The following is a 144,179-nucleotide window of genomic DNA, read 5'->3' as shown; positions in this document are numbered from 1 at the left end:
TAGTGCAGGTTTCAACCCAAGCTATAAAAGTGCTAACTGAAATCAATGGTAGCAGCTTGTCCATTCATGAACTGCTTATAGAAAAGGCACCCAAACCCCTAGAATTTTCAAAAGGGTTGATAATTCACTGCCTTAAGAACATTTTTAGAGCATGGATACAATCATTTCACAGACAACTGGGGCTGCCCTTTGCAATGATTGTAGAAATACTCTTTTTTCCTGTCATTCCATAAGTTTTATGGAAGGTTCATAACCAAAATAAAATGAATACAAAGGAGGAGCCCCCACCTACAATCCCAGTTGCACCTTGGCTATGCGCATAGAGTCATTTTCCAGGGACCCAGGCCATATGTACATTTGGGTACATACACATAGGCTGTGTACACAAATATCAAGGCCTGAGCCAAGCAGATGTCAGCAACAAAAACAAAAACACTTTTTTTCTCACCATGCAGGGATAAGTTGCAGAGTCTGTGCACTCCTGAGCACAGGCACCGTGTATTTTTATAACCCAGAAAGATATTTTGGCTGTCTTATTTCACTGCTATTTTTTGCTTGAACCAAGTCTGCAACTTTAGGTAAGTAAAAAATTTTTTTATATGTTCTTACATTACAAAATTTACAGCCCAGTCTCACCAAGGCATCCTGAATATTTGTAGAAAGCTCTTCAGCTTTGTCCCAAGTTTCTGTGTTAATGCTGCAAAGGATGGTATGTTTTTAACTCTGCTAAACTAGTCACTGATCTTACTTGACTCGAAGGATACCATATTTTTCGCTCCATAGGGCACACCGGACCATAGGGCGCACCTAGTTTTTAGGGGGGGAATAAAGGGGGAAAAATTATTTTTCCCCCCCGGTCCAGGAGCTGCGGCCAGATTGTGTGCAACCTTGCTGCCGCTCCCGGAGCTTGCGGGGCTAGGGACGGGGGAAGCCCAAGCTTCCCCCGACCCCAGCCCCCAGAACAGGCAGCTAAACTAGTCACTGATCTTACTTGACTCGAAGGATACCGTATTTTTCGCTCCATAGGGCACACCGGACCATAGGATGCACCTAGTTTTTAGGGGGGGAAATAAAGGGGGGAAAATATTCCCCACCCCCGGTCCAGGAACTGCGTCCAGATTGTGCGCAACCTCGCTGCCGCTCCCGGAGCTTGCGGGGCTAGGGTCGGGGGAAGCCCGAGCTTCCCCTGACCCCAGCCCCCAGAACAGGCAGCTATCCGCAAGCCTTCCGAGCGCAGCGGGAGCTCCCGCCGCACTCAGATGGCTTGCGGATGGCTGCCTGAAGCCCGGTGAGCGCAGTGGGAGTTGGTGCTGCACTCGCCGGGTTTCAGGCTGCAGCCTGCTATCCATAAGCCTTTGGAGCCCAGCGGAATCTCCCGCCACGCTCAGAAGGCTTGCGGATGGCTGCCTGAATCCCAGCAAGCGCAGTGGGAGTTGGCGCAGTGCTCGCCAGGCTTCAGGCTGCAGGCTGCTGTCCGCAAGCCTTCGGAGCGCTCCAAAGGCTTGCGGATAGCTGCCTGAAGAGCAAGAGGGGTAGGTGTGCACCGACCCCTCTCACTCTCCAGGCTTCAACGAAAGCCTGCATTTGCTCCATAGGACGCACACACATTTCCCCTTCATTTCTGGAGGGGAAAAATGTGTCCTATAGAGTGAAAAATACGGTAATTGTTATGTACTGAAGTTCTCACCCTGGGCCAGCAGGGGGATACTGTAGATAGTTTTCACTCAGGTCCACATCTGCAAATAAGGGATCGAAAGTGATGTTCAGTGATTGGATAGTTACAAAAAATGGTTACTGTTGCATTCTAGTGGAGATCTATATAAGCAAGCTGGCTGAACCCTTCAGTTCTGTTCTGTTCTGGCCTGTGAATAAACAAGAGCTGTTTGAAGAATTGCTATGTCGTCTGATATGTTCACCCACAACTTAACAATAATAAATAAATAATCTATCCTATACCACCTTCCAAATCAACCCCAACTAATATTGCATTAGGGGCTTCTATCTGGCCACGAGACAATTTCTGCTGGCATTTTTATTTTCTTCAGAATTCTCCAACATCCCTATCTGCCACTGAGCTGCAATCTTCACCGGGAGCTCCCTGACCCTATAAAAGATCAATCTTCCTACCCAAGTCTACGCAATCCTTCTTGGCTGCAGACTGCCCTGCCATGAACTGGCTAGCTCAGCCACAACATGGATGGGCTTCAGATGAATTATATAGGGGAAAGATAGTTTCAATTTATGTATTATCTTGTGATCTGGTAATGGAATGTGCCTGTTTTGAGGCTGGAAAGAAGTTGGTGCTTGGTTACCTTGGTGATGAGTGATAAAAGACTAGCAAGCTTTAGTTTATTTTTTTTAATGAAGTGCTGCAGAGTAAAGGTGAATGTTAATGCTGCATTTTGTGCCAAAAGCAATTATGAATTGTATAAATTGACACTGTTCTTTGGCATGAAATGTAAAATATTAGTCTAAAGGATCACACAGTATTTTTCTTACAGGCTAAGTCCTAACTGTGTTACCATTTTCTTGCTCATTGAAAGCAAAAATCCCCCTGTACCTTGGAGTGTAAATATGCAGATAGTGCCGCACTTGGCTTTCCGTGAGCCTTTTTTTCCAGCGAGTCTTTCTTTCAGCTTTTTCCAGCTCTATATGATGTAGACTTATAGTTGCATTTGGGGGCAGGGGGAGGGAAGCAGGAACACCTATCTGGAAATGTAAGATAGTTTTGTTACAGTGATCAGCCTTGCAGAGACCAGGAACTGCTTCCTTAATCCCAGAAAGCTGTCAAGTCCTTGCATCTCTCATACCACAGGTAGGGTGCGAAAGGGAGCTCTCATCCATGCCCAAGGGCATTCTGGGTGCCCCTGTGCTGCAGGAAAAGATCTCATAGGAGTCCCTCTGAAATGGCATTTTGTGAAGCCCAAGGGGCTGCGTTCTCAAAGTTAAATTACATTATTCCTCTCTATTATATGGTCTCATCATTAAGAACAAAGAAGATCCCTGCTGTCTCAGGCCAAAGGAACATCTACTCCTGCACTCTGTTATCGCTGTGGTCAACCACATGCCTCTGGGAAGACCATTAGCAGAATGTGAATTCAATGGTGTGGTGTTCTCCCCACCTGACATTTGGAGCCACTGGTATCCACAGGCATGCAGCTTCTGAAATGGCTAAGGAAAAACAAGATGGAGGCAATGTAGGTAAGCAGGGCCGTCTTTACCCGAGGGTGCAAGTGGTGTGGGGCACCCGGACGCCGAATTCTGGGGGGCGTCAAATGCATACCTGCTGTATATCAGTCCCTCTCAATCGGCGGCAGTGAAAAGCAATGGAGAGAAAGTCCCCGCCCCCCTCCTCTGTCGCTCTGTTACTCTGTAGCGTCAAATATTCCTGACAAGTCAGGAAACAAAAGCACTCCCCCCCGCTGCGTCGTTGATACAGGTGAGTGACTCCCCCCTCCCAAAAAAGCTCAATAAAATAATTTTGGGTCAGCTAAACTAAATTTGGGGGCGCTGGGTGGATCTTTGCACCCCAGCAGCACATATGCTAATGACGGCCCTGTAGGTAAGCTTTATTATGTTTTTTAAAAAAAGAATATTGAACAATTTCAACATAACAGATTATCAATCCATTTAATCAATTACATTATTTTCCCCCCTTCTCCCCATCCCTCCCTCTCCCTCCCACCAAAGACTTCCCTCAGCTCCCCTCTCTGATTTCTTAGCACATATCGCTCTCTGCATATTATAAAATTGTACATATCTTTATTTTGTCTATTATATGTTCACCTAATAAATTTGTGGATGTTTATTCAAAACCTGCCAAGGAGTCCAGTTCATTTTGTTGTCTTTTTAGATAATTTGTAAAAAGCTCCCATTCTTCCTTAAAGTAACAGTTGTCCTTGTCCAGCAATTTGTATGTCAATTTAGCCAGCTCTACATAGTTCATCAATTTTTCTTAGCTTTATTATGTTTTTATATGTGTGTTGGAAGCTGCCCAGAGTGGCTGGCACAGCCCAGCCAGATGGACGGGGTATAAATAATAAGATTATTATTATTATTATTCCCATGTCTGAGAAATTGGTCAGTTTTCTGCCCTGAATGGTGTTGCACTCCTCCTGAAGGAGCAGGTTCGCAGTCTGTGCGTGTATCTGGATCCAGCTGTGTCACTGAGGCTTAGGTAGCCTCAATGGCTAGATGTGCTTTTTACCAACTGCAATGGGTTCAACAGTTTTGGGCAGTCCTGGACCAGTAAAGCAGTTTATGTGTGGGTTACTTTGAGACTGGATTACTGAGATCTATCTGGGGCTTCCCTCGCACTCGATCTGGAAGGGGCAGTTAGTGCAGAACACTGCAATGCAATTGCTGGCAGGAGGCAGGCCTTGCCCACATAGAACACCTGTGCTCAGAGATCTGTGATGGTTGCCGTTCAGTGGAATTAGCACAACAACAGGTACCACATAATACCCATTCTGCATCTGTAAGAACGCCATCATTTAGTGTGGCAGTGCCTGAACTTTGGAACTCCCTATCTATTGAGATCAAGCAGGCGTCTTCTTTGTGCTCTTTTTGGTGCCTGCTAAAAACATTCCAGGGATGCGGGTGGCGCTGTGGGTTAAACCACAGAGCCTAGAACTTGCCAATCAGAAGGTCGGCGGTTTGAATCCTCGTGACGGGGTGAGCTCCCATTGCTCGGTCCCTGCTCCTGCCCACCTAGCAGTTCAAAAGCACGTCAAAGTGCAAGTAGATAAATAGGTAAGGTAAACGGCGGGAAGGTAAACGGCGTTTCCATGCTGGCCACATGACCCAGAAGCTGTACGCCGGCTCCCTCAGCCAATAAAGCGAGGTGAGCGCCGCAACTCCAGAATCGGTCAGAACTGGACCTAACGGTCAGGGGTCCCTTTACCTTTACTTAAAAACATTCCTGTTTAGATAGCCCTAGCCAGATTAATTTAGAAGGTTAATCTGTTTTAATATTTTAACTTTTGTGTGTTGTAAGGTATGGCTGTGATTTTTTTTTATTTTTTTAACTGATTCCTCTCTTTTTAAACTGCTTTGAGTTCTGTTTTGTTTTTACAATCAAGCAGTACACAATTTTTTACTGAAATAAATAAATAATAACTAACCTAGCCTACATATTTGCATTAACTGGAAAGCCCACTTTTTTTTTCTCCAGACCCACCCACCAGTGACAAATAGCCCCAGAAAGTTGTCCATAAGGGAATACAGCCCTTAGGGTATCAGATTGTCAAGTTTTTGAATCAGGGAGATACGTGTGAAAATCTGTAGGCTGAAACTTAAACAGTAAATGTTGAAAATCTTCTAGTTCTGATTATAAGGATCTGTCTTGTCCTCATCACAAAATACAAGATGGCAATAACGTACAGTCAGATAAAGTGTTGATTTTCCTTAATGATAAATGAAATGAAAGATTTTAAATTGGGATGATGAATGTGGAAAGTCAGAAATCTTCTTGCTACAGCAGCCAAAGCCTCTTATACGCTCCCGTCTCATAAAAGTGTCGAGCATATTTAAAAGAGAAATATGCCAAAATTAAAATGGAGTAGAAAAAAGCCATTTCACATCCTTAATGGCATAATGAAGTCTTTTTAATGTAATTTTCTTTACTCTTCTGATTACATATTCTAGAAGAGATTCTTAACTTCCCTTTTTATTAGGAGGACTGTTTGTAATCATAATGGACTAAGAATTTTCATAAACATTTGATGAATATTAACCATTTAAAATTAAAAATATATATGTAGTTTATGTTCTCCCTAATGATTGCTGGGCATGGCAAAATTAATATCTAAACTGAGGCAAGATGTAAGTATATAAACTCCAATACGTAGCCAGAATAGAAGCCTGAAGGTTAAAATGTTGAGAGGTTCCCCATGCCAGAAGGCAGCAGTGAAGTCCTGTTATTGACATCCTATCCTTGAATCTTTGAGCTACTTATCCCTAGTCCCAGGGGTGTTGTCAGCAGCAAAAATCACCCTCATCATTTAGATGTTTTACCATGAGACTTCAGGGTGGACCACAGCAATCCAAAACTGCAATATTGACATCAATTTGTTGTTGTTTAGTCGTTTAGTCGTGTCCGACTCTTTGTGACCCCATTGACCAGAGCACACCAGGCACTCCTGTCTTCTACTGCCTCCCACAGTTTGGTCAAACTCATGCTGGTAGCTTCGAGAACGCTGTCCAACCATCTTGTCCTCTGTCGTCCCCTTCTCCTTGTGCCCTCCATCTTTCCCAACATCAGGATCTTTTCCAGGGAGTCTTCTCTTCTCATGAGGTGGCCAAAGTATTGGAGTCTCAGCTTCAGGATGTGTCCTTCCAGTGAGCACTCAGGGCTGATTACCTTCAGAATGGATAGGTTTGATCTTCTTGGAGTCCATGGGACTCTCAAGAGTCTCCTCCAGCACCATAATTCAAAAGCATCAATTCTTCGGCGATCAGCCTTCTTTATGGTCCAGCTCTCACTTCCATACATCACTACTGGGAAAACTATAGCTTTAACTTTATGGTCCTTTGTCGGCAAGGTGATGTCTCTGCTTTTTAAGATGCTGTCTAGGTTTGTCATTGCTTTTCTCCCAAGAAGCAGGCGGCTTTTACATCAAATTAATTGAGAAGAGAAAGGAGATGAGAGATGGCCCGTGTCAGTGTCCTGTTTCTGCAGTATCTATACACTCTTTTTATATTTGTATCTAAATATTTTTATTTTTATTTATATATCTATCTATATCTAATCACAAGGTAATATCCTTCAGAATCCAGAGTGTAATTATATTTCAATCCACATATTAGCAAATTAGGTTCCCGTAGGCTGCAAACATGGCACTCATGGACTCCCATGTTTCTGTAGAAGCCTTCCCAGATGGGTCCTGCCCCTGTCATTGAAATGAGGCTTGAATGGAGCCTTCTATTGCAGCTAATAGCAGGTTGATGCCTAATTGCAATGTATGTGGTGGGGAGGGGATAATTTCTACCTAGACATGTCAGGGGTTGAACAAGCATGTGTTCCGCCCTGGGCAATTATTATTATTATTACCATCACCAGTTCGTTAAGATTTATATACTTCATCAAAAGACCACTAGGTGGTTTTCATTATAGACCACACATGTCAATACACCACATAATATCCATACAATAAAGGATCGAAACAATTAAGTAAATACAACTGTAATAAGAAATGCATAATAAAGATTCTTCTTCTTCTGATTCTTCTTCTGATTCTGATTCTTCTTTATAAAACCACAAAATAATCTAATAAAAATAAAACAACAACCCAATAGCCCCCCCCCAAAAAAAACCCCACATATTTTAAAAGGGTATAGTATGTAAATCAGATCAACCAAAGGCCTGGTTAAAAAGGAACGTTTTAGCCTGGTGCCTAAAGTTATAATGAAGGTGCCAGGCAAACATCCCCTGGAAGAGCATTCTCATAACAGTAACAGCATAAAAAAATAAGGAAGAAGAAAATCAGAAGCAGCTACATGGCTAAGTTTAGGCATGAATACTCCATAATAATGTTTACTTTAATTCGCCTGTGGAAACAACTCAGAGGCTATTAAGAAGAAAAAGGATAACAACAAGAAGATCGAAAGATGGGATTGATGAATACTAAAAGCAGCAGAAATATGAGATGACTGGACCCTTACAGAACTCGAAGCATGGGAACCCCCAACAAAAAATTATAATTTGGCAAAATATTTGGACTTTATGATATGTATTGGTATAATTGGGAATAATTAATGTGATATGATTGGATTGTTAAGTGGAAAACTTAATAAAAATTATTTTTTTAAAAAAAGTTTAGGCATGAATACTCCAAAATCCTCTGAACAAAAACAGGGTTTTAAAGAACTGTGTTCCTTGAGCCACGTATTGAAGAATCAACCATCTGCTAGTTCTCTGCCAAGCACAGAAAGACCATTTGCAATGTCCAGTTTCATGGACATGGTTGGGACTGGTAGGGGAGAGGTTGTTTTTCATCTCTGCCTTTGAAGTTGTAAACTGGGTCACTTCAATTAAATTCTGTACAACTGAAGCCAGACTAAGAGAGCTAAACAGCCCAAGGGCCCCATTTGAAAGACACTGGCCATATCCTGACTGGGTAGGCTTAATAACAATTAGTGTTAGTGGTTTAATTGTTATTGAATATATGGCGATTCATCACCAGGTTTGCTCCACTTCAGTAAGCAGTTCACATGGGAGCTGACATGTCTCGTCCTGGAGCTAAGGCTCCATCTGGAGGCAGCAGCCTCACAATTTGGCTACCTTCCTAAATTCCCGGCAAGGACAGGTTGAGTAAGTGGTCCCCTTGCACCAGAATTGACAATATAAATCTAAACTGCAAGGGAAATGGCTTGCAGGACAGGGATTGCTCCTTTTCACCATTGACAATATACATCTGGGCAGCAAAGCAAACAGATTGCAGGACAGGACAGTGTTCACTCATTTTCACCAACTTTCAAGGCAGGTACAATCCAAACCACCTAACAAACATCAGCCTTCCTTTTCAAACACTCTTATCCAGGCATAGGCAAACTCCAGCCCTCCAGATGTTTGGGACTACAATCCCCATCATCCCTGACCACTGGTCCTGTTGGCTAGGGATGATGGGAATTGTAGTCCCAAACATCTGGAGAGCCGGAGTTTGCCTATGCCTGCTCTTATCCTTCCTGGAGAAATGTGATATTCTACTGTGATGATAGACTCCAAATCTTGAACATGTTCTCTTGTAAGTAAGCAACAGAAGCACATTTCAAATGTAAGATGGACGCCAATGTAAGTTGTATGTGATGACTTAGCACAGACAAGATAGAAAAAAGGAAGCAAAAAAATGGAAGGAGCCGAGCCTCAGAAGACATGTGCTTAGAAATATGAATTAACTAAAATATATATCACATCCAACTCATGGAGAAAATAGTTTTGACTTACCTAGAGCAGTTCCCTTGAATAATGTTCTGTTGTAGCACTGTGCATCACCATTATGGCTTTTTCCCTGCCTACATCAGCTATCTCTTAGAGGTGGTACTCATAGGAATTCAAACTCCATTCACCAGGATAAAACCTATTATGGATGCAGTTGGAGAGCAAATGGTTATTCTTTTCGACATGGTGCAATTTGTAACATGTATGTGATGCCCTGCTCCTTTACGTCAAGAGTGACTCCAGATTTTGCAGCATTCCATCTTCCATCATCCTTGGTCATTGGCCCTTCCATTTGGGACTGGATTTCAAGTGCAATGACATTCAGAGGGCCACAAGTTAGCCACCCTTGCTTTCATTTTACCCTACTCTGCAGTTTCACTTCTTGTTTTCCTGTTTGTTTCAGGTGTTCACTTCCTTTGTGTGGTTGCAATCATGTGAGGGACAGACAGAATGCACTACTAAGCCCCACCCTCTCTAGTGCAATACCTTTGTCAATCTCTGTGGCCTTCCTCAAGGTGGAAAGCAGTCTTCTGAACCCTAAGGGTATGGAATGCTTAATTGACCACATCAGAAGACTGAACTTGAAGAGGACTGTGAAGACCGGCAAGGGTGACATGTATTTTTTGGGAGGGAGGGTCTTGCAGGTATGCTCTTGCTCTCCCACCTGAGTAAATTGAACACACAAAAGGACCTTCTTTTAATTAAATAAAATGCTGCTTACCTTCACAGTTGGCTTCTGGTGAAGCTATTTGGGTGGGCTCGGCAAATCTGACAATCTGTCTACTCTCAGTTTCTCATTTTTCCAGTTTTGAGTTCAGTTCTCCGTATTTCCACATCAGTTTGCTATTAAAAGGAAAGTTCCTCATGAGAATTAATCAGCATTTTAGAGCAAATTTCTCTTACATGTTTTTGCAAAGTAATTTGTGCATGCTGCTTGGCTGGGGGACTGCATTGCAAAATTTGAAGAACTGGGAATTTTGAAGCATAACTATGTTTTGGTTCATGTATTTTTTCCACCAAGTTCTAATTAGGTAGGTTCACCATTAAAGCAAAACTGAATCAAATTTCTTCATATTCCCTAAAGTTTACACACACAACAATGGACTTTGGTGCATTGATTTAAGGGATTCTTCCACTGAAGGAAGTATGCTTATGATTACGGCATTTGTTATATTGTAGGAAATTCTATAATAAAGCACTGAAAATTGTAAAATTATATAATTAGAAGGAATTTCAAAAAAATTGAGGCAGGACTGATAGCTATTTTCTATGTACTTTCCATTTCTTCTAATTCCCTTTTAAAGGGAAAAGTAAGGAATGAGTTCTCCAGGTTCACAATGACTTTTTATCGTTATTATTGAACTCGGTGCCTTTTGAATTGAGTTTCTCGGGGGGGGGGGCACTATAAACAGAAGTAATATAAAACTGCAATGCAAATCATTTGTGCAAACGAGAGTAATGAAACCTAAAAGCAAAACTTCCAATGGCCCTGTTGCAATGTGTGTCAATAGCAAAACAAAACAATGGAAAGGGACAACCAAATAATTTACTTTTTACTATTTTGATATGCAGTGCTTCTACATAATTACAATACCCAAATATAAACAAACAATCAAAAACTGCCTTTATGTCACCATTTCCGTTGTTTTGTTCTGCTGTTGATAAAAATGCTAACAGGGCCATTTTAGGCATTGTTTTTTACATTTCCTTTCTCCTGCGAGGCAACTACTCTTATCTGGGTCACCCATACTCCACCATGGCAGCTTCAATTATGTAGTGCTTTGTGCCCAAGCTTGCCACCTGCCACTGAGAAAGGCAAAAAGCCAGCAAGACCTAAAGCGGCATGGATATTTGGAGGGGAACTGTGGCAATCAATTTTGATGAGTGAGTGCATTCAGACCATGGGGAAAACCCAAAGCTGGAATGTTCTCAGGGATTCCAGAAACGCAAAGTTCAAGAGATTAAAGGTTGAAATAATCATAAAATGAAACTTAATTCTTTTTCTCCTCCTAAAGTCCTCCTTGAGCAGAGATCTAGGACTGTTTTGCCAGCAGTGGCTACCAATTCTACCCTCATTCTCTTCTGAAGGATACATTGATGCCTTCAGTGGCTTTGGTAGGGAGAACTTCAGCAACTGGGCATTATTCCACTGTGAGAGTGCCATCAAACATGAAAACCATTCCAGAATCCAACTTCTGGAAGGGAACTGGAAAAAAATATGGGTGCATTAAGCCTAGGGGAAAGAGAGGGAAAGGCAGAATTGTCAGGCATAGAGAATAGAAGAGGACAGAAAAACTGGTTTTAACTGTAAATTAGAGTTAATAAGATTTGAATTAAATATTAAGAAGAGGCATTAAAAATACACACCACAAGAGGTGTTCAGGAATGGAACAGAGCTACCCAGACATATTGTCAAATTTGTGAGCTTGGAACAGAAGTTTGGACCAGAAGATTGACAGAATTCCTTCCAAACTTTTGATTTTGGGATTTTAATGCTGCATTATTGTGTGCAGATGACAGCCACCAGGCTTCTGAGGACCAAACACCTGATCGGTTATGGCTCATTGTAATTGTGGAAACCAAGTACCTAATGATGAGGGCTAAAAATCTAAATCTAAAGTCATGTAAAGATATATCTTTTTGCCTAGGCATTCCTTAACCTAGAAAATTCATTCCTCAGAATTTTTGTTTTATTTGCTTTTATATGCTTTTATGTGTTTTCTTAATTGCTGTTTTCCTGGTTTTAGGTTGTGTTTCTGTTTTAATGTTTTAATGATACTTTTTTTGCTTTTTAGACTGTGCACCACTCGCTTTAAATTTATAGGATGTAGAAATGCATTTAAATAAATATGTGGAAAGGGTCTGCCTTGGTACTGAACTGCAAGGCGTTCCCCTTTAACTCCTCCCCCCTTTTTTGTTCTATCTAGAGTTTTTAAAAACATGCTGCTACCTCTCTGTGTTTTGTCTTTTTTTAAAAAAAAAAAGCTTTCTTTCTTCTTTTAATTGTAATAATTAGCCACTTGGAACACTCCTTCATCGAGTGGAAAGATGTGGTTAAAACATCTCAGCAAATAAGATCACAAGGTTGGTTGGTTGGTTTGTTCATTCATTCCCCTGCAGGCCACTGTAAGAAGGACAACAGTGCCAAGGCATCTTACACCCATGCCAGTCCCCTCTCTCCCTCCTTGATTGTGATATCCAGAAAACACCAGCATATACCGCTGGATTAGGGCAAATGGGACACTGCCACCAACCTCAGCCGGCCCTCAGCCAGCCCCCACTGGTCTACTTTCTTACTTGCTACCAGCCAGGCAGGGGCGTCTTACCCATAGAGGCTAGTGGCATGGGGCCGCCAAGTTCTGGAGGGCACCAGGGAAGAGGCCGTGGCTGACACGGCACCTCCCAGCAACAGCTCGCCACCCTTGCCCACCTCCGCCATGCCGCGCCAAAGCAGCGCCATGCCCGGAGCCTCCGTGTGCCATGGCCACTGTGGCACGAAGCGGCCAGCTGAGCTGGGAGGCACCGCGGCCAGCCTCTGCCTCTTCCCCGCTGAAGAAGCCGTCCTCCAGCCACTGCCCACCTCCTTCAGCCCCGCTGGCAGTGCCATCCTCCCTAAAAAAACTCTGGGAAATGGGGGGGGGCGCCAGAGGGAGCTTTGCACCATGGCTCCAGATATGCTTAAGATGGCCCTGCAGCCAGGGAATGACTCGGCCTGTCATTGGCTCTGGCCCCTGCTAGTGTTGGTCTTCCTGCTTTACATTCTTCCCATGGAGCAGCACCCTGGACAGCAGTAGCAGCAGTGCCCTTCGAGGCCACAGCCATCAAATTAAGTTCTACCTTTCATAAGTCTACCTTTTCCCATCCATAATAGGAAGCTCCACCCTCCCACCAGCTCCAACCTAGGCAGTTGCTCACTTTCTCATCTCCCCTCTTCCCCTGAGGTAAAAGTGTTCACCTCACACACTCTCCCACTAACGGAGCAGTTTATCAGCACTCACAGCCTCATCTATCAGTCCGATTCATCTCTCCTTTCAGCTTTTGGAGAGAATAAGAGGGAAAACCATGAGCAGCCTTTCTAAAGAAACTGGCGATAGCCATGGGCATTTATATAAGCAACCAGGAAAGTGTCATTTTTCACTCCAGCTGACATTTAAGCTATTTCATAAATATGAAACCAAACCAGAGAGGCCAGATGGACTGCCACTTCTTCTTCCTTGAGGTAGGAATGGCCCAGCCATTTTTTGCTAGCCTCATAATGGGGAGCAATGACAGAGCTAGCTAAAACTCCTCTCCGGAGAGAGGTGGGAAGGGAAAAGGAAACAGGGTGTTTTGTATATCCAGAGTTCTGTGGAGGCATAAGGTAGATACTCCTTTGTCCTGTCCTGTTCTGTAGTGTAGTGGCAAAGTGCAGCATCCTTTCATGATAGGCAAAGCCACAGTTACTTTTGAGATTATACAACCTTCCAAGATTATATAATAGAAATAAGCCTCAGCTTTATCTAGTAAGCCGGCAGCTTTATCTAGTAATTCAGTGCCCCAAAGGCAGCGGGTAGAGTTTCATCTCACTGCTGGGCGTGCCCTAAGCTCAAGTTAAGGCCTCTGCCTGGCTGGATTCTCTCACCCAGCGAGACCTTGCACCATGTCACAGTTCAGGCACTGAGCCTTCTGGGCTTGCCGATCAGAAGGTTGGCAGTTCGAATCCCCATGACAGGGTGAGCTCCCATTGCTCTGTCCCAACTCCTGCCAACCTAGCAGTTTGAAAGCATGCAAGTGAAAGTAGATAAATAGGTACCGCTGTGGTGGGAAGGTAGACAGCATTTCTGTGCACTGCTCTGGTTTCCATCACAGTGTTCCGTTGCACCAGAAGCAGTTTAGTCATGCTGGTTTTGTAGTTTTATTTTTATTCTTTGCATTGTATTTTTGTAAACCACTTGGATACCATTGTAATTAAGCAGCATAAAAATTGTTGAAATAACTAACGTTGTGATATCGCCAGAGAAAAGAAGTCATAGTTTTCATCTTTGTAGCAAATATTACCAGTGGTAGGTAATAAGGTCCAAAAGAGCCAGAAAGAACTAGGCATGGGTTATAACAGCTTTGAAGTTACTCATGAGGTCTTGGAATAGCAATGGTTGACCCACATTTATGAAGCTTCTGGACATCTTTGGACCATGCCAGCTTAACAATGAAGCCATAGCCAAGCACTCGAGCCTTGAGCACTAGAGAAGTCCAGAGGGCTCAGCCTGCGTGCTGGGCTCCAAGACAGCTAAGGTAGGCTGATCAGTAATTGGTAAGAATTTGTGCCTAGAAAATGGGAAGCATTTAAGCATGGTTATAAATATGCCGTGGATAAAATTAAAGGGAGACGTTTTTCTTTCCAAAGGGCTAGAGCAATAATTTATGAAAAGTAAATGATGTTCCTAAGTCAGGAAAGCATACAAGGTCTCCACAGCTTATAGATCTGCAGCAATGTAGGACTATTCTACAATTTGAAAGAGTGGATGGGTCATACTTATTGGCCTGGTGCCAAGGAATCACTCCACTAGTTCTCTGTTCCTGACAGTGTTTGGGACTCATCTCTCTCCAACGATAGCCCTCCACTCGACCCCAATCATGCTGCAGGGCAAAAGTCTTCTGAAATCATGGAGAATCACAAAAGCAATTCATTATTTGCCATGGAGGGGTAGAGTGGGGAGACTTCAAATGAAGAAAGGTTACAAAATCCCATCTGATGAGTACAAGCCTTTGAGGGAGTCTGAACTCTCTCCAAATGGTGGCTACAATTTGGTGCTGGCCGTAGGAGCAATAACCATCTAGGCATGCAACCCTCTTCAAACGACAATTGCATGTAAACTAAATATGCAGAACAGAAGTGGGATTAGGTCTCCTGTCTTCCTTGACACCTGAGAGTGGAGCTAAAGGTCTGAGCTCAGCCTATGGGCACGGATAGACTGTACATAAATGGTTGCCTTTTGCAGGGCTTCTGGTCATTTTGAAAGACCCTAGATGTCTACATGTTGAGGCTTCAGCTGAATGCATGGCCTTAGGCCTGCAGAAAGGGGGCACGAGTCAGGTTCCCTCCTCTATGTGTGCAGTGAACATGTGAAAGAGATTCTCAAAGGAACATTCTGACAGCCCCAAGATCACAGGCGGAGAGAATGTTTTCAACTGTTTTTAGAATGCTCTTTTAAAATCGCTTTATTATTGATGTGTTTGCTGCCCTGGGCTCCTTCGGGAGGAAGGGTGGGATATAAATTGAAATGATGATGATGATGTAAAGGCGGGAAGCACAGTTCTGCCATTAGCCCAGCCTGCAATAACAACATATCATACCCCTCCTTGGGAGCTATATGTTTGGCATCCCGGTGAAGGATGCCTATGTTTCTACAGATGTGAGTGATTTGTAGCCCAACAAATAGGAATCTTTCTCAGCCCACAGACCACACTCCCTTTTGAGCAACCCTTCATGGCAGTGGTGATGGCAGGGGAGCCAGAGGCAAAAGTGGGTGGGGCAATGGAAAGGCACCTACGTACACCTCTCTATCCCCCATGCAGGCAAGCAAGAGGCATCCTTAGAGCTCAGGGAGGCATTCCAGCCAGGCAAAAATAATCAAGGTGGGCTTGAAGCAGGCCTGGAGAAAGGAGGTGACCGGGTGTGTTGAACTAAAGGTGAACTTCAAGTGCCATCTCGGCAGTGGCGAAGCTGCATGCTCCGCAGCCAGGAGCAGAGAGCAGGCAGGGGTGTGGCGCGCATCCCAGGGGCATGGTACACTGCCTGCGAGGGTGTGGCATGCCACCCGCAGGTGTGTGGCGCCCCCTGGGGGTGGGGCGGGGTGCACCACCTGTGGCGGCATGGCATCGGGGATGCGCGGCGCGTGTCAGCAGGGCGCTGCGATGGCACCCTACCGGAATAGTGGTGCCGGGGGCGGTCCGCTCCCTATGCACCCCTGTTCCTCTGCCTCTCGGTAGTCAAGATAACTCTACAATTAATTGGTAATTGTTGTAGCAATCGGCTCATGTATGTTTATATTCACTTGCTTTGATATAAGCCATTTGGCTTGCTTATCTGTCGGCTTGGGGTGTTGGGCTCTGAGCCCAGAAAGGGGAACGATTTGTAAGATTTGGGTATTTGCCACTAATAATAATAATAATAATAATTTATTTATTTATACCCCTCCCATCTGGCTGGGTTTCCCCAGCCACTCTGAGCAGCTCCCAACGGAATATTAAAAACACGATAAAACACCAGACATTAAAACTTCCCTAAACAAGGTTGCCTTCAGATGCCTTATGCCTTCAACAGGTCAGGTGGAGTGATGGGAAGTCCTGGTCCAAATGATGTATGCTACTTTGTGTATAAAGAATGTTTGTTTGGGCACAGATAAGCTATCTCTTTTTTGCGGTGTCTGTCCCGTGTCTGTAAAGGCTGATTAGCTGTCAATTCCATACCTTTCTTTAATAAAGCACTAGAACTGAGCATTCCATACCCTCCAACCTTTTGGGAGGGACACATGCATCCCCCACCATCTCACCCACCCGATCTCTGCACTCCCTTCTCCCACCCACCCACCCACCTGATCTCCATGCTCTTTCTCCAACCCACCTGCCCAATCTCTGTACTCTTTCACTCACCCATCAAGCAAACTTGGATGCCCCAGAATGAAGGCCAAGTCAGGGACTCCTTCAAAGTAAACAGGGCCATCCCACTTAAAATAGGGGGTGTGGCAGGTATGTCATTTGGGTGTTTTTGACATCCTTCTTTGATATCTCTTTGAACCACTCCCACAAGCCTTCCTTCGGGCCTGCAGTTGAGAACACTGGGAAAGAGGTGTGGCGGGAGAGTCCTGAGAACCAGATAGTGAAGTCTGCAGGGCTGAGGCCTGAGGTTCCCTACCTCTGTCCCAAAACATCTGTATGGCTACTCCTAGCTCAATATAATTGTGTGGTTGGAGGTAGGGGAAATGAAGGAATGTTTCCACTCCCCCCCCCCACCGCTTCCCCTCAGTGGGTAGAAAATACGCTGTGAAGAAAGCAACCTCTGCTCTCCACCAAAGCCATTTCATATTGCCCCGCTGAGCGAGGCGTTTCCCTGCAGAAACATACAATTAGAAACATTTGTTCTGGATGGGGGAACCAAAAGCTTGATCGGCACCCAATAGGCTTCCCAGCTTGCTGACAATTTGGAAAGGATTCTAGACACACCGGAGTGCCGGTCCCCCGTGCTCTGGCTTCAGGACACGGAAGAGAAATGGCAGCTGGGCCCGGCAGAGGCGAACTGAAAAAGGACTGAGAAAGTATTGTGTTGCACATCCCAGTCCTACAGAGCTTGTGAAATGAAAATCACTTGTAGGGGAAAGCCAGGGAGTCGAGGAAGAAGAATTAAAAGTGCTCTAATCTCATGCCACTGAATCGTAATTGAAAAGATGGTCCCCAGCAAGGAGCAGCAGGCACAAACCACTTAAGCTATTGAAAAAAAGGGGGGGGGGAGACTATCCCTGTGATTTTTACACATAATATCTATCAGGACTGAAAAACACCCCAAAGATGATGAGTTTAATTCCCCATTGCTTTTAATCATTCACACTTTTCAATAGGGCATGAAACTCCACATTCTGAACTGGTAATATACAAGGGTAACAAATGACATCTGCTTACGCTTTCACTAGTGGATATTGAAGCTGTAATTGCATTGACAGCACCACCTGCTACCACTTGGGCTTGAACTCCAAATACCCTTAGGTAGGAAGTTCTGACAGACACTTATCATTGTTCAGGGCCCCCACTAGAGGGAGCCATCATTGCAAGCACTATAAAGATGATTTGCACAAATGGTCCATGAAGAATGATGTCACTGTTATTCAGAGAGGCTTCTGCTAGGAATGCAAGGGAGGGAGGGCTGGTTAGATGCTAGGGCAAAATAAGACCCAAAGTCATTCTCAATTAATCAGTCTCTGCTTCCCTCCCTCCTCCACTGTGTGTATATGCAGAACCCATTCCCCTGATGATCACACATTATTCTCCACAATGGATTTGAGGTTCAGTTCTCTCAACAAAATAGTGAATTTGCTGGCAACTCTGAAAGTGCGGGGAAATCAGTATGAGATGTTCCAATCTGAGAAATCTATGAATTAAAGAATCATAGAGTTGTAGTGTTGGAAGAGACCCCTGCAATGCAATAATCTCCATGACAGATGCTTCAGCTGTGTTTCAGAAGCCTAATTTTTGTAGCACGTTTGAAATTGATTGGCATCCAATTAATTCAATTTAGATTATTACGATGTTTTGAGTTGTTTTCCATAGTTTGAATGCTGTGAGCTGCCTTGGACTTCCACCTCGGGGAAGAGGGGTTGGTTATAAATTTGGACTAATAATACACAGGTAGCAAGTGTGAACCCCTCCAGATGTTGTCGGACTTCAACTCGCATCATCACTCGCATCCACGCTGGCTGGAGCTGACAGGAGCTGGAGACATTTGTTTTGGCCACCCCTGGAATACTATGTATATGTAGCAGAAATGCATCAGACTGCGGGAGAAGGCAACTGTAATATATAAAGAAGCCTCGCAGCACATTCATGACACTGAGTGCTCACCCTTCACAACCTAACTGACAGATGAGCATACAAAGCCATTAGTTTTCCCTCTGCTTGCTTGCTCCCTCTCGCACAGCCACATCACCTTCCTGCTAGTCTACACAGGACAAGTTAACTAACCACAAGGCAGCCAGATGCCTGAGAGAAGGACATGTTCATTGCAGGCACCCAGAGGCAGGACGCTTTGTTACAGGAAGGAAGGACACGAGCGGATAGAAGAAGCCCTGTGAACGTTCACAGGTAGCTGTGCACTATCCACCATTTGTCTCAGTCCTCCTATCATAGCATCACTGGGGCATGATGGGAAATTTGTAACAAAATAATAGATACGTCCTAAACCAGACCTGTGAGAGCTGGACCATAAAGAAGGCTGGTCGCCGAAGAATTGATGCTTTTGAATTATGGTGCTGGAGGAGACTCTTGAGAGTCCCATGAACTGCAAGAAGATCAAACCTATCCATTCTTAAGGAAATCAGCCCTGAGTGCTCACTAGAAGGACAGATCCTGAAGCTGAGGCTCCAATATTTTGGCCACCTCATGAGAAGAGAAACTCCCTGGGAAAGACCCTGATGTTGGGAAAGATTGAGGGCACAAGGAGAAGGGGATGACAGAGGATGAGAGGGTTGGACAGTGTTCTTGAAGCTACCAGCATGAGTTTGACCAAACTGTGGGAGGCAGTGGAAGACAGGAGTACTTGGCGTGCTCTGGTCCGTGGGGTCACAAAGAGCCGGACATGACTAAACTAGACCTGGGGAACCCCCTTCAGCCTAAAGGCCACATTCTCTCATGGCCTTCTGGGGGAACGATTGCAAGCAGTGAGTGCAACCAGAGGCAAAACTGGGTGGAGAGGATATGATGTGTATCTTTGCACAGTCAGAGACCAGAGATATACCACTGTGCACTTCTGTTGCTGGGCTCCATTGAAAATGGCTCCTCAGTGCGAACCAGGAAGTGGGCTCTCCAGACAATGGAATGGCCCTTATCTCTGCGGTTGTGATCTCCTGGGTGACATGGATGCCATTAGCGGCTGAATGTACAAGCGTACTCTGTCCTATTCCCTCTCACGCACCTACCTCCCTGTGCGGCCGGGCACTGGCAACCCACACTATGCCACTGGCACCGACACACCTCTCCACAACCAAGCAAGAGGCATTATCACCGTTCAATGACACATTCCAGACAGGGAGAAGCATTTGAGGAAGGCGTGGACCAGGTGAGACATAGCCTGGGCAGAGTCTCAGGGGTCAGAGAGGGGGTATTTGCCCCCTGTGCCTGAGCTAAATCACCTGCATTTCAATGGGAACATAAAAGAAGAGGAATTTCCAGTTTCTGAGCATACTAGAGCCATCAAACAACAAAAGCACCTCTGCACATGCTGAGTGACAGCTACCATGCATAAAAAAAGTGATCATGCGAATTGGGTCTGTAAAGCCGCCTGTTCCATTAACCTCCTTACAGCAGAAGGTGCTCCCTGCATTTGGGCTTGCTAAAATGAGAGCATCTGTCTCATCAGAGTGAGCGGAAACAAAGGGGGAGGAAATTAACCCCCTCCCCACCTTCCCCTCGTTCTTCCCTTTTCTTGCCACATGAAAGTAACCTAGTTAAGTAGCACCATCACTTTTCAAGTCAGAAAAGCATTATGCGGCTCCTTTCGTGCTTGCTGAATGAAGAGAATAATTATTCTTTTACTGAAACAAAAAGGTGGTTTTTTCCCCCCAATGCCTTTTAGCCGATTTTTGTATTTAGCTTCCTATCTCTTAAAAGGAAACTTAAAAAAAAATCCTAAATTGATGCAAACAAAATAATTGGCAAGGCGTGAAAATACCAACCGTATCCTGGAGACAGGCTGTGTTGTCGGTCCTTTCTTAATTTTCACTCTATTAAGGTAATTTCCTGTGACTGTAGCTTTTCCTGCAGCCATTCCCACATGCTGCCATCTCTGGCTTTTTTTTGCAAAAGGGTTTTTTAAAAAAAACCCAACAACACCAAAATCTTAAAATTTATGCTGGGGGGGGGGATGACACACATCAAAATTTGAAACATATTTTATGTTCTTTTTGTTGTTGTTCTGCATACGAATTGACAATGATATACTGATTTCTGAGCACAACCGAAACCTGCTGGAAAGAGGTGTTGAGGAAAATATAGAATGCTTTTGTTGGTATTTAAGGCAAAGCCCCAAAGATACTTTGGATGTAGCTGATGCTACAGACAGAGTAATGAGCTTGGAGATGGGGATTTGGTCCCCCGAGAGGTAATGAGGGATACCAACCTAGATGACTTTAGCACACACTTAGACACATTCATGGAGAATAAGGTTGCCAATGGGTAGTAGCCTGTAGCCATAATGACTATGATCTGCCTCCACTAAGCTACCAGATGCTGGGAATCACAAGTGGGGAGAGTGTTGTTGCACTCATGTCCTGTTTGCAGGCTTCTCATGGTGTCTGGTTGGCCACTGTGAGTACCCGGTGCTGGACCAGTTGGGGCTTTGACTCTTTATGTTCCTATGAGATGCCACCCAGAGGCACCTGAAGGTTCATGAGACAATCACTTTGCTTAAGGTAAAACATGTCTGTGTCTGGTCAATGCCTGGATGGGTGACCACCCATGAACCATAGGTTCCTTGGGTTCCATGATGGAAGACAGATGGACTATAAATCTAAGAATTCCCTATATATTGCCACAACTGTCAGATGAATAATGTCAGAAGAAAGTGGCAGGGTCGCCTCAGCACTGAACCCTGTGAATTACCAAAAACACATGTTTACAAGTTAGAGTGGGGAGGAGCCATAGGAAAAGAGTGAGTTTTCACCAAAACTGAAACACGACTAAGAGCTGTCCACCTTCTCAAGCAACTGAGGACCAATGAAGGTTCTTTCCAGAGACTGGAGTTCTCGTCTGAAAAGTTCCTTCCTCAGATGACCTTATGTGATGGATTATGGCCAGTATACTACATATGCTGGAAAGTAGTCTGTTCACTATGTGTATGGACACCTATCATAACCAAATTTTACATGATGGTTCCTTCGATCAAGGAGCAGGATTTCCACTATGTTTGGATACAATTGGTTGCCATTTTGAATCATGGGGGTAGACCAAACCTTTAAAAACTGCCCTGATTTTCACAACTGTACTGATTTTTTTTTGGGGGGGGGGGTTCTCATAATTCCAGGATATGAGGCCGTAAAAATAAAACAGATCTAAATATATGTTTTATGCTCATTCATACTTTGAAAATAATCTTCCTTTTAAAATTATTTATGCCCCATCTTTTGAGTAGCAGTGCAATACTTGTTACAATACTTAAAAAAAATACATTGTATAATAAAACTTCACATAGCATAAAAATGTGTGTGATCTGGTGGACAGGCCGTAGTTATGAAAATATCATACACATCACTTGCAGCGATTGCACAGGCTGTAGCCTAGGCTGTGAGAGAAAATGGCTACAAGCAAACCAAACCAAACCAACCTCTGCTGCTTCACTACTGCCACCAAGTGCATATCTTTGTTTTCCCCCTCTCTGGCTGTCTCCATGTATGAACCCTTTTGGTTTATGGACTTTACTTGGCCCAGCCTACTCCCTACAGTGGATAGAGTGACAAGGCACAGCTATGGGTTAAATCACAAGGGCTCATGCCATTATCCCTCCCAAACAAACAATACTTTCACCAACAAGTTAAACAGTCTTTGAGAAAATAAATTCAGAAAAGCAAACTAATTTTAGTCTGAATAGTTGCTCAGAAGAGCAGATCAAAAATAATCAGAGTTCGATAAGGACAATAGAGGTTTTAAGAAAGATTGGGGACTGTTTATGTTGTATTTAAAGAACTATTGTAAAGAAGTGGACTCACTAGCAGGGTCTGAGTAAACACTTACAATTAAGAAAACAAAAAAAAAACTTTTGATGTAATAATGGGGAAATAACGAAGGGTAGGATGTAATATGGGAAAGATGAACTGAATCAAAATTGAAATGATTATAACAATATTTAATGGAAAGATTATAAAAGGAAACTACCAGAAAATGGGCAGGAGAAGTACCGTAAATACTTAATGAACCAGAAGAGGAAGTTGGGGGAAGTCGGGAGGGGGGGTAGGGATACTATTTTGTTGATAACATTGATTGTGATGAATATAAAATTTGTAAAATTCGATAAAAACTATTTAAAAATAAATAATAAATAAATAAATGATCAGAGTTAAATACAAAATGTGCTCTTTAACACTTTCCAGTGTTGTAGCCCTTCCTCTCTCTTGCTGCTCTCCCATTCCAGCTCTTTAAATTTTTGACTTCACAGCTGACTAACTCAGCTATTTTCTAGCTTAACTTACACAACATTTCCTCTCCCCTTATCAGCCTTTTAGCCAATCAGGAGGAGAGCAGAGTGTAAGCGGAGTTAATGTTTCCCCTTAATTGCCAGGTTCCTTGCAAGAACTTTAACCCTGCTAAGCAAAATTGCCCCTTGTACTTTTAACCTTCCTGTGAAGCTTTGACCCTTCTATGTGGGAGAGCATATAAAGCCAAAAAGCAACTACTTTACAAGCCAAACCCCAACACATAATAACTGTAAGTTCACACTTGCTTCTCCAACCCTTGGTAACTATCCTTACAAGGCTAGTAAGGATCTTTCAATACTTATTCTTATGCTTATTATATCCCCACCAATCCTGGCTCCTGCCCCCAAACATACAAGCAGACGCCCTTACTGGTAAATAAGAAAGAGACCTATATTCAGGCAAATAATGGTACACAGGCACTAGGTTCAGGAGTTATGGTTCAGGAGTTCAAAAGCCGATCAAGAAGTCTAGAACTAGACAGAAGCAATGAAGATGTCCCAACAAGTGTCCATGCCCCAGTCGCCAAGTTTTAAATATGAGGTGTAGAGCAGACTTGCTGGAATGTTGGGGTTGCAAACAAACACTCTTCCTGGGTAGGTGAGTCTGTCCCATCTGTGAAGGTGGCTACTGGTTCCAGTCAGGTCTTCTGTACAGTTGCTCCTGCCTCTGGTTTCACCTCCCTGCTCAGCTGCTTTAAGCCCTCTGCAGCCTCCACTAGGCTCTTCGCTCCACAAGAAAGTCAGGAGGGAGAGCTGGCATCCCTCCTCCTCTTCCTGAAGTATCTGGTGTTGGGGTGGACAGAGGAGATCCTCTTCCTCCAACCCAGGTTCCCACCGTTTAGGCCCCACTCTGTTTCTTCCACCTCTTTCAGCAGAGCCTCCTGATTCTAGCCCCAACCCAACAACCCTGCCAGACTCATGACCCCACCCATGACCCCAATTCCTACACTCTATCCACCTCAGCTGACCATAGATCTTCTGCCCTCTTAACCAACTCTCCTCCTTTCCTACATGGTCTTTTGGTAACATGCCATGCACACTGATTGCACAGTGGTGATGATGTTGATGATGACTGGGAGCTGAATGCAAAATTTACTGAACTGAAAAGGTACTGCATCTGATGATACTTGGTGCTGGCGGATTTCTGATAGCATCACTGTATGCTTGTAAGCCATCACTTGGTGGTCCTTGTGTGATGTGATATGTGAAATAGACTAGCTCTAAGAGTGGCTTCTCACAGTACCTTTCGTATTTGGGCAAGGTTCCAAATACTTGAGGACAGCATTTGTCACAATAGATACACATACTGATGCAGGTAGCAGCGGGGGAAAGTCAGGTATCGAATTCCACATATTTTAAAGGGGATCATAGGGATGTGCACATGCATGTCCTGATCAAAACAGACACAATGCTTATATATATTTTATACTTGGGCGCCTAAGGTCTGTGAAGCCAAAAGGTGGTGTAAGACACAACCTCGGGAAACGCTGGGATTTCTACTCCACTGTGCTACTCATTGACATGGAAAAAATGATTGAGATCTCTATGCCTTTCTCTCTTGCTTGGGAACGTGGGGGAAATGAGAGCTATCCATCTTCAAACATTGCTTTTGAGATTTATAGATGAAAAGCACTAAATATTAACATGCATATCTGTTGTTTACTCTTCTCCTTATGGCCTGCTGTCCCCCTAAGGCTGGTCTCCTTCCCCCGTGCTTTCATCAGAAATAAATTAATTGTTCTTGGTCTTGGTCTTCGGGCTTTTCCCCTCCCTCATGTGAACCACATGGTGGCTGCATATACACCATACATTTAAAGCACATGGCTTCCCTCAAAGAATCCTGGGAACTGTAGTTTGTCAATGGTGCAGGGAATTGTAGCTCTGTGATAGATAAGCTACAGTTTCCAGGATTCTTTGGGATGGAAGTCATGTGCTTTAAATGTGCTTTAAATGTATGCAGCGGCGTAGCTAGCCACTCGGGTGCTGGGTGTGGTGCGCACGTCCTGCAGCTGGGGGTGGAGAACACCGCCCATGGGGGTGGGGGGGTGGGCTGCATGGAGCCTCTCTGCTGCTTTCCCCTCAGCTTTAGGGCAGCTGAGGGAGAGGCAGAGGGAAGACGCAAGTCCCATGCTGCTGTTTCAGGCAGCGCAGAGCCTGCAGGTGCCCAAGCCACCACATCACTCTCAGGAGAGATGCTTGGCTCGAGAACACTGCAGGCCCCATGGTAAGTGCCAGCCCCCATGGTGTGTTGCCTGTCAGGAGTTCAGCCTACACTCAAGTAGGACCTTAGCAGAGACACATGCCCGACTGGCATGTTCCTTCCCTCCTGATTGATCGTTTGGGAGCTTCAAAAACTTTCTTCAGCCCAAACATCACAGCAACCGATGCCAACCGACACTGGCACACTTAGGGATCCACAGAGTTTGCGCACCCTGCGTGACAGACCTCAGCAACTCAGCATTTTGGCTAATCTACTTTATTTACATATAAACACACACGGAGCACTGCAACATGGCTCCCTCTCTCTCTAGCATCAGACAGCAAAGAGGAAAAAGAACAAAGGACAATAGTCCCACTTCATGGAACACAGTAACACAAACATCCTGTCTCCGTCACTTCCCACTCTGTGGAGTCAAAACATACACCGTCATGCGATAGACAAAAATCAAATGACTGCAATCATAGATCATGAATTCTAACAGTGCCCAGTGCCAGCCATGTTTTGTTACATTTGTTGACTGAACTAAAAAGTTTCATGAGCCCATTTTTATTATAAAAATAACTCATCTTTTTTTCATTTTGTCACCCCCCTCAGTGATGATACCCGGGGCGGCCAACACACCCCACACTCCACTTCCTCCGCCACTGCAATTATCATAATGAACATCCCTACATTATCAAAAATAAATAAATAAATTGATAAGCCTTGCTAGCATTAAACAAGTATCAGAAGCTTACATGGCAGTGCCAGCCCTCAGCCCAGATCTGATGACAGTATGAAGAAAAAGAGGATTATTCAAACATTAATGTGCATGAGGGAAGGGCAGAAGGAAGTGAAATCCAGTGAAAAACCTTGAGGTGCCTCTTTGGACCAGCACCATCAGTCAAATTGGTGACAATAAGAGCCACACAGAGCCCAGACTAATCCACATATACAAAAGATTAAATTAGAAGGGTCAGGGAGGAATCCATGCTTCCTATATCCTAGCAACTATTTGAGATCTCCTCAAGGAATGACTACTGTAATGAACTCTACAATAGGATTGGCGTTGGAGACCATTCAAAAGCTGTAATCAGTGTGTCCCCGCCCCCCTAGAAAAATAAGTGCCAGTACTCACCAAGAAATTGTTACAGTAAGTGTCACACTTTTTAACAACAACGACAAAAGAGGTGCCGGTACTGCGTACCCTTGAGTACCCCTGAAGAAAAAGTAGCACTGGCTGTAATCAAACTCATCTTTGAACACTCTGTCTCCTCTTGTATAGAAGCAGCGGAATATTTGTTGCACACTTTGGGAAGTTCCTACATAAACGACACATTCATCCTGGTTTCCATTGAGCAGAGACCACTTCTACAAGTCTGGTTTTTCAGAAATTTCTACGTATGTTGAACCCAAAACATTATGCTGTCTGGCTGTCTATTGCAGGGGTCAGCAAACTTTTTCAGCAGGGGGCCAGTCCACTGGCCGGATTATTTTTTTTTTTGGGGGGTGAACAAATTCCTATGCCCCAGATCATAGGCATTTTAAATAAAAGCACACATTCTACAGTCTGATTCCCGGACCATCTGCGGGCCGGATTTAGAAGGTGATTGGGCCAGATCCAACCCCTGGGCCTTAGTTTGCCTACCCATGGTCTATTGTGTATAAAAGAGGTATGATGGGTCAGTGTGTCTGGCTGTTAACCAGAATGTTGGCAGTTCGAGCCCACCCAGGGATAGCTGTGGGCAGGATTCCTGCACTGCAGGAAGTGGGATCCCTTCCAACTCTACAATTCTATGATTCTATGAAAATAAATAGTTAAAATAGCTGCATGTTGGGATAGTTTATCAGAACCACTCCTTTCCGGGAGAGCAGTAAATAATACATTGGGTGCATTTGTGCTGGTCTAATTTGAAGCCATGCCAGTTTTTTCTCATCCGAACATTATTTTTCTCTCTGAGGCAGGTGTAGCAAAATGTCAACTGGTTGTTAAAAATTGCTACACTTCATGGTCTCATAAGTGTACCATTTGTTCATCCCCCATCCCAAAGAACTAGATAAGGTATACTTTTGCCAGGAGGGCTGGTAGATGAAATTAGTTCCATATCAGTATCTTTTACCTGGAACGCTACCTCCCTCTGAAGACTACATTTAGCAAATATGTCCACAGCTTGCGAACAACAGATATGCCCCGCTATCTCCTAACTGAACCACTAACTCCTTCTCCATTTGTGCAAAACTAGATACCATGTGTAAATGTGCCGGTCAGAATGAATGCTTCATGTCATGATCAGCAGCCCTGGGTATTAGCTGTCGTTCTGGTCCAGGTATAGCAAACCATGTTGACTGGTCATCAAAAGTTGCTATGCTTCACCATCTCTTAACTCATGGGTAGGCAAACTAAGGCCCGGGTGCCGGATCTGGCCCAATCTCCTTCTAAATCTGGCCTGCGGACAGTCCTGGAATCAGCATGTTTTTACATGAGTAGAATGTGTGCTTTTATTTAAAATGCATCTCTGGGATATTTGTGGGACATAGGAATTCGTTCATCCCCCCCCCCAGAATATATAGTCCAGCCCCCCCCCCCACAAGGTCTGAGGGACAGTGGACTGGCCCCCTGCTGAAAACGTTTGCTGACCCCTGTCTTAACTCCTACCCTACTCTAGGGAGAACACCAAAACGTGGTATGCATTTACATCTGACTTAAAGGTAAAGGTAAAGGGACCCCTGACCATTTGGTCCAGTCGTGACCGACTCTGGGGTTGCGGCGCTCATCTCGCTTTATTGGCCAAGGGAGCCAGCGTACAGCTTCCGGGTCATGTGGCTAGCAGCGCACGGAAATGCCGTTTACCTTCCCACTGGAGCGGTACCTATTTATCTACTTGTACTTTGACGTGCTTTCAAACTGCTAGGTGGACAGGAGCTGGGACCGAGCAATGGGAGCTCACCCCGTCGCGGGGATTTGAACCGCTGACCTTCTGATCAGCAAGTCCTAGGCTCTGTGGTTTAACCCACAGCACCACTTGCCAAAAATCACTGAATGCCTGACTCTCCTGCCTAAAACATTATTTTATTTTTATTTCATGTACGTAGGACCCTTGGTGTTTTTATTGGTGTGCTAATGGTATTTCTGATCCAGGTACAGTTGAAACTCTATGTGTTGTCCTGTGATGACTCACTCTGTCACGAGGGGGTGGACTCCTCTCTCTCATCAGCTTACTGAAGGTTAAGAGACGACACTAAAAAACACACCAAAACCTTAGTCACTGATTGCTTTTTTTCTGCCATGGGAGATTACTCAGTGTGGGTGCCTTGAGTTATCGGAACCCAGCCAAGGAAAATTAAATGAGTCTGGCATTAATTCACCTGTGTAGAGTCAAGTGACAATAGGGCAGAAAGGAGATGTCCTTTTTGCCGTATGATTGAAATTCAAATTAGTTCTGAGAACATCCCATTTACAATGTGGCAAAACATCATCAGCAACCAGTGCCTGACATATCCCAGGCAGATAACCTTTAGTTTAGAGGCAAGACTAGGGAGTCAGGATAAGTGCTGAACAAAAGCAACTTGGTGAGCTAATATAAAGAGTTAATTACTGGTGTCAGGAAATAGATCACACAGCATGAAAAGTGTCTAATTTGACAAAATTGACAAATTTTGATTTTTCTAGAAAACTTGCACATTTATACAGCTGTGCAGAATCTGATCAGGCTGAGGGCAGAATTGTCCCTACAGTTTTCAGTGAAATGAATTTTGTTAGCCCCTGTACAATCCTGCAATTTTATTTTTATTTTTCAACTCCTTGTGTTTGAAATGTGCTCAGCAGACATAGTCAGGAGTATTCATAGACAGTGGTCCCCCCCCCAGTTATTGTTAGCAAGATTCAATATAAGATCCAGCCTCTGTGCCTCTAATAGCAATATAAAAGGGGGAAATGTTCCCATCACACTGCTGTTACACCAATCAGATTACTTTTTCCTGTATAACTATTGAAACAAAAAATTTACTGTGCTATATAGTCATGGTTGTAAGATAGTTTGTTTTTAACTCCTTATTTTCTACGTGTACCAAACAGTCCTAGATTTCTGCAGACTTGCAGACATGCATCTGTTGCCCAATTGAAATCTTAAGCGGGCCAGCAAGGATAGTCATGTGTGGAAAAGCCATACTGATGAATATCATGTGCAACACTGGAAGACCTTACAGAGGCTCTCCAACACACATTCAAAGCAAGCTCTACCATGAGACTTCGTGCATCATCAGCCAAAAACATTTGGTTGATGGGAATATGGGACAAACTTTCTTCTGGGACCACATCCTGTGTACTTCTCTCATGGATTTGAGGAGGGAAGTAAAATAATATCTATTGAATGCCCACAGCATTCATCTTAGTTTTAAGTCTTTGGATTTTTAACAGCAATCCACCACCACCCTCACACCGAGTTGGAATGAGGGAAGGTGTCCCACCACCCAGCTTTCTAGCTAAAACAGCCTCCTGCAGGCCATCAGATGTGCGGGGTGAAGGAAGGCCACTGGTGGAATCCCTGCCCATGGGAAGTCCCAAAATTGGATGTTCCAAAGGCAGAGAAGGGGCATGAGCCAGTCTCATTTCTGTCAAGTGACAGCATCAGGTCCAGATCAGGCACAAACATCCTGTCCCCCATCTTCCTGTATCAACACAATGATTAGCACATCTGCAGATGCTGCACTGGCCCTGCCGCTAAGGAAAGCCCACAGTGGGTGGCTGCAATGTATTGGACAACAGAGCCATGTGTGTCATGACACCTGCCATGTGTTCCCTAAGCTAGCCTCCTGCCCCACTTGCAATCCAGGATGCTGTCCTGTAGGTGCTCCTGAACATGATCAGAGGGGACCGGTTGGTTGAAGGAATCCAGGTCGGAGCCAAACAGTATAAACTTAAGGCTTTTGCAGATGACTTGGTTTTGACATTACAGGAGCCAGAATCTAGTACGAAAAGGGTGTTAGAACTGATTCAAGAAATTGGTCGGGTGGCAGGATTTAAATTAAACAAGCAGAAAACTAAGGTTTTGGGGGAAAAATTGACAACTTTGGAAAAAGAAAGGTTTCAGAAGGAGACAGAGTTAAATGTGGTTAAAAAGGTGAAATATCTAGGGGTTAACATGACGGCTAAAAATCTGAATTTATTTAAAGATAATTACGAAAAATGTTGGTCAGAAATCAAAAAGGATTTAGAAATTTGGTCAAAATTGAAGCTTTCCTTGTTGGGTTGAATTGCTGCTATAAAGATGAATGTATTGCCAAAAATGTTGTTTTTGTTTCAAACCTTGCAGATTGTGGATAAGATGGAATGTTTCAAGAGGTGGCAGAGAGATATCTCTAGGTTTGTCTGGCAGGGTAAAAAGCCCAGAATAAAATTTAAAATATTAACTGATGCTAAAGAAAGAGGGGGGTTTGCCCTGCCAGACATGAAACTGTATTATGAATCAGCAGCTTTCTGCTGGTTGAAAGATTGGCTACTTCTAGAGAATACTGATATTTTGGATTTAGAAGGGTTTAACAATGTATTTGGGTGGCATGCATATTTGTGGTACGACAAGGTTAAAGCTCACAAAGTTTTTAAGAACCATATTGTCAGGAAGGCAGTGTTTAATGTCTGGACAAGATACAAAGATTTACTAGAAAGTAAGACCCCAAGGTGGTTGTCACCAATGGAAGCTAAGGCTCAGAAAAAACTCAATATGGAGGCCAACTGGCCAAAATATTGGGAGATAGTAGAAAAGGATGGAGACACATGGAGATTGCAGAGTTTTGAGGAACTGAAGGATAAAGTGCGGGATTGGTTACACTATGGTCAGATTAGGGAGGTTTTTAATAAGGACAAAAAAACAGGCTTCCAGGTGGAAAAATCGAAATTAGAAACAGAACTGTTAGAACCAAAAACTAAGGTACTTTCAAGAATGTATAACTTGCTGTTAAAATGGAACACTCAGAATGAAACGGTTAAATCAGCTATGATAAAATGGGCGCAAGACATTGGTTATAACATCATGTTTGCTGACTGGGAACGGTTATGGACCACCGGTGTGAAATTTACGGCATGTAATGCCCTGAAAGAAAATATTATGAAAATGATATACAGGTGGTACATGACCCCAGTCAAGCTTGCAAAAATATACCATTTGCCTGACAATAAGTGTTGGAAATGTAAAGAAATTGAGGGAACATTCTTTCACCTTTGGTGGACATGCCCAAGGATTAAGGCTTTCTGGGAAATGATCTATAATGAACTCAAAAAGGTATTTAAATATACCTTCCCTAAGAAACCAGAGGCCTTTCTTTTGGGCATTGTTGGCCAAATGGTGTTAAAGAAGGACAGAACTTTTTTTATGTATGCAGTCACAGCAGCAAGGATACTTATTGCAAAACATTGGAAGACACAAGATTTGCCCACCCTGGAAGAATGGCAGATGCAACTGATAGACTACATGGAATTGGCAGAAATGACTGGCAGAATCCGAGACCTAGGAGAAGAGATAGTGGAAGAGGACTGGAAGAAATTTAAGGATTATTTGCAAAAATACTGTAAATTGTATGAATGTTAGAATGATGCAGGTTATAAAGATAATATGGCATTAGTGACATACCTGAAAAGACTTTGAAAATAATTGGTTTATAAGAACAAAGGTGAAACTTGAACAATATTATGTCAAGCTTAAATATTTGATAATAAAGGGAAGAATCGGAGACATAATAGCTGAAACGTATAATTTAAAACAAGTTTTGAGAGAAGGTGAAGTATTGCTGAATAAGATTTTGAAACGGGAACACAGAGAAGGGAGATGTGAGGAGGTCGATGAAACAAGTAAAAGAAAGATAAAGTTATGGAACATTGGATGTATGTTTTAATGTTATTGTGTGTTTTCATGTTGTATTGCTGTATTGTTTTTTATGCTTTTTCTTTATTGTATTGTAATTTGTTTTGTTGTTTTCCTGTTATTCTTTTTTCTTCTTTCTGTAATTTTTAAACCTTTAATAAATATTGTCAGGGTTACTTCCAGATCCTAGCTCACAGAGGATCACGCTAGCCAGCGGTTGTTGATTAAAAGTCTTTATTGAGTTACAGTCTCCATTCTTGAGCTGCTGCGTGCAACCCTACGCCTTATGCTTAGGTCGGCGAAGCTCCTTCTGAGTCTCCGCCCCTTGTGCACCAACTTAATATCCTAGCCCTGCTCCACCTTTTCCGCCTGACAGTTCTCCTCTGGGTCCCTCTGCCCCCCTGGGTCTCTCCCTTCCGGGATTCTTCTGACGCTGACCCCCCTGACTCCCCTGTCTCCTTGCGCCGGGCTTTAGGACCTGGCTCTCTTTCCGGGCTGCCTACTGCGCCACCTTCCTGTGCATTTGAACTTGGCGCGCGCGCCCAACCTTCCACTTTCCGTCTAACCGTCACTTCGCTCCCCGATGAAGGTGTGGCCACTCCTGACTCGTGCCCTCCCTCCTGTTGTGAGCTGCCAGCGCTAGTTCCCAGGCGCTCTTCCTCTTCCCTACTCTCTGGCGGTGACGTAGGTCCCGATCTCCAACTGCTCCCCTCTGAGTCCCCTCTGGCTCTTTCTTCCTGGGGTGTCCCCCTAGTCTCCCCCCTTGCCCTTGCCACTGGTGCTCCTCTTTGTGAATCTTCTGATTCACTGGACAGACTCGGAGATCTCGGGTCGTCGTCGTCACTCATCCTTTCTTCTGCCTCCTCCCCCTCGCTCTCTGTTTCCTCCCTTGCCCTCGCCTCTGCTCCTGAACCCCTGACATCCATCCCCCCCTCAAAGCCCCCCCTTCCCCCCTCCCCTCCCTCCGGTGCGGGAACTGGGTGCTGCAGTGTCAAAGGGACGAATGTCGGGTACAGTTCGCTTCCCGTGGCCGGCCTCCATCCACAGACTCCCGGTTCTTCCTCCCTGCTCTCGTCAACGACGGTCACCTCTGCTTCCATCTCCGTGCCGCCGTGCTCGAGACCCTGGTTGTCCCCGAAAAAGTCCATGTCGGTCTCTCCCTCGCTTCCTTCTGTAGGCGTAGCTCGTCCTGGACCCTCCAGCCACTTCCTGCGCCACTGCTCCTCTGGTCGATCATCCCACCAATATGAGGGTTCTGAGGCAGATCCCGAGGGTGACCCCTCCGGGGAACGGGCGTCTCATGTCGGTTCCTCATCCGAGTCGAACCCCCGGAACGTGCTGGCTGAAAGCGTGGGCGTGAAAAGCCAGTCGTCGAAAAAGTCCGCCGGCATTGGCCTATGGGGAAAGAGGGCATGAAACTCTTCCTTGAGCAGAGGTTCATCTAGAGCGTAGCCCGGCACCCAGCTGTTGGCATTGGCCGGGGTGCCCTCCTTAGCGAGAAGGTATTCTACCCCCTCTTCCCCCCATCTGGAGTCCAAAATCTCCGTGACTTCGTTGAGGCGCACCTCCTGTGCCACTCCCCGTTGCCTGGTTCCCTCTCGGAGCAGACTCGGCGCCGTGCCGGGTTCCTGAAACCTGTGCGGTGCCTTGTAGGGAGTGAGCACCGATCCGTGGAACACCGGATGCATTCTGGAACCCTCCGGAAGCGCCAGCCTGAAAGCCACCGGGTTGACCTGCTCTTCGACTTGGTAGGGCCCCAGTTGCTTATGCCCTAGTTTCTTCTTGGCCAACGACCTGGCCGGCACTGCGTGGGCTGCTAACCAGACCCAGTCTCCCACCTGGATCTCTTCGCCAACCCTTCTGTGTTTGTCTGCCTGCACCTTGTATGCGTGTTTGGCCAGCTCCAGGTGCCGCCGCAGCTGATCGTGAACCTCTTGCAACTCCGACGCGAACGCATCTGCTGTCTGCGGCTCCCCCTCCACCAGTCTTTCCAGTCCCGGGAAGGTTCTGGGGTGCCTCCCGTTGTTGGCGAAGAACGGCGTGACCCCCGTGGACACGTGCTTCGTGTTGTTGTAGGCGAACTCGGCGAGCGGCAGGTAATCCACCCACGTCGCAGGCTGTTGATTCGCATAGCATCTCAGGTACTGCTGCATGATGGCATTGACCCGCTCCGCTTGCCCGTTGGTCTGCGGGTGTCTCGCCGACGCCAGGTTGATCTTGACGTTTAGGAAGCCCATCAGCTTCTGCCAGAAGTTCGAGATGAACTGCCGCCCGCGGTCGGACAGAATAGACCGTGGCAGACCGTGAACCTTGAACACGTGGTCTATGAACAGTTTGGCGGTTTGTTCCGCCGTGGCCACCTTCGCACACGGGATGAAATGCGCCATCTTGGAGAACAAGTCCACCACCACCAGCACGGCCGTCTTGCCCCTCGAGCTGGGCAGATCCGTGACGAAGTCCAGGGCGACTCTCTCCCATGGCTCGACCGGAGTTTGCAGCGGTTCCAACAGTCCGGCCGGCGGTCTGTGCACTGGTTTGGCCCTCTGGCAGGTGTCGCACCTCGCCACGTAGTCCGCGACCTCCCCTCTCATTCCGGGCCACCAGAAATCCCTGGCGACTAATTCCACCGTCTTCTCCTTGCCAAAGTGCCCGGCAGTGGGCGCGTCGTGCAGCTGATGCAGTACCTTGGCGCGAAGTTCGTCTCCCGGCACGTAGATGGCCCCTTTGCGGATGAGCAATCCATCTCTCAGCTGGAACCCGTTGGTCGCTGCCGTGCCCCTTCGCATCTCAGCCATCTTTGCTTGCGCGAAAGAGTCATTCTGCAACGCTTGTCGCACCGCCTCCAGGTCCACTGTCGCCGCAGCGCACGCCCACACTGTTGGCGCGAAGATGTGCATGGCGGCCGCTGGCGTGGCGTCCTCCAGATACTGTGGCTTACGGGATAGCGCGTCCGCCATGATGTTGGTGTCCCCCGGGACATACTCTATTCGGAAGTCGAAATTCGCAAAGAACTCAGCCCAACGTATCTGCCTCTGGTTCAGGAACTGTGCCGTGCGCCAGTGCTCCAGATTCTTGTGGTCCGTGCAGACCTGCACCGTGTGCTTGGCTCCAATCAGGAAGTGCCTCCATGCTTTGAACGCTGCATGAATAGCCAGCAACTCCCTGTCCCAGATGGTGTAATTCTGTTCGGACTTGCTGAGCTTCCTGGAGTAAAACGCTCCGGGCCTCCAAACCCCCTGCGGGTCCTTCTGCAGCAGGACTGCTCCGACGGCCCTGTCCGAGGCGTCTGTTTCAACTCTCATCGGCCTGCTAGGATCGACATGAAGCAGCTGTTCCTCCGAGGCGAAAAGACGCTTGAGTGCCTGAAAGGACTGCTCCGCCTGCGCTGTCCAGATGAACTTCTTTTTCTTGGAACTGAGCGTGTCTGTAATGGCTGCAGTCTGCATAGCGAAGCCTTTGATGAACTTGCGATAGAAGTTCGCGAAGCCGACAAATCGTTGGACCTCCTTCCGGTTGCGTGGGCTTTTCCAATCCAACACCGCTCGAACCTTGGCGCTGTCCATGGCGAGCCCCTTGTCAGACAACCTGTATCCCAGGAAATCCACCTCCGTCACGTCAAATTGGCACTTCTCCAGCTTGGCGTAAAGCCTATGTTGCTGGAGCCTGCTCAGCACTTCCCTGACGTGTCTGTCATGCTCCTGCTGCGATTCCGAAAAGATCAGGATGTCATCCAAGAAACAGACGCACGTCTTGTAGAGGAGCCCCGCCAACACGTGATGCATGAAAGCTTGAAAAACGTGGGAGCCATTTTGCAATCCAAAAGGCATAACTCTATATTCGTAGGTGCCCAGGGGTGTGAACATGGCTGTCTTCCACTCATCTCCTTCCCGCATGCGAATCAGGTTGTACGCCCCTCGCAGGTCCAACTTGGTGAACACGCTGCCCTTGCGTACTTTCGCGAGGAGGTCGTCGATTCGGGGCATGGGGAAGTCTGACGGCTTGGTGACACTGTTCAAAATGCGGTAGTCCACCACGAGCCTTTTCTGGGGCGTGTCTCGCTTCTTCACAAAGAATACAGGACTGCCCCCCGCTGCCTGGGACTCTCGGATGAAACCGCGTTTCAAATTATGATCAATGAACTCCTTGAGTTCCTGCAGTTCGTCTTCAGACATGGAATACAGCTTCCCTTTGGGCAGCGCCGCCCCCGGCAGCAGGTCAATCTTGCAGTCATATGGTCTGTGGGGGGGTAGCTTGTCTGCCTCCTTCTCGCAGAAAACCTCCAAAAATTCTGCGTACTTGTGGGGAATCGCTTGCAGCGTGCCGAGCAGCAGCTGTGACTCCTCTTGCTCCCCTTCTTGCTGGGGCATGATGCAGTGTTCAGCACAAAAGGAAGAACCGAAGGTCAGCTGCCTCTGGTACCAAGCCAGCGTCGGGCTGTGCCTGTCCAGCCAACTCATACCCAATACGATAGGCGTGTCTGAGAGTTGAGTGACGTTGAAGCTGATAATCTCCTTGTGATTTCCAAGCCGCAGCACCATAGGTGGCGTCTGCTTCACCACTTGCCCCCCTAACAGCTCCCTGCCATCCACCGTGACAACCTGCAGTGGCAGCGCGGCAGGCAGCAACTGTATAGCGTGCCGGTCGACAAAGTCCTGCCCTATGAAGTCTGCATTGCTTCCCGAGTCGACGGTGATTGGCACGTCCATGGTGATTCCATTGGGTAGCTGGAGCGATGCGGTGAGCCTCACTACTGGCTTGGGCGGGAGGGGGTCCATGGGCGGTAAAATCTCTGGGGACTGCTTCACTGACACGTCTGGCTGGGCCCCAGTGCCTCCTCTTCCAGCCAGACATCGTCGTTTCCCTGCTGTGGTTCTCCTTGCTGCGTTGCTGCAGTCACCATTGCTGAGGCTGCAGTGTGCTTGTGGAGCCTCCGGGGACACTCTTTCGCCAAATGGCCTGGATCCTCGCAGATGTAACACTTCCTGTTCCCTCTAGGAGGCTTCGCTTTCACTGCTGCCGGTGCTAGGGCTCTGGCTGCTGACTGAGCCCTTGCACTCCCAACCTCCATCGGTTCCACCCCTCCCCCTGTTGGGGGCGTGGATTGCGCACGCGCTGCTTCTCTGGGAAGGAAGGAGGAGCCCCTGGCTGGTTCGCGCCCGCTGCGCCCTTCGTCCCTGCTCCACGGACGTTCTTCCAGCCGCACTCCCACCGCCAGCGCCCTCTGAACGATCTCCTGCGTGGTCCGGGGTCTCTCCCCCCTCGCAATCTCATCTTTCACCGAGCTGTTCAAGCCCTCCCAAAAAAGGTCTCTGACGGGAGCCGAATCTCTGTCCCATTCCAGGGCACTGACCAAAGCGAAAAAGCGGGCATGATATTGCCGTACGCTGGCCCTCCCTTGTCTTAGTCCGTGCACCTCCCTTCGGGCAAGATCCACGTCAATGCTTGATAAAAAAACAGCCATCCATCGCTTTAATAAAGGCGTCCGCATTTTGGAGCGCAGGATCCTTATCCCTCCACAAATTGCGCAGCCATGCTTTAGCGTCTCCATGCAAATGGGACATGATGAACCCCACTTTCTCTTGTTCATCTCTAAAGTCTTTGTGCAGTAGTTGTAGTGCACACATTACGTCTGCTCTAAAATTGGGGTACTGTTGCAAATTCCCATCGAAGTGCGAGACCAGACTGCCTGTGCGTCTCCCCAACCCAATCCCCTCTGATTTGGGTGTCTGTTGCCCCTGCTTCGTAAGCACGTCCAACCTGACCTGGAGATCCCTGTAGGCGGCCGCTGCGTCCTCCTCTCTCTTCCTGGACGCCACCGCCTCGGCAGTCAGTCGTGAAACCGCGTCTCTGAGTTCCGTTATTTGCTGTTCGGCCGTCATATTGTCTACCGTTCGTGAGCTTTCTTGTAGGCACCCGCTTTCCCTCCTCTCCGCGAGGTCGTGGATGTCCACAATTTGAAGAGAAGGAGCTTACTGTCAGGGTTACTTCCAGATCCTAGCTCACAGAGGATCACGCTAGCCAGCGGTTGTTGATTAAAAGTCTTTATTGAGTTACAGTCTCCATTCTTGAGCTGCTGCGTGCAACCCTACGCCTTATGCTTAGGTCGGCGAAGCTCCTTCTGAGTCTCCGCCCCTTGTGCACCAACTTAATATCCTAGCCCTGCTCCACCTTTTCCGCCTGACAGTTCTCCTCTGGGTCCCTCTGCCCCCCTGGGTCTCTCCCTTCCGGGATTCTTCTGACGCTGACCCCCCTGACTCCCCTGTCTCCTTGCGCCGGGCTTTAGGACCTGGCTCTCTTTCCGGGCTGCCTACTGCGCCACCTTCCTGTGCATTTGAACTTGGCGCGCGCGCCCAACCTTCCACTTTCCGTCTAACCGTCACTTCGCTCCCCGATGAAGGTGTGGCCACTCCTGACTCGTGCCCTCCCTCCTGTTGTGAGCTGCCAGCGCTAGTTCCCAGGCGCTCTTCCTCTTCCCTACTCTCTGGCGGTGACGTAGGTCCCGATCTCCAACTGCTCCCCTCTGAGTCCCCTCTGGCTCTTTCTTCCTGGGGTGTCCCCCTAGTCTCCCCCCTTGCCCTTGCCACTGGTGCTCCTCTTTGTGAATCTTCTGATTCACTGGACAGACTCGGAGATCTCGGGTCGTCGTCGTCACTCATCCTTTCTTCTGCCTCCTCCCCCTCGCTCTCTGTTTCCTCCCTTGCCCTCGCCTCTGCTCCTGAACCCCTGACAAATATCATTAAAAAAAAACAAAAAAACAGGATGCTGTCCTGTCACCACTGCTAGCGTGAGTTTCACCTTGGAAACCCCATTCACTTGGAATGGGAGGAGAGGACCACCCCTCATTTCAAGCAGCAAAATATCTTGGGCCAACTGTAGTGATCTGCATTTTTTATCTGAGTGAGAAGAATTGAAAGTCATGAGAATCATAGATCTGAGCAGTTGGGTGTCCACAAGAAGACCCATTGCCACACTTGACATCACTTATGAGATGGAGTTTGCCACCTGCATACCAACCATACAAACACACCATGCAAATACTCTAGAGAGGGACAAAACCCACCAGTTTCATTTTCTCTTGCTTTCTCATTTTTCTAGTGTTAAGATCAGTTTGGGGGGAAAATAAAATAAAATAAAAATCTGCATGAGAATTCATATGCATTTTGAGACTTCCGGGTTAGCGCCTCCGGCAATGGCGGATTTCCTCTGACCGGGAGGAATCCACTTCGTGGAAATTAGGGTCTGGACCGCCACGGCGAGGCGGAGACCCACCAAAAACCACAGGCGGGAGAAGCCTGTGGACGTGGGATTCAGCTGGCACCTTTTGCGCCTCCCCTACTCGCGGGGAAACCCGGTTTCGGGGATCCGGAGCGATATGGGGTGAGCGGTGCGGTGCTTCGAATCGACTGCTCTTTTCATGGCGTGAAGCCGCATTGCTGTTGCTGGAGAGCGCTGACTTTTTCCTGTGGACAATTGGACTTTAAACAACTACCTGTGAGTAGAACAAAAAATTGGACTATGAAACATATTAATTTGGCACCAAAGCGGGAAGGTTCTAGACAGGAAGTCCGCCTTCCGCTTTTGTAAATAGATTGAAGCAAAGACATTGCAAGCTAAAGTCTGGAAAGTCATTTGTAAAGGACTAAATCTCCATCAGTTAAAACTACCAAACCCCCCTTGGAAGCAGGAGAAGAGGGGGGAAATCTTAGACTGTTTAAACCTGCAGGAGAGAGAGTAAAGAAAGATAAATTTCCACCGTCTTGAACCTGGGAACGGGGTGTCAGAGACAGACATTTTGGGGAAGTTCATTGACTGTGAATAAAACATTTCTTGACAGATAGTTAAAAAAGAGAAACATATTGATTCCAATGTTTCCTTTTGCATTTAAAAGGAACAAAATATTTGAAAAACAAAAGTAATTTTGTTGCTGGATTTGCTTTCAAAAAGACGGATACAAACAGAAATTGTTTCCTCTAGAGGGAGCTTGTGAAACTGTTGCTGGAGTCGATCTGGGGAATTCTACAGCTGTAGAGATTAAAGATCGTGAGAACCAGACATTGACCTTGAACAAGAATGTGCCCAGAAGAAGCCTTAGTGCTTGCTTTTTGCAAGACAAGCGCTTTACTGGAACAGCTACATGAGAAGATGGATTTGATGACTGTTGCAGTTAGTAATTTTGGACAGTGAATACCTATATAGAAACCACTCAGGAACCAACCCAGGAATCTGATTTGACAGGGCAAGTTGTGCAGAAGACAAAGGAGGAGGTTGTTGCTGAATCTCAAGTAATACAAATGGAGAGAGCCGCGGCCTTGCAGGAACATAAGCTGTTGTTTTTGATGACTGAACCTGAAGAAAGTCAGATTTGGAGAGATGGAGTACTGTTTGGTTTGGAGATGGGAAGTTGGATAGATCCCCCTATGCAGGGATGTTTTGACTTCTGGGATCTGGTTTTGGGGCAGGGGGAGTTGTGGGGGCCCTTAACTTTGGAGGGACTTTGAAACATGCCTTTAGATACCTTTTGGATTTCAGTGCTGACTATGGAGAATGGGCTGACCTGTCGAGAAGGGATAAAGACATTGTTAGGTTGGAATCTCCCCGAGATCTACTCCTCAGTGAGAAAGGAAGGAAATTAAGAATAAGATCAGCAGAAGACAAAGTAAAGTGCATGTATAAACATGAAGAAGATCTGCAGAAGGGACATGGAAAAGACTTAAGAGCCTCGGATAGAAGATCACCAGGTTGATGGACTAGATGGAATGGATAGAAAGGACTGACAGAACCCGAGACCAGGAAGAAGAGACGATGGAGGAAGACTGGAAGAAAGTTTAAAAATTCATTTAGAGAATTATTGTAAAATTAATGAGTGTTAGAAAAAATGTTGGAATGAAACTATTTGGCTTTAGTAGAAATGCTATACGGAATTATGTATAAATAAGTTTTAAGTTTTAAGCTTTAGGGCTTTTTATGGTAAGATAAGGTTAAAATAAATTAAGGCAATTTAATGACAGAATATAGTGGAAGATGGAAAGGATTTGCTGAGATAATTAATAACTAGAATACAAAAAAGGGAGGTGTGAGGAAGTCGATGAAACAAGATAACGAAAGATAAAGATTTGGGAATATTGGATTTGTTTTTAAATTTTTTGTTTGCTTTTGTTTTTGGTTTTGATGTATTGTGTGTTTTGTTTTTTTGTTTTTTGTCCCCCCCCCTCTTTTTATTGACTTGTATTGTTTAATTCCTTTTTTTGTATTGGTCTGAGGAGAAGTGCTCTGTGAGCTGAATTAATTTCTCCCCCATTTATTGGCCCATCCAATAAATGCCTTAAGCAAATCCGAGTCTTTCTGAAATCCACTGCCATCCTGTTGCTATTTCTTTTCCCCTCATGGCACTCAAGAAAAAAAATTAACAAATCCAGAGTATATATGACAGCAGCATTAATGGGGAGGGGGGAATGTTGAGGATAATTTTTGAGATGATTTCATGTGCCCTGTGATCCTACCACTAGGCAGGCTTGATATATGGTAAGCTGAAATACAAATAAGCCCTCAGAGGCTGTTGGCAAGTCCAGTCACTTCTAGAGGCACCCCTGCTCTGAAGATTATTTTTAAATGTCAATATATACATTTCCCTGCATTAGTCCAGAACATTTGACTCTGTATATCTTTGAAGTTAGCCCAGTCGTGAGCAAGAATATCCAGATATCCCAAAACAGAGAGAAATATATATACTTTGGCGTCATAGGCTCTGGGGCTTAGAGTCTTTCTGCTTCAGCTGATATATTGTTTAAATCTAAAACTTATTTAAAAACCTGTCTGAATGCGACGGCTTTTAATTAATCTTCTCTTAGTTTTTATACCATATAGTACCTTGAAGACGCAAGATCAATCACAGCTGTATTGTAACATGGAGTTGGGAGACAGAAAGATAAATGAGCTATCAGGTTTAGCATTTTGATAGCTAAGTTTAATTTTAACTAGCTCATGAACATACTGTAGATCTGAGGATAAAGTCATGAAGTGGAACATTCATCTCTGCAGTCCATTCATAAAAATAGGGAAACGGCTTAGCCAGCCCCTACATTAGGGACTCCAGTGAACTGGGGGGAGAAATGTGGGGGTCTAGAAGCAAGGCTATGCCCTCCATCCATAGAAATGAATTTGGGGGAGGGCAAAAAGGTACGAGAGCCACATGCCTACAGGGAGTAATGCAGCTCGGGTAAGGCAAATTTGAACCGGCAAAAGGCATCAGGAAGAACAGTCAACCAACTGCTCTCTCCTTGGGATAGATATATCAGTCTATTTTTGGTCTCTGTTTGTTCTGACTACGCTTCCCTTGAAGTATTACCTCATAAAGCATGCGTTCCTAAACACATACATTACAAAATGAAGTACATCAGAGAATAGACATGGAAAATTGGAATGATAAAGATGCATATTCTAATCACACTTACATTCAGAATATGCAGATCTGGACAGTTCATTCTAGATTTGCAAAGAACTAATTCCTCAAGCATTGTGAGCCTTTGCTGATATTCCTCAACAGAATCTGGAAGTCATTGATTCCTTTTTTTTTTTAAGTGTTGGAGGACTATCTATACATCTCTTGCATTGCTGCCTAATGTAATCCTCAGCCTCATCTCTCCCCATATAAGATGAGGATAATAATATTATGCTACCTTGCAAGTATAATTGAACTGATGTAAACCAAATGCTTTGGGAGAGAGGGGAACACACTATGAACTAAGTATTGTTGCTATTAGGATTACATTACTGATTAGATTAGGGAATCAAATGTCCATGATAATTCTTCCTGATGCTCTATTACTGCAAATGAGTGCAGGCTTTGGAGTTATGCTGAACTCTTCATCACAGCATGAAAAGCTACTGAATTACAGCTAAGCAAAGAACAAGGTTATATGCCGGTGTAAATAGTTTAGTCACTTCCAATATATAGTGGCCTAAATAGAAAAAAAAAGTTTTAGCACTTCAAACACTTGCAATACAAACAAAGTTAATGGAAAGTAAATTTCAGGCCAACAGCTGAGAACCATTTATTATGAAACTAAATTAGTGCCTGGCAGAAGTAATTAACAAAGGCTTACTCATTCAGGCAGCAGTTTGAACACGGAGCCACTTTGGTGACCAATTTTACAGCAGGAACTTTGAATAGCCAATAATCATGATTCAAAGGAGCATTTAGCATCCAGGCATTTTCAAATTTGGCATAGTAGGCCCAAGTCAAGAAAGAGAAAGCAGATTTTTAAATAATGAGCTGGAGAGAGAGAGAGAGAGAGAGAGAGAGAGAGAGAGAGAGAACCAAGTATACATCCGACATTTGTCAGAGCTGATTCGCACATGCATATATCACTCAATGTCTCATCAACTTAAAACTGTCACTTGATGATTTACAACTGGATGTGTGAATTACCTCCACTGGAAAGGCCTGTGTTTGAACTGATGAGAAGCCATATGATACCTCTGTTTGTAGTGTCTCTCCAGTAATGGCTTCTTGACTCTGGCAAGTCATCATTGGATATTGCAGCTCTGATCCGATGAACAAGCATCTGTGAATCGCCATGAGACACCTAATGAATCAATCTTAGGCAACTGAGCAGGGGTGAGAGGCCAGAGGATTGCCTTGTATTGAGTCATCATATTGCTCCTTCTAGCTCAGGATTGTCAATGCCGGAGGTGTAATATATGCATCATCAACTAAGGATCTGGCATACAGCCCCTATAAGAGAAACAGCTATGACCCAGGAGGCCAGCTCCTGGAGACCTGATTCAGATGGGTGGCTTGGTTGGAGAGGTTTGTGAATATGCTGTGCCTAATCCAGGCCTAATCCTTACCCTCCAACATTCCTCCAGTGAAAATAGGGGCATTTCTCACTCCCCCCCACCCAACTGGCCCTCCTTGAGCCCCCCACAGATCCCCCACCACTGCACCAATGAGACACAGTACACATGCCCTCCACTGTCTTGAGAAAACCCCTTAATCCTTATTTTATTTTATTTCATTCTTTGGTTAAATATACAGAAAAGAAAAACACACAACAATAAATAAATTTCAGAAAGGGGCAAGATTACACATGGGTGAACAAAGCATTATTATTATTATTATTATTATTATTATTATTATTATTATTAAAAAACAAGACTCCTTGCGCTCCACTCCCCCTTTCTTCCCACCCATGGCAGCCCTGCCTTCTCTCAGAGCCAGCACATCAAGTGGATTTGGGCCTCAGTGGCAGCAGCCTCTCTTCCTCCTCACCAAAAGAAGAAGAGTTTGGATTTGATTTCCCGCTTTATCACTACCCAAAGGAGTCTCAAAGCGGCTGACATTCTCCTTTCCCTTCCTCCCCCACAACAAACACTCTGCGAGGTGAGTGGGGCTGAGAGACTTCAGAGAAGTGTGACTAGCCCAAGGTCACCCAGCAGCTGCATGTGGAGAAGTGGGGAAGCAAACCCGGTTCAGCAGATTACGAGTCTACTGCTCTTAACCACTACACCACAAGCTGTCCAAGGGTGAGGAGGCCAGCAGCAGCCGCCGCCATGGAAAGGTCATGGGATTCTCCCTCGCTTCCACCTCTCGGGACAAGCACTGGCTTATCCTCCTCCCCGGCCTTGGTGGCGGAAATAGGGATCAAATCACAGAAGCTGGGGCAGCTTTTGTCATTCCAGGACCATCGCTGGAAAATCAGGACACTTGGAGGATATGCTAATCAAGAATAAAAGCTTTGTTTACCACTGTCTCATCCAAGTGCTGAGGAATCTCAGGCCCAGGGCTTCTCGGGGATGAACCCAGCCAATATCCCTGCTCCAAGGAACACCACTTATTTCCAGGCATCTCCCCACAGCGTCCCTGCTCCACTTCCTCCTTCTCTGCTTTTGTCTGCCTTGAAGCTGCCTTGAACAGGCTGTTGGGCATCGGTTCAGTCTTTCCTAGGTCTAGTGATTGAACCAGGGACTTTTTTGCATGCAGCGCATGTGCTCTACCACCGTAACAGTTAAATAGCGGCATTGTAAATGAATAACTTGCAAACAGCAGTTAAGTGCTATATTTACCATTCATTGCATGCCTCACCTCAAGTGTAGCACAATGAACGGAACCTGAAGGGTGGAAAGAAACAGCAGGCATAAGATTGAATAAAAGCTGCGAGGAAGATAAGAATGTTAAAAATATGCAGCCCAATAGCCCAATACTTTAAGTACGTCAAAGAGAAGGGATTTCTCGCCTTATAATTCAGGAGTAAGCAGCAGAATGCAGCAGCCCTACTGCTTGCTAGAGCAGGATGCTGGCAACATGTTATCCCTCTGCTGACACAGGTGCTCTAGCTGCCAGATTGCTAAAGGTTAGTTCACAAAACTCTAAGCAAATGGGGTCCTAAGTATCTTAAGGACCACATACCGGTAGTTCCTTAGGCTTCACCTTGATCATGCAGATCGTCTGATGGGTCCCCCGTGCCCTTGAGGTTTGGTTGGTCATTACCAGGGACTGTGCCTCCAGGACAGCAGACCCTGCCCTATGGAACTCCTAGCTGGGAGAGATCCAGCAGGAATCACCCCTGCCTCCTCTTAGACCTATTTTCAAAACTGTAGTGTTCAAAAGAGGCTTTGAAATGTGGATTCTTTTTACCAACCAGTGTTTATTGCTGTTTATATTGGTCCTTTTATTGATCTTGGTCAGCATGGCCAAAGGTCAGGGATGATGGAAGTTGTACTCCAGCAACAACTGGGGGCAACAGCTTCTGCATCCTGGGACTAGGCCAGGTTGTGGCATCTGAATGATCTGAGGTTAAGGACCAGATGCCTCCAGGAAGCCAAGTTGCGGAGCTGGTGATTGACTTCCTCCTCCCTCCTTCATCTAATGCACTGGTTCCCAACTGTTTTCCCTCATGGGCCACTTGACAATGACAACTGTAGTCTTGGTGGACCACTTACTGTTGTTGTTTTCCTGATTGTAGCATAGATGCTATATGACTTTTAACTGTCTTTATATTGCTTCTTTTATTTCTTATATTTGTATTACAATTTGAAACCCAAATTCTATTACATTAAAAATCAATCTAAGAAATAAAAAGCAATAATAATAATAATGATGATTTTATTTATACCCTGTCCATCTAGCTGGGTTTCCAGCAGAGTGAATGCTAGATAGTGAATGTGATTGATATGCCGTCTCTCATCTTCAGCCAGAAATCCACAAATAAGTTGTATTCTTCCAGGAACCACAGAATGGGGGCCCTTGTCCTAGTGTGTTTTCAACTATTTCCATTGCAACTTGTGGCCAGACATAGGTACTTGGGTTATTTGAATGAGCCTCCCAAAGTATAGCAGAAATAATACACTGAGCTTCTTTCAGTTCAGAACAGAAGGAGGGCAAAATCACTACTGACTGTTTCTGAGCAATTCCTGATAGATTAGATTAAGCATTAAGGGCAAAAATGAAGTGGGAAATAGCCATGTTGTCATCCTACTGTTATGCATCACGACAGGAAGGTCAGCAGCAGAGGCAGAAATAGGAGGAAGAGCATGAGATTGCCATAGAATATAGTAATTTACATACTGGATCAAAGCAATAATCTATCTAGAGCAATAACCCATCTCTGACAGTAGCGTCTAGCAGATGCATCAGTGGAAGACATAAAACACCCATAACAGACAATTATGTGCTAATAAGCTTGCAGTGGAAGTTTCTATCCAACTTCAGTCAGTCAGCGCTTAGATTTATGCTCTCAGACACACGGGCTGCTATAGTTTATACATTTTTAAACCCGCTTAATGAATGTTCAGAAGTGCCACACAACTGTCCAGAATTTCTTAAAGTTGTGATAAGTATTTGGCCTCCACATTTGGCTTTACCTTGCATTGAAGAGTTCCATAAGTTTAACTAATGACCCTGCAGCCTGGAAGACTCCCAGCTCCAACTTTGAAACTCTGCTCCCTAGTTTGTATGCAATACATTGTGGTTATTGAGTAGTCTGAGACAGGCACTCTGTACACGCTCATTGACTTTCAGACAGGAGCCACTTGAGACACAGCCATAATATTAAGTCCTCAGCAGCAGCATCAATGCCGTTTACCAGAAGGGAGAGGGTGAGGACCATGGTAGCAGGGAGCTCAGAACTGTGCAGGTATCAGGGACTGGGCACAGGAGGAATGGTGGAGACCGCCTCCCCTTCCTGACCCTTCCAGGAAGGAGAAAGAGGAAGACCATATAGATTTACAACAGTGGTTTGAGCGAAGTCACAGCTCAGAGGCAGATGAGGGGGAAAGTTGGGAAATCATGGGAGAGCCAAAGCAACACCTGGCTGACACGTTGTCATTAGAAAGTATTCCAGACCCTCCATCTCCCAGAACCCAGTGAGCCTTAAAAGTAGGAGAGCAAAGAGCTCAAAACAGAGAACGCTTAGCAGTACCTGTGGGAAAGATGATGAGAATGACAAATGAGGAAGTGGGAGAGACGGGTGGGGGGTGGAAATTCAATTGGGACACTGCCATTATCCAAGAGGCTGGGTTCTATAGCCTCTCTCTGTAAAGACTGATATAGAAAAGGACTGTAAGAAACTTTTCCTCGTCTTATACTTTCCTGGGCAACCAGCTGGGAGCCGCCAACAGCATCCTAACAGCAGGTGCACCAGTGGATCCAATCCAGTGCTCCCAACATTTAGACTAGGCAGCCACTACCTCCCCATCACCTGACCCTTTCCCCTCTCCCTCCCAGTAAGCAACAGTGACACCACTGCCAAGGATTTGCATTTAGAACAGCACAGACGGTTCTGGTCAAAGAGCATATTGTAGAGTTGGAAAAGATCCAGAAGAGGGCAACCGAAATGGCCAAGGGGATAGATCAACATCCCTATGTGGAAAAGGGACTTTTTAGGTTAGAGAAAAAGCAAGTCAGAGGTGACATGATGGAAGTTAATGCATGGTATGAAGAAAGCAGATAGAGAAAGGTTTTTCTCCATCCCTCATAACACTTCATCAATATCCAATGAAGGGGAATGTTGAAAGATTCAGGACAAATAAAAAAAAAGCTACTTCTTCAGGCAGCACATGGTTAAACTTGGGAACTACCTCCCACAGGAGGCAGCAATGGCCACCAACTTGGATGGCTTTAAAAGAGGCTTAAAGGCTTTAAAAGATGGTGCCTCAGCTCTCAATGGACAAATCCATGGAGAGCTGAGGCACCATCTTCTCAAGTTGATAGAGGGGGCCCAACACAGTATCGTGAGGTGCCAGGGGCAGAGCCGAATGCCTTCTGAGCATTGAGGGGGCCTGGCACCCTCAAAAATACCACTGGGGTGGCTAAAACTGCCTCACCCCCTAGGAGCTGGCACATATGCTGGAGAGCAAGGCAATCAATGTCTACTAGCCATAATGACAATGGTCAGGGGTCATATGCCTCGGAATACCAGCTGCTGGGAATCATGGGTAGGCAGAGTGCTCTTGCCCTCTTGTCCTGCTTGCCAGTTCCCCACAGGCATCTCCTTGGTCACTGTGAGAAAGGATGCTGAGCTAGAGGGACCATTGGCCTGATCAAGCAGACTTATATTACATTATGTCCTCAGACTTCCAACACCCTAATGAAGACTTTGTTATTAGCCACTTAATTCTGACCCACCTGGTTTCTGGTAGCAGTTTGCTTCCCTGTGAACATGAGCAAATGGCAGGCAAAACTTCTAGACTCCTGCTTCTCCTCTGTTTCCATTGGCTGCTACAGCACAAAGATTGTGTGTGTGTGTCTGTGTGTGTGTTATACAATTTTTTTAAAAAAAAATATGCACAGGTCTAGTACTTCTGGTGTCCCTTCTGTCTCCCGTGAAAGCTCTGATCTTCTTGTCTTCATGCATGTTAGCTGGCCAGCTGCCCTATTGGGATTGTAATTCAAATAGCAACACACACACCTTTGTGTGGCACAGCGCCTACCTCATAGTGAGGGGATGTTTTAAAACCTTTCAAGCTATTTCATAAACGCTGCCTTGTAATCTCCTCATTAACTTTAATGTCCTGATTGAGTTAATTTCTATAGCTGTTATAAAATGACAACCACGAAAAAAAAAAGAATGACTAGCTCTTTGGGGTGAATTATCTGGACGGCACACCTGTGTTTGGTCCATGGATATCACCAACGTGGAAGATATATGGGTTATGTCGGGTGACAAATGCTAAACTATTCCAGTTGCTATAACATCCTATCTGGACAAGAGATTAGCTCAGTTTACAAAAAAGAAAAATAAATACAGAACAGAATTGCAGAATAATGCAGAGAAAGGCTTCATTTTATTGCTGCAGGTGTGTCATCTTCAGGTATTTCTGAATTAGCAGGGGGAAACCATGAGCTGTTTTGTTGAAGCCGTCATGTGCTGCACAACATCTTAATTCATCTGCTGTTGGTGGGGGCGGGGAGCGTTGGTTGTTGTTCTGTTTTTTTATGGCATGTGCGGGTTGTTGTTTTTTAATCCAGTCAGCCATTTGCTGGATCTTCAATTCCCCGGCGTACACGTTTCTTCTTTGCAACGCTATCTCCTGCTTTCCACAGATAAACACCTCACACCTAGGAGACAGGAGCTTCTAATTAGTATTAAAACCTGAAGTTTTCCTGTCTTGCTTTGAAGCTTTCCAGGGTGCTTTTTTGTGAATAATAATGTCCTCAACTCTACATTATACAGTGTTCAATCAAACGTTGGTTTAAATTTAGGGAAGGGGGAGTGCTGTGGTCTTCCAAGTACTGTTTGACCTATCACCCCCAGCCAGCATGGCCCATAGCCAGGGACGGTGGTAGATGCAGCCCAACAACATCTGGATGCCTTGGGGTTCTCCAGTCTCGGTCTAGAACATGAATTCCTGCAAGAGAATCCGTTACTCTTCTGCTCTGTGTTGGGTTGAGGGAAGGAGAGGAGAATCTCCTACACATGTTCTGTTTAAGTGAACAGAAGGTTTACAAAAGCACAGGTGTCTATTCTTAGGGTTGCAAGAGTTACTAAGCCCTATGCAATATTGACCCCCATACTGTGTTCCCCCACCCGAAAAGTCATATGTGGCATGATGCTAAAACCTCTCTATCTATCATTTAAGAATGTAGGGGAAGGGATGCAGCTCAGTTACAGAGCATCTGCTTTCCATGCAAATGGCCCAGCACATCTTCAACCCCCTGGAGAAGATTTGGAGGATGCAGGGAGGAACGAGGAGAGGAGAGGATGGGGGAGTAGCATTACACAGCTAATGCTAATTGTACAAATTGCTCCAGGGCAAAAAAAAGAGCACTTGGGCACGAATGGCTGGGGCTGTGCAGCCACACTGGCAGAAATGATATGGCATTCCTCCAGTGCATCAGTGCCTCCCACCCTCGTTGTCACCTTGTCTGCTGCAGCCACATTCAGGTGGGCCGTGCCAGGAAGATGTCTCTGCCACACCACTACTGCTGTTCACCCAACCCCCACTTTCCTGCCCATCTTTATCCTTACTTATTATGTACAATATGTACTATACTGCCCTTCTTGGGGAGTTCTAGGATTTCCTCTGTGTTGAATTTTACATGATAAACATTTCAGGGACCTGTTGGAAAGAATGATGGCGATGATGCAAAGGAAACACAGCCCAGAATAACTAAGGAGATAGTACAAGAATACTTGGCTAGTTTAGATGTATTCAAGTCTCCAGGGCCAGATGAACTGCATCCAAGAGTATTAAAAGAACTGGCAGATGTGATCTCAGAACCACTGGCAGTCATCTTTGAGAATTCCTGGAGAACAGGCGAAGTCCCGGCAGACTGGAGGAGGGCAAATGTTGTCCCTATTTTCAAAAAGGGGAAAAGAGAGGACCCAAATAATTACCGCCCAGTCAGTCTGACATCAATACCAGGGAAGATTCTGGAGCAGATCATTAAGCAAACAGTCTGTGAGCACCTAGAAAGGAATGCTGTGATTACCAACAGTCAGCATGGATTTCTGAAAAATAAGTCATGTCAGACTAACCTGATCTCGTTTTTTGACAGAATTACAAGCCTGGTAGATGAAGGGAACGCAGTGGATGTAGCCTACCTTGATTTCAGCAAGGCATTTGACAAGGTGCCCCATGATATTCTTGTAAGGAAACTGGTAAAATGCGGTCTTGACTATGCTACCACTCAGTGGATTTGTAACTGGCTGACTGACCGAACCCAAAGGGTGCTCATCAATGGTTCCTCTTCATCCTGGAGAAGAGTGACTAGTGGGGTGCCACAGGGCTCTGTCTTGGGCCCGGTCTTATTCAACATCTTTATCAACGACTTGGATGATGGACTCAAGGGCATCCTGATCAAATTTGCGGATGACACCAAACTGGGAGGGGTGGCTAACACCCCAGAGGACAGGGTCACACTTCAAAACGACCTTGACAGATTAGAGAACTGGGCAAAAACAAACAAGATGAATTTTAACAGGGAGAAATGTAAAGTATTGCACTTGGGCAAAAAAAATGAGAGGCACAAATACAAGATGGGGGACACCTGGCTTGAGAGCAGTACATGTGAAAAGGATCTAGGAGTCTTGGTTGACCACAAACTTGACATGAGCCAACAGTGTGACGCGGCAGCTAAAAAAGCCAATGCAATTCTGGGATGCATCAATAGCAGTATAGCATCTAGATCAAGGGAAGTAATAGTGCCACTGTATTCTGCTCTGGTCAGACCTCACCTGGAGTACTGTGTCCAGTTCTGGGCACCACAATTCAAGAAGGACACTGACAAACTGGAACGTGTCCAGAGGAGGGCAACCAAAATGGTCAAAGGCCTGGAAACGATGCCTTATGAGGAACGGTTAAGGGAGCTGGGCATGTTTAGCCTGGAGAAGAGGAGGTTAAGGGGTGATATGATAGCCATGTTCAAATATATAAAAGGATGTCACATAGAGGAGGGAGAAAGGTTGTTTTCTGCTGCTCCAGAGAAGCGGACACAGAGCAATGGATCCAAACTACAAGAAAGAAGATTCCACCTAAACATTAGGAAGAACTTCCTGACAGTAAGAGCTGTTCGACAGTGGAATTTGCTGCCAAGGAGTGTGGTGGAGTCTCCTACTTTGGAGGTCTTTAAGCAGAGGCTTGACAACCATATGTCAGGAGTGCTCTGATGGTGTTTCCTGCTTGGCAGGGGGTTGGACTCGATGGCCCTTGTGGTCTCTTCCAGCTCTATGATTCTATCATTCTATCATTCTATCATTCTATGTGGGTGCTCAATTCCAACATTTCCTTCTAGCACATGAATCAGATCACTGGCTCAGTGAATGTGTGAGCTAGGAATAAGGGTGTGTGCATTTTCATTCCACATAGTGGGCCATAGTCACAAATACTGGTGTGTGTGCGTCCATGTTAAGATGGTCATGCTTTTTCTAAGTGGTGGGATTGTGGCAGAGGGTGGAATGGAGCATTTTTTTAAGAAGCCCTTTCATCAGTTTAGCGTAGGTGTATATGAAAGCACTGCTGTCTCAAGTTGGGTTGAACAGGGTTCTGATATGCCACAGAGCCACCATTTATCCAAGCACAATACTGGTGCCTCCTCCAGAGGCCTCTCATTCCTACAACTGCAATATGTCTCTGGGCATACTTTGATGATATACATATTGCTGTTGATTTTGTCAAGGCAAATTAATGGCTGTATTTGCATTATACATTGAGTATTCTGCTCAAATGTTTAACTCCAGAGTAACGATTGTATTGCAATTAAGAATGATAAACATTTCCTTCAGCTCCACATAATCAATATTCATACACTTGTTTAAATAGCCATTCTCCAAACGGGACTGACCAGCGGCCTCTTTCAGCAATTAAATTAACATTTATTTTATAGGATGCATATGCTGTGTTGGATCCTACATACTTCTCTCTCTCTTTCCACTCAGTAAGTACTATCCTCAGAGGTAGAAATACCCCAAGGAGATAGAAGTCTTCATTCTAATTTTCCCTGTAATATATCAGCATACTTGAGGATATTTTTCAAATGTGTCACTGAACATGCCAACTACTAATGAATTTAAAGCAATCAATAATATGGATTATCACATCCAGACTCTTTCTCTGAACAATAAAAAAAAAATAGAAATCTCAAGGGACTGCTCTATACATTATGGATGCCAAATGAAGGTCATGTTAAATCATTCCCTGGTTGCTGTTGCCATGCAGCCAAGAGTACCTGAGCACACTATCTGGATAACACTGCCTCTATCCCTTTTGGGTGGAGGGGAAATGGATGGAATGATGAAAATTGCAGAAGATTGCGCACCATTACTCCAAAGTGTAGCACTGGTTGTTTTGTGTAAATCCATACATAAGGCTACAATACATTTCTCACCAACAAAACTTTCCCCTATGGTCTGAAAACCCATGAGGGTCATGCTCTAGCTGAAGCTAAGCAATTCGATGTCTGGGTCTAGTCAGTTCCTTGGGAACAGCCACTTGTTTGCTGCCTTGGTTCCGTGATGGAAGAAAGTTGGGATATAAATGTAATAACATCAGTATCATGGTTTATTAACTGATTCACCCCAGTCTTCTGTTGCAGCTGGTCACATGGTTGGGATGAGGTGGTGGGTGCTGTTTTCCTTTGGCTTATTTGTGAATCTCCACTAGCTCAGAGCCCAGGAACTCTGTTCTTTTGTTCTTTGCAGTTTATGCATCCAATGACATGTCTAGGAAAAAAGGTAAAGGACCCCTGGACGGTTAAGTCCAGTCAAAGGCAACTATGGGGTTGCGGAGCTTTCAGGCCGAGGGAGCCAACATTTGTCCACAGGCATCCTTCCGGGTCATGTGGCCAGCATGACTAAACCGCTTCTGGTGCAATGGAACACTGTGACGGAAACCAGAGTGTACAGAAATGCAGTTTACCTTCCTGCAGCAGTGGTACCTATTTATCTACTTGCACTGGTGTGCTTTCGAACTGCTAGGTTGGCAGGAGCTGGGACAGAGCAATGGGAGCTCACCCTGTCATAGGGATTCAAACCACTGACCTTCCAATTGGCAAGCCACCGACCTTCTGATCGGCAAGCCCAAGAGGATCAGTGGTTTAGACCATAGTGCCACCAGCAGCCATATGTCTAGGAAGAACTGGACAAGTCACAACTTCCCATACCTAGTAGCACTGAACAGAAGGAAGGCAAATAATCCCCCTATTTGGGTGTCTGTGCCTGTGGTTTTATGTTTGTAAGGTGGGATTCTGATGTAGAAGGAACTGTTCAAGTGGGTCTCTTTGATAAGTTGATGACCCTAGTCTGTTATGTTTCTCTTTACTTGACTAAGGAGTCCAGGTGACCTGTGTCACAGAAAAGGAGTCCAGGTGACCTGTGTCACAGAAAATACTAGTGAGTGATGCTTCTAGAAGAGGGCAGGCATTGCAGGTGATTTTTCCAGACTTCCGGGTTGGTGCCTCCGGCAATGGCGGAGTTCCTCTGATCGGGAGGAACTTGCCCCGTGGGAATTTGGGTCTGTACCGCCGTGGCGAAGGTGGAGACCCGTAAAAATCACAGGCGGGAGAAGCCTGTGAACGTGGGATTCGGCTAGCACCTTTTGCGCCTCCCCTACTCGTGGGGGAACCCGATTTCGGGGACCCGGAGTGACGTGGGGTGAGTGGCGCGGTGCTTCGAATCGTCTGCTTCTTCCACGGAGCAAAGCCGCATAGCTGTTGCCGGAGAGCACTGACTTTTTCCTGTGGACAATTTGACTCCAAAGTAATTACCCGTGAGTAGAGCTGATACGGGAGAATCGGATTTTAAACGTTTAATTGGGCATCGAAATTGGAAGGTTCAAAACAGGAAGTCCGCCTTCCCTATTTGTAAATAGACTGAGGCAAGGAGTCTGTAAACTGAAGTCTTGGAAAGCCTTTTGTAAAAGATTAAATTTCCATTGGCAAAGAGTATAAAATCCCCCTTGGATGCAGGAGAAGGGGGGGGGGAGTTGTGGACTGAGTATGCTTGCAGGAGAGAGTAAAGAGAATTAAAATACTGCCGCTCTGACCCTGGAAGCGGGCTGCTAGTAGGACTGACATTTTGGAATGTCCATTGACAGCACTTAGAAAGTTCCTTGACAGCTAGCAAAATAAGAGAGAGAGATTGTTTCTACTGTTTCCGGCTGCTTCTAAAAAGGAGTAATAAAGTAACTGAAAACTGAAACTAACTTTGGATTGTACGAGTTGCGCTTAAAGGTGACATTCTTGATTATTATAAATAGAAACTGTTTCCCCCTAGTGGAAGTTTCTGAAATTGGTTACTTTATAAGAGCTGGGCTAGGGGAGTTTCCAGCTGCAAGATAAAAACTGTGTGACTCTGGGATTGACCTTGAATCTCTTAAGTGTTATGGCAAATGGAAAGGAAAGAACAGATGAAATGTCAACAGAAGAGGCCTTAGTGGTCGCATTATTGAAAATAAATGACTCGCTAGAACAGCTTCACAAGAAAACAGAAGTGATGAATGTGAAAGCGGACGCTGCAAATAATAAAATTGATTTAATTGTAGAAAGTTTAAATAATCTGGGACAAAAGGTGAACACCAACACAGAAACCACCCAGAAATTGACACAGGAATCTACTTTAATACGGCAAACTGCGGATCAAGTCAGGGAGAAAACCTTTGCTGCTGAATGTAAAACAACACAATTGGAGTGTGAGAGAGCCCCCAAAAGCAACTTGACGAACATAAGCTGACATTTGTTATGATGGAGCTTAAAGAAAAACAGATGAATTTGAGGATCAGAACCCCACCAGAACTGGGAAAGGAAAGTTTGACAGAGCTTCAGGAGGAGACAGGATCAACATCGGCTGAGAAAGAGAGATTTTGGGGGGTCAGTAGGACCGCCAAAAATGTGAATTTACTTAAGGGTAATTGTGAAGGATGTTGGATTGAAGAGAAGGGGGATTGGGAAATATGGACAAATCTGAAGTTGTTATGGTTGAGCCGAGCTGTTGTGGTGGGGATGAGGGTTGCTGTGTTGCCGGGGATGTTGCTTTTGTGTCAAAAAGTGCAAGTTTTGGATGGGAGGGATTGTTTCAGGAGGTGGCAGAGGGATGTTCCTGGATTGGTTTGGCAGGGCAGGAAGCCTCGAGTAAAACTTAAGATATTGACGGATGCTAAATAAGGAGGTGGACCTGCCTTCCGCACCGCTGCCAGGTAACCCAGAGAGGTGAGGAAACAGCGGTGTCGAGCAACAGGTCCTAGGCAGCCATTACTCCACCCCCCGAACAGCGGACAGCCCAGTCCTCGCCGGAGATTAGCGCTCCGCTCCAAGAGCAAGAAACCCGGGGATGGAATCAAAGTGTCGGTTTAGCAATTTTAAAAAGCAGGGAGAAACTGAAAGTCGGAAAATAAAACCCGGGGAGAAAAAAAGTGAAACTTTTGGGGTTCAGCCGCTACCAGGGGTCGGCAGAACCGCAAAGAAACTGCAGAGCAGAGACAATTATACGGAGCTACCACCAGTGGTTATTTTGTTTCCCTGAAAGACTTCTTAAATGAAAACAACGACCCTCCCTAAAAGGAGATGTTTAAACAGGGAACAGAGGTCACAGTCACTATTTTAAAACCCATTTATTGAAACGGAGGGACGCCGAAACGCCATCTTTGCCTCAGGACGCTTAGCGGAAAGCGGAAAAGCGGAAGGGAAGCGCCAGCGGCGCCATTTGCAAGAGCAGAATACACAGAATTTATATATTTACAATCTACAATACAGCAAACGGAGGTACCTGTTCTACGGATATATCTGATCTGGAAACTTTGTGGATGTACTCCTCTCCGTCTATCTAACAACTGGAAACGATTAGGCAATAATCTCCTGCTTAGGACTGCTGGAGCACCCGATTTGCTTGTGTGACGTGTTTTGCCTTCAGAGCCAGGCAGCAGCAGAGAGAGAGCCATCTAGCGGCCAGAGCGTTTATTGCAATTAGAACTTTTTATCTTGAAGCCTCCTTCTCTTTCGGTCTTTTTTTGACTCTTGCGGCCCTTCGCCCGCCCCCCTCCCGATCCCCCCCTTTTTTCTTCTTTCTCCGCCTCCTTCGTCCTCCCTTTTCCCCTCCCTCCCACCCCTATATATATTTTTTCTTTCTTTTTTTTTCTTCTCTTTTTTATATGGTTTCTTACAGGTAAAAAACACAAAGACTTTTGACGAGGAACTGCTGTATTTGGAAACTGCCACTTGTGAACTACAAAATTGACCCTCCTGATAAAATCTCCAAGAATTCACTGTGTAGATTGGAGAACACACATCGTATCTTAACATAAACATAAGATCTCCAACTTCTTGAACTTTCTGAAGCTCAACCTATTATTGATAACCCTAGGGCTACAGAACAGCGGAACGAAATAAGACGACCTTCTTGAATTTAAAGACTGCTAAGTGACTGTAAACTGAGCCGAATTCTGTTAATTTAAAGACTGTCAAAATTGAGGGCTGGGACTGACTAAGCATACAGGTAATTGTTTTAGGAGTGCTATAAGTATATTGTCTTTTTAAGGTTGGGCTACCCTTCAAATTTAAGAATGTCAAACACTGAGAAAAGACCTGAAGGGGGAACGCCAGGGGACAGGAAGGGATCAAAGCAAGAAGGGGATTTTAGAGCAGAGATATTGAGAATGTTTGCGGAGATAAAAGAGAGCGAAAAAAGTGTTGAGCGCAAACTAGAACAAGTAGAACATAGAATTGGGGAAGTGGATAAGAAGTTAGAGGAAACAGTCAGTGAATTGAAAAGTCAAATGAAAGAGGTATTCAGGAGGACACAGACAGTGGAGGAAGGTCTGAAAAAGACAAAAGTAGAATTGAAGGAAGTAAGACGTGAGGAAGAAAGAATCAAAGCCGAGATACTGGGTCTAAACAAAAATCAAGAGGATTTAAAAGATTGGATTGCTATGAATGAATTAAGACAGAGGGAGGCTAATCTCAGGATGAGAGGGATACCTGAAGCCCAAGGGGAAAATATAAAAGAGAAAATAACAGTAGAATTAGCCCTCTGGTTGGAATTACCGACAGAAGACGTAGAAAAGGCAATACAAACAGCTTTCAGGTTAAAAGCAAAACTTCCAAAGAATAAAAAATTTATAGGAGACTGTTTAATTATATTCAAAGATAAGGAAATAAAAGATAAGATTCTACACAAGAGCAGAGAGAAAAGGTTAAATATTGGAGGAAACAATATAATAATTTTCAAAGACATTCCAGTTAGGCTTTTAAAACGTAGAGACGCCTACAAAGAATTAGTACAGATACTAAAAAGGAATAATATCGAGTTTAAGTGGGAGTTTCCGGAAGGCGTCTCCTTCACATACAGGAGTAAAAGGCAAAAACTGACAAACCCAGGAGAAACAGACAAATTCCTAAGGAAATACAAAGAGTTGAAACCGCAAAGAGAGGTGGGGGAGGGGGGGTGGGATCGGGGGGAGACTTGGGGGGGAGACGGGGGAGGAGGGGGGGAGGGAGGAGGGTCTGAGGAGGAAGTCTAAAAAGAACCAACAGTTGTTTCCTTTTTCTTTTCTCTTTTCTGTTTTTTTTCCTTTGCTCTCCCTTAATTAAATCGCAATGGTGTTAAAGATATTTAGTTGGAATGTTAATGGGATGAATGATAAGGGGAAAAGGAATCGAATTGAACATATTTTGAAGAAGGAAGGATTAGATATTATATGTCTCCAAGAGACACATATAGCGAGGAAACATAAAAGAACTCTAATTAACCCAAGATTGGGGAATGAGTTTATATCCTCAGATCAGAGTAAAAAGAGAGGAGTGGTTATCTATATAAAGAAACAAATCGAAGCGAAACACCTCTTCAAAGATGAAGAAGGAAGGATAGTAGCAGTACAAATAAATTGGCAGGGAGAAAAGATCATTATAGCCGGAATATATGCGCCCAATACAAATAAGGCAGAATTCTACGGAAGGTTGGAAGAAAAGCTATCTGACTACGCCGATCAAAAAATCATATTATTAGGTGATATGAACGGCGTGGTATCGCTAGAATTGGACAGATTGAGGGACATAAAAGGTAAAGAAGGGAAGCTACCCAGAACTTTTTTCTCTTTGGTTCAGAATTGTAACTTAGTAGATATCTGGAGGTTTAAATACCCACTAGAAAAGCAATATACCTTCCATTCAGAACCCAATAACTCATCCTCAAGATTAGACCAGATATGGGTCTCGAAGGAGTTAGTCTTAAGATCTTTACGGGTGGAGATTCAGGCCAGAACTATTACAGACCACAACCCAACAAAAATGGAATTGAAAGAGCAGGAAAGTAGACTATTTAGATGGAAATTGAAGGACTATCTGTTGGATGACCAAGAGGTAGCAGAAAAGGCTCAAAACAGATTAAAAGAATACTTTGAAGATAATTTGGGAAATAACATAAAGCCTAAGGTGGTATGGGACGCAGGAAAGGCGGTGATGCGGGGATTTTTCATCCAACAGAGTGCAATTAAGAACAAAAGAAGGGGAAAAGGGAAAAAAGAAATAATACAACAATTAGCAGAGAACGAGCAGAAATTAATCGAAAATCCAAAAAATAAGAAAATAAAAGAGAATATCAAAGTTTTACAATCCCAATATACAATGCTAATAAACAGAGAGATAGAATGGAAAATTAAAAGACTGAGACAGAGGAACTTTGAATATGCTAATAAAACGGGGAAGATATTAGCTTGGCAATTGAAAAAAAGAAAGGAACAGAATACGATAAATAGGATAGTGGTGGAAGGAGAAGAGATAAACAAACCCAAAGAAATAAGGAAAGCCTTTTTGGACTTCTATGGAGAACTTTTTAGAAATACAGAAAAGAATAAGACGAGGGAAATAGAGAAGTATTTAACATCCAAGAATATAAATAAGATCCCCGCGACAGATAAAGAGAAATTAAATGCTCCGATCGAGGTGGAGGAAATAAAAGCAATAATAAAAAACTTTAAAAATGGGAAAGCCCCGGGCCCAGACGGGTTCACCAGTAGATATTATAAAGAGATGGAATCGGTTCTGTTATACCCTCTACAAGAAGTAATGAATAATATTTTGAAGGAAAGAGAAATACCGGAGACGTGGAAGGAGGCACTGATTACATTAATACCAAAGCAAGACTCAGAATTAGAACAAATTAAAAACTACAGGCCGATCTCCTTACTAAATGTAGACTACAAGATTTTTGCGGGAGTTATGGCAAGAAGACTTAAAGCCACTCTGTTAAACAGCATCCATAGAGACCAAGCCGGCTTCCTGCCGGGAAGGCAAATGAAGGATAATTTAAGAAATATTATAAACATTATAGAATATTTAACAGAAAGGTGCGATAAACAAGGCCTACTGCTATTCGTGGACGCTGAAAAAGCGTTTGACAACGTGAGTTGGGAATTTCTATTGAAACAACTGGAATATATGGAAGTGGGTACTGAATTTTCCAACGGCATAAAAGCAATATACACGGAACAAAAAGCAAGATTAATAATAAACAATGTAGAGACGGAAGAAATAACAGTAACTAAGGGAACAAGACAGGGATGCCCACTGTCCCCACTATTATTCATAACGATATTAGAGGTACTACTAAAAACTATCAGAGATAACAAAGAAATCAAAGGCATCAGGGTTGGCAAGCAAGAGCATAAAACCAAAGCTTTTGCAGACGATCTGGTCGTAACATTGGAAGAACCATTAGACTCAATAAAAAAGGTACTTAGAGAATTTGACCAATTCGGGGAGGTAGCAGGCTTCAAACTAAACAAAAGAAAAACAAAAATAATAGCTAAAAACATGCAGGCAGCCGAAATTGAGGAATTACAAAGAGAAACAGGAATAGAAGTAACAAAGAAGGTGAAATACCTAGGGATATGGGTAACGCCAAAAAATATAGATCTTTTTAAAAACAATTACGAAACAGTATGGAAAGGAGTCAAGAAAGACATAGAAACGTGGGGTAGGTTAAGACTGTCATTTTGGGGCAGAATAGCTACAATCAAAATGTCGGTATTCCCAAGAGTTCTGTTCCTCTTCCAAAACATTCCGATTATTAAAGGTACTAAGATATTCAAAGCCTGGCACAGAGACATCTCCAGATTCATCTGGCAGGGGAAGAAGCCGAGAGTAAAGTTTAAAATCTTGACGGATACGAAAGAAAGGGGAGGCTTCGCCCTTCCTGATTTCAAGATATATTACGAGGCATCTTGTCTATGCTGGATAAAGACATGGATAAAACTAGAAGATGGGGAAGTGCTAGACTTAGAAGGTCACGACAACAGATATGGGTGGCACGCTTACCTGTGGCACGAGCGGAAGAAGAGCCATAAAGGATTTGGGAATCATATATTCAGGGGCCCCCTGTTGGAGGTCTGGGAAAGATATAAGGAGATGTTAGAACCCAGAACACCCCAATGGCTATCTCCATTAGAGGTAATGGCCATTAAAAAGGTTAATATGGGTACTAATTGGGTAACGTATGAACAACTGCTCATGAAGGAGGAAGGAAAATGGAAAATGAGGCCCTACGACCAGGTTAAATCCCAAGTATACGATTGGCTACACTATCACCAAATAAATGATATGTTTAGGAAAGACGTAAAAGAGAAAGGCTACGCCGACAAAAACTCTAGGTTTCAAATTGAGATTCTGGGGAGCAATACAAAAATATTATCAAAAATGTACAAGTATTTACTGGATTGGAACTTAGCTGACGAAGAGGTTAAGGTGGTAATGACCCACTGGGCCAAAGACCTTGGCCGCAACATCTATTTTGAAGAGTGGGAAAAACTCTGGAAACAACACCTAAAATTTACGGCCTGTGTGTTACTCAAGGAGAACCTAATGAAAATGTTCTATCGCTGGTACCTGACCCCGGTTAAGTTAGCCAAAATGTATGGATCCTGCAATAAATGCTGGAAATGTAAGGTAAGGGAGGGTACCTTCTACCACCTGTGGTGGGAATGCCCAAAGGTTACAGAATTCTGGGAAAGTATATATGATGAGATGAAAAAAATGCTAAGATATACCTTTAATAAAAGACCAGAGGCGTTCTTGCTAGGTATGGTAGGAAAGGAAATTAAGAAGAAAGATTATAAATTGTTCCAATACGCAACAACAGCAGCAAGGGTCCTAATAGCAAAAAATTGGAAGCAGGAGAGTATTCCAACAATGGAGGAATGGAGAAGTAAATTATTAGAATATGTGGAGATGGACAGGATGACATGTAAAATTAGATATACAAAAGATCAGAGGTTTGTTGAAAATTGGGAAAGTCTTACAAAATATCTGGAAAGCTTAATCGACGAACAGACAACACTAGTAGGTTTCCAAGGAGCTCTGTAAGAGGTAAAGGGTAAGGCTAAAAGAAAATGGATGGATGAGAATGACTTATGGCTTTACAAACATGGAAATGCGGATTTATTGTTTTAATGTTATTTTGGACGATTCGTGGAACGACTGAAGGAAGTCAACTTATTTTCTTTAAGTGAATAGATATGAGTTTGGATAAAGTTTGTTATGTACTGTGACTTTTGTAAAACCAATAAAAATTATGCATAAAAAAAAAGGAGGTGGACCTGCCCTGCCAGACACCTAAACTTTGTTGTGAATCGTCTGCTTTTTGCTGGCTGAGAGAATGGCTGTCTCTTAAAAGCACTGAAGTGTTGGATAATGGCAGATGAAGTTGATGGACTAGACGGAATTGGCGGAAAAGACTGGCAAGATCCGAGACCAGGGAGAAGAGTCGGTGGAAGAAGACTGGGAAAAGTTTAAAGACTATTTATAGAAATATTGTAAAACTAATGAATGTTAGAAGAATGTTGGAATGAAATTATATGGCTTCAGTAGAAATGTTATAAGGAATTAAGCATTAATAGATTAATAGAGTATTAAAGGAAAATAAGGTTAAAAGGTGTTAAGATAATTATAGGATAGAAAACAGGGGAAGATGGTAAGGAATTGCTGAAATAATTAATAGAAGTGGAATACAAAAAGAGAGGTGTGAGGAGGCCGTGTAAATATGGGAAAGAAAGATAAGATATTGGAAGTTTTTTCTTTTTTCTTTTTCTTTCTTTTTTTTCTTCTTTCTTTTGATGTGTTTCTAAATTGTTTTTGTTTTGTTTTGTTAATTTTTATGTAGTGTTTTTATATTACAATGTATTCTTTTTTTCTTTGTTTTTTCTTTTGTAAGTGTTTAAATTGTTGTAAAAGCAATAAATATTATTATTAAAAAAAAGATTTGGATCATTTCCAGTTCTACAGTTCTATTATTCCCTCTTCCCCTGGCTGGAGGTGATGTCAATGGAGTATAAGAAGAAAAAATGGACAAGAGCCAGAATTCTCTGGTGCTGAGTCCATGGCTATGGCTTTTGAAGAAGACTCCTAGAAACCCAATGCAGGAGCAAGATCTGCTGGAGTGTTGTTCTATCTTTTGCTGCCATGCTGCTCTCCTGTAGCCATTTTGTTATCTTAATATAATTTTCCTTTCTGCTGGCTCTCAGCCAGCAGCACATGAGTTCAGTCTCCCTATGAGATGAACTCACAGTTTATTATGTAGCCACTAAGTAAAGCCTGCCTTTCAGGGATCAAATTGTGAAATGAAATGTGAGTAAACTTTTTGTTACTTTACTCAGAAAGACTCTTGTGTCTTTATTCTTTTAAGAGGGATCTAAAGGGGATACCAGGAATAAACTTAACTAAGAGAGTCAAACGAATCTGCAAACTAGCTTCCAGCTATATTGAGGGAAATCTGCTCTGCTACATCACTTACTAGCCTGGGTGAAGGAAGTATAATACTTATTCAATATATCCTTTCTTACTATCCTTAACATTCCCAAATATACATGTGTACATAAAATCATGAAGAAGCCAATGTATGCAATGACCTTCTTTCCAAGGGAACCAAACCTGAGGTATGTGCTGGCATCCCTGAAATCACTTACTGCTAGGAAACTGCAGTGTGTATAAACATATTTCTTACTTTGGTCACCTGCATATGATTACCTGTATATTATTAATTGCTTAGCACATTGTGGCATTCTACTAAGTTTGGTCAGGGGCCTGTGATATCTGTGCTGGTGGAACTCAAGTTGGACAATTTTAAGTTAGCCAAATTGCTACTATCAGTGTTGCTGTATTTCTGACTGCATTCCATTCTGTGTCTTAGACTTGCAGCTGAAAAAACAACAACAAAAAAACCCGTGTGATTTTCTTCCTTCTTATTTTTCGTCTTATTATAAATGTGTAAATCCATACTTAAGGCTACAATGAGTTTTCACCTACAGTAGGATTAAAATCCCTCTGTTTTGTAATTTAATGACTGACTGACATTTCTAAATTTAGTCTGATAATTCTTCCAAGGACAATTGGATTTCCTATGCAATTGTTTCCCTGTGATATGCAGCCCTCTGCTATTACTGTTTCTGAATAGCAACAAAAATTGCAATATGATCTGCTTTGGAATGCAAACATGTTTACTTTTTAACATTTGCTAGGAAAAGTTCAGTTTAAATTTGAGGATTGCGGAAGCAGGCTTCAAATGTCAGTAAGTAGCTTGGGTTTACATTATTACAAATTGAGGACATGACTTGGGAGTGAAAGAGCTCAGAGCAAAGGTTGCATGTGGGGCACAGTTCAGGACTGGGGAGTTCATCAAGAATACCAGGTATGTCTTAAACCTATCAAAGTGCAGAAAATAAGGTGTGTGGCAGCAATGCAAAGTAGCAGGGTATGGCTTAGGGGGAACAGGATTCAGAAATGGACCTGCATCTCCTAGCATGACCAGTGTTCTGAATAGATTGTGATGCATCAACAGCATTTTTCAAGGGATGAACCTGGAAGCATCTAGTACAATCCACATTACTGCCTTGTTACTGCCACCTCTACCATGTGGCTCAAAATCCTTCAGTACTAAGAGCTCTGGAGAACCAACAAGTCAGAGATCCGGTTGATCAGGATCACAAGGAAGCCCACCTCCCGCAAGGAACACCTCAGTAGCAAAGCCTTGACTCTGTATCAAGGCTGTTTTCTAGCCATTTCTTGACTGTCACCAGGGCCTTGATCCAGAGCATGCTGGACACATGTCAGACTCTGAGATGACTGACCTCCTGCTAGCAGTGGACATGCCACTGCCTCTGCTCCTGGAGTGATCTTGGTGGGTCTGGAGCAGAGGAGATGCATTGATTTGTCCAAACCTATGGCATCTTTGACTAGGCCAGGCTTCCTCAACCTCGGCCCTCCAGATGTTTTGAGACTACAGTTCCCATCATCCCTGACCACTGGTCCTGTTAGCTAGGGATCGTGGGAGCTGAAGGCCAAAAACATCTGGAGGGCTGAGGTTGAGGAAGCCTGGACTAGGCTATCTTCAAGGGTTGTGGTCCTTGTCACCTAGATTATCATGGTAGTCACAGACAAGTGAAAGGTTCATGTGCAAAGAGAAAGATTTTGGTCATGGCTAGCCAATATATGACATATGATGCAATATGATGTAGAGTCCATGTCCTAAGTGTGTTTTGGGAGAGTCTGAGGCTCTATGGGAGTAGCAAAGAAAAGAAAAAGCACAAAATTTGAAATGTAATTGATAAACATAAAGGCAGCTGAGAGGATGTTCACGGAAGAATAAGCACCAGTCAGCCGATTGCAGAATGAGTGAAACCCCAATCAAGAAGTGCTGTTGGGAAGATAAAATGCTGATCAGGGCATGTTCTTAGGGACTATAGTTAGACAGCTTGAACACATGGCTGTACAGCTGAAATAGTAATAATTAATAATAAGGAAATGATACTTACCCCTTGCTGGTCACCTTATTAAAAGAAGGATATTGGGGAAATGGAAAAATCACAGCTGGACTCTACCTGGAATGATAGATGGATGAGATGCAATTAAAAAGAGCTCACTGCATTTCAGAAGACAGATTTTTTGAAAGGAGGAGCTGTCAAAATATCCCCAAGATCCATGAGACATAAACTATATGTGTAATTTTTTCTGTCTCCCCAGCGTTTTCATTCTTTTTCTTCTAACTTAAAATATAGAGGCAGTATCCAGGGGAGAGGGGAGAGGATTCTTAACCCTTTGGCATCGAGTGTTTTCTGCCTCTCAAACTCTGCCACCAATACTGCCTTTTGCTCCTCTCCCCTACCCTTGTCTTCTGCTCCAGATGGCAAGTGTATGTTTTAGGTTTTTAACAACGAAATATAGTACAAATATATACCGTACTTTCCCGTGTATAAGACTAGGGGTTTTTTTTTACTTTAAAAGAAGGTTAAAAATCTGGGGGTGTCTTATACACGGATAGTGCATATGCCCATTTTCTAAATTTGGCGTCCCCAAAAGTAGGGGACATCTTATACATGGGGGCGACTTATACACGGAAAAATATGATATATAACTGAGTGACATATGGAATATGGGCCTCAGCCACTACAAATTATTCCACATGTTATTCAGCATTGTCTCAGCTGCTTATTAACTCCAGGCTAGCCAAAGGTAATTCTACCTCACCAGGTGCCACATGCAGTTCCCAAAATCTCCTCAAATGAGGATAGTTACCCCATCAATTGGATTCTGAGGAAAGATTTACAGGTCCAACCAACAAGCTTTGGAAATTTCCAATGAAAGGACCGCCCCCACCCCAAAGTTCCATTGATGTCACGTGGCCCCAGGCTCCCCTCAATCATGGTGTGATATTTGCTGACAGGTTCTCACTCCTGCAGCATGGTGTGCAGCTTCCAGGTCAAGCAGAAGCCCCACATAGTGTGCATTGTAGTAAGCCAGTCCTGAACCAACCAGTGAAATGACAAATATAAATATGATAAGAGAGGCCTGGGGGCTGTGCAACTTTCCTAACTCAGCACAGGCAAGTTAGCAGAGGAGCTGCAGCTGCCATTTCCACCAGCATCACCACCACCACTACTAATAAGCTGTGGTAGTGGAGAGGCATTTCAAATTCAGGGGAGCGGGAGGCTGATCAGCTCTGGCAGAAGGAGGGAGGTCAGTCGTAATGAGCAACTGTGAAGAAGAATGCAAATTGCACAAGGATTTATGAAGCCGTTTCTGCTCTGTGAGCATATTCCAGATAAGTCGAGTGTTAATAAGGCAGGCAAGTTTTTCAGCTGTGCCAGCTGTTATGAAGATGCTGGCACACTTTCCGAGTGGTACTTAGCGAAGGTTAGGCTTACCATGTCATAGCGCATAAATGAACATAGGCATGTCCTGCCTCGATACACACGCATGCAGCCGGTTACAGAGCATGCTCAAATCACCATGCCATGTGAAGACAGACAGACAGATAAATAGATCTTACACTTAAACATTTCAAAGCAAATTGGAGGGAAACAAGAGTACTAGGGGAAATGATGGGTGGCAAGATGGAGAGAAGGGGTGGGAACAGAAAACATAAATAAATCATCTCCAGGACATTTTGCTACCTACAGCAGAATCCAGATGCTGCCTGAGACAGAGCTAATGCTTTTTTTAAAGTATTGCTAGACGAGTCAGACACACAACTTCTTTAATCTCTCCTCGTGGTCATGGTGCCCCCTGAGGCAGGTTCCTTCAGGACATTGCAGGTCCAGATCCTGAAAAATGCATTCCATAGCAACCATTAGCCAATGTGGTGCCCGCTATACATGTAACCACTGTGCTTTGCACAATTCTGGTGGTCAATAAGAGGGATGGTTTCCATTACGGTTTGGGGTGAGACATCAAACTGCTTTCAGCTACTACAAGAGAAATTGGAGTCTGCAAGGGAGTTGCTGAAAATACATTCATACATGGTTCTTATCCCCCCAAAATCAGTTGCATAATATAAATCACTTTAATATATATTTTTGTGTTGTATTTTAATGTTGGAACCCTCCCAGGGATGTTAGGGTGGAGGGCAGGTGGTTAATGTTAACAGCAATAAAAACAACAACAACATTAATCAATTTCCATTCCAGCTTGAATAACAGATCTCCAACTTCTCCCTAGTTTCAAGCACAGAAACTATTTCAAGTGCAGTAACTTGCAGGTATCTTCCTCTACCAGTAAGAAGTGGTGATTTCATTTGCCCTTTCAATGAGAAAAAGCTTTCTTGTTAGTTACACTGAATGGGTTGTATGGGCAGATCAGGAATTGCATGAAGAGTTTGTGTCAATAGCTATTAAGCCAGTTACCAGCACCAAATACAATGATCTCTTCACACTAGCTGCTTGAATTTAGTTCTGAAGATAATTGGCAGCCAATGTGGTTTCCACATTGACAATTGCTGGGTAATGTTCCGTCTCTCTGCTTCTTTCAGAGATTGGGCTGCAGACATGCAGCTGCAACACTTACAGTCTCTGGGCGCTGTCTAAAAATCACCACCACTGCCATTTTTGAACCATTAACACTGCAGCTGTAACAATAGTGCTAAAGCTGAAAGGGCTGGTTGCAGGATGGTTTTGCGCATTGTATATCCCAAAGCACAACCAGATCAACATTGTGTCCCAGTTACCTAGATATGCATGATTGGATCTGGATCAGAGATTATGGTAACATGTTCCCTCTTCACCTCATTTGAACAATTCTGCACTCATTTACAAAGGAGTGTTCAGTAATCACAGGGTGGGGTGGTTGTTTATGGAAGAATCGGACACAACTAAAAGTTTTTTTTCACATAAATTTCAGACAGATTCATCAATGGGTTTCTGTGCACTTTTTTTGTTTTCTGTGATGAAAAAAATTAGAGATGTATGATTTTTTTAAAAAAAACCTCTTCTCGCCAGCCCTCTGGGCATTTCCCCAGTCAGCTTGGTTTGTCTCAGAAAAGAAGAAGAGGGAAATTCTTCCTTTCAGCAGATGAGAACATACTGAGTTCTCAGCATGTGCCAATTTGATGGGCCCATCTTCATGTTCATTGGAATATTACAATGAAATGATGTGCTTGGGGGTGGTGTGGGGTGAGTCTCCAGGTTCATTCAATCCTTCTTTGGAGTAACTCAGCAAATGCCTGTGGAATAATAGCAGGTTCTGGAACTGATCCAATAAATTGTCCTAACAAACCAACCAATTAATTAGAAACTATCTATCCAGGAGATCTCGGCAGCCAAGTGTGTGAGAAACATGCAGATTCAAAGGATGGGGTTTCTGAGACTGTCACCGTCATTATATGCTAAAAGATAGTGTCTAATTATAATGAAGGCAAACATTAGATCCAAATTCCTCTACATGCTGTGTACATAGCACAAAACTGACAAAATGAATCAGAGCTCTGTATCATCCTAATCCATGAACTTCAGAGATTTAAGCAGGTGCATTCTAATCACAGGCTCAACGTAGTCATATTTATAATGCACCCTGAGTTGTGCCATCCTCAAAGGAAGAGTATGCCCTCATATGCACACACATGAGGTAGGAGGGGCTGTTGCTCAGTGGTAGAGCTTTGAATGCAAAAGACCACTGGCAACTCTGGTTGAAAGGACTGAATGATGGGGAGGGGGCTGCCTGAGTCTCTGAAAAACACAGGCACTCAGAATGGATAATACTGGGCTAGATAGACAGTTCTCACCAAATAGGAGGCCCCTTCCTTTGTTCGTATGAATAAAGCAGTATAATGGGTTGAAATCACTTCAGGTGAGGGAATCGATTTTTAAATCCACTACTGTATATGTATGCATAACAAGTTGAAAACTAGTACAGTGGGGAACAGGCTGGATTAAAGCCTTTCTCTAAGACTTGTTCAGGTTTCTTGCCATTGCTGTGATATAAACGGTCATCTGTCCTACTTCAAGGGGGCTGTCAGAAGACAATCCTCAATTTGAAGGAGCCCTCTGTTTGAAAGCCTGTCAGGTTCTAGCGTTCTATCTGCAGCATACATTTAAAACAGTTTCATACCACTTTAACTGCCATGGCTTCCCCCAGAGAATCATGGGAAGTGCTGAGTTGTTAGCAGGCCCCTATTTCTCTCACAGAATGGTGTAACCGTCAATCCCTCTTCCCAGAGGACTCTGGGAATTGTAGCTTTGTGAGGGGAGCTGGTGTGTTCTCACAACTCTCAGCAGCCTTAAATTACATTTCCCAGGATTCTTTGGGGGGAGCCATGACTGTTTAAAGTGGTATCATACTGCTTTCAATGTAGAACACAGATGGGGATACAGAATAGAAGCTTTGGAATTGCCTATCAGTCACACGTGTCAGCTTATCATTCTTCATGGTGAGATGCATCCAATTTTTATTTAAATGGTGATATGTAAAATATTTTTCAGCTGTATATATGAGTTACCAAATGGAAATATGTGACTTTTTTGCAATACATTGTCTTTGTGGGGGGTGAGACTATGTGACCACCCTATTTTTACTTGATGGGGGAGCAGTCAAAGTAGCACTTCCAAGCTTCAGCCTTCCTGAAAAAATTGAGTCTATCTTGTCCGTTCAGAAATCTGTTGCCAAACCCTTGTTTATGCTGTGGGGCAGAGCTGCCCCAACCCCAGCATTGGTGTTGCTGGAGTGCAGGATTAGGGCATGACAAGGTGACAGTGAGGTTAAGGTTGCATGGGTGCCCCAGAAGGAATGCTGGATTGGCTCTGCTGCTATACCTGCACAACCGGATCTCACCAATATCCCATCCCTTCCCAGACCTGTCCATGTAAATGGCAGTGATGCTGATCAGGAGGATAGCCCTGCAGTTCCACTCCACCACATGGCCTTCTACTGCCCTTTTCTTCTGCATGGACCAGGCCTCTCCTGTGGGATGTAGAGTCAAGCCAGAATAGGACATCCCATTTCTGAAGAGTTATGGGGAAGCATTCAACATAGTGCTAAGGAGATCAGTCCATCAGCATTTCAGCTTGCCAGATGGAATGATCTCCCCTCTTCTGCTCCTGCATGCTGTTCTGGGGTCCTCCCAACACCCCCATAATCAATTTGGGGGTTGTGGGGAGCACATGGGGGAAGAGGGGGGCAAAAAGCCCCACTGCCCTAGCAGAAGACATTTCACTGGCTAGTGGGACTCCTTAGTTAAATCTTGGACTCTACCATCAAGCAATCCTCCAGTTTGGAACCTCTTTGCCTTTGTGTTTATTTATTGATTAGAAACAATTACTGGAAGCCCTTCGTAGCCCAGCGAATCCATTCAACTTAATTTAGGATTCAAAAGACTGGATTTTGTTCCATCAATGTACTTTTCTCTACATACATTCTTATTGGTTTAAGGACTTGCTCAACACTTGACGCTTCCTCCAGAGCTGCAGCCCTGCCACTCACCTTACTTGAAGGATGAATATGGCCCTTGGGGAACAGCTAAAGCTCCTGCTATTTAAATATAGCTGAACACAGGCTTCATGACAGGGGAAGAGGAGAAAGGCAGGGGCCCTCCAAATGCAGAAATAGGAAGAATATGGCTGGGAGTTTGCACTCATCACAGACATAATAAGTCTGAGTGCGACATGCAGCCTTTGAAATGCACAGGGCCTGCTTTTGCACAATGTGCTTTTTCACAAAGTGGATTGCAATTGTACACACATTCAGGTAAGAGCATCATCTGAAGTGGCAGCTACTATCTGTGCTGTCTGTACACATGGGCGGGCATGTTTTCAAACTAGTGCGCAATGGTGTTTTCTCTTCCTCTCCCTTCAATTAGTGTTTTCATTGTCTATATTTATCACAGACTTTCAAAGAAGAGGGGCTGGAAACTGGTGTGTCAACGTACTGATGTATAGTAGGATACAGAGGCAGCTAAGTTACCAATTTTGCCTATTTCATTCATAGACCAGTTAAACATGGTGAGGGGTGTGTGGCACAGCTCTGCCGATAGGTCTGCCCCAAAAGGAGGTGACCCGATAAAGCTCTCTCTGTGTGTGAATGCAGCAAGTGTTGAAGAAGTGCATTATTGGCACAAAGCAGATTACCACTGTTGCGTGTTGAGTCACAGTAGCCCCCCAATAATTCACACTTCACACATCAATTTTTGTTTAAGGTTTTTGGCATAATTTTGGCCACAACTTTATTCAAATACAAAAATGTGAGTGGTTGCTTAGGCACTGGTTCCGACTATCTGTCCTTGCCCTCAGGGACAGTGCTGGTCTTCCGGATACCAGCGGAAGCCAGCGTGGGAAACAAGTATTGGGTGAGAAATAAAGCTGGGCACCAGACCATTACTTCTCACCCTCATGTTCCTGTGGGGCTTGCACGGCCCAAGTCCGACTCCGGGGACAAGGACGAAAGAATGGCAAGCCCCTGGATTTCCTTTAACGGAATTCCCATTCGCATCATTTGGAGGGGTAGGCACTTACCCCTCCAAGCACCAATTTAACCAGTGCCTAACCGCCAACCTTACAAGTTGTGACGATTTGCTACGCAGTAGGCAAAAACCAAATGGCACCAGCCAATCAGCCAGATGGCAAAATTCCTACCAGGCCCTCGCACCAAGGCGAACGACCCCATGACAGGCATAGCAAGGTCAAGCAATCCTTCAATACCCCCCTTAAACAAGGGAGGGAGGGCGGGTGATCCGATGCAAAACGGCCAAGAGGCCGTGCCAACGTCTGGCCCCTGTATATATAGACTCTGACCCCTCCTCTGAATTGGCAACAATCAAAACACCCCAGCAACCCAGTTTAACCATTTAAATGGTCGGGATTCAACTAAATTTGCCTAGTCACTGGAGGGTGGCCTGTTCCCAACCGCAACACGTGCTCTCTGCTAGGGAGAACACGCTTTCCAGCAGAAGGCACTTTAGGTGGACAAATAGCATACCCCACAAGTGTCCCAGGAAAAAAGGGTCATCCCGCTTTTTCACACAAGAACACAGAAGCCACTGGATCACGTGATTTTGCTCTGAGATCTCGCAACAAAGCAAGCCCTTTTTTGGCAGGGTGTGATCTCACGCAGCACCCCAAACACATGTTTTTGGGCACCGTGAGAGCATGGCCCCGAAAAAAGCAGATCTTTTGGGTTATGTGATCTCACGCGTGTCACATGACTTGTGCAAGAGCACAGGCAGGAAGACATACATTCTGGATTGGGGACTCAACATGCTGGAGGTATGAAATAGTGTGGCACAGGGACGACATAGGGATGGCGTTGTGCATGCAGCACTCCAAAATGGTGGTTGTACACAGCATGTGCACACTCTAAAGCTACAGTCATACCTTGGAAGTCGAACGGAATCCGTTCTGGAAGTCCAAAACGGATCGGAAACCAAGGAAGCTCCTGCAGCCAATCGGAAGCCGCAGAAGCCCTGTCGGACATTCGGCTTCCAAAAATAGTCGCACACTGGAACAGTCACTTCCGGATTTGTGGCGTTCTGGAGCCAAAACATCCGAGAACTAAGCTGTTTGAAAACCAAGGTACGACTGTACAGTGGTACCTTAATTCGTTCTGGAGGTCCATTCTTAACCCGAAACCGTTCTTAACATGAGGTGCGCTTTCGCTAATGGGGCTGCCGCGCCACCAGCACGCGACTTCCGCTTGCATCCCGGGGCAAAGTTCGCAACCAGGAGCATCTATTCCCGGGTTGGCAGAGCTCATTACCTGAAACGTTTGTAAGGAGGAGGTTCCACTGTACTTAGAAAAGTGCTTCTAAGGCAAAGCCCATGCTTACATGGAACCTTTAAGCAATACCAGTTCCTCAAGAGTAACCGTAGGTGCAGGGGGGCTGGCGGGGAGGGGTGCCACCATGGACCTGGCTTTCAGCAGCAGCAGCACTTTCAAATACCAGGACGGTGGGGCAGTGAGGTTGCAAGGCCAAGGAAGCTATATCTGCAGTGCTGCTCCTTCTTGCCACCACTCCTTTGTGGTGTTGGGAGGTGAGTATTGGCTTTCTTTCCTCTTGATGAGTTCCCCAGAGGCACCTGGTTGGCCCCTGTGAGAAAGAGGATAACTGGACTCATTACACCTTAGATCCAGCCCATTAAGGCTCTTCTTCTGCTTTCACATAGTTTCTCTTCTTCATTCTATTTTTTGTAGAAAAAAAATACATTATTGAATTTATTTGGGGAGGTTAAATACGGAGGTCACCATTTGCCTTGCAGAAATAGCTACCTTGGCAAGATGACAAAGCAACCAGAATGACAATTCAATCTGAGGTTTTATTTTTAGCTGTAATGTGCCGTCAGCTTGGATCCACAGTTTTAAATCTATAGTATATTTTCATTTTGAAAAGCACTTTTAAGTGATAGATTGTTGTTAGGAATGAATAACATTTCCTGTTAATCAAACTGCTTTGAAACTTAAGTCATTTTAAAACACATATTTATTTATTATCCTTAAATTATGATCTGCCTATGAGAAGGCTCAAGGTGCTTTGCAAAGAGTTCCCAGTGGTCTGCTACATGTGTGGCTCCCATTATCCAAATGCTCGTTATATGAAAATATCCAAATGTGAGTAGAGATTGTACAAACAAGCGACCATTTCCTCTTTTGCAAGGTTTCAGGGGTTTCTCCTGGGTTTTCTTATCATTTTGGTGTCAAGATTCCATGGTTGGGAATGCATTAGAACTTTCCCCATAGGAATCAATGAAAAACGGCATGCAAATGCTTGCCTAACAAATGATTTCCTGAAAACTCATTGTGTTCGGATAGCAAGACACTTGTGTAGTTCAACAGAGCAGGCATCCTTAACATTTGAAGGCAAACATGTTTAGGGAACTTTTTAATGTTCGACGTTTTATCGTTGTCAGGGTTACTTCCAGATCCTAGCTCACAGAGGATCACGCTAGCCAGCGATGGTTAAATAAAAGTCTTTATTGAGTTACAGTCTCCATTCTCGAGCTGCTGCGTGCAACCCTACGTCTTATGCTTAGATCGGCAAAGCTCCGTCTGAGTCTCCGCCCCTTGCGCACCAACTTAATATCCTAGCCCTGCTCCACCTTTTCCGCCTGACAGTTCTCCTCTGGGTCCCTCTGCCCCCCTGGGTCTCTTCCTTCCGGGATTCTTCTGACGCTGACCCCCCTGACTCTCCTGTCTCCTTGCGCCGGGCTTTAGGACCTGGCTCCCTTTCCGGGCTGCCAACTGCGCCACCTTCCTGTGCATTTGAACTTGGCGCGTGCACCCAACCTTCCACTTTCCGTCTAACCGTCACTTCGCTCCCCGATGAAGGTGTGGCCACTCCTGACTCGTGCCCTCCCTCCTGCTGCGAGCTGCCAGCGCTTGATCCCTGGCGCTCTTCCTCTTTCCTACTCTCTGGCGGTGACGCTGGTCCCAATTTCCAACTGCTCTCCTCTGAGTCCCCTCTGGCTCTATCTTCCTGGGGTGTCCCCCTAGTCTCCCCCCTTGCCCTGGCCACCGGTGCTCCTTTTTGTGAATCTTCTGATTCACTGGAAAGACTCGGAGATCTCGGGTCGTCGTCATCACTCATCCTTTCTTCTGCCTCCTCCCCCTCGCTCTCTGTTTCCTCCCTTGCCCTCGCCTCTGCTCCTGAACCCCTGACAATCGTGCTTTTAATATTCTGTTGAGAGCCTCCCAGAGTGGCTGGGGAAACCCAGCCAGATGGGTGGGGTAATAATAATAATAATAATAATAATAATAATAATAATACTAATACAGAGAATTCTATAACCTCATTCAAGTACATTTAACTTCCCAAAATTATGGGTATTAACAGAGTCTGGGTCTGAGGATGAGGATGCAACTGGAAGACATGATGGAAGTGTGGTACCAACCAAATCTTGCTGATCCATCTACTAAACATTTTGGAAATCTGCCTGATATGCATTTGGATACTATTAACAACATTGTAACCAAATATTGCATGATGTTTCCTGAGATCAAGGAGCAGGTTTTCGTCTATGTCAGGGTACAATCGGATGCCATTTTGAGTCAAGATGGTGGACTGAACTCTTCAAAAATGCGCTGTTTTTTGACCACTAATTTCAAAACTGCACTGAGGACAAATCTTCTAGTTCCCTATAAAGCAGGATGAAGATAATGTCTTAAAACATACTATGGGTGGTTTTGAGCATGGAGCTGATGCCTCTCCCTGCCTCACACTTCCCCATAATATATATGATTGAATCCAGCCAAAGTTAGTTGAATCTGAGTCCCAATGAAATCAATGGCAAAAGCAAACTAGATGACTCTTGGTTCCTTTCCAACTCTAAGATTATATGAGGAAGTGAGGAAGGAGTGCTTAACCAGAGAGAACTCCCAGAGACTGGGCCTGGCCAAGCGTGGGGCAGAATCTGCTCTTTCCAATTATCCGCCAGCCTAATCATAAAAACATCAAGCTGCATGCTCCGTATGTCATTTTTTAAATATTGAATTCATTCAGGAGTTTCTTGATTAATCCTTTATTATTCCTCTCCAAATCCCAAGATTCCCCTAACCCTGTGCGTGTGCTTGATTATCTGAAGCAATTCTAATACAGAAGCAACTGCTGGAATCATTTTAGAACTGACTCCCTCATTTTCCCCCCTCACACATACTAATACTCAACAGAACACAAGTACAGCATAGCCTACAATGCCTCTGGCAGGGACAAGATGGAACCCAAAACTCCCAAAACCACATATCTTTGCATTCCTCCCTCACACCCAACCTGAGACTCATGCTGATAAGGACTTAAAGGACTACTTATATATTCAAAAGTTCAAAAAAGGCAGATAATACAATTCACCCTGTGCGATGAACCAGGAGGAGCTCTTGAGGCAAATGTGTCCTTTAATAATTGGCCATTGCCACTGCCTTGTATTTTTTTCCTGGCTGTGAAGCTGGAGGCACTTCAGACTTATGGGGTTCCCAGTGAGAAAGGGAATAATGCTGCACAACTCTATTGGTTACTGCAGCTGATTTAACCATACTAATCCCACACACCCTTCCTTGCAAGTTTATTGCATGGTATATGCTGAGTAAGGCCACAATCACACCATACATATAAAGCACCGTGATGCCATTTGGGCAGTCATGGCTTAACCCAAAGAATTCTGGGAGCTGTAGTTTGTTAAGGTGCTGGGAGTTGTTAGGAAGCCCCTGTTCCCTCTCAGAAAGCTACAATTCCCAGTGTTCCCTGTGAGGAGGGTTTGATTGTTAAACCACTATGACAATTAGACCCTCTCTGCAGACTCTCTTATTGGTGGCTGATCTCACAGGTAGAAGACATCTAGAACCTTCTGTCCACATATTATGTCATGGAGAGCAACCCCAGGAGAGATGTCCAGCTGATTAAGGTGTGGCACTTTCATGGCTGCCAAGCACACATGGAGCAGCAACCGAAGCGGGTGGAAGAATTTAGATGATCTCTTTGCATGTTGCAGTCAGCTGTCAATGTGGAAAGCAGGCTCCAGATGTTTTCTTCCTGGGAACATTCTTAGAAGAGGAAGCAGCCAAGCTAGCAAAAGACCACCAGAGGGTGTTAAGCCCTTTTCAGGCATTTGCCTAAATGCCTGTGGGCTAAAAGTAGGAAGTGAGTGGGGGCATGCATGCAAGCCCAAGAATCACCATATGCGCTGGCATCTGAATAGGGCTTTATTCAAACATCAGAGTGAGTGTAGGACTGTGTTGCATTGTGAGAGACTTCAGGTCACTAGCTGGTCCTGCAGTCACCTCTCCACATGGCAACCAGTGTGGTGTAGTGGTTAGAGTGTTGGACTAGGACCTGGAAGACCAGGGTTCAAATCCCCACTCAGCCATGAAACTTACTGGGTGGCTTTGGGCCAGCCATTCACTCTCAGCCTAACCTATCACAGGGTGTTGTGAGGATAAAATTGGAAGGAGTGGAACTATGTATGTTGCCTTGAGCTCCTTGGAGGAAAGGTGGATATAAATGTAGTGAACAAACAAACAAATAATAAAGAGCTGCCACAGGGTTGCCTGATTCCACCTTGAGTGGCAGTGATTGTGCCATTCTCTTAAAACGCCACAGTAATTTTTGGAGTGATTCTTTATATAGATAGACAACAAATCTGCTACTCCAGCCCTGTTTCCTTCAATCAACGTACCTTGAGCAGGTGGCGAGGCTGTAACATATATTCAGATATAGGGAAAGTATCATGAGTCCATTTCCCAAGGCACTGATTTTTGTGGTACAAAAAAATAGAAAATACAAGAGAAACACAATATATCTAAGAGGAAGACAATATATTATCTCCCAGAGAGGCTTGTCCTGCCCCAGTAACCCCTTTGGCATTTTCCTCTGTGTAATGTCTTCACCTCATTAAAGCTTTAGTTGATGAATTAAATATTTAATGCATTAAATGGGCTTCCTTTGTACAGGAGAGCTCCGTTCTTGTTCCTGGTGTGTGTGATGCTGTGTATCCTCGTGGGAAGCTCCAATTTGCCACACTAATTGTGCACAGATTCTTCACAACCTGCCTAATTTCCTTAGCAGCCAAAGGAAAGCAAGCAGAAAGGCAACCTGGCTGATTCAAGGCAATTGGCTCCACTGAATGTCATCCAGTCAGCTAAAGAGCCATCCGTTCCTGTTAAGGTTGCAACCCAGCACCATACATCTCAGGGCAGTGATTTGAAGCTACTCTGGCTCACCCGCTCAGCACAGGGGCCGATTTAACAGGGCATCATCAGGTACGCAGCGGATAGCATAGCACAGCAAGCTTGGAGTTAAACCAAAAATAAAACAAAACAAAGTAATGGAAACTTAATGATGCTAATTCATACTCGAACAGCTTCCCCCTATTTGTAAAGTAGGTGTTTTGTGCATGAGTGTCCCAGGCATCAATATGGAGAAAGAGGTAAAAGGGGTCTTGCAATGATAGATGAACTTCCTTTGGGAGATAATTCCAGAAGATGGTATTCAATGAGACAATTTCCACTTGTGCAGTCAAATTTATCCTACCTCTCTTCTCACATGCGCCTATTCAAACCCCCCCCCCAAAAAAAGTAGGCTCTGGAGAGTTGGGAGAACCCCCTCAGAACAGATATAGGGGGTGGGGGCACAGAGAGAGGAGAGGAAGGATAAGTTCTGTTGTGCAGCCGGAACAAAATTATTTCACCAGATCATAGGAGCCAACTCCTAGGGACTGAAGTTCCTTCGGCCTCCAGTAACATATTTAAGGGGTCCACATCCCCTAAAGTTGATGGACATTGCAATTCAAATGATGATGAATTATGTGGGATGGGCCTTCATTACTCCCTCCCCCCATATTTTATTTCAGTTGGCACCCCTGCACCAGATACTGACAAAAGTTAGGATGTCACCAACAAACAGATCATCTCTCTCTAGTCCCCACCTGTCTTACTGCTGAGGCATATTCCTAATGCAAGTCGATGTGGTTGAAGGGGTATCTGTGTTCCAAGGAGTTCAGGGCTTCAAGATTGCCACCAGCTCTTTGAGTTGTGTTCAGAATTGATCCCAAAGCCAATATAGATGGCTTCAAAGTTAGTGAGGTACACAGGTGATGTATACCTGGTCCCAGTCAGCAATCGAGCTTCTGTGTTTCATAGCAACTATAGTAAGGATGGGGCACTAGTTTGAAGGTGCTTTAACAAACAAACCCTCCATTCTAATTATGCTGATCCCTATTTGAGGTGGACACAGTCACCTTTCATTATGCCCACCTCAAATGATATTCACTCCTTGGCGAAGGCAGATATGATGGCAAGAGAACTCCACTGAACCCAGAAAGAGATCTGTCAGCTCCAGGGCTGAAGGTCCCAACAGGAATGTGACCGGTAGGCCTCTGGTGGCTGGAGTTGTGGCTGCCATTTTAGTTTCCCTAAAATTCAATGCCCCCCCAAAAAAAGTTCTGCACTTTATTAGTATTGTTGGCTTGTTGTATGGTATAGAAAAGCAGCTGCTGGATTCAGCTGTTTTCTGTATGTTGCATATTCTGTAGAGATTTAGTTTTATCTGTTATGCTGAATTCTTTTTGTATTTTAAAGTTTTATTATGTCAACCACTCTGGAATTCTTGTATAAAAAAGCAATATATAAGTTGAAAGAATGATGGGTGCATAAATGAATGAATAACATGCTCTTAGTGTTTTTCCCCACTGTGTAATCATGAGGATCAACTCCAATACTCAGGAATCATGTCAAGTATCTGTGGGTTACTTAGGGAGGGGCTGTAGCAAAATCTCCCTCAAATTTGCCACTCCATGTTTGTGGAGGTGGAGGAGAGATGGAGGAGTGAATCCAAAAAACTGATTTAAACCATCTCGGTGCAGCAATGTTCCCGGGGAAGACTAATGGCCACCAGCCACTGCAATCCTCTAATGTCCATGCTGCCAGCTTTCCAAAGGAAGAAAGGAAGGAAGGAAGGAACCATAAAGGAAGCAGCGAAGCATGATACTCAAATGGTTTGCACACCTTTTCAAAAATCTTCATCCCAGTTTAAGGCTGCATGGAAGAATCCTGGGAGCTGATATTTACGCCTCAGAAAGCTACATTTCCCAGCACCCTTCACAAACTTACAGCTTCCAGGATTTGGCAGAATCATGGAATTTAGATTTGGAAGGGACCATGAGGGTCATCTATTCCAACCCCCTGTAATGCAGGAATCTTTTGCCCAACATGGGACTCGAACCCACAACCCTGAGATTAAGAGCCTCATGCTATCTTGCTGAGTTTGCGCTTTAAATATATAGTATGTACGCAGACTCGTTCGTGCTTTAAATGTATAGTATGTATGCAGACTCAAGCACCCAATTTGGCACCCTTAAATTCGCAAACCGAGGTCAAAAGTGCAGCCATGACCCTTTTTTAAAGCTCCATGCTATTCCATAAATTAATAAAGAAAGAAACAAAATATATAACCACACTAAAGTGTCCTGTGAAAGGTCAAGTAGGATTTGGTCTGTAATTTTCAGACCAACCCCTTGCGTTCCCACCACCACCACCCCATTCCAATCTGGAAACAGTGGCTCATGTTCTCCTGTCTTGCCCCCTTTATAAAGACCTGAGGAATGAGATCATCACCCCACTCCTACTTACCATCCCAGGCTGCCCATCTGAGGCCACATTGTTCTTCCTGTTGTCAGATCAGAATGATCAGACAACAGCAAAGGTTGCTAGGTTTATTGGGGGGGATGAGATTAAGGGCCACTATTTGAACGATGGTCTTGGTCATTTGGTGGTCCTTTTTATCCATTGTTGTTGTTTTTTAATTGTATATATTGCTTGTTTTATGTTGCTACGGCTGTTGGCTAATGCAAATAAAGTTTATCTATCTCACACCACCCCATTCCATCCGAAGCCAGGAATGCAGAGCTAGAAGCTGAATTCCAAATCAAGCCCGGTCAGCAGGAATGGCTGAAAGTCAGTGCTAGAGCATCTGCTTGACATACAGCAGTTCCCAGGTTCTCTCCCCAGCATCTCCAGGTAAAGCTGGGAGGGACAACAGTCTGAAACCCTGGAGAACTACAGTCGGTGTAGTGACAGCTCTGAGCTAGCTGGGCCAATGGGCTGAATCAGTGTAAAGTATCTTCCTATGTTCCTGCTTCAGCAAAAGTGTTAATCTGGACCAACTCAGGGGTGGTTTGACTGTGAAGGGAAATCAACTGCTTTGGATTTGGAGAGGGATGGGGACTCGCATGCTCTTCCTTCACCATTTCATTCCATCACACTTTATTTTATTTCCTGACTGAATGAATGAATGAAAGAAGTATATATAAAATAAAATGGCAAGAGATAGGTAAAATATTAGAAGCTGCTCAAGCGGCAAAGGAAGAGCTCATTCTCTGCTGGGACCAGGAAGCCACCGAGCGGAACTCTATTTTACTTTAACCAGGAGGAAAGGACAGAGGACTATCCAGGACTGAAAGCTGAACTTCCTTCTTGTCACCGTTTAAGTAATGAGCGCATTCCAGGAGCAGGTCTTGTATCTTTGGTGCCTAGAAATTAGGAGGAAAATCTGCCCTGAAACAAGATTTCATTGCTGGTAGTGCAAGAGACACGAGAGGTTGTTACAGAGCCATTGCTATAGAGGTTTCAGACTGAGGTTCACATTCTGTTCTGGGCCACTTTCTGGGGGTTGCATAACCAGTGGTGGGAGGGGCCAGAAGCAAAAAGTGGGTGGAGCAACACATGCAAATGTTGCCTATGTACAGCAGGCTAGTGTCTACACACACACCTCTTTATCTTTCCTCCAGGGAAGCAAGCAAAATAAATTATGAGAGTTCAAACCAGGCAAAAACATCCAAAGAGGCTGCAAAAGAGGTCTACTGAGGTATGTGCCTGAGGAGAGGGGAGGTTCACATGAGATCTCACCACTGCCACCTCTTTTCCTCACTTTTCCCCTGATGGGGACCACCTCCCAACACACTGCTGCTGGACAAGCACAAAGAAGTGTCTGTGGCTTCCATGCTCTAGTGAGATCTCATAGACCTCTTGAGAGATCTTGCCAGAACCCAGAGCCTGCAGCTGTGCATCCCTGTACATAATCAAGGCATAACCAAGGCTTTTTTGTAGGGTAGTGGCAGGGGCAGCAGCTTCCCATTTTGCCTGAGGTGACAAAAGGGGACATCCTCCCCCTCCCCCCCCCCGGTAAGGTTGTTTCTTCTCAGAAGTATCTGGTTGCTGTATTGTGTGATCCTGAAGGGTTTTTCTTATGCTCTAATAATGAGAAGATGTCTTTTGCTGTCTCTGCCTAGGAACTACTTGAGGCTTATCTAGTGGGTTAACTGTTGGCACTGATGCCCTTGGCAACTGTAAAAGCGTGCAAAATCACCCTGGCGCAGACCCAGCGACAGACACACAAGCCAGACTGGAATCTGGCAACATTCTCTGATGCTGCTATTGACATTGAAGCAGTTACTAACATTTACTTTAGTAACTTCGGTTTAAAAAACAAACAAAACACCTGTCCTATGTTTAATCAAATACCTTTGATTTGATCCTATTTATGGGGGGGAAACATGCTGCTAAAGAAATTTGCCAACTGTCTCCGTCCCTCCTAGGAAGCATCAAAAGCCCCATGATCTGATCACCTTTAAATTGCACGCAACCCTATTCATTAATTGCATGGAACCCTATCAGGAAAATGAAAGATGCAACATATGTCTCAGGATGACCACTTATACGTTGGCAATAATAACCAGAATATGGCAAGAAATAGCAGAATTTGAATACAATGCAACACCTAAAGAGTACATACAGCCTTGGATGGGCAGATACACGGAGAGCGAGAGGAGGGAGAAATGAGTCAGTAAGTGAGGTGTTTGGATAGTACGCTTGCAATGTTGAAGACTCCATTTGCAGCAAAATCAGTAAAGTCGATTTCTGGAAGCTGGTTCTCTGCTGGCAATGAAAATGAAGCATCTGCAGCCTCCCCATGCCCAGTGGTGAGATCTCCCTTCATGGATTTCAATCAGAGTGAAATTGAGTGACTTCAGTAATTTCATGCCGGGTTACAGGAGTGGGGTAAGGAGGAAGGGTGACTTCCCTAATACCTAATCGGTCTCTAACAGCTTCATAATTGGCCTATCCCATGGGCGATTAAGGATGAAAATAACTAATTTCCGCTCATCCTACAGATTAATCAGATCACCTTTCTCTGTCCCGTCTCCCGATTGCTTGGCTGCTGAAAGAAACACCCTCTTTCTCATTCTGGTTAAGAGAACAGTGAGATGTGATCAATTAGGCAGCAATTTGATTTACAAAGAATCAGGCTAGGACAGAATGATGTGGTCTAAGGTTGTGCCTGTGTGGTGCAATCATCCCCCCCCCCAAGTAGGTTTAGGAGGAGGAGGAGAGGGGGAGAATGTTCTGTTGCACAAGGAGAAAGCCTTATAATGATGGAAAGTTGGCATTAGCACCACATTGAATACTACCCATGGCATCTGGTTTGAATCCTTAAAGCTGCTGAAATGAGCTTTGCTGCTATCAGTAAGGGTTAGGGTTGGTATCAGGACTTGGTATGGTGGGACACCCAAATGGCCCTCTGCCACCCTTTCCACCCACCCTGGTGCTCCTCCATACCATTGTTGCTGCACCCTTTTGCCCCCACTAGTCATGTCTCCTCCTTTCTTGACTATATTCTCAGGGGGTGGTTATCGTGCTTTGGGACAGGAGCAGATCCTGTGCTCAGCTTCGATCTACGTTGGCCAGCTACCATCTAAGATGGTCTAAAATGCAGTGTTCAACATTGATGTCTGGCATTGCATTTGGGGCAATCTAAAGTGGCAGATAATGGCCATAGACTAGCCCAGTGTTAACGCAGCTCCCATTCCAACATCACCACCACCACCAGGTGGACTTGTCCAGGGTGAGAAGGGGAGCAGCACACCACAACAGCAGAAGCAACAGAAGAGTCGGCTGCCCAATAGGGACAGAGAGATTGCCAGCAGTGCTGGACAGGGGCCAGACTGACTGAAGTCTGATGCTGACTCTGCTACATGGAAGGCAGTGCCAGGAGGGAGGGCCAAAGTGAGACAGTTGCAAACACACAAAAGAATACAGATGTGAGTAATGAATGTTCATAATAATAATGGATGGATAGATAACAAATCAACTGTCTGTAGGGTTTTTAAATGCACAATGAAAGAAATGATACCAGAAGCAACTAGAGTGAGAAAAGGTGGTGAAATCACTCTTGCTCACTCCATATGGATTCAATCGCTGTCCACATCATTTTGGATCTCAAGTAGAGAACATGCCCAGTTGTAGGAAAGAACACCAAGACAGATGAGCCAGGGACTCAGAACACCTCACCATAATATTTTCATGTGATTAGGGTTGACATTCTGGAATATTTCAGTTTCATTCTATAAATCAGGGGATATCTGGAGGTGGCAGAAGGAAGTTACAGTCACTTCAGTGACTCACACCAAAGCAAACAGGGTGAGCTCCTCTGGTGGCAGATCGTTTTTACACTTTAATGTTTCAAATATAAGCCTTTTTCAGTTGCCAAGAGGGGTGTGCGCCTTCAATTTCCATTCAGAATGCACACCGGCGGCTCTCAAAATTTAAGGAGCCTTGTATTGTTCCCTGTGCGTTCTGAAAATCCTGTGGCATGTGAACACGTGGGAGTAATTTATGTTTCAGATAATTCATTCTCTTTTCATTTTATTTTCCTAAGATCTGCAACAGGCCTCCACCAGAGATCCGGGATTGCCTCGGTTTCCTGGGGCATGTAATCTGCTGTAGCAGCAGCAGAAAAAAACAGCATGTTTGCCTAGCTTAACAGAACATGCCCCACTGGAATTGCTACCAGGGAACGAACAAGTCAATAAGCATTCTTTTGCATTCAGCTGCACCAGAATGGCATTCACCAGAAATACAGAGGTGCAGCATCCGGGATGTGTGTCAGCAAGGACTGTCATTGCCATATGGCTTTGGCATTTGATTTAGCACAGGAAAGCTTGATGGGCTGACTGTGCATTAATGTCTTTTTGATGTACACCTTGCCAGCACCATCTGCATGAGACACAGCCATGCTCCAGCACAAGAACCACCAATGCTTCTATGTCACACACATCTATTCCTGGAACAAGCCATTCAGACTCAATAGGTTAAGGTTACCTTGATTCTTTCCTTGCTGTCTCTTAGTTGGCAGAGAGGGGCATCCTAGAGTAACATGCCCTAAACTCCAGTGGGCTCAGATATAGAGATGGTCCAGTATCCCAATGGTAGCAAGCATGGTGCTCTCTCTGTGTGTTTTGGATGACAGCTCCCATCAACACCAGTCATTAGGGGTGGTGGATACCAGTGGCGTAGCGTGGGGGGTGCAGGGGGGGCCGGCCGCACCGGGCACAACATCTGGGGGTTAGGGTTAGGGGGCGCAAATCCACGGGTTAGGGGACGCAAATCCACAGGTTAGGGGGCGCAAATCCACGGGTTAGGGGGCGCAAATTACTTGCCTTGCCCCGGGTGCTGACAACCCACGCTACGCCACTGGTGGACACTGTAGTCCACAACATCTGGAGGGCACCATGTTGGCTTCTCCTGCAAATAGGGAACTCATTTACTGAGTGTGGATATTTACATAGTGAAACATCCATTGATACACAAGAAGCAGGTTTCAAAATGCTTGCAGAAATCCTAAGGTTTGTAGAAGTTTATATTTAAAAACCAACTAATGGGAATACTCCCCAAATAAACTCAGGGACAACTGAAAAGGCTAGGTGGGCAAAGAATGCTAACAAACTTTTGAGGGAGAAATGGGGGGAAAGTGTGGAACAGGACATGGAATGGGATATCCTGGAAGGGAATGTGGCTGGCTGGCTGGAACCATGAACTCCATGCTGAAATGTTTTGTTGTAGGCCCAATTTTCCTAGAAATGCAGCGTTCATTTCCATAGTATGATTTCCAAAAAGGTCGACCTCCTCATGAATCAAGTTAAGTGAATGCTACCTGGCCACTGAAAAGAGACAAGACATTGGCTTTGCCTGGGGCAGGGAAATAAAAGCAAAAGCCATTTTTTTTCTCACATTTGCTCTCAAAGGAACACAGGTCAGCAAACAATAAGATAATAAAACAATATAATAAAAAATAAAAAAACACCTGTACAACATTTAAAAACATTTAAGAACACCTAAAAACGCTAAAAAAAACTTCTAAATCATTTAAGAACATCTAAGACTTTAAGAAGATCTGAAAGATCCTTGCTCATTCTTGTAATCCAAATCCACCTACTGGAGAAAAGAAAAAGACACCCAGCAGGAGGGAAGGAGAGAAAATAAGGTAAATAAGGTGAGGCAAGTCTCAAAAGATTCCCAGTGGAAGATTACATCAAGTGATCAGCCATGAAAACTAAACATCTCACCCTCGAAACTGAATGACATTGGTACCACTGCACACTGAAATTTCAACAGACAACTTGGCCCTGACAGCTAAATATTATTTAATAGGCTTGATGCCAACCCTAAATTCTACAGGGTGGTATTTTTCTAACAAGTCCCATTAGGTCAAGGATTTCCACTTGCATGAGGGGGCTTACCCCTTACTCCCCACTGTGCATAACCCATGCAGTGACTTTGGGGAAACCCCCTAGAATAGATTTAGGGAAAGGAAGGAGGGTGAAGGATAAATCATCGCACTGATGGAACATTTACCTTAGTACTATGTTCAATTCTACTTATGGTACATGGGTTGAATTCTTAAAGCTGCTCCTTTCTTATTGGTATGTGACTCCATATTAAGGCAAAATGGACACTCCATTTTCATTGTCCCATTCCTGGGTGGGGGGGAAATGAGGGAGGTGATTTCAGCAATTTTTGAAGGTAAAGGAGGTGAAAGAAGGAATTTACAGGTGGCAGCATCAGCAGGGATCGTTTCTACTACTGCTAACAACCAATTGTTTCCCAGAATGCCCCAGCGAGTGACACTACATCATCACACGCCATCCTTGCCAAGGGAATTCTGGGGTTCTAAATGGTGTCCATCAGTTAGCGTCCACTGGGCGGACAGCTTCTGCTGCCACCACAAAACTGATGATGGTGGTAAAAGGAGGAAACCTGGCAAGCAAGGCAAGTCAGTTCTGCTTCCCCTACTGCTCCCCCGAACGACAACAACAATTCTAGCGGTAAGCTCTCCATTAGTCCTGCTCGGAATCTGTATTCATTTTCTCCTTCCACTGTGCTATTTACATTTTTTGAAGTGGAGCGAGCAAAACGAAACAAAACACTTAGGATATGAACATACTTGTGCTATAGAATGACATTGTGCCAGTCTAATATCTCCTGTGCTATTTTCTATCCTTTTCTTAATGGTCCCTAGCATTCTGTTTACTTTCTTCGAGTTTGACAGCTGCAATGCATTAAGCTGCTTTCAGTGTTTTCGGCAACGATGACTTAAGGTTCTCTTTCCTGAGCAGTACCAGCTAATTTAGAAACCCACCCATTGTGTGCAAGCAAAATTATTTTTCCTGTGCACATTAATTTGTACTTATCCACTCTGAACTTTGACTGCCATTTTATTGCCCAACCATCTTATTATGTGAAATCTTTCCGTGCTTTCTTATACTGTCGTTAGCACGGCTGTCTTGAATGCATTGGGGGGGAGGGTCTCCAGATTTTTCGATCTCATCCATACTCCCAGATCAATGGGAGACAATGGCCAGCAAGCCTGAGAGCAGATGCTGGGCATGTGAGAGGCACCAGTTGAGGGCTTGTTTATTTAGATGTGCGGACAGAAGTAAGCGGAGTCACAACTTGCCCACATGGTGTACTCCAGAGGCCACACTGCCTGTCAATTCACCCTGCTTTCCCACCCCAACATGGAGCACTCAAGATGATTTAATATATGGATGTAACAGGCAGAGACAACACACTGCCACTTATTTCACAGCAGGGATGGTGATGACATAATCTCCCAGGTCACTGGCTGCCAGTCCTTTTCATGACAAATAAATAATGGTTTCTCAGACAGGAAACACTCCAAATAAACAAAGCAGAGTAGGATTTGGGTTGGGTGCATTAGCTGCCACTTAAATTCCAAAGCCCCCTTGTTAAAACCATTCAAAATACCACCCAACAGTGAGCAAGCTTCTGAGTCCACCAGAACTCTTCATCAGTCTGGGTGCTAAGCACAGCTGAAGGGGGTGAAGGGGGTGAAGGGGGTGAAGGGGGAAAATGCTCTCGGACCCATGGGAATTGATTGGTACACGATAAGATCAAAACACTGGTCAAGTGGAAAATGTGGATGAACCTTCAGTCTGAAAAACAGCTCAAAACCCAGATTTAAGTGGATTTATTAATTTTATTTTAAATGGCAACTGCCAGGACGCCACCTTAAATATCTGGCGGCTCACATTGTCCCTGGGCAACTCCAAACCCAAGAAGTTAGTAAACCGAGAATGCTGTGCATATTTATGGTGAACATGTTCATGATGCAAGGCAATCTGCCAGTGTTTTGTCTCCAGACTGGGCTCATGTATTCCCTTAAAAGCATTAGACAGCCCATCAACAATGATGATGGAACACTAGTTATTTTCAAGCCATTGAATGTTGGATCGAGCTGTTTCAAGAATGTAGCACATATTACAATACATAACAATAATGTTTTGTGGCGACCCTCTGGGGCAATTGTTTTGAGGACTCAAATATAAGCACAGAGCTGAATCTCAGTGACACACTGAATGGGGCGGAAAAATACAAGGAAAGGTTTTAAAATTCTCATTTGAAATGCAGAGCAATTTATCTTAAAAAAACAGAACTGAGATATGTGAAAATGGTCCCTGGTGTTTTCTGAGGGGTTGTTAGTGGCAGTAATAAAAGAGACAGCAGCCTCAACTATTTCATTCTCAAGCAAACATATGGAATTATGAAGTTGCTTTTGGCTCTCCAGTACGATTGGGGTTGTCATCTTATGCCCTGGTCCTCTGTGATTCTATGTCTAAGGAGCAGGGGAAGAGCTTGGCAATCTCTATCTCATCCCTTACTGCCTAGCTGTTTCTATACCACCACTCTTGTCCATCGTTGTCCTGGAAATAATCTTTGTGCATTTTCATATACATGTGCTGCCTCCTTCTGGAACTGTGTGTGCTTGAGTTTGTCATTTTTCTGTTCCATAGATGCTGAATTTGCACAAACGCACCCACTTCCCCAACTAAATGCATTTGATACAGAATGCTGAAAATCAGGCTGGATCTAGACACATCAAATAAGTGTTTCAGTTAAACACGTTCTATACTTTGTATGAGAAATTGGGTTGGTAAAAACAGAACTCCACAGTGTCATCTGGTGTCACAGTGTTAGAATGCATAAACAAAACATATAAAGTGCTTTTTCTTTGCCAATGTAGCTGCATTCTCAGACTCTTGATATAAGCTTGTGAAACAGTTTTGGAGGACAGGAAGCAGCTAGTTATTGTTCTTTAGCTTCTATTAATCATGGGGAGCCTGTATCTCTTCAGATGTTGCTGGACTCCAACACCCATCAGCCTCAGCCACTCAGCCAGTTTAGACAGTAGTCAGGGATGATGGGAATTGTAGTTCCTCAACATCTGGCAGGTCATAGCTACCCCACCCCTATATAAGCAGACAAAATTGGCTAGATGTCTAGATGTCACCGGGGCAAAATGTGACATATCAGTAAATTAAACACTGAGGGAGGAGCAGCAGGGAAGGGAAAATGTGAACATAGAATTTGGTCAACTGTAGCAAAATCTTGTGCTTTGTTAAGAACATTAAAGGATCCACTCATAACTAATAGCTATGTGGTTGCCTTTACTTCCTGACAGTAAGAGCTGTTCGACAGTGGAATTTGCTGCCAAGGAGTGTGGTGGAGTCTCCTTCTTTGGAGGTCTTTAAGCAGAGGCTTGACAACCATATGTCAGGAGTGCTCTGATGGTGTTTCCTGCTTGGCAGGGGGTTGGACTCGATGGCCCTTGTGGTCTCTTCCAACTCTATGATTCTATGATTCTATGATTGAATGTGGGGACATTTGCCCACCTCCAATCTGAAGGGACCTCACTTGTTCTCCAAGAATTATCAAAGATTCTAGACAGAGGCTATGAGATTACATCTGCAAGCTCCTTTAGTACCCTTGGAAGCAGCTCATCAGGCCCTGTAGATTTGAATTCATTTAAATAACTAGGTGTTTCCTTACCACCTCTTTTCCTTTCTTGGGCTGCAGCTCCCTCCTTACATCATTTATTCTGGTATCACCAGGTCAGGCACTGCTTTCCTTTGGGTGAAGACAGAGACCAAGTAGGAGCTGAGCAACTCTGCCTTCTCTCTATCACCCAATAGCATTTCTCAGTCTTCTCCATACAGATGACCTACTACTTGCTTGTTCTTCCTCTTGCTTTGAACACAACCAAAGAAACCTTTTTAAAAATCTTTTTTTAAAAAAGCCATTTTTGGACGTCAAACTCAGCCAAGAGCATAAGGTCAAACAGATTCCTCACTGGCCTTGCAGACAACTTCATTGTCCAGAAAGTGGGAGATGCAACAAGAGGAACAGCCGTTTTAGATCTGGTCCTAACCAATGTTGATGACTTGGTTAGTGGGGTAGATGTGGAAGGATCATTAGGCGCGAGTGATCATGCTCTTCTGAAGTTTACTATACAGCGGAAAGGAGCAGCCAAGCATACTAGGACTCAATTTCTTGACTTTAAGAAAGCTGACTTCATAAAACTTAGGGAAGTGCTGGGTGAGATCCCATGGACAGCAATACTAAAAGGAAAGGGAGTTCATGATGGCTGGGAGTTTGTTAAGAGGGAGATAGTAAAAGCACAACGTCAGGCAATACCAATGAGACGGAAACATGGAAGGTGCCTAAAGAAGCCAGGGTGGCTATCTAAAGAACTTTTAACTGAATTAAGATTAAAAAAGGATGTGTACAAAAAATGGAAAAGGGGGGAAACCACCAAAGAGGAATTCAAACAAATAGCCAGCACGTGTAGACACAAAGTCAGAAAAGCTAAAGCACAGAATGAACTCAGGCTTGCTAGAGAGGTTAAAAGCAACAAAAAAGGCTTTTATGGGTATGTTCGTAGCAAAAGGAAGAACAAAGAAACAGTGGGGTCACTCAGAGAAGAAGATGGTGAAATGCAAACAGGGGACACAGAAAGGGCTGAACTCCTCAATGCCTTCTTTGCCTCAGTCTTCTCTGATAAAGAAAACAATGCCCGACCTGAAGAATTTGGAGCAAATGATTCAGCAAAGGAAACACAGCCCAGAATAACTAAGGAGATAGTACAAGAATATTTGGCTAGTTTAGATGTATTCAAGTCTCCAGGGCCAGATGAACTGCATCCAAGAGTATTAAAAGAACTGGCAGATGTGATCTCAGAACCACTGGCAGTCATCTTTGAGAATTCCTGGAGAACAGGCGAAGTCCCGGCAGACTGGAGGAGGGCAAATGTTGTCCCTATTTTCAAAAAGGGGGAAAGAGAGGACCCAAATAATTACCGCCCAGTCAGTCTGACATCAATACCAGGGAAGATTCTGGAGCAGATCATTAAGAAAACAGTCTGTGAGCACCTAGAAAGGAATGCTGTGATCACCAATAGTCAGCATGGATTTCTGAGAAATAAGTCATGTCAGACTAACCTCATCTCGTTTTTTGACAGAATTGCAAGCCTGGTAGATGAAGGGAACGCAGTGGATGTAGCCTACCTTGATTTCAGCAAGGCATTTGACAAGGTGCCCCATGATATTCTTGTAAAGAAGCTGGTAAAATGCAGTCTTGACTATGCTACCACTCAGTGGATTTGTAACTGGCTGACTGACCGAACCCAAAGGGTGCTCATCAATGGTTCCTCTTCATCCTGGAGAAGAGTGACTAGTGGGGTGCCACAGGGTTCTGTCTTGGGCCCGGTCTTATTCAACATCTTTATCAACGACTTGGATGATGGACTCAAGGGCATCCTGATCAAATTTGCAGATGACACCAAACTGGGAGGGGTGGCTAACACCCCAGAGGACAGGATCACACTTCAAAACGACCTTGACAGATTAGAGAACTGGGCAAAAACAAACAAGATGAATTTTAACAGGGAGAAATGTAAAGTATTACACTTGGGCAAAAAAAATGAGAGGCACAAATACAAGATGGGTGACACCTGGCTTGAGAGCAGTACATGTGAAAAGGATCTAGGAGTCTTGGTTGACCACAAACTTGACATGAGCCAACAGTGTGACGCGGCAGCTAAAAAAGCCAATGCAATTCTGGGCTGCATCAATAGGAGTATAGCATCTAGATCAAGTGAAGTAATAGTGCCACTGTATTCTGCTCTGGTCAGACCACACCTGGAGTACTGTGTCCAGTTCTGGGCACCACAATTCAAGAAGGACACTGACAAACTGGAACGTGTACAGAGGAGGGCAACCAAAATGGTCAAAGGCCTGGAAACGATGCCTTATGAGGAACGGCTAAGGGAGCTGGGCATGTTTAGCCTGGAGAAGAGGAGGTTAAGGGGTGATATGATAGCCATGTTCAAATATATAAAAGGATGTCACATAGAGGAGGGAGAAAGGTTGTTTTCTGCTGCTCCAGAGAAGCGGACACGGAGCAATGGATCCAAACTACAAGAAAGAAGATTCCACCTAAACATTAGGAAGAACTTCCTGACAGTAAGAGCTGTTCGACAGTGGAATTTGCTGCCAAGGAGTGTGGTGGAGTCTCCTATTTTGGAGGTCTTTAAGCAGAGGCTTGACAACCATATGTCAGGAGTGCTCTGATGGTGTTTCCTGCTTGGCAGGGGGTTGGACTCGATGGCCCTTGTGGTCTCTTCCAACTCTATGATTCTATGATTCTATAAGCTCTCTTGCAAGCCTAAGCTCATTCTGAGCTTTGGTCCACCAGTCTGTGCAGCCAGTAGTTTACTTCCAGTATTTTCCCCTCATTTCATGGGCCATGATATTCAATGATGAAAAAAACACCTGTGCTGCAAGGCCCTTCAGCTTCCTGCCCAGGGTCTCATGGTCATTTGCTATGAAGTTGAAGGCAGTGTCCACCAGTATCATTTGTACCTACATGAATCAGAAGGAAGGGGTTGTGGTCAGTGGGCTATATAAGACTTGAAAACCTATCTGTCGCATTGTAAAACTGTGAACCTGGAAGTCAGCACACCTTCCAGGACACCCTGTTACCTTGGCACACTGCTGCTGTCCTCTTCAGTAGGGAGTCTATTACCACTACATGTCTCTTCCTCCTCTGGAGAGTGGCAGGAATCTTTTTGTGCACAGTACCTTCCACAACCGCTTCAGGGTATCCTGAGGTCTGCAACTGCTGTCCTTGTCCCTCTGGCCCAAAAACAGTGTCTGAGGTGAGGGCATGGAATTGATTTTGCAGTTCCAGTGACACAGCATGGCTCCTGGCAGTCCTGCTTCTGTGTGCCATGTTCCTTCCAGTACTGGTCTCTTGCAATCTTCCTCCTCCCTAGGGGTGCCCTGCCTGTGCCATTGTTCCAGGACAGTCCACTCTGCTCTATCGAGAAATTCCTCATATTGGCAGTAACTGAGGTGTGATTTAGGACTCATCCTATGAAAAGATGAAATATCAAAAGGCAGGCTTTTGCTCTGCTAAAACATGTAGATATTTGGGGCAGGAATTTGAATCATTCCACTTTAGTTTCTTTCTGTAAGTTTAAGCCCCTCATCCGCATAAAACAACAGTACTTGTAGGAATTTGATGAATTGGTCAAACGGTTGCTTGAAAGTTTCATCAATCTTTTCCCACATTTGGCCCAAATCCCAAGTAAAGAAGCTCAGCACATAATTCATAAAAGATGCTACTCAGTGAGTTTTGGCTCTAATAATTTTGAGTACATGGCAGGGGTTATGCGCCTGTGTGTGTATGTGTTTCTTTTTTCAAACAGGCAGGTCTTTGAACATATTGTGCAGATCTTTTTTCTACATTGATTCTGAGCTGTGAAGTTGAACATTCAAAATCCAAAGAGAGCTCTTCACAGGGCTTCATTTCTGTCTGGTCTCAGCTGTGGAACCTGTTTTCAGCATGTGAGAAATAACACAGAAGAGAGTGCCTTTGAGTAGGCGCAGAGTGCCTTTTACCCATTGCTATGTAACTGGTACTTTCTGGTTTTTCCAGAATCTTGATTAGAAGATTCCATGACAGATGATGACAGATTCCAGAACCTTCTTCAGTCTTGTTTGGGTATTCTCTTGGTTATGACTAATCACGTGCAGGAGGAAAATGCCCGACTGTTGCTTCTTGCCAGATCTGCCCCACCACAGATTTTGGGTGGTGAGCAGTAAAGGGAAGCTTGCAATATATACACATAGGTTCCCCCTATGATTGGAAGTCTGCACAATCAAGGTTCCCAATCCTGTGGCATACCTGTACAAGCACAGCAAGTTCCCATTTACAGATTTTCCCTTCCTGCAAAAAAATAAAGTTTTTTAAAGAATTAATGTGTGTGTTTTGCAATGTTCTAATTACAAGTGCATGGAGAAAAATGCCTGAGGGGGCTATTTCTGCGGGGCATACATCAAAAGGCCATTTGGCACATCATGAAGAAACAGCAATAGATGATGTCTTGAGTGACTAGCACATTTTCTTTCCTCACTTCTAAGCATCATATGAAAGAAAAATGCACCCATCAACCCTCTGGGGAAATGTGTGCGGTCCTGAGATAGGTACAGATCATACCTCCCTGTGTGAGTGATGTACCACATTCTCCTTTGTGTATAACTAGGAAATGTGGGACAAGGATGCCCAAGTCAATCAGACATCTTCTATTGCTGCTTCCTAGTAAAGCGTAATATGTCTCTGAATGAGAGTGGGTGGAAGTCTATACACCCAGTAAAATCAAGTACTGTAGCAGAGCTTTTCCTGGACTGTACTAGTTCAAAACTTCAGGGGAGGGTTTGCATGTTCAAATATTTCTTTAATGACAAACAAACAACAGCAATGAGATAATAATCGCTGCACATAGAAGTGTAGCATGCCAGGAGACAAATTCCAAGTAGCCTTCTCCTTGCCTTCCCATTTTATGTTCAGAGATATTTTATGAGGAAGAAATCAACCATGCAGCCTCATATTTGCAACCTGAAATGGTACAGCCCAGTAAATTTTGCTGAGAAAAAGCTCGATTCTGCTGAATGTAGTAACTGGCCCTTAGTTCTCAGCGCAGAGATTCCAACGGGAGCTGTCCAGATGAAGGGGCAACTTGAAGGAGGTATTTCATATTTTAAAATGATGACATTGGAAGCAGCACTCAGATTCATCAGCAGAATCAAGTTTATACTCCTATTTCAAACATTCCCTCAGCCACTTGCAGGATTGATTTTCCTTGAAATCCACTTTTGTCATATTTCTAAAAGCTCTGGCATAAAAATGGATATTCTCTTGACTTTGGCTACATAATATATGTCATATTTCTTTCCCGAGATTGACTTCAGAATGACATTACTTCAAATGCAGTTATAAGCTGTGACTCTTTACCAGCTGAAACTCTTCCATCACTCACTCTGTACTCAAGAAATGAATGCTTCCTGCTTTGCATACCTCTGTGCTTGCTATCCATAAGCAAAGCCCTCATTCTATCACAAAACTCAGTTTGGGGCCTGTAGCAAATGGAGTACTGAGCAGCATGGATTCTGCATTAAACTCTGATGAGGCCCTGGAGTTAGCAAGGGACTTTTTTGTTTTAGGCAAGACCTAAACCCAGGGTCAAATTAGCAGGATGACTTATTTTGGGGGTAGTGAATCATCTCTAAAGGAGGCACCTCTACAGGGTATGTAGCCTTTGGGCTGTTCCTTAGGAAAGTAAGTGAGGGCAAGGTCTGCTTGTCTTTCCTTGGGTATGTAGCGAGAGAGGAGATATTGGGGGGGTCATATCATCTCTCATGCCAATGGCCAGTTGTTCTTCAGGCTCCCACCAGATATGTGCTGAGATGGTGCAATCTCCCTAACATTGTAGCATACCCATCAACTGAAAACCGGTACATCTCTTCTTCTTTTTTTCATGCGAGAACACAGCGGCCATTTTGGGCCTTGTGATCTTGCCCTGCAAAAGCACTTTTAGGAGGTCACATGGGTAAAGTGACTTGCCCTGGAGCACAGCCTAGAAGACATCCCGGTTTTCAGGTTTTGGCCTGGACACGTGTTATAGCAATATTTCCTAACTATAGCATATTCCAAATATGCATGCAAGAAGCTTACAACATTACAGTGTTACCTTGGTTCTCAAACTTAATCCATTCCAGGAGCCCGTTCCAAAACCAAAGCGTTCCAAAACAAAGGCACGCTTTCCCATAGAAAGTAATGTAAAACGGATTAATCTGTTCCAGACTTTTAAAAACAACCCCTAAAACAGCAATTTAACATGAATTTTACTATCTAACAAGACTGTTGATCCATAAAATGAAAGCAATAATCAATGTTCTGTACTATAAAATAAACATGACAGTATTGTAGATGATAAAAAAAATTAAAAAATTCTTTCCTGCACTGATGATAGTCATTGTTTGGATGGGGGGCTTTTATCCATTTCTGCAGTCACAATCAATCAGTCAGGCAGTAGCTGAACTGGGTTCCACATAGCCACAAAAACAAATTAACCGAAAAAGCCTCAAAAACAAAAACGCAAAATAAATAGCAAAAACAAAAAGTGCCAAACTTAATCCATTCTGGAAGCCCAATTGACTTCCGAAATGTTCGAAAACCAAGGCACAGCTTCTGATTGGTGCACGTGCCCCCAGAAATAATAGTCAAGAGTTGTATCTGACATTCGGCTTCCAAAAAAGTTTGAAAACCGGAACACTTACTTCCGGGTTTTCGGCATTTGAGTACCAAGGTACCACTGTATGGACCTTTTTCAACCCTACTAAAATAATAACTTTTTTCATTCACTTAGCCATTTACTTCATCTGATTAACAGCTGAAGGAGGATGGCTGCTAATCAATCACCAAACACTTCCTATAACTCCTTCCCCAATGCCTTCTCCCCCCTATTTCCTCTCAGCATTTTTAGAGTTAATGAGGAGGGTCAAGAAGGGGAAATAGGCCTCCAAACAGACACTTGTGGCATCAGTTATGTTTTTTCTGGGCTGTAAGAGTAGCTCAACCAGTGAGCCATTTGTCATGCAGCTCAATCCTGCCATAAAATACGAATCAGCCTGTGCAGTCACGTCCCCTTTGCACTGCTTCCTTTTTACAAGCACATTAATATCATCAGTGAGGAGGAGGGGACTCATATGGTCACAAACACACTTAGGATTTTTCCTCCCTTTGAGTCCATCCCTGGAGACTCTGTTCCTGGGAAGTAGTTCTTGTCTTCTTGGTTAGGCTGGGTTATGGTGGGCTGGTATTAAAAGAAAGGAAAAGGGGCTGCCACCAGTGTCATAAAGCCATGGCCTATTTTTGAGCACATCATGTTGACATCTCACCATAACATAGACAAAACATATGCAATTGGGAGTCAGAGGGGGTAAATATTTGTCTGAGATGGGCTGTCATTGCATGGATGTGCAAACTAATCTCGATGACATCTAGAGTAACTACATTCACAGAGAGCAGTAAAGTCATAGCACACAGACAACACATTTCATTGTGATATCATGGATATCACAGAGAGTTCGAGGATGCAAGGGAGAAACGTGCTAGGAAGAAGGCACGCTTGGCAAATCCACACTGTGATCAGCTCTTGCCTGGAAACCAATGTCCCCACTGTGGAAAGACGTGTGGATCCAGAATTGGCCTCCACAGTCACTTATGGACTCATTGTTAAAACTCTGCTTATGGAAAACAATCTTACTCCTTCTATCTGGGATGGTCGTCCTCTTCCACCGAGCGCGCAGCTTCGGGAGGGACGCACATGGAGCGGTGAGGGAGGAAGGGGACACCCGCCTAGCCAGCCAGATCAGCCGAATCAACCCTGGCGATCAATGGGGTGACAGATGTCGCAGCCAGATCGCCCTCACATCCGGTGTCCTTCAATCTTATGTTCAAGACCTCTATCGGGCCTGGAGGAAACATGCCAGGTTACCTGAGACCGGAAACTGCGCAGGGGATCTTCCTGAACTTTAAACGCCTCTTGGAATTTAACCAAGGCAAACTTCCTTTTGCTGCTGCTCAGATTGGGAATTCCTTCAGGAATGAGATCTCTCCTCGCTCAGGCCTCATTAGAGTCAGAGATTTCACAATGGCAGAAATTGAGCATTTTGTGGATCCCAGTGAGAAGCATCACCCTAAGTTCCAGAATGTAGCAGACCTTCACATCCTCTTGTACTCTTCCAAAGCCCAGACCAGTGGGCAGTCGGCTCATTCCATGCGTCTGGGGGATGCTGTTGAGCAGGGTGTAATCAATAACTCGGTGCTCGGTTACTTCATTGGCCGCATCTACCTCTACCTTGTCAAAGTCGGCATCTCTCCAAACAAGCTGCGCTTCCGACAACACATGGAGAATGAAATGGCCCACTATGCCTGTGACTGCTGGGATGCAGAGTCCAAAACATCCTACGGGTGGATTGAAATTGTTGGCTGTGCTGACCGCTCTTGCTACGACCTCTCTTGCCACGCCAGAGCCACCAAAGTTCCTCTTGTAGCTGAAAAGCCTCTGAAGGAACCCAAAACAGCCAACGTCGTTCAGTTTGAAGTAAATAAGGAAGCCATTGGCAAGGCTTACAAAAAGGACGCCAAACTGGTGCTGGAATACCTTTCCATCTGTGATGAGTGCTACATCAATGAGATGGAGAAATTGTTGAACGAAAAAGGGGGATTTACCTTTGAAACGGAAGGGAAAACTTTTCAACTAACAAAGGACATGGTCGGCGTGAAGAGGTTTCAGAAAACCTTGGAAGAGATTGTCCCCAATGTGATTGAGCCTTCGTTTGGTATCGGAAGAATCATGTACACAATATTTGAGCACACGTTCCGCATCCGGGAGGGAGATGAGCAACGGACGTACTTCAGTTTCCCTGCTGTGGTGGCGCCGTTCAAGTGCTCTGTCCTTCCTCTGAGCCAAAACCAGGAATTCATTCCGTTTGTGAAGGAACTATCCGAAGCCCTCACAAGAAACGGGGTCTCCCACAAGGTGGACGACTCCTCCGGATCCATCGGCCGGCGCTACGCCAGGACGGATGAGATCGGCGTGGCTTTTGGGATCACGATTGACTTTGACACGGTTAACCGGTCGCCGCACACGGCCACCTTGCGAGACCGCGACTCCATGCGCCAGATACGAGCTGAGATCTCTGAGCTTCCCACCATAGTTCGCGACCTTGCAAACGGGCACATAACCTGGGCTGACGTGGACGCCAAGTATCCACTCTTCGAGGGACAAGAGACTGGCAAAAAGGAGACAATAGAGGAATGAAACAAACTCCCCGGAAACTTAACAAGAAGTTGACTTTTTACTGTTCATGTTAATATGAAATTTATCATGTGTATTATTCAAAACAGGGACTGTCTGGTTATCTCCCCCTTCACTTCCAATTGCTGCCTAATTTTAACTCCCAGCTCCAATAAACACAGTTAAAAAAAGACAATCTTACTCGGCTACGAGTGATCGCCAAAGAAGAAGAAGATCACAGAGAGGCATTTGTGGGTCATGCAAAAAACTCATTGCATGTGCCATGGCTTCTTTTGTATGTATGATAGCATGAGGTTGCCCTTCTCAATCCTCAGCAGTGTTGTGTGCATCCCTCCACGAAGGCCATTATGAGAGAGGGACCTTGTGTTTCTACTCCACATTATGGAGTTAGTCTCTACCCAAGAGCCTGCCCTCTTGGGAGCAACATATCTGTAAGATCCAGACATACAAGCAACTATCTCATTGTCAGACAAGCTAACAGCAGTAGCCATTAAAGTGTTTTTCATGTCGAAAATGGCAATTGGATCCCCAGCAATGGTGACAGTGCTCCTTATAATAACTCTTATAATAGAAAGCGGCAAGTAATTACTCCCTGGGGAGTTGTCATTCTGCACAACACTGTTAGCAACAGCCATATGGGTGGAACAGGAATAACACAGCACCATATAGATGATCTTTTCTAATTCTTTATTTTCCCCCATCCGTGAATTGTGCCCTTCCCTATTTCCTATCAGTGCTCCATCTCATTGTATGCAAACCACAACCCCCTCTTTTTTCTCCATCCAGCTTTATTTTCCTGAACATTCATTAACTGCTCACAAAGGACCATGCATGGCAGAATGGAGTAGCAATTATCTGCTGGTTCTGACCCGTGTTTAACAGTCAGAGATTAGCATCAGCAGTAATAATGGAGTGTGGGGTACAGGTTGTTCAGTGCTGAGGATCTGACAAGTATCCAACCAACAGTTCTAAGATGAGAGAAAGGGAGGTCTTTGCCGTGAAATGTAAAATGACATTTTCATAAGATGTGGGGAAGAAGCACACATTGTTGTCCAGTAGATTAAATTAAATTATTTATTAAATTTCTATAAATGCCTTTCATCCAAGGATCACTAGGTGGATTACAATATCAAAACACAAAAATGCATAACATAGTAACAAACAAGAACACCCCCAGCTTTGAATCACTGACATACCCCTGTTTAAATTCTGCATATGTTCCACAGGTGGCAATTTAACCTTAGAACAAAAAAATGTGTAAATCAGGGATGGGGAATATGTGGCACTCGGGGGAGCCCCCCCCCCAGCCCAAGCCAGCATGGCCAATGGTCATGGGTTGGTGTTCACCATCAAAGAAAGTGTAGGTGCGTATCTCAAAGGCACATATTGCAGGAGAAAGGATCATTAGTCTGTCTAGGGAAAATATCATTTCTTGAGCTCAACTGTGTTTCCTGTGAACATGAACAAAAACAATCTACCAAATTTTCCCAGGGGAAATATACTGCTCTCTGAGAAAACTTGGCCAAACAACAGAGTGCCCTTATCTCCACTATGGTGTTTAGAATTCCCATTCGGTCTATAGACACAAAGGACATCACTCTGTGGCTATGGGAAACTGAAGACCAAATTATTTTTCAATGAAAGCAGAGAATAGAAATGGAAGTTCCAGGGCACCCTAATGATAGAGCAAATATGGGCCAATGGACCCTAGGGAACCCACAAGGCTGATGTCATCAACCCTCTTTTAATGAAATAAAAAAAATGCATAACCCTCCTTTGCTGAGCATCACCACCAATCCCAGCCACTGCTGGTCACCTGGCCTTGAGGGTGTGCGGCAGGCATTTAGCAAAATAGAAAAGCACTGAGTGAACTAGCTGGAGCAGCAGCTACTCTTTTAATTTCCCAGAGAGTTGATGCGGGCAGTGCAGAGGGCATTTTACACAGGGACTCCTCACCCCTGTTAAGTATAGACAAACTATCAAGGGAGAAGGCAAAGTAGCCTAATATGTTTGTTACTGGTTAAAAGTAAAGGTAAAGGGACCCCCGACCATTAGGTCCAGTCATGGCCGACTCTGGGGTTGCGGCGCTCATCTCGCTTTACTGGCCGAGGAGGCCGGCGTACAGCTTCCAGGTCATGTGGCCAGCATGACTAAGCCGCTTCTGGCGAACTAGAGCAGCGCATGGAAACACCGTTTACCTTTCCGCCGGAGCAGAAGCACTTTGACGTGCTTTCACACTGCTAGGTTGGCAGGAGCAGGGACCGAGCAACGGGAGCTCGCCCCGTTGCGGGGATTCGAACTGCCGACCTTCTGATCAGCAAGTCCTAGGCTCTGTGGTCTAACCCACAGCGCCACCCGCGTCTCTTGTTACTGGTTAGGCTGCTATTATTCTTGCTTGCTTGTGCTTTACCAGCTGTTTCATGCCCAAACTGGAAGGCTGCCGAGACCAGGAACTCCGTGAAATGTGTTCTGTGATCTGAGTAATCACAGGGCCTTGAGTAGCATGAAGTCCAGAGGTGGCAAAACGAGATGCAATGGGGCATCTGAGTGGCCTTTAAAAAATAACTCTGATCTTTGTGGTTTCGAATCACACTAGACCCATGGCAGTGGTTATAAGTTCCCATGCATCTATTGTAACAGTGCTATCAAATATAGAACATAGGTGAAAAAATGTATTTTCAGGTGGTGTGAGACACTAATGAAGGAGAGCCCCGCTGACTTCCGTGATTCTGTCATGATAGACATCTTGATGAACTCTCCTCCTTGTTCATTCCCTGTATTGATCTGCACTCCTTGCCCCTTGTAATATAGTCATCTCTTGCTTCACATGCAGGTGAAGAGGTAGGAGGGTGAAAGTAAATGGCATTGGTCATATTAATCAGCATGGAAGCTGGAGAGCCAGAGATAACTACCAAATATGTCTTGTGTCCAATGGCCTCAATAATAAAAAGTGTTGCCACTTGATGGCCTTTCAGAGATCAAATTGGAATTAGTTTTGGAGCTGTGATCTGAAAGGCTGCCCAAAGGATTTATGGGACAATGAGGAGCCAGCCAGCAAGGTCTAAAGTATGAACTATGGATTATGCTCGTGCGACTGCAGTGCTTTTTATTACGCCTTCAGACTCTCTAGCCTAGGTCAAGAGGGCAGCATTTGTGCGGCAAGAATCAGAGGGGAGAAGCTTCTTCTTCACATCACCTCCTTGGTGCAGCATTGATCAGGAAGGCTGGCCTATTGCTAAGAATTTCCAAAGATGGGTCAATTAATTAAGCTCAGTCATAGCAGCAGGAGGAAAGTTTGAGATGCCCAGGAGACACAAGTGTAAGATACATGAGCAGGCTAATCAGGCCTAACTTGGATGAAAGACTTGAGTACCTTTTACAAAGCAATAACTAATTGCCACCTGAGGAAGAGGGGCATCACTTGTACTCTGTGGGGTGTAATCCACTGGGAGCAGTCAAGTACAACATTCCTTGTTTTGCTAGAGTGGACATGCAAGGGAATGTTTGGTCTAGCCAGTTGAACTTCCTGTTACACCTGGCCTGGAGTATCCTTCCTTGCATGTGACTGGGAGGTGGGTGTGACCTTTCCAGACCTGGTAAAGGGCCAAGTCATGCAGCCACCTCCTTCTCTTCGATCTTCTTTTTCGTTCTGCGAACTTCCTGATTCACCTGGACTGGACTGCTGGCTGCTAGCCAGCAGTCCCCCAGGTTATCTCCCATATGGGGTAAACCTGTTTGTACATGTTTGTAACTTTAAGTCTAAAGTCTGCTTTCAGGGATCACACTGTGCTCTGCCTGATCGTGAGCCAAACTACTTCTTGTTACTTATGAATAAGACTGTTGTGTCTTTATTCTTTTAGGAGGGCTCAAAGGGGTCTTACCTGGAATAATAGAACATATGTCAGTCTGGGCAAGCCAGGTTGAATTGTTTATTGTCTTAAGAGACTCTCACGAGTTTGCAACCAGCTTTCTGCTGAGCAAGAAGGGGAATGTAGCTCTGCTAAGCGAAGAAGCTCGCTAGTGCAAGTTAGGAAGGATATTAATAATCAATATTATTATGCCACCCTCAACATTCCCACAGATTCTCTGTCAGAAATTCACTGAAATATTTCTTGGACTATCTGTGTACCCAGTGGGACAAGAATGTCAGAGTTATATACCAGAAGCTCAACTCAGCACAGTCTAAAAGGCTGGCAGGCTGGTTACATAGCTATTGGATTAGAAGGGAAGCAAATGTCCACTTAGGCATTTGAGGATGCATGTTATGAGGAGAAATAGGTGGAGGAGGAAGAGCCCCAGGCCCCAGGAAGCCCAGGTTCTAACGGTACATAAAACTGATTACCCATTTTGATGTTTTGCTGAGGGTGAACAAATGAAGCTGTTCTGTACCAAATCTCACCATTTAATAGGAACATAGGAAGTTGTCTAAAACTGAATCAGACCATTAGTCCATCAAGCTCAGTTTTGTCTACACTGATTGTCTCTACTGTTTCAGAGAGCAGCTGTTCCTATCCCTACCTGGAGATGCTGAGAATTGAGCCTGGGACCTTCCACCTGCAACATGGATGTTCTACCAGTGAGCTTCAGCCCTTCCCCAGAACAGAAATCTAATTCTATCTGTGCTTCCCAGCAACAACCCTTGAGGGCCAAAGTCTTTCCAAAACCTACTACTCAAGATCTGTCAACTGGAGCTTTTAGGGATTGAATTGGGATCTTGTGCATTTCAGTGAGCCATGTGACTTAAATCTGCCACTGTGCCCCTAGCAGCCATCCATAAAGGCTACGGCCTCTGAATGCCTGTTGCTGGTAATCACTTATGGGGAGAGCACTCTTGCACTCAGGACCTGCTTGCTGTCTTCCTGTAGGCATCTGGTTGGCTCCTGTCAGAACAAGATTCTTTGGACTGATTCAGCAGAATGGTTCTTATGTATGTTCCAGAGTAGTCTGAAGCTGGAACTAACTTCGAGATAACATACCATATCAATATCACCTAAATAACATGTTTGCTAAGGATGTTATTAAGAGCTGCAATTTCCCAGCATTTTGGAGCTTGAGTGAACATGGAAAGCCCTCAATGCAGCATGTTAAACTTCTGTCATGTGAATATGTATATGTTTATATAATGATCTACACATCTTTAGAGCTATAAAATATTATCACAAGAGTATATTAAAATGTGACTATATAGGATGTGTTAAATTATAAATCAGCATGTTTTAATGGTTATATCAACCAGTGAGAATATATTTCTTCTTTTAAAATGGTCCAAATACAAATGGATCTGTTAATTAAAAGCAATGGTTTAAATCAAGTGTTTCTGCTTGATGATTTAAATAATTTTGATTTAAATCAATCTTCCATGCTCTCTCTCTGACAGTGTATGTGTGTGCATGCTGTTTTTCTTTGTGTTATGGTTTGAGTTCATTTCCAACAAAATACACACTACCAGCAATATTGTAATGCACATTTCTCTTACATGACAACCGGGTTGGTTGCAATTTTTCTTAAAAAAGTCATAAGGGACAGGCCTTGCAAGTATTCAGTGTTCTCTGACTTCCAGCGCAAGGGCAGAAGGTGAAAATAATGGTTGTGTGATATAAAATCCATTGCAACAATTGCACTAGCATAACCATGTTGCATGTCTGCAGCAAGTTATGGAAGTAGTAGTACTGGGTCTACAGCAATCTGCCTCACAACCAGCCATGAGAACCATGGTGGCTTCCTGAACCTTCTCTTGCATAAGTTTTTCCACTAGTACATGACTAAGGGGCTTTAAGGGAGCAATACATTGAATTACTCCCAAGGATTTGAGCAGTAGAAAATTGACCAGGATGGAGGGAAACTAAAGGTAGGCAGCCTTTCTTCACAATGCATATACATATTATCAGCTAACTAAGAAGTGTTTTAAAGGAGTGGTTCAATTAACTACTCAGGATAGTCCATTCTGGTGCTGGAAACCATGGAGAGCAGCTTTGCCCCAATCTCGTGCCCTCCAGGTATCATTGGACTCCAACTTCTATCAGCCTCAGTCAGCATGGTCAATAGTCAGGGATGATGCAAGCCATAATTCAAAATATCTGGAAGCTACTGCATTGGGGGAAGCTGATGCATAGAGTACAAGTGTAGATGTCCTGTTATTGGGGATCTCACAAACTTGCTTATCCTGTTGAACTGGTAAGGTGTGAATCAGTCCTATACAAATATATTTGTAAGATACAGTGCTCTTTAGAGAGGTGTTACGTTTCTAGAACCTAGCCAAATTCGCACATACAAGGATTAAGATGTTGGGGCCAAAGCTATTTAACAGCCCCAAACCAACAACTTGAATTGTGTCTTTTAGGCAACAGGGAATCAGTGCAGACTCTGGCACATCGGGGGTAAAGAGGAAGAAGAAATCCAGAGTTCATCATAACAATTTCTACCAGCACTTTTATTCAAGGTGAGTTTGTTCTCCTCCATAAGCATTCCACACACATTTTCCTAGTTCTGTTTAAACGGAAGCAACAGACTCCCTGACATTCTTCAGCTACGTCTACATTGATTTAGAGCAGGGATTCTTTTATGTTTGCTTTAATTATTATTTGGTTTGTGTATTGTCTCAATGCCATAAATACAGGGGTATAAGGGCTTTTTATATAAGGTTAAGGGTTAAGCATATAACCCCCCCAAAAAGGCAGTTCCTCCTCTGATGCCGCAACAGAATTTAAGGGTAGCACATTAAACAGACCCCTGATGGCTACAACATACTCCTTAGGTCATATACTGACAAAAGGCCCACAGATATGTACGGCACAGTTGGAAAAGGAATAAGATTGTCTTTAAAAACTTCACATACTTCTTTATGTGTCTCATTTAAGGAAATTGGCAATTCGCGACCTACGACCCATCAGCCTCATCTCTTGCAGGGATGCCATATATCGGAACTCTCTTTCATTGCCCAACCTCTTGCAGGCATCATTTGACTCCAGAAATCAAAAGTTACCACACACACACACACACACACACACACACACACACACACACACACACACATTCACTCTAAAAGAGACAGAGAAAAGAATATTCACCATACCATTGCTTAGCTATCCAGCAAGCAGGATCGACAGCAATCCACTTTTGATACTTTGGTAAGGTCGGAGCAAATTTCGCACTACCTATTTAAGTATCTCCCAGCTGCACTGAAGAATGGCACAGCTTGTGCGTTTGCTAATTAGAACCTGCCCAGACTGACATTATAAAGCAAAGCAGAATTGACTGTGTCTGCATGTATGGCAGATAGTCTTCCTCCTCCTTCCATATTTTATTTGGGAAGCTTGTTGTTTCACAAGCGGCAATACTGTTTTTTAAAGGATCCAAAAGTGAGACATAGCCCCAGCTGATCCCAACAAACAGAGGTTTCCCTCTTCTTCAGAAATTGGCTTTGGAAAACTCATTGTTTCATGTGCAGCAACCCTCTGTTTTACAAATGATCAAAAAGCGAGACATGGCCCTAATTGATCCTTAACAAAATTCCCCCACATATTGATTTCCGTTTTGTACCGAGCAACGTGCATTCCAGCTATTACAGACACAGCAGATATGTTTTGCTGGTTTCTCCATTTAATGAACCACATCACAGCAATCTCTCTCAAAAGCAGCACAGAATGAACTAACAACTCATCCCATTTGCCTTTTGCTGCCCAGCCCAGAGTAACTGCATCTTACAGCAGCCAGGCAAATAATTGCAAAATGGTATTTACAATGTTTTCCCCAGTAAGATTCCCCCCCCCCATTTTATTCACAGACTTTTTCTTCTTCTTTGTCTCATGTTATTGCGGAATAGATCCCAATGTGAACGGATTGCTTTCATTAACCTGCCTTCCTCAAATAAGTTCCAGGTAGTACATAGAAGGCTGCAACTCCACAAAGTTAGGCTAATTTAAACCCACTGGTTTTAATGTGCATAAGCACAAACAATCCTATGTCAGATTGTGGGCCATGATGCCTCCATCCCAATTATATTGTCATGGGTCTAGGGGTGGGAAGAAATCCCATTGATTTTGCATTTAAAGGCAAAAAAAAAAGTGCCCTTTCTGAAACAATATGTGAAACAGAACACCAGCATTCTTCAAACATTGCACTTTTACAAATATTGCAATGCAGTTCTCCAGCCAAATAATATTTACAAAAATGCACATATCATGGCATAACGTGCATAAAAATGCACATATTGGTGAAAAATAACATACAGAAATGTGTTACGGGAGGGAAAATTGCATTGCAAAAATGTTTACAACAGGAAAGATCACATACAAACAAATCCATTAAAACAAATCCACACTAAAATGCTGATGAATTTTCATGAGAACTTAAAACAAAAATTCCACAAAGTGATATGAAAATGTGAATTGAACTTAATGCTGGAAAAATAAGGAATTGGAGAAACCATGTTTGACAGATTTGCCCATCCACACCTACATGAGTCTGTAGACTTGTGTAGATAGTAGTTGGCTCCACAGAACAATGGTCTGACTCAATACAAAATGGCTTCATATGTTCTCAGCATCAGAGGTTTCTGTCAGTCTCAGAAGCAATTGTCCTCTTAGCACCTGAGTCAAGGACATTAACAGTATTTATTACCTTAGACACCCCTGGCACACACAACACTTTAGACACAACGAGGCTGAAAACCTAGGTTTTCCAGGGCAGTGGCCAATATGGCCTCTGCAATCTCACACAATTTCGGGCTGCACTTTTTTTCCAGGCACAGTGCCCCAAAATGCACATTTTGAGGCACTGTGCCCGAAATAGTGCTTTTTTGGAGGCCGAGATCTCACACAAGTCACGTGACATATGCAGGAGTGCAGCCCTGGAAGATGGTGTCCCAGTTTGGGCCTCTTCATATTGGAAGGTATGCGTTTAAAGCACTAATCCACCCCTTTAACAGCCAAGGAATCCTGGGAACTGTAATTTGTTAAGAGTTGTTAGGGGATTCCACATATGGCTACATTGCCTAGTACAAGTCATGTGGCACATGCGATCTCTGCTGAGGACGCAGCTGGCGGTGGGTGGGGGATGGCGGGCCAAGTCAGCCTGGCCAGACATCATGCATGCACAAACGCCCCATTCCCAATGTTGGCACACCTGCGAAGGATTTTCCCCCTATATCTCAGTCCTGATCAGAGTTGCAAGCCCCAGTCCGCTATTTGGGGGTTTTTTAAAGGAAAAAGATAAACCACACAAGGCCAACACATCGTGTCTATTATGGTTCTAAACTGCATCACATCAAGGTGCCTGCAGAACAGATGACTGAAAAATGAGCCTTCAGATTATGGACCAAAATGTTCCCCATGCCCTTTAGAGCAACATTTAAAATGTTTTCAGAGCCAATTACCATTATCTACCCTCTAACCATTTTTCTAAGTTTAACATGTCTATTTTTCTTGTGATCCAGACACTTTTCCCCTTCTGAAGTGTTCCTATATGACTCATCCAACTTCTATAGTGATCCTGCTTGAAATATAGTAGAGACAACAGTTTTGCTCAGGTCTCCAACCGCACAGTACTCTTGTACTATTATTTCTTATAACTCAGATTTAAAATGATGCTTTTGCAAATAAAGTATGTAAAAATGATTGGGGGCTACAGAATTTGGGGCTTTATAGTTGACGTGGGAGCCAGAGAAGTGACTAAAGGGGAAATGATAGAGGTTTATAGAAATACTGGATGGACATCTAAAGGCAGCCCTGTTTAGGGAAGCTTTTAATGTTTAATAGCTTATTGTATTTTAGTGTTTTGTTGGAAGCCACCCAGAGTGGCTGGGGAAACCCAGCCAGATGGGCGGGGTATAAATACAGTGGTACCTCAGGTTACATACCCCTCGGGTTACATACGCTTCAGGTTACAGACTCCGCTAACCCAGAAAAAGTGCTTCAGGTTAAGAACTTTGCTTCAGGATAAGAACAGAAATCGGGCTCCGGCGGCGCGGCAGCAGCAGGAGGCCCCATTAGCTATATTATTATTATTATTATTATTATTATTATTATTATTATTATTATTATTATTTGAAGAAAGTGGATAGAAGGAAGTTTTTCTTCCTCTCTCATATTAGAACTTAAGAGTCACCCAATGGCAGGAAGTTCAGGTCAGTCAAAAGGTATTTCTTCACACAGCACATAGTCAGTTTATGAAATTTGTCTCCACAGCGATGGGCACTAGCTTACATGGCTTTAAAGAAGAATTAGACAAATTCATGGATGGTAAGGTTATCAGTGGCTATATATTATTGATAACCTTATCAGAAGCAGCATATCTTTGCATTTTGGTTACTAGGGAGCATGACAGAGATGGTGCTGTTGTTCCTATGCCCTATTTGTGGCCCTACGAACCAGAGGCATCTGGTTAGCCACTGTGGGAAAGAATCCTCTGGTCTGAACAGGCAGGTCTTGTGTTCAAATATTCAAATATGCAACCACCACCCCACATAATTTCCCCTTGAAATAAGGTGGAACTTTAGAATACGCTTCAGGTTTTGCTTTAAACAATGTATTGGAGGGGTGTGTGGAGCAACTCCACACATACACACATCTCCAAGAAATTGTATTTGTTTCAGGGAAATAATTTTGGCTTTGTCCTCAAAGATATTCTGCCTGAATGGTGGGGTGGGGTGGGGTGGGAAAATTCATTTCAAGTTCCATTTTGCGTAGAATTTCAGTCACAATACACTTTACCTTTCATTCTTTTTGGGAGCAGAACAAAAAAAACCTCACCTTACCGCATTTGTCTCCAATGTTCCCATCAATCTGAACATGGATAATCTGGAGAATATGTCTTTCTGGTCGCAGCCATAGGCTTTTTTTAAACTACCACTGCTCTTTGCCTTGCACTGTTCAGTACATTTCTAAAAGTTACTTCTCAAATTCTCTTAAATTAGTTTCTCACCTACTCTGATGCCATCTAGGGAAACCAAAATGCTTGTTTACAAAGCTATTGTACTACCAACCTTACTATATGCTTGTGAAACATGGACCACTTATAAATGCCATCTCCAACTCCTCAAAAGATTCCATCAACGGTGTCTCCGAAATTTTTTACACATCACTTGGGAAGACAGGCGAACTAATACCAGTGTATTGGAAGAAGCAAAGATCACCAGTGTTGAAGCAATGATTCTTCAACATCAACTTCGATGGACTGGTCATGTTGTGTGGATGCCTGATTATCGTCTTCCAAAACAACTACTCTATTCCAAACTTTAAAATGGAAAGTGTAATGCTGGTGGTCAACAAAAGAGGTTTAAAGACTGCCTCAAGGCAAATCTAAAAAAATGTAGTATAAACACCAATAATTGGGAAAGACTGGCTTGCAAGCTTTGAAGACACTCAAATTCAGGACACAAGGGAGAAATGTGGTAAGAGGAAGGCACTCTTGGCAAATCCACACCGTGATCAACTCCCACCTGGAAACCAATGTCCCCACTGTGGAAGGACATGTGGATACATAACTGGCCTCCACAGTCACTTACGGACTCATTGTTAAAACCGTGTATATGGAAGACAATCTTATTTGGCTATGAGTGATCACCAAAGAGAGAGAAGAGATGCATGCAGCATCAATCCCATTCTAAAGCATACGGAGTGATGCTCAGCAAGTGAGCCCCTCCAAACAACATGCCTTATGCTATCATTTGCTATGCTGTTTTTGAGCAGGCTTGAACACATACTTTGGGGTCCCAGTCATTTAAATGAGTAAGCAAAGAAATAAATCACGAAGGAACATGTGGAGGTCTATTTCTTCTAGAAACAATGAATCATGGTCTGTGGCCCAAACACGTGTTTCCATGTCCCTTTATTTTCTTCTAATTCCCCTACACTTTCTTTCACCACCCCTGCCAGGCTTCAGAGATGTGCAGCAGTTTCAGATCAGTACGTTAGAGCCTTCAGAGTCAAATCCTGGTATCCTCAATATTTGTCCCCAGCATGTAAGTGGTGCCTCATGCTGTTCCCCTCCGTGACCTCAATATCCAATTCCTGTTCCCCTTCGTTGCTTCACTTGCAGGAATAATACCTTCTGTGGTGAAGATAATACCCTGCAACATCTCACCAATACATGAGGTAGGCCTGATCTCTTCCATCACACTCACTCACACACACACACACACATACAGAGCTCTGCTGATAGAGGTGCTTTGTACAACCAGCACGTTCATTGAATGCAGTGTTCAGCAGCACATTTTCCTCTGAATTATTCTGTTCATCCCTTACAGTTTTCACGGAAGGAGCTATGACAGACAGTTGCCATGTGGTTGCTGCAAAGGTGCAAAATGTATGCAGCCATGTGCATTGTTCTCTAACTCCTCTTGCATTCAGAAATGTGTGTCTATGTGTGTATGCGCACACACACACACACACGCACACCATGTCTTCCATTCTCCTTCCAAACTTGATGGATATTGTCAGGGTTACTTCCAGATCCTAGCTCACAGAGGATCACGCTACCCAGCGATCGTTAAATAAAAGTCTTTATTGAGTTACAGTCTCCATTCTCGAGCTGCTGCGTGCAACCCTACGTCTTATGCTTAGATCGGCGAAGCTCCGTCTGAGTCTCCGCCCCTTGCGCACCAACTTAATATCCTAGCCCTGCTCCACCTTTTCCGCCTGACTGTTCTCCTCTGGGTCCCTCTGCCCCCCTGGGTCTCTTCCTTCCGGGATTCTTCTGACGCTGACCCCCCGGACTCTCCTGTCTCCTTGCGCCGGGCTTTAGGACCTGGCTCCCTTTCCGGGCTGCCTACTGCGCCACCTTCCTGTGCATTTGAACTTGGCGCGCGCGCCCAACCTTCCACTTTCCGTCTAACCGTTACTTCGCTCCCCGATGAAGGTGTGGCCACTCCTGACTCGTGCCCTCCCTCCTGTTGCGAGCTGCCAGCGCTTGATCCCTGGCGCTCTTCCTCTTTCCTACTCCCTGGCGGTGACGCTGGTCCTGATTTCCAACTGCTCCCCTCTGAGTCCCCTCTGGCTCTATCTTCCTGGGGTGTCCCCCTAGTCTCCCCCCTTGCCCTGGCCACTGGTGCTCCTTTTTGTGAATCTTCTGATTCACTGGAAAGACTCGGAGATCTCGGGTCGTCGTCATCACTCATCCTTTCTTCTGCCTCCTCCCCCTCGCTCTCTGTTTCCTCCCTTGCCCTCGCCTCTGCTCCTGAACCCCTGACAGATATTTACAGCCGTCCTCTTATGTTTTGTTCAGCAAAGTTGTTCTGTGAGTGCATTTCCTTATCACTGGTCATCAACATTTCAAAACATGATTAAGCAGAGAGAACAGAGGCAAACAGTGCTGACTTAGGAGTTTGTTCTGCGGCATTGGCATATACAACAGTTAATTCAAAGTAATTGATTTCTGCATGAATCAGTTTGAAGATTACTGGTCTAAGATAAGCCCCTTATGAACACAATTCTAGCTTTTTCAACACAGGGTGGCAGGGAATGGGATTAAGGACAATGACAGCATATTACATAAACAAGTCCTGTGCTTTAAGCATGCTTCTTTTCACCATAAGCTGGGTTTCTAAAAATCATTACATCTGTCTTTGCATCAGTATAGACCAAGAGATATGGCTCACGCGCGCACATTCCTCAGTCATTGACAGTAGCGTTGAGGGTGGACTTTCATGTGCGAAGCGAGCCACCACAGATTAAATCACTGCAGGCATAATGCATCAGATCAGCAAGTGTCATCACAAACACAACACGCTTGGGGCTGAGTCGCATCTGATGGAGTGTCATCAAATGTTGAGTAACGGGTAATGAAAGATCAAGCGATATAAATGCAGATGTGAACCAACCATTATCTATGTATCTGAGGATCATGGGCCCAATGCAAGGGCTCTACCATTCATCAGCCAATGACAAACAGACATGCATCCATTGTAATCACCCAAGCTTCTGCATGTATGTGGCAGAAATTCCATTAAAACAAGAATCTTCTATAAGATTCATTGGGCTAATTTGCAAGCCATTGCTATAGCTCTGTATGCGCTAGTGTTCCAATTCAAGGACACTGCAGGGAGGGCCTATAGCACAGTGCTAGACCATCTGCTTTGCATGCAGAATGTCCCAGGTTCATTTCAAAGGACCAGGTGTGCAGCCTGGGAGTCATTTTGTACTCACAGCTGTCCATGAAAGTGTCCATGAAGGTCTCCATCTGGTACATCAGCTGAGACCCTACCTGCCCGCAGACTGTCTCACCAGAGTGGTGGATGTTCTGCCTCGACTGCGCTCTACATGGGGCTACCTTTGAAGGTGACTCGGAAACTACAACTAATACAGAATGCAGCAGCAAGACTGGTGACTGGGAGTGTCCGCTGGGAAGGACATGGTGTCATTTCATTCCTGATTAGAACAAAGTGCATATATAATTCCAAAATGGAATGCATGAGAGAAGCTTCAGCACTGGAAAAACTTTGGTATGTCCAAGCTGAATTCTCAAAGCACAGGTGAGGAGGTAAATCAATTGCGTATAAGAACCTACCCAATCCCTTTTCATTCCCTCATTGCAACTTCTTCCTACCAGCTTGCCTAGCCACACTTTTGAATCCCATACAAACCTATTTACAACCAAGCTTTGAGCTTGCTCAGCATGTCATCTCTGTGGGTGATGCCTCAGTACGTCACCTCTCTGCTGATCATCTCTGCGCACCGTCTCCACACATTCCAGGAGCAACTTTAACTCATGGCTGGACTTCAAATCTATGGCTCAGTGAAGGGTCTATGCCAATGATCCTACTTTCTAATAAAGATGGGAAATCAGTTGCCTTTTTCTTTGCTGCCAATCACACGCAAGCCAGGGCAGAATGGGAAGATCATGTTGGGCAAATTCATTTATTTTCTGCATTCTTGGGAGAGAGGAGGTGGGGATGAGGGGAGACTCAGCTGTGAATTTATTGACTCTCCCTTAAGAAGCTGTGGAGCAGTAAATTCCACCTTTATGGTGCCTGCTAATTAGACATTTATTTAACTTTGTTGCTTTTTTTAATGACTCGCTGCTGTTGTTTGAAGTTCGCTGTCTATTATTTGTAATAAAAACCTCTGTCACTTTTTCGCCTCATTATTCCCAACAAATAGTGCATTTCGCAGCCAAACCTCCCCCACTCCCCGCACCTCACAGACTATGGCTTCCAGAGTTTCAAAGACCAGCTGTTATCATTTTGTCGACGGAGCGCTTTTGAGAAACTTCTGTCGCGGACTCAGGCACAGCAGGGGCTGCTGAATAAAATATCAGTCCCTCAAAAGGGAATTAAGGCAAAAGAGGAAAGCCGCCGGGAGAAGTAGGAGGCGAAGGAGGCGGCCAAAGCTGCAGTTCTCCTCCCACCCAGGAATTTTACTGAGGGAGCCCTTAAGTGCGCTCCTGCACCAACTAGTCTTTCCCTCAAACTAAGTCCTGTGGCAGTCAGGGGGCTCTACTTCCGCGTAAACATTGTAGGATTACACCATCTAATTCTATAACTTAAAAATTCTGGAGCCTTCAATACAGGTTTCTTAACCTCTCTGGCAGCAGCCTGAAGATTTTTCTGACTGCAGCTGCTGTTTCCTTTGGAGTGTTGTGTCCCCTTATTTCACCAAAGTGAAGCTTCAGCTGGCCATTAAAAGACTGCAAATGGGCAGAGGAGTGAACAAGCTGTTCTCTGAACCAAGTCAATTCTGCACAGCTGCCTAATGGCTAAATCAATTAACAGGTGAAGCTCTCCCTTTCCGGAGGGCTTTTCTTCTGCTGGAACACAGTTCCGACACCTCTCAGATGGGGGCAATTTCTGATGATGATAGCGCTGCTTGTTTACAAAAACCACAGCATCCAAGTGGATGGCAAGAGCAAAGGAGTGAGGCATGCACAGCAGCAGGAGGAGTGGGGCAGGGGGCCACTCCAGTTGCCTCATGAGACAGAGAAGCAACAGTCAAGGCTTGCCCCTTGGAGGGCATCTGCACAGCACAGACCAGACTGTTGCTCCGAGGCCAGAAGATGAAGGCAGTGGTGGCCGGCTGCTGCCATGGTTGTGCACAATGTGGAGGATTTGTGCTGCGTAGCAGTGGCCAAGCATTGATGCTTTGCATGGTGAGTCACCCACAAAGAAACAAGGGTATAAAGCTGCCCAGAGTGGCTGGGGAAACTCAGCCAGATGGGCGGGGTATAAATAATTTTATTATTATTATTATTATTATTATTATTATTATTATTATTATTTATAAAAGAGCAGGATTTCAAGTCACAGTCTGGAAGAGTACATGCACACCTTTCTCCCCATTAATGAGCGAAGGCGCTGAGTGGCAGAAACCATCTGGATATCCTTATAAGATGGTGTAGCCTAGCACCTTGCCATGCAATGTTGGTTTCAAGATGCTGTCTGCATTGGCATCTGGGTTGGTGACTGAGGCAGTTAGTTCCGGCACTTTTTTCTAGAAAAAAAGCACTGCCTATCGGCATTACCTCATGTGCATGGATGATGGGAGTTGTAGTCCAGCAACATCTAAGAGAGCATCTCCTGGCTATCTGCATACCAGGTTTCACCTGAATGATTTTTACCTTCAAGGCAGCTTGTAGAAGGTTAAAGACCTGTGGGTATAGGATGGTGTCTAAATTCAATCATTAATAAGAGCAAGCAACATTTAACACAGTGCCATGCATAAATGTAAGCTTAGATTATGAATATATTTTCTAATTCTCATTGTGTATCTCATTGGGATTTAATATTCAGGCTGAGCTGGCTTGCCATTTTGAGCCAGGGAAGCCATAGCACTAGGATAGACCAGTAATGTATCTTAGAAAGTTTCCAAGCGCCACCCCAGTAAGTTCTGTGTGCCTCTTTTCAAATGACATTCATACTTAAATGATACCAAAATCAAATACTGAGCATGCCAATATTCTTTATTCCACATCTAAAGTAAAATCAATAATTACAAGACAAGACACAAGTATTTCTCCTAAACAGCCCTATGGGAGAAGTTACCGCATAATACCTTCTGCTGAGTTTCAGTTGAAGCATTGCAAGCTGGCTACTGGGCACCCAAAACTGGTACACTCACTAGTCTTATTAGAGGGAAGCTCTTCCATTTCCCCCTCTCTCAAAAAACAACTTTCTCCTTGATTTCTTTAAAACTAAAGGACAAAGAGCTGCTGAGTCCACAGAAGGCAGCTTCCCTACCTTCCTGCCCTTACTAGACAGCCCAGCAGAGGCTTGCCATGGAGTTTTAAGGAAATGCGGGCACTGAAAGTAGCTGCAGAGCAGAGATTGTACCATCTATAGCTACGAACACAAGCATCTGTCCATTTGGGTTCTCCTAGCTTCCCATTTCCCCCCAATTCAGTTCTCTACATTTCTGCAGCAATGTGGGATTTTGTGTGGATTTCTCCCAATACATACATTTTTGTAGGCATCTTTGATTAATATCCACATTCTTGCAATATCCTGTAATACACGAATTTTTGCGAACATTTTTTCATTGCAGAATTTTGTCACAAAAATCTGATAGTGTAAATTTGGAAGGACAGCTGTCCTTTTCAGTTCTCATATTGTTATGGAAAGTGAAAATTTGATACCTTTAACAGAATCAAATCTCTCTCCTGTTCCCATTCACAGCAGACCAGAAGAATAGGACACAAACATGCCTTGGCCACCTTGAAAGTAAGGAAGTTCAAAGAAAATCTGCATCCCAGCACTTGAGTATTTCAAAATTTTATCCTTTGATCATTCTTTAAATAGAATTTCTTTTCTCATAAATTGCTGAATAATTCATTTTTTTAAAAAAGGGATTTTTTATATATACAATTTTAGCTACCAATACACTTTTTCAGTATATCCACCTACCTTCAATTTAACACATACCAGAAGAGTGCCTTGTCTAATTCCACTATTTGTACTTCACTGCGCTAGATCCAGAAACAGTGCAATGAAACACATACAGTGGTACCTTGTTCTCAAATTTAATCCATTCTGGAAGTCCGTTCCAAAACCAAAGCATTCAAAAACCAAGGCATGCTTTCCCATGGAGAGTAATGCAAAATGGATTAATCCATTCCAGACTTTTACGTAACACAGTCAACAAAAACAAAACAAAAAGAGCCACAAAAACAAAAAGGCAAAATAAATAGCAAAAACAGACAGACCTCAGTGTAACACTCAAAATGGAAGCATGGCACTCAAAACAGCAGCTTAACACTGAAAACAGAGCACATTCGGCTTCCGAAAAAAGTTACTTCCTTCCGGGTTTGCAGTGTTTGGGTTCCAAGTTGTTTGATAACTAAGGTACCACTGTACTTCATTTGATTTTGACAGTGTATGTTGGTAACTGTTTTAGCAGTTCCAACTTGAACCAAGCAATCATTGAGACGTAAGGCAAGACTTGACAAGTACATTGTCCACCCCTGCTCTTTACCATAAGGTGCCTTCTAGACATTGCTGCCCCCATGGTCAAGGTTCAGGGATGATGGGAGCTGTAGCTCAACATCATCAGGAAGGTTCCTTGTTGGCTAGCGCTGGTGTAGAGCTTCAATACAGGACAAGGCAAATAAAAGACATCATTCACCACTTCTTTATTTAAAACAAAAAACAAAACAAAAAACATCTGTCCATTCACATTTTGGTCCTTTTCGAGTATTTCCTTAATCCTACAAGAGACAAAGCAACAAAAACAGCTCCTGCTGCAACTACAAGGGCTCTTTCCCATTCTTTTGACAAGACTGGACTACTCCAATGGGAACCTGCAAGAGATAATTAATTAATTAACCGGCTAATTAATAACCACAGAACTCTAGTTTTCTTGTGATTCAACAAAGTCCTCAACAGAGAGGTGTATGCAATACTTTCGTACATCAGCATTTTCACACGATCCACCTTGCCATATACCATTTGCTCACCACTGCCATATTTCTTCAAATTCTTCTTACAAGGCTACCGAAGGAGATGCCTTTTTGCCCATACATGCCAAGCATATGCCACAGAGGACCAGGACGCCCTCTGGGCCCATCTCTCTCTCTATGTGTGTGTGTGTGTGTGTGTGTATGTGTGTATGTATTCCATGGAGCAGATTTCTTTAAGTACGTAGTGTAAGCTTCAACCATAAGCACTTCCATGCAACTGAAAGGTTGCTGCTCAGAAAAGGCTTAGAGGGCTCTGCTCATTTCAAGCTCTAGTTGTTCTTGCTCTTTATGACCAATATAGGAATTTTTTAAAAAACCCAAAATGCAGCAGTGTAGACAACCCTTAGCTTAAAATTCATGCATCTGAGCCAGTTATGAATTTGGCAGATTAGATCTATATTAGGAATAGTAAGCCTCCAACACACAAATACAGTTTCAAAGTCATGCCCATGAAAAGAATAAGATCCAATTCATCATGGTATTTCATGGCAACAGTCATTATCCCCCCCCCCCCACACACAAAATAGTATTCCCATCTCAATAGCTACTTCCCTCTCACCTTTCTGTTCAACATTGTCCTGTTCTTTCTCCATCTGGAAGTCTACAGGTCCTTCTGCCATCACTAGGCTCCTTGGAGTGTCCTGTAGGGCTTGGTTCTCAAGCGATCTCCTGGCTATTTGACAAGAGAAGTTAGCAGGCAAGCGATTAATACAGATGTTCCAGCTCTTGTGCTGATCATGTCTCCCCTTTCCTTTCAGCCTCAGGATTACCACTGAGGCACTCAAGGGAGCTTTGCATTGAAAGGCTGTGTTTGAGGCAGTCGCTAGGCTTTCTGGGAAGCCATAAGCATTCAGCACCTCATTCGGCTAGTTACTCCTGCAGAGCAGCACACTACGCTAGATGCATTTCCACATATTGTCAGATCTCATGCACAAAATTCCACATAAAGATCTGAATTGGCCTCCCACAGAAGAGTAATCTAGGGACGGCTGATGCATAAATCCTCCAGAGGCGACACTGCAAGTTTGTTTAGCTTTGCATCTGGCAGAAAGCGCCTTGAAAATTTGTACAGAACCGTCTATTCATCACAGCCTCCTCTCTGCATTGGAGTGGAGAACCACAGGCTCCAGGGCCAAATGTGGCCATCAGACCTTTAAACTCTCTACAGACCACGGCCCCTCACTGTTTTTGCCTGGCTGGAATATGGAACTAGATCCTGCTTGCTGTTTGGGTCATTTATTCTGCACCAACAGTTCCTAACTGGTTGCCACTGCTCAAGGGAAGTCAACTCTCTTTGTTACAAGAGGAAGAAATTCTTCTATATCCTCTTTTAGCAGTTTTGGAAGAGAAAAACAAAATGGCAGTTGAATAGCTGGGGAGCCATTACCTCTGATCCTAGGACAGTGAGCCATGCAGGATTCCACAGTGGATGGGACACAAGCAGCAGCGCTGCAGTGGAAGTAAACCTGGCAAAAGACAGTCAGACTTATTCACCCATGTTAAAAGTACAAATCTAAGAGGGTTGTTCTATACACTGCCCACCTATACTCACACATCCTTTAACAGGCATATTGTGCATTTCAAGTCAGTTGCCCCACCCAAATCTGGTGTTAACAGCATTTAACCAGACTTTGCTATGCTTAAACACAAGTAGATGGACCTTCATTGTGGAATGGTCCTGCATTAAGAAAACAAAATGACTTGTACTGAAGGATCTGGGCTGGGACCCTCAAACCTCCTTCTGGCTCTCAGGACTCTTTCCTCTCAGGCCACATCCTTCACCAGCCCTACTCCATGCCCTCCCTGAAAGCTTTTGCTTGGCTCAAAACGTGCCCTGCAACTGTGTTGATGCTTCTTCTTTGCATAGATGGAGGATAGAGAGTTACGCTGTGGTTTTGCATGGCTGGAATGCAGCCTATAGTATGAAGAGATAAAAGTCACATTTGTTGCTCTAGTCCCCACTGGTATGCGGTCCTCAAGTGTTGCCCAGGAAGGCATGTCACCCTTACGCCAAATGCAACTCTCTACCTCTATTGCATACAGTAGAAGCAAAAACAGTCACATTGTGGAAGGTTGTGTGTCTAGACCCAGCTCCTTGGGACAAGCTTCTGCCCACAGCTGTGAAATCCTGCACAATGAATGTCTGTAAAACACACTGCTGTTTAACAAGTGCATACATAATAATTTTCTCTGGCTGCCCGAATGGTATATGCCCAAAGATGGAAAAAAACAGTTCCAATGAAAGATGATTGGCAAATAAAACTGATGGAAAATATGGAAATGGCGGGACCGGAAGAATAAGAGATCAAGGTGAGAGACTTTCTTTTAGTAGACTGGGGAAAATTTGTTGAATATATGAAGACCAATTGTATGTAATTTAAAACATTAGCAAGAATGACAAACATGAGCAGTAAGAAATAACTTAAAGGGAGTAAAAAGGTTAAATTTGTAAATAGGTTTGAATTGGTTATGCAGTTAGATTACGATATAATAGAACAAAGCATGGAGGGGAGTCAAAGAAAATGTAAACTGACTTTCTTTAGATTTAATTCTTGTTGTTGAAATATTGTAAGGTGGAAAAATGGAAAAATAGCATTAAAAAAACCCAATTTTCTCAACGATTCATGATAGATGGCTCAGTCAGTAGAGTATCTCAAGGTCATGGATTCTGGAACCACGTGGGGCCAAAGGGGGTTGGGACTAGATTACCCTCATGATCCCCTTCCTACTCTACAATTCTATGATTTCATGATTCCGTAATCAGATTCCGTAATCTATTCTCATGCATCACTCTTTCACAAGCTAGGACCCTGGTGAAACTGGGGAGCTCTTACTGGTCCAGTAAGTGCCTGCCGGGAAGCAGTGCTGAAAGTGCTGATGACAAAGCGTTGGTAGTGAGATGGAAATTGTAGCCCTGAAACTGTTCCCACGAGGATGAACCGAGTCTGGTAGTTGTCTCCTTCATATGGACACCTGTAAGAGAGGAAAATGCTGCATTATGTGAAATGCTCTTCAGTAGTCTCAAATTCCTAGCTTATCTTGGAGGTCTTGCCTGTTCATTAAGATGGGCCACTGAGGCCTCTGCAGGGGGTTAGTACTTGGTGTGGCCCAGCACTCATGAAGAACCAAGACAAGGTCTGGGTCTGTCCGCTGCAGGATCCGTACTTCCAAGTAAACAGAATCCTTCAGGAGCTTGACTACAGGATAGTCCCCATTAGCATAGTATTTGCTGTACTGTTGGTCTGCAGAATACAAATATTGCAAATGGTTACACACCACCGACTGAGAAGGATCACAACACCATCACTTTAAAGGTTTTTATAAAGCTATGATATAGCTTTATGATGCAGCAAAATAGATATTTTTTATGAAGAAATGAATTGGCCATGGTTCACTGACTTGGTGGATGCTGTAGTTCAGGCTTCGTCAACCTCGGCCCTCCAGATGTTTTTGGCCTACAACTCCCATGATCCCTAGCTAGCAGGACCAGTGGTCTGGGATGATGGAAATTGTAGTCTCAAAACATCTGGAGGGCCGAGGTTGAGGAAGCCTGTTGTAGTTCATTTGCAGGGCCCAAGACATCCTACTCCTGCTTGTAGCCTCTTGTTGTGGCTGTCTTCCAAAGATCTAGCAGCGTGCCCAATTAATCCCTCCTAATCATCAAAATGTGTTTGTATCATGTGCAGCCTTCTATTGTCTTTTTCCTTGGAAAGTCAGTAGACACAATAATCACATTGCACCATGCACAACTCTTAGCAGGAAGTTTGCTGTTCTCGTGAAGTTACTTCCCCGTAAGTCCCTTTGTTCCAGTTCAGTCTTCGGGGAAAGTTTGAAGATTGAGTTTTAGGCTTCCAAGCTTTGTTCACACTATTGCAGAGGGATGCAGACAGCTACTAAACAGCCGATTCTTTACAATACATGCAAGTAAGAAGTACACGAAGTGGAGAATAGAGGTGTCAGAAATTATGACAGCCATAGATTTTCCTCACATTGACATGATGACACTTACTAGTAGCAATTCTAAGCTCGAGGCTGAGTGGGCCAAACTGAGTGATTGACGGTGGAGGCGGCAGGGTGAAGATTTGTACCATAAGTGGGAGGAAGCTCCCTGTTGAATACCTGCAGCTGACATGCAGTCTAATGAAGAGCAAAGATAAAGAAGTTAGGTATTGGGGAAGAGCCATAGCTTGGTAGTAGAGTATCTGGCTTTGCAATCAGAAGGCTCCTGATTCAATCCAGGGAAGGACCTATCTCAAAACTTGAGAGCTGCAACCAGGCAATGCAGACAGTAATGTGCTAGATAGACCAATAGCCTTAACACTGTAGTTTCCTGTGTGCCCAGATGCCATTATGTGTGAGTGCCAGTTACTATTACCTGAAGGTGCTATCTTGCATGAGTGATCCAGTGTTCCAGTTTTTGACATCATGGTGTGCTACCAGCTCATTTGCATATATGCCCTGATCGCCTGCTCCCTGTTTTTAAACATTAAAGATTAGTTGGGATTAATCCAGTTTATTTGCCCTGCAATCCTGCACCCAGAGAAGAATGAAGGAAACCTAAGAAGAGTCAAACATTTCTGAACCATAAAGTGCACTCTTGATAATACCTGTAAATTTAGAGGGGTTGCATCAATTGCTCACTTTCTCTGGCCTTAAGAAATTCAGAGCTTCCTCATGGATGGGAGATTGCCTGCTCTTGATGATGTTACACTCCTTCTAAAGGAGCCTATACAGATTGGGCTCAAGTGGCCTTGGTGGCACAGAGTGCTTCCATCAGCTTGGGCTGGTGGCCCAGCTGTGCCCCTATCTGGGTAGGGATAGTCTAACTTCTGATGTCTATGCCCTGGAAACCTTTTAGTTAGATTACTGCAATGTGTTATACCTAGGGCTGCCTCTCAAGACAGTTTGGAAACTTCAACTAGTGCAGAATTCAGTGGCCAGGCTGCTCACCAGGGAAGACGGTTTGAGCATATGGCACCGATCCTGGCCCAATTGTACTGGCAGCCAATGCATTTCTGGGCCCAATTCAAAGTGTTGATTTTGACCTAGAAAGCTGGTTCAGGACCATGGTACCTCAAGGATCACCTCTACCCATATGAACCAATTTGGTCATCTAGCAGATTGCTTTCCTCAGTAAAAAGGTAAAGGGACCCCTGACCATTAGGTCCAGTCGTGGCCGACTCTGGGGTTGCGGTGCTCATCTTGCTTTATTGGCCGAGGGAGCCAGCATACAGCTTCCAGGTCATGTGCCAAGCATGACTAAGCCGCTTCTGGCAAACCAGAGCAGCGCATGGAAAGGTCGTTTCCCTTCCTGCCAGAGTGGTACCTGTTTATCTACTTGCACTTTGACATGCTTTTGAACTGCTAGGTTGGCAGGAGCAGGGACCAAGCAACCGGAGCTTGCCCCGTCGCGAGGATTCGAACCACCGACCTTCTGATCGGCAAGTCCTAGGCTCTGCGGTTTAACCCACAGTGCCACCCGCATCCTACTTTCCTCAGTACCTTGCCCAATTCCTGCCTCCCCTTACCCCTGTACATTTTCAGATCAGAGGGTGTATGCATGGATTTACAAGGGCTTTATTAACACAGCCCATACTAGCCTATGCTTTTCTGTGCATCTCTTCCCACTATGCCTGGGGATTTCAGCTATGGAATGGCCATGCAGAGGCTCCTTTTGTTGACCCCAGACTTACCTAAAACCAGAATAGTTCATCCAGGTATAATAGTGTGGTGCAGTCAAAGAGAAGGGTTATACCTCAGTAGTGACTTTGCACACAGAAGGTCCCAGGTTCAATCCCCTTCATCTCCAGGTAGGGCTGGGAATGCCCCCAACCTGAAACCTCGGAGAGTTGCTGCCTGTCCATGTAAATGATACTGAGCTACAAAAGTGCCAACATAGCCCTGTAACTATGGGTGCCCAGGGCTGTGGGTGCCATGCAGTGTGCACCAAAATTTGTGGGTGCCCAGTCCCTTCATGGGGAATGTTTTGGGTGCACGGGCACCCAGGGCAAGTTGGCACCTATGCTGAGCTGGATGGCCCAGTGGTCTGACTCAGTGTAAGTACGTTTGCAAGCTGGTTGCTTAAATCAGGAGCTTTCAAAGCAGGTGGTTTTGTATTGGATTCCTACCAGAAAAGTAGTTCCGCAGGAAGAGAGTGGGAATTTGTAGAGGACAAAGGCATCGTTCTTTGTCACAGGAACACAACCACTGCCATATCCACTGACAAGATGCACAGAGTCCAGAATTAATGACGGCAGAGTCACATCCCTGGACACTGCAATTGAGAAGTAGCCATCTGGAGTGCAGTGTGTAGTCACTGAAAAATGAAAGCCAAAAGCATTAGCATGGAATTCCACCACATACTTCTCATGGTTTCTAGAATTAACCATCCTTCCTTTTGTTGCCACCTGGCTCCAAGTGGAAGGCAACCATTTCAGCCATAGGAGGTACCAGGGCCACAGTAAAAGAATCCATTCAGATGCCTTACATTTTTCTGAAATGGAAGCTGAAAACATCCAATTCCAGCAAATTCCAAGGTGCACCTTTTAAAATGTGGATTTTTTAAAAAAAATGCTTACCACATAACTAGATTTCCTTGAGCCTGCTTCACTTCTATGGTTCTTCCCCTTCTCTCCATATAAGCAAGGGAGAAGAGTTGCTTAATTAGACATTGCCTTGCAAAATATGGATTTGTGCAGCTAGGATGAAAGCTGTTTTCTAGACTGGAAATTCAGTTTCCCTTGACTTCTCTGGAACGAAGTGTTTTGTTCTCAAATCAGAACCTCAAAATATGCCTAAAGTACACTTCTAGTGCAGGTGTCTTTTTTTTTTTAAGAATGCCCAGCCTACCTATATTGCCATAGTAACAAGGAACACGATAATCTTCAGTGGTATAACAGCAGCCTCTCTCTTCACATTCTCCCTGGGACACAGGTTGAGTGGCACAGGGAAGGCGGTCTTGTCTCTGCACTCCCTGGCATAGGCTGTTGCTTGGAACATCTAAAGCTGAAGGCCAGAGTGTTAGGGTTTGTTGTTACATCATCCCACTCATCCTAGGAACACACTTCTGCCATTGTTGAAATACTGCCTTTAGCCTATCCTACAATGTTGCAAATATGGTAGTCAGCATTTTAGAATGCTCCAAATCCACATTTAGAACAATCACGGGAAGGATTTATGGTGGATGAAAAGCCATATTTCCCTCCCTTACAAGACATAACAGAATTTATCATAACCTGCAATTCTGTATTGACACAGGGTGCGCTCTTCCCCTTTCCCACCTGATGTCCTATTCTCAACCAATAATGGACTTTGCCTTTGCTTCTTTCTGCCAAGTAATTTGGGGTGACATTTAGATACTACAAGTTTAGATTCCACAATTGCTATACCTGGCAAATGGGTTGGGCATTTCAGGTCCTCTTCATAAAGAAGCACTTTGCTAACCGCTTCCAGTCCTTCAATCCTGAGAGTCATTAAGAAGTAGCTGTTCTGTATTAACAGACAAGGCAAGGCATGTTTGGAGATTTCTACTAATTGAACTAAGACAGAGATTACTCCCATAACTTGCACACTTGTTAGAAGACAACAGTTTTCTACTATGCAATTATATAAAAGCCCATTCTGCATGATTCATGATGCAAGAGACTGTTGAGGAATTCATTCATGAGTAACCTGGTATGAGGATCCTTCATACATCCACCCAATTCATGTAACTTATTTCAGTGACTCGCAGCTGATCCTAGTGTGACTGGAAATATTTGTCTATATGGTCCTTTATAGCAACCCTCTATGTCCCAGCAAAGGGTCAAGTTACTACCTTTTTGATAAAGAAACATCCAGTATAAGGAACAATGACCACGGTAGAGCCTTCTGGTTTCTGAGAGATGGAGACACAAGCAGATCTGTCAAGAGGATGGGACTGGCCTTCTGAATCTAGGAAAGAAATTGGTGCCCTCTTTGAGATCTGTCCATGCAATGTCTTCATGCCAGGGGTCAACGCTCTCACCCTTACATTGCTCATTCTCAAACGGTTTGGCTCTAGTCAGTACAACACTTTTTAATCAGTCATGCCCTACGGCTTTCAATCTTTCTCTGATGTGTACAAATATATTTTTTCCTTATTACCTAGCATACTGATCTGTTGTTGAAATATGAATCTCAAGCCATTCAAAACCAGCTTCCTCAATGAAGCTGCAGATTAATTCTACTTCTCTATTCTTTATGGTATCGCAAGGCTGGTCTGAAGCCTAGTTAAGATTATCGCCCCATTATTCCAACTCTGGTGTCCCCAGATTGTATGATACAGACCAATGGCCATCAAATGCCTGTTAGCAAAGCCAACACAGATCCTGATAACAAAAATTTAGGCATCAAGCAGTCCTTCACTTCCAAGATATAAGGATCAAGTACACGCTACTTTTAAGATTGGAGCTTCCAATCTTATTATGATGGCTTTCCTTCACAGGCTCATGATTTCCTTGCCCTTCCAGTGTTATAGATAGAATGGCAACTACTTCATAAACCCAGGATGCTCTCTGCTTCTTTAACAGCCAAATGCAGAAACTTGAGTGGATCATTTCCCACCATTGCTCTCCCCCACCCCAAAAAAATGTAGCATTGGGATGATAGGGAACCTCTCTCATGTTGAATCACTGCCTGGGTTAGCGCTTCAAAGCTTCATTCAGGAGGAAAACTGACCAGGTAGTGCATTTCTCTAAAGCCTATGTAACAAAGGCCTCCCAGCTCTTTGACACCATCTGCAAAGACACTCTAGCTTTTACAAGCACAGTTTCCCCTCTGAAGTCCTATGACCCACTGAATCACCAGGATGGTTTAAACACGAAGCTCTGATTATTGTACTAAAGGCAGGCAGGTTCCTATTCTCCACATAAGAAAAGGGTCTGCCTGAACAGCAACCCTGTAACTAAGGACAAATTCATAAAAGCAGATATAGTCGCTCTGCAGCTGGTTTTCCCCCCACTGGGAGTTGGAATTTCATCTTGCAGCGCAAAGCCCAAATTAATGCAAGGACAGCAGCCATTTGAGGAACCACTAGCAGCACCCAATAGCTTTAATATCAGATCAGTGTGAGCTGCACCTGTAAACAGGCCTTGATTGGTGTAGCAGCCAGCTGTTTGGGTGTCCTCTGCTTGGTTGTCCAAAAGAAGTATGGTTTAAAGAGGAAAAGGGAGAACAGAGGCCTACAGCCAACCTTCCCAATTCCACATCAGTCTACTAGACACCCTCAGTCTAGTCAGAGGGAATTGCAGAGGGAAAGAGTATAATTCACAATACACCAGAAAATATAAAGCTTCTGTCTGAAACACTGGGGCCAAATTCACCTTCAAATCTCCTTCAAAAAGCACCTTCGATAAGAATCTGCTTACCTCGAACAGTAAGAAAGTGAATTATCTCTGAATGGTTTGCAGGTAAGGTGAAGTACAAGCTGTCCCTTCCACAATACAGTGTTCTACTGCTCCACAACCTTGGCAAATCTTTAAAGCCACTAGGAGCACCCAGAACAAGAGACATGAACAAACAAATAATCCAGAAAAGCATTGTGCCCAAAGGAGCCCAAAGCCATTTTACTACTGTCATCTTGTCTTAACAATAGTGACCACGCCTCCCAAAAGTCTTCATATATAGGCTTAACTAAACTGTGATTGGACAGAAGAAAGGAAGGGGTGTGGTTTCTTCAGGCCAGGTAGAACCACAACATAATGGAGACATAGCTGCATTATAGCCAGCAGATGGCAGTAATAGGGTCTCTTCTAAAGGCTTGCATTGCTATGAGAATGCCTAGAGGAAGAGGAAGAAGAGCGTCCTATTGGGAAGAATGGAATGAAATCAATGCACATCTTTCCACTGCCCTCCTGTCTACATTCCAGAAGCACCTGCTCCATATCTATCCAGCTTTATTTCTTCTGAAATTAGTTTTCTAAATCTATCTATATTTGCCAATGCAAAATAAACAAATTTCAAAATGGCAATAAAAGAGACAGCATCTGAAAATCTCCTCTGCTCTTTTACTGGGTCAGAACGATAATAAATTGTATGTGCGGGTGAAAAACAAAAGATGTAGATGAATGGGAGGAGGAGGCAAAAGACTTGGTTTGCACAAAAGCCAGCGGTCTCTGTTGCCAGCTCAGGCAGTGCTGAACAATGTAGCAGCCTGCTTGGTAAATGATGCAAATGATTTCTATAACTGTGAGGCACATTCTTCAACATGTCATGTTTTTCAATGTATTATGCAGTTTTCTGATCTTGGAAGACTCATTTCGTAGTGCATCTATAGAAGCAGTAGAGAAACAAATCAGAGACAGAAAATGCCTGCAACTTGCAACTAAACCCTCTCCAGAGTTAGGCAAGCTGACTTTGAGGCAACTACCACTTGCATAGGATTGGGCTGTCAGGCTGCAATCCAAAAGAACTTATTTGGGAGTAAGGCCCATTGAAATCAATGGGATTTACTTCTGAGTAAACATTCATAAGTTCACCTTGCACTGGGTGTCCAAACCACCAAGGGAGGATAGATGGCCCTTAACAAGTAATTTGTAGAAAGTTAGACATCGAGCAGGTCTTGTTTTTCCTGTCGTTGCTGCTTTGTAGCAAGAGAAGTTGCATCTTTAACGTTAAAGGCAAATAAGCGTCTATCAGGAAACGTGATGGCAAAGGAATGCTCTCTTTCCCAAAGAACCAGAAGCAGCTGCCACAGAGGTTCCATGGCTCTAACAGCTGAAAGTGCCCCAAGTATTGGATTCGCATATAAAAGATCTAAGTGAGGAACCAGAGGCTCCCAAAATTTTGCTGAACTACAACTCCCATCAACCCTACCAAAGCATAGCTAAAGGCCAGGAGCGATAGGAATTGTAGTTCAGCAAAATCTGGGGAGCCAAATGTTCCCCACGCTTGAACTAAGTTCATCTTTCTGTTCAGTTAAGCAGAGTCTTGTGCTAAGCACTCACTGCCAAGGATGTGGGTGGTGCTGTGGTCTAAACCACCAAGCCTCTTGGGCTTGCTGATCAGAAGCTTGTCAGTTTGAATCCCCATGACGGCGTGAGCTCCCGTCACTCTGTCCCAGCTCCTGCCAACCTAGCAGTTTGAAAGCATGCCTGTGCAAGTAGATATGTAGATACTGCTGCTGTGGGAGGGTAAACAGCGTTTCCATGCACTCTGGCTTCTGTCGTGGTGTTCCATTGAGCCAGAAGTGGTTTAGTCATGCTAAAGTGGTTTAGTCATGCTGGCCACAAGACCTAGAAAGCTGTCTGTGGACAAACAGTGGCTCCCTCAGCCTGAAAGCGAGATGAGTGCCACAACCCCATAGTCGCCTTTGACTAGACTTAACCATCCAGGGTTTACTTTTTTAATCTTACCTAAGCACGCACTGAGGGATGCGGGTGGTGCTGTGGGTAAAACCTCAGTGCCTAGGGCTTGCCAATCGCATGGTCGGCGGTTCGAATCCCCGCGGTGGGGTGAGCTCCCGTCTTTCGGTCCCAGCTCCTGCCCACCTAGCAGTTCGAAAGCACCCTTAAGTGCAAGTAGATAAATAGGTACCACTTTATAGCGGGAAGGTAAACGGCGTTTCCGTGTGCTGTGCGGGTGCTGGCTCGCCAGAGCAGCTTCATCACGCTGGCCACGTGACCCGGAAGTGTCTCCGGACAGCGCTGGCCCCCGGCCTCTTAAGTGAGATGGACACACAACCCTAGAGTCGGACACGACTGGCCCGTACGGGCAGGGGTACCTTTACCTTTAAGCACGCACTACCTTACAATCTAACCCACAAACTTTTTAATACATGTATATGATCAGAGATTATTCAAACTGCAGGGTTGCCAATGGACCAAAGCAGGGTTTCCAAACTTGAGTCTCCAGCTGTTTTTGCACTACAACTCCCATCATCCCTAGGTAGCAGGACCAGTGGTCAGGGATGATGGGAACTGTAGTCCAAAAACAGCTGAAGACCAAAGTTTTGGGAACTCTGGACCAAAGAAAGCAACCTGGCTGTTCTTGTGTCTTTACCAGTGGCTTGATGTGAAGAAACGGGCGACACACCTTTTCACAGCCAGGAGATTAACAGTATCACCTACTAATGTAAGCACATCAAGATAAATGCAGCGAGAAAGGCCTGTTGAAAAGTCTGTTCAAAGCAAATCCCTATTTAGTTTACAAATGTGGGAAATTCAGAAGGTTGCCACTTTTTATGGGCAGAAGCATTCTGCATCAGCTGGAATATAAGCATCATTCACCAGAATTTCTGCCATGGAGATGCCATGTTTGGTGGACTCTACACACATATAAAAAAACACTGTGAAAAAACACTGCTTTTTTAAAAAAAAATTTGAAAAATGCATTGAATTTTGCATAGCTCACTGTTGCCATCTTGTGTCACATTTATATATTGCACTTTACAACACATTTAAAATGTTTTATTTGCAGCTGTGTAGCTGAGTCCTTCGTTAAACCTTTTGCTGATCAGTCCTGCTGTGCATAAAGCCTCTGTTTGTGAGCAGGTGTCAACACTAGAAAGTCAGGCTCTGTTTTTACAGACATCTTATTCTTCCCCCTCCATTTCTAAAACAGATAGATAGATAGACAGATGACAGACAGACAGACAGACAGACAGATAAAAACCCTGAAAATTAAACACAATTGATTTCAATGGAATTCTGAGTGGGTAAACACAAGATCACAGCTTTTGCATTTAGGAAAGGAGGTGGACCTTCAATGAGCAGAAATGCAATGCAGCCCCCATGTGTGTTCTGTAATACTTGTATAAATGACTGGCTTTCCTATTGTGCAAATGAAACAAGGCATGCAGGAAGGGGACCAGCCCACCAAAAACCAAGAAACCATCTCATGCATATGTCTTTGTGACCGCCTGCTTCCCCTGCCAAAAAAGGGAGTAAGATCAAGGAACCCATGCTAAAACACATTTGATGCCCTCCCCAGCCCCAGTGTTTCAAGCTGTGAATCAGGCAAGGAAACATATGTAGGCAAGGGTGCCAGCTTGAATAAAATATTGGGGTGGGCAGGTAAGACCCACCCTGAATAATCAATCACATGATGCAGTGTGTGTGTGTGTGTGTGTGTGTGTGTGTGTGTGTACACACACACTCTCTCTATATATATATATATGAATGGCAATGCCCATTAACTTTGGGGAGAGGCTCCCTCTAATATTTTAGGGGGTGGGTGAAGGCCCATAGGACTTGGCTCCTCTGTATGCAGGGAAAGGTGGAGTGAAAGCATCCAGGAAAGAAAGAGTGCAGTGCTGAGCAGAGCAGAGCTGGTGGAGAGGAGAGGTGAATGCCATAGCTGGCCACCTTTGTTATGTCCAAGGTAGACATGTGCAGTTGACCAGTTAATTGAGCAAAGTGAATTCCTCCTGGAATTGGGATTAAATTGGGGGTGGGGGATAACTAGTCCTTGGTGGGGAATAGAAGGCAGGGATTCAAAGATAGTTTGGGTTTGCATTAACACACACACACACATCCCAAAAAAGTCCATGTTTACTCGTCTTCCTCTGCACTGTGAAAGGAGAGCAGCACATATCCTGGCTCTCTCTGATCATGTAAAATTCATCATTTTCCTCTTCCTTTTTAGTGCGTGGGCTCCAAGGGAAAGCAATAAAATTGCGCATTTCTCTGGCACTGATGCTGCTGAACATTGCAGTCATTAGCATACTAGCTACAATAAAAGATGAAAACAGGGTAACTGCAGAAAGCTGTGGACATCACCAGTGACCTTCTGCCAAAGTAGCTCCACCCCAAAAATCCCACTTGAAGTCTTCTATTAATTTTATGGCCAAAAGAAATTTTCGCTCAAACATCCTCTGCAGAAACAATCTTCTTCCCTGTTTGTTTTGTTTTTGTAAGATTGTTTGCTTATGTTCAATTAAAGGGGGAGGGGAACCTGTGGTGGGGACTTTTTAATGCTTCATCTGATCCCCAATAGTATCCATCTGTCTTGAGAGACAATGGAGAGCCCCTCCAGGGGTGAAGTCAAATCAATGTATTATGAGCAACTCCCTGGAGTGCAAGCCTGGGCAGTATGTATGGAGGTCCTAGTCTGCCCAGATGACAAGTCTCTCTCAGCCTTGCTAATGTGGTCCAATGGAAAGTAGAGCAAAGCGTTTGGCACCAGCTTGGCTGGTTGCCAAAAGAAAGCCTACAAGGCACCATCCAACCATCTTAGGGACGCCCCTCCAGATTTGTGTTGGGTTTACTCCTTAGCCTTTTCTTCTCCTGAATAGGCAGCAGAGGTTTGAGTTTTCCTTTTCCTAGATGGGCTACCTTCCCAGGTTGACGAGTGCCATCTGCCCCCCACTTTCCTCTACAGCATGTGCAGAAAATGCCTTCTTGACCATTGGACCCCCTCTTGAACTTGTCTATTCAATCCAGGGGAGCCTGTCTTTGAACGTGGGGGAAGTCCCTAACTCACTGAGGGTTTGAGACCCATCAGCTACCCTCACCTGGTTTAGCAGGCCAGTTGAAGCCATTTCCCTGGGTGTGGCTGCTGTTGCATGCTGACAGCTTCTAGGAGCCAAGGATGGGAGCAGAGTGCATTTTATGTATGTATTGTTTTATTTCTATCCCACCTTTCCTCTGAGAAACTCAGTGAGGTATGTCCATGATTCACAGCAACTTTATGAGGTAGGTTAGGTTGACAGCAAGTGACCAGCTCAAGGTCTCTCGGTAAGCTTTTGGTAGAAGGCGTCTAGGAATTTAAATTGATCAGCGCCATTCAATCAGGTCATAGACAAAGAATTGTATTTAGTATGTGTGCAATGGTATACCACAAGAGTTCTGCCTTCAGGGAACATCTTAAATATTGATAAATCTGCCAAGCAGCCCCTGAAAAATAGGAAGTTACATGGAAATTTTAAATGTTACAGAATATCCCAGAGAATGTTTTGGGGTGTGTTCTCAGTTCACAAAGAGCACTGAAAATGGAGAATATATCTTAAAACACACCTGACTGACTGCCATACCTTCCACATTGTGGAGGAAGATCAGTGGTGGTCTTTCAGATATCTTCTAATTTAGGACCCCCTGACAATATTTATGCAAGCATTCTCCCGAAACATTTGTCTCTTTATGTGTGCAACTATGCAGATATGTCCCTGGGACCATGCTATTCTGCATAGTCTTTTCTTCATCTTGCTTCCTTCTCCTGGAGGCACTTCTCTGTTTTCCCTTCACTGGGGCAGGGTGATATTAATTTTTTGCTCTGCTAGTCAGAAGATTAGAAGTATTAAGATGTATGCGGCATAACAATGCTTACTTTTATTTTTTATTTTTTTTAATTGGTGGGGAGAATAAACAGGGCTGCTGCAGTGACAAAGAGGGTTATCTTCTTGTAGCTGAGCTATCTTGCAGACACTGCCATTGGCTTGATTTTAATTGTTCCCAGATTTCATGTTTTGCTAAGCATTTCTTTTCTCTGTGCATCTCCAAAGTGTGTGTGTGTGTGTGTGTGTGTGTGTGTGTGTGTGTAATCTGTGGGCGCTTGTGTGAGAAACTTCAGATAGCCCTAGAATGAAAAAATATACATAAAAGAGTCAAATTATAGCCCAGGGCTGTATGCCTTTAGGTGATGCATTAACATACCAGTGTAGGCTCAAATTCAGATCCTTCAAGCTAAATTTGACTGGAGTAAGATGCATGCAAGCAGGCAGACACAAGTACCAAGAAAGTCTTTGGACTTAATTTTAGCAGTGATTCCAAGGTCATACGGATCAAGGATGTGATATAATTTATGCTTGAGAACCCATTTTCTGCCAGCTTCCTGCCCACGTGTCAGCTTACACTCTGAGTCAAGGATACCACAGAATGTTGCAATATTAGTAGGATAGCATTTTACACTCTCTTTGCAAAGGCAAGAAAATAAGGAAAAGCAAACAGAGGATAAGAGTCTTTTTTATTTTAAAAGCCTGTCTCCTACTTCTTTCTTTCTCCTCACCCGCCCACCGCACCTCCACTTGATCATAACACTTTCCTCAAACTGTTGCTGTCTGGTGCCTCCTTTACAAAAGTCCTATTGTGAAGATTTTACTGGCGCCAGCTTTGGAGGACCTTGGGGAATGATGCCTTCAGTGCCCTCCTCCTATTTGCAATTGCTCCTCTTTGTCCCCACTTGCCCTCTTCCTTTGGTTCAGATCCACATGGCCAGACAGAGGGAAAAGGTGAGAGACAGGATACTTGTGTGTTCTATTTTATGAAGGGCTGTCTGATCTAGCAATAGAAGGGTCTGTCCATTTCTCGGGTTCTCATTTTTCCAATCTTAAATTCAGTTCTCCACATTTCTGCAGCAACCTGCAATTTTCCTTTGTGAAACTCCTTACAAAAATCATTCCGCTTCTTCGTGCAAATGACACCTAACACATTTCTGTGTTATCTTCATCAATATGTTCATTTTTAAGCACACTTCCCTCTAATCTATGTGTTTTTGTAAACATTCTTTGCTTGGAGAACTGCACGACAAATTTTGGATTGGTGCAAATTTTAAAAGATGGCTGTGTTTCGGTTCCCATATTGTTTCGGAAAGTGTGAATTTGATAAAACTGGTTTTAAGTATTAACTGAATCAAAATTATCTTCTCTTGATAGTCTGATCCAAATCCAGGTTAAATATAAAGATACATAAGAAATGTGTGCAGGAATCTTGAAGTTGCCTGTCCACAATTAGCTGTGGTCTAAACCACTGAGCCTAGGACTTCCCAATTAGGAGGTTGGTGGTTCGAATCCCCGTGACGGGGTGAGCTCCCGTTGCTCGGTCCCTGCTCCTGCCCACCTAGCAGTTCGAAAGCACGAAGTGCAAGCAGATAAATAGGTACCACTCCGGTGGGAAGGTAAATGGCATTTCCGTGCGCTGCTCTGGTTCACTAGAAGCAGCTTAGTCATGCTGGCCACATGACCCGCAAAACTGTCTGTGGACAAACACCAGCTCCCTCAACCTGTAAAGCGAGATGAGTTGTCCGCAACTGGACCTAACAGTCAGGGGTCCCTTTACCTTTTAGTGGACTGAACCCAGCACACATGGCGGTTCATTTTTCTTCTGTGAAGTAGGCATTATTTGGTACCCATGACAGTTTATTAGATTTACAAATGTAAACAATCCCCAGGCTCTAAATGGTTGAAGATTCTTGGCTTAAGACATAAGGCAACATAACTCTTCCTCCCTTAACTAGACCTCTTTCTTTTTCTTTTTTTTAAAGTAGGTTATTCAACCCAAGAGTAGACAGAGCTGCATCCACAGTAAGTATGAATAGGTCTAATTAAACACAGCAGCATTTACCTGCAAGTAAACACACATAAGGCTGTACTGTGAGCTCCTAAGGCTGCACCTGCCATCTAGTACCCAGTAAGAATGAAGGAAATATTCTATTTAAATGTAATCTGTATGGGAGACATGAAAGCAGAGGAGGAGAAAAAAAATCAGCGTGTTTGTGAATGTCAAACATGATAGATGGAGGCTGAAATAAGCAAGCCAGTTTCGAATAATATAGCAATGTGCTGTGTTCCCCCATTTACTTACGTTTAAATAAGACCAGAGAACCATTAACCCCACAATCAATTTTGGGATCTCATATTATAATAGTAAGCACAGCTTGGACTCTGGAACCCTGCATATATTTCTGGCTACCACTAGAAATTTTGAACCTACAACCTGAGAATTCTTGAAGCACTAAAAGAAGTTCCACACATGTCATTTGTCCCCTTTCTGTGATTCATGTTGCTGTTTACCACTGCAACATAACCAAATAGTAGCTACCTGTATTTCCCCACTGACTCATATTGCCACTGATGCCACTAGGATTGGACACTGAAGAGAAGTGCAAAATGCAGCCATATGGCAGCCATTTTGTGTTACGCCATGCTTTCAAGGTAGCCATTTTGTGACTAGAGCCCAGAGTACTTTCTCAAAATTCCAATAAACTCACATGCACAGCATTAAAGAGATTCATTACAGCTATTTTTCAGACAAGCCTGCTTGAGATTCAAAAGAGCCTCACTTGGGCAACCAAATCTGAAGCAATATCTGAAGCTAAGAGCACTGCTGTTATCCACAATACTTTAAGAACACAAGAGCATCCAAACAGCCTGCTGGATCAGGCAAAGAGGCCCATCTAGTCCAGGATCCTGTTCTCACAGTGGCTAATCAGATGCTTGTAGGAAGCCGACAAGCAGGACCCAGGTGCCACAACAATCTTCCCTCCTGTGGTTTCCAGTAACCAATTCAGAAGCATTATTGCCCCAAACCATGGAGGCAGAGCATGACTGGGAACCATTGATAATCTTGTACTCCTTGAAGTTGTCTAGTCCTATTTTTAAGCCATCCAAAGGTTGATCTAAACACAGGAGGAAGAGAGAGAAAAACGCTATAAATAAGTCAGAAATTATATCATTTTAACAGAAGAAAAAAATCCCTATGGAAAATCCTGTTTTAAAATCTCCTGCTCTCTGGCGCCATCTGGTGTTGGGCGTTTGTAACGCATTCAAATTGCTGTTGTTTTTTTACTAATGTAGCTGAGTACCAAGTTGGTGGCCATCGCCATCACCCAGTGGGAGCGATTTCCATAGTTTAACTCTTTGCTGTGTGCAGTGCTTCTTTTTCTGGGGGTACTGAAGGGGATGCAATACTAGCAGCATTCTTTATAGAAGAAAAGCACTGGTTAAAATGTGGCATTTACTGTAACAACTTCATGGTGAGTACCGGCACCATTTTTTCTAGAAGAAAAGCACTGGCTGTGTGAATAAGTACTTTATTTTCTCTGTCCTGAACCTTACAACATATAGCTTCACTGGAGAGCCACAGGGTCTGCTGTTATGGGAGTGAAAAGGGACCTCTATCTACTTTCTCAAGGCTATGCATAATCTTATAAACTTCTCTCATGGCACCTGTTACTCAACTTCTCTCAAAACTAAAAAGTCCTAAATGCTGCAACCTTACCTCATAGGAGAGTTGCTCCATCTCCTTCTGGTTGCCATTTTGGTTGTTCTGCAAACCAGGGCAGCAAATGATGCACAGCCCTGTTCAAGGAGGGGCACAGTATCCAAAGCCAGTCACGTTTTTGAGGCAGATAATCTCACAACCACCTCTCTCTCTGGCATTAAAAATGCAACAATAATAACTTTAACAACTATTTGCTGCCTTTCCATAATGGCCCAAACCATCAGCCTGAGGCAGCTGACTAATGGGAGGGCCACAAACTTCTACACAGAAACAACATTTTTTTCATGTGCTTTTACAACCCCAAAGACCTTCCCTTTATTTCTCCTTATCGCTGGTGAATTGCCCTCTGTATGGTAGTTAGTATCTCCCCGTAGGCTGCATAGTTGAGTTTTGCTTTCCAAAATCAATCTCTGCTCTTTCTTTAACAACATTCCTCTTCTATTTATAGCTTTATTTGTTTATGTATTTATTTCCACCCAAAGGCTAAGTATCTGAGGGTGTACGTTAGAAGAGAAATGGATGCACTTTCCCCCAAAGATTTCATTACGGGACTGTTGATTTGACACAACTGTAAATGCAAGGACAGTTTCAAGAGGTCATGGGACATAAACGGAGCAAAGCTTAGTGGAAGGACCACAAAGGGAGGTCAAGTGAAGGTGTGCCTGTTGTTTGTGGAAAGTAAAGGCAGTGAGGAGACAGTTATATTCTCTAATAAGGCACTCGGTACTCTTCTGAAAGGAACAGATGACAGTAAGCTGTGTTCTTTGTGCAGGGGGTCCCAAGTTGGCATTGAGTCTAACATTCTGGTCAGTCGTTATGCTTGAATGTGAAATGTAAAGAGTAAATACATGCTTTGCCCGCTATGTCTCCATATACAGTAGCCTTCACATACTCTCACCTCAACATTCCCATGTGCCTACTAGGGTCTTCTTAGTATGTTCAGGTGAACACACTTCCATACCACTGCACATTTAAAATCCTTTACCTTTCTTAAGGGACATGGGTGGCGCTGTGGTCTAAACCACTGAGCCCAGGGCTTGCCGATCAGAAGGTCAGCGGTTCGAATCCCCACGACGGGGTGAGCCCCCATTGCTCAGTCCCTGCTCCTGCCAACCTAGCAATTCGAAAGCACGTCAGAGTGCAAATAGATAAATAGGTACTGCTCCAGTGTGAAGGTAAACAGCATTTCTGTGCACTGCTCTGGTTTCACAAGAAATGGCTTAGTAATGCTGGCCACATTACCCGGAAAAATTGTCTGCGGACAAATGTCAGCTCCCTCGGCCAATAAAGCAAGTTGAGCGCCGCAACCCCAGAGTCGTTCGCGACTGGACTTAACTGTCAGGGGTCCTTTACCTTTACCTTTCTTAAGGAAAACATTTGAATTTACTTGTTCCCTTTTCCTCAAAATACATGTTGGATAAAAGACTGAAGAGCACACAGCAGGTTAATGAATAATGACTGCTAACACAACAGAACCTCGGGGCCTCGTTCATTTCTATTATTTCGTTGGGGGCTTGACTTTGAGGCACATGTTATCCCATTTGCTGTAGCCGATGACTGATATGCAGCTCTCGGTGATTGATTAACTGTGCCTCCAGACTGTCACTAGTTTGCAGGAGGCATTCAAGTGCATGTAGGAAATTTAGGTTTGTGCTATTAAAGTGGATTAAAATGCTCCGTTGCAACTAAACAAAATGACTTTTTCGTGGTTAGGAAAGTGACAGGGAAATGGACTGGAAAGCAAATCAGAACGAATACTCCTTGTCACAAACAACATGAACAAATGTATCAACACACTGCAGGGGGGAAAAAGCAGAATGAATGCTCACTAAAGACTGGACATGGTCTGACCACTGCTACATAAGCTTTGGGCAACCAAATCAGGATGAATGCTCAATAAACAGGTCATCTGGAAAGCCTTAAAACCTTCTTACTGCTGAAACCATGCAAATAAGGAAGTAAAAATAGGTACTTACATTCGACCTTAGTACCTGTGCACCACAGAGAGGCAGAAACTGAGCGTTAATAACTCTAACCCTAAAGCCCAACTCATGTTTTACAATTAAAATAAAAACAATGAATTCTAACAAATGCAAAGCAAAACCTTAATGTAGTGAAGTAATGTAATGTAGTAAAATTTTGTTTTAAAATGCATTAAAAACAAGAACATAGAATTGCTGAGTTGGAAGGGACCAAAAGGGCCATCTATAGTCCAACCCCCCTGCACTGCAAGAATCTTTTGCCCAACGTGGGGCTTGAACCCACAATCCTGAAATTAAGAGTCTCAAGCTCTACAAACTGAGCTGTCTCTGAGTAAAACCCTCAGGGCTCATTCAGACTTCCTTTTTTGCTGCGCTTCTAAGGCACAGGTCTGCCTTTTCTAGGACTGTGTCCTAGTGGTGTTTTGTCCCACAACTTTCCCATGGAAAATCTGCTGGTTACTGCTGAATCGGAACAAACAGCAATGAGGTTTACGTAGATTGCCATTTGTTGCAATTCAGTAGTAAACAGCAAGTTTTATTCAAGTTAAGTGGTGGGAAAGAAGAAGAGGAAGAGGAAGAGGAAGAGGAGGAGGAGGAAGAAGAAGAGGAAGAAGAGGAAGGGGAAGAGGAAGAGGAAGAGGAAGGAGGAGGAGGAGGAGGAGGAGGAGGAGGAGGATGCTCGGACATGGACGTAGAAAATGTAAATCTGGGCCTGGAAAGTACAGTGCAAAAGGAAATCTAATTGAGTCCACAGCAACAATCTTCAAGTAGGATGCAGGTTGAAGTACAATTTACTGAAACTAAAACATACTGAAGGCAGACCAAGGAAGTAGAATTCACTACAACAAAATGTTTCAGAGGATATGTATTTACATTGATTGGAAATAATTGTGTCATGAGAACAGATTAATAAGCAAGATGTTGGTGCTGACCTTTAAAGCCCTAAATGGCCTTGGTCCAGTATACCTGAAGGAGCGTCTCCACCCCCATCATTCTGCCCAGACACTGAGGTCCAGCTCTGGGGTCCTTATGGCGGTTCCCTCATTGCGAGAAGCCAAGTTACAGGGAACGAGGCAGAGGGCCTTCTCGGTAGTGGCACCCGCCCTGTGGAACGCCCTCCCACCAGATATCAAAGAGAAGAACAACTACCAGACTTTTAGAAGACATCTGAAGGCAGCCCTCTTCAGGGAAGCTTTTAATGTTTAACAGACCACTGTATTTTAATACTTTGTTGGAAGCCGCCCAGAGTGGCTGGGGAAATCCAGCCAGATGGGCGGGGTATAAATAATAAATGATGATGATGATGACATGCCTAAAGAAAAAATTCTCACAGAATATTTTCACTAGACAAAGATATGTTGGCTTTTTGCAGTATAGTAACGCTGCAGAGAGCTTGCTGGGGAGATCATGCATTAAAAAGGAAGGACTCAAAAAGTACTTAAAGGTTTTAATAAGAAAAACAAAAACTCCATTTACACTAAATACATCAACAAACCAACATGACCCAACCACCAACCCATCCCCCAGGGTAATGGGAGAGCTAGGTGCTGCTCCTTATATACTCTACCCAAATGCTGACACGCCTTAATCAAATACAACTCAGCAGCACCTGCTATGTTTCACAGCTGTAAAGCTGGGTCTCGTTATCTTGCTCTGGCCCTTGCTCCGGCCCCTTAAAGACATACACATGGAGTGGAACAATGATGAACCTTTACATTTAAAGAAACCATTCAACATTTCCCCTGCGGTTCATCATTGTGGAACAAAAACATAAAGCATACTTTGTACATGTTTTTCATGTGTAACCTTTGTTACTTGATGTAAACTGCAACCTATAATGTTTAGTATGTTTAAGGTACATTACCACTTTAAGAGCAGAGAAACATTGCATAGTGGGCTTTTCCACACTGTGAAGCATCTTTTAACAAAAGCTTAACTGTTTCATATTTTACACTTGGTGAATAACACAAATCATAATCTTCGCCTGGAATTTGTTGAAAACCCCTAGCAACTAGTCTTGCCTTGTACCTTACAACTTCATTTTTGTCATTCATTTTAACTCTATAAACCCATTTTGAATCAATAAGTCTCATATCTGGGGTTTGTGGTACAAGAGACCAAGTGTTACGCTCTTTTAAAGAAGCTATCTCGGAGTTCATAGCTTTATACCAGTTTACAGCTTGGTGCTTAGGTAAATTCTGAACATCATTGTAGCTTTTTGGCTCAAAAACCGCCTTATTGGCATACACAGTATTAAAATGTTTATCTGCAAAACGTTGTGGCTTCTGCCTCTTTCTATCTGAACGTCTCAGTCCGGAAGGAGAGTCAGACTCCTCAGACTTAATGGGACTCAGTGAACCACTAGTTTCAGGTTGTAAATCATCATTGTCAGACTGAACAGGTGCCTGTAGGCTAAGCTCACGGTCAGAAAACTCAAGAGAATCTAACCTCCCCTCGGGTGCCTGTGACTTTAAATCCTCAAACAAATTATCCGATTCAACAGGCTTTTTGTCTTTCCCCATTAATTCAGAATCACCATTTTCTCCTGCTGCTGCTGCTGCTGCTGCTTCTTCCTCTTCTTCCTCAGTATCATTTATACCATCAGTATCTTGGAAAACAGCAACTCCATTCCAATTTACAGTTTGTATCATGCTTCTGGTAATATGAAATTTGCCAGTTGCTGGTATGTAAATTCTGTACGCCCCCTGCTGGTAGCCCATTAATTTTCCCTGGACACTACGCTCACCCAATTTCTGCTTAGCAGGATAATGCATAATTACATCTGAACCCCAAATGCGTAGGTATTTCAGATTAGGGCGTTTTTTAAACAGCTTCTCATAGGGGGTGACATCTAAACCAGAATGATAACTGCGATTTCTAACATAACAAAAGGCATTGAGTGCTTCAGCCCAAAATGCTTTGGGCAGATTAGCATCGTGCAGATAAGTTTTAACCCCTGCCTGCAAGTCACGCTGCACAACTTCAACAAGCCCATTTTGCCAGGGACTTCGGGGGCAAGATAACTCATGAGTAGTCCCCTGCACTTCCAGGAATTTCTCAAAATCCTCAGAGACAAATTCCCCACCCCGGTCAGAAAACAGGTTCTTAATAGGTTTGTTAAAGTGCGTTTTTACCCAGTTGCAAAAAACCTTGTACTTCTCAAATGCTTGGGACTTCTCAGCTATTGCATAAGTCCAACGGTATCTACTATACTGGTCTATGAGGGTAAGCCAGTACTTAGAACCTCCTAATGATGGTGGGAGTGGCCCAACTAAATCACAATGTACACGCTCAAATGGCTCAGTTACTTTCCTATCTGAGCACCTACCCTTGCGTGCAACCTTAATCTTACTCTTGCAACAGGATAGACATTGCATAAAGAATTTGCATGGTTTTAAGTTGAGGCCATTGACAATACTCTTTGTCTTAATTACATCAGCAAAATTCAGATGTCCCAGAATTCTGTGCGCCACGTGGACACACCCAGAATGTGGCCTTACATTTCTCAACCCCTGGCTTGACTGTGCTGCTCTGCAATTTATAGGCGATTGGGAGTAGGTGCGAAAATACAGTCTATATAAACCATCAGATTCCCGGGCATACAATAGACGTTTGTTCCCCTCGAAAAACTCACACATTGACTTTAAGAAACGCACAGTTATGCCTTGACGAGCAAAACACCTTACTGATAATAAATTGTCCACTGACGGGCAGTAAATGCAGTTCGCTATTGTAATGTTTAAAGAGTCAAGTTTAACAGTACCCCTGCCAAGCGACTGCAGGACTTGTGAATTGGCTAAATGTACATTACCAATTTCCTCTTCGAAAGAAATAAACAAGCTTCGATCATTGCAAACGTGCTGCGATGCTCCTGAGTCGATAACAAAAGACTTCCACTTGGCATCTTTAATTCTTTTACGATCTTTAGTCCGAGCGTGAAAAGCTCGCGGCTCGTTTCTGTCTCTACTATACGATGCTGGCTGCTGGGCTGACGACCGTGTTTGAAGAACAGAAACAGGCTTGGGAGTACTTTGCTTTCTTTTGGATCTGCAGTCCTTTGCAAAATGTCCTTGCTTATTGCAGAACCAACAACGCTTTGCAGCTTTAAATGCAGTTGTATCACCACAGGTTTGCATATGGCGTTCCTCATTCTTTCTGGAAACAGGAGTGCTTATGGCACAAGCCTCCCTTCTATCCAACTCGCCCATTAATCTTGCTGTTACCCCTTCCACAGTTAATTGTGCTGGTGGAACGGCAGATATCTGGCTAGCAATACCATCAAAGTCCTCATTAAGGGAACATAGGATGATAAAAACATACTGAATATCAGGTACCTCCATGTCCCTTCGAATTAATTCGCCACGTATTGCCTCCAGACGTCTTAAGTGTGCTGCCAAATCACCACCAGGCTGCAACTTCGTCTGGTACAGCTGCTTGAAAAATGTCAATGCAGACGCTGACTCTTTTCTAACATGCACTGCTGCAAGACTGTCCCACATTTCTTTGGCAGTTTTCTTATTCCTTATATAGACTACTTGCTGGTCGCTGACTGCCAAATTAATTATCGCCCTGGCTTTTGCATCTCCTTTCGACCAAGCATTAGTTACAGGGTCAGGAGGGTCATCAGTTACATAGGTCCATACTTTTCTAGAGGTCAAAAGCGCCTCCACCCGAAAAGACCATAAACAATAGTTCTCATCTGTCAGCTGTGGGAAGACCAGAGCCTTCTCAGCTTCAGGAACCCGGTCAACCATTCTGGAACTCTTCCAGACCCACAAAAACTACGCTAACAGGAGAAGGAGTTTTCAAACCTTTCTCAGAGTCCAAAAATATGCAGTCATCCACTCAGCAGCTGGGCCCATAACCAAAGATGTTGGCTTTTTGCAGTATAGTAACGCTGCAGAGAGCTTGCTGGGGAGA

At 44.2% G+C, this 144,179-nt stretch overlaps 1 protein-coding gene, 2 long non-coding RNA genes and 1 pseudogene across 4 annotated transcripts; 1 reads left to right on the top strand and 3 right to left on the bottom strand.

Moving 5' to 3' along the window:
• Nucleotides 1-28,131: 28,131 nt before the first annotated feature.
• Nucleotides 28,132-48,649, bottom strand: LOC309531869. The gene is made up of 2 exons (XR_014219499.1): nt 48,553-48,649; nt 28,132-28,310 (listed from the first exon to the last, which is right to left on the bottom strand). It is a non-coding gene; the product is annotated as an uncharacterized lncRNA (long non-coding RNA).
• Nucleotides 48,650-49,192: 543 nt separating this feature from the next.
• On the bottom strand, nt 49,193-69,887 carry LOC309531130. Its single transcript, XR_014219096.1, has 4 exons — nt 69,724-69,887; nt 65,658-65,723; nt 52,783-52,866; nt 49,193-49,485 (listed from the first exon to the last, which is right to left on the bottom strand). It is a non-coding gene; the product is annotated as an uncharacterized lncRNA (long non-coding RNA).
• Nucleotides 69,888-72,752: 2,865 nt separating this feature from the next.
• Nucleotides 72,753-99,617, top strand: LOC309531606 (glycine--tRNA ligase pseudogene; annotated as a pseudogene). The gene is made up of 3 exons: nt 72,753-72,869; nt 75,431-75,622; nt 97,982-99,617. The product of its transcript is annotated as a glycine--tRNA ligase pseudogene (transcript).
• Nucleotides 99,618-117,982: 18,365 nt separating this feature from the next.
• Nucleotides 117,983-127,899, bottom strand: LOC309531147 (zona pellucida sperm-binding protein 4-like). Its single transcript, XM_082220476.1, has 12 exons — nt 127,711-127,899; nt 126,141-126,256; nt 125,713-125,812; nt 125,174-125,329; nt 124,453-124,640; nt 122,700-122,797; nt 122,334-122,461; nt 121,377-121,566; nt 121,159-121,297; nt 119,712-119,790; nt 118,884-118,997; nt 117,983-118,165 (listed from the first exon to the last, which is right to left on the bottom strand). The coding sequence occupies exons 1-12, from the start codon at nt 127,880-127,882 to the stop codon at nt 118,038-118,040; spliced, it is 1,608 nt and encodes a 535-aa protein (XP_082076602.1). The 5' UTR covers nt 127,883-127,899; the 3' UTR covers nt 117,983-118,037.
• Between the last annotated feature and the right edge of the window lie 16,280 nt (nt 127,900-144,179).

The sequence above is a fragment of the Podarcis vaucheri genome (genome assembly GCF_965113315.1).
Source record: "Podarcis vaucheri genome assembly, chromosome: 4".
NCBI classification, from domain to species: Eukaryota; Metazoa; Chordata; class Lepidosauria; order Squamata; family Lacertidae; genus Podarcis; species Podarcis vaucheri.
The sequence above is the reverse complement of the archived record's forward strand: the minus strand, read 5'-3'. Positions and strand labels throughout refer to the sequence as shown.

Bases quoted from the DNA above. Each gene is read 5' to 3' on its own strand.
- LOC309531147 (XM_082220476.1), bottom strand. From the start codon at position 127,882: ATGCTTTTCTGGATTATTTGTTTGTTCATGTCTCTTGTTCTGGGTGCT. The intron at 126,257-127,710 runs GTAAGCAGATTC...TTTCTTTCCTAG, and splicing joins TCACTTTCTTACTGTTCGAG to ATTCAGAAGGCCAGTCCCAT. The intron at 125,813-126,140 runs GTAGTAACTTGA...CTGTTAATACAG, and splicing joins GATGTTTCTTTATCAAAAAG to AACAGCTACTTCTTAATGAC.